A 122,739-nucleotide genomic window follows, 5' to 3' on the forward strand; every position below is an offset into this window, starting at 1 on the left:
AGTTTCTCCGAGTCTGCCAACGCCACCTGCATGGCTCCCTGCGGCTGTCCGCAGAGGGCTCCAGCTGTAGCGTGCCGTCTCAATGGTTGGGGACTATTGTCTCTCAGGCGCCAGGAGATCCCGACAAGCCATCCTGCTTCCCACAGACCCGCCTATGAAGCATCATGGGGACCAGTGCAAAAGATTCTGGGAAACATCTGAAGAGGGGAGGCGTGGGAGTAGCTGATACTCCTTTTTTAATCCCGTTTCCTTGCCACCCCACGAGGCCTCTGTGCCCCATTGCATGAGATCAGTGACTGTTAGGGGATCTGTTCCTCATCCCTGAAGCATGCAGGGGTTATTAGGTGGGGTCCCATTCTTTACAACCCGCCTTTGTCCCCTCCCTAGTGCCATGTGAGGGGAGTCACTGCCCTGCCAGAGATGCTGGTTTTCTTAGGCTTATTCCCAGCAGAGTTTTCCAGCCTCTACTTACTCCATCCCTCATTCCTTTCAGCCCCCAGAGCGTTTGTGTCCCACCCACTCTCCCTGGCTCAGCTTGGTGGCACAGTGGCATGCACCGCAGCTGGCTGGGGGGATCTGCCCCTGGCACCAGCCTAGTGCGTGAATTAGCCCCTAGAAGGGCAGCGCTGAGCAGCAGGGCAGACAAAGAGACAGAGCAAGGGTGGCTGGTGCTTTCTTGGTTTGTCCTCAGAAGGTCTTTATTTGCCAGTGGTACAGTGCAGCGATCACAGAGTGGGCGTGGTGGAAATAAAAGTTTCATCGACCGAACTCAACCCTACATACATGCAGCTTTGAATCAAGGAGGGGAAAGGAAAGCCAGAGTGGCAGGAGTGCAGTCCAGAAAACCGCAGGCTGGGAGGGCCCTGGGGCAGGCCCCGGGGGAGAAGACCCTATTGATGGCAGGTCAACCCCACAGACCCTTCACGGCAGGACTGGGGCTTCCTTCCTGTGTTCCTTTTGGGGCCAGGGGAAGGGGGCACTGAGAGCTGAAGGGCCAGGCCTGACCCCGGGGGTGTAGCTGAAGGGCCCTCGTCAAGTGAGCGGAGCTGGGTTCTCATCCAGATTGTTCTCCCCTACCCTCCAAAGAACTGATGGCAGCGCGGCAAGCACCCTGCATCCAGGAGCAGGCAGCAAGCCCGTCCAAAGCTGCTGTGGGGTCTACGTCTAGGTCTTTGAGCTGGAGCATAGGGAGGTGTTGTGCCAGCTCAGCCGGCCCACCGAGGCTCCCACAGTTGTGACCATGGAGGTGGAGGTGCATCTAACCAGCGCCCAGTGGCTGATTTGCTGGAGCACTGGGGCAGGGGAGGGACAGATCCTGCTCCAAGCTCTAGACCGTGCATCCCACCAGCATGCAATGTTTCTGGAGTCCTCTGGAGCCCCCATGAGGTTTCACATGGGATGCTCCGGACCGCAGTATGGTGGTGGGCAATCTGGACCGTGGGTTGGCAAGCATGTGGTGTGATCTAGGATAAGAGCTTCACAAGCTGGATGCTTGAGGTGCCCAGCTGCTAGGAGCTCTCCTCTTGGATGATCTAGAACCTTCCCAAGTGCTCTAGAACATTTGGTTGGTAAAATCTGTTTTTGTCAATGGCAAGTGACTCAGGAAACAAGGCAAATCTTCTCTTGCACAAGGGTAGGACCCGAGACTCAGCCTATCAGCAGCTGAAACCAATCCAGTTCCACTGCCATGTCCCCAAACAGACCAGCACAAAACAAGCCCAGAGCAAGTCTACTGGGGCAGGGCTGGTTCCATGTGTGGGGCACTAGGGTGGGGCTGGAGACGGGACCGGGCCAGGCCTCTGCTACAGTTCTGCACTGGGCTGGCCTTACAGGTGGGCGCTGTGGTTGAGGGTGGGGGTGCCATGGTGAAGAGGCAAGGAGTGGGGCAGGCCTGGGTGCGAGGCCGTGGATGGGAGCTCGGGGCAATGGGGGATGTGCACGACCATCCCGCAACCAGGGGTGGGAGGGAGGGGAGGGGCTCCTTGTGCACATGTCAAACATCCCATCTCCCTGGATCTGCTTTGTTCCACATTTGTACCGGGCCATGCTGATTGACAGCCTTGCTGTCCAATCAGTGCTCATCCCCGCTCTAACACGATAAAACGTGCACTGCTAGTGGCTGATCCAGGGCGGGGAGCCAAAATACAAGTTCGCCCCGGGCGCCATTCTCCGCAAACTGTCAGCTCAGGGTGGAGGCAAGGGACCACAACCCTGCAGGGGGGCCGCGGTCCGCAACTAGAGTCAAGGAAGCCCCTCTTGGATTGGATGGGCCCCGGGCTCTGGATGCAGCCGAGGGAGATTCAGGATGCCACTCAATGCCCACTGGACGGGGTGAGCAGCGGGGATGAAGGCAGGTGTGCAGCCCCGTGCGGCCAGCTGCTGCCATTACAGCTGGGAGGAGACACACAGGCCACTTGCTCTGCAAATCACTGCTGGGGCTAGCCCCAAAGCTCCAAGCAAACGCAACGGGAGCCCATGGGCAGGGGAGGAGAGTCCCACTAGGGCCAGCGATCACTTTATCTGGTGTCCTGCCCTAGGGTGGCTGAATCTCACCCCCACCCAGTGAATGCACCCAGTATGCAGACACACTTGTTCACCCATGGATACATGTGTATCCCCCCCACCCAGATACTCATTCACACACATCAAGGCACAATCACCTAGACACACATGGACACGCACCAATGCCCCCCATATGGAGATATGTACACTGCAGTGGACACAGCACGTAAAGGCAGCTGTACGCACATGCACACACACTCGCACATGACACACACACACGCACTGGGGACGGACACACAACTGGATCTGTGCCCAGGCCCCCCCCCCTCGATGGGCCTGGATGAAAACCCACCTGTGCATGGACACACCAATGGGGGTGAATACTGCCTGCATCCTAGTGAGCCACATCTCCCACAACACGCACGCATTGTCTGCTGCACACAGAGACAATGCGTCTAGGCTGTGCACACATATCCCTGGGCATCATCTTGGGAGCCCCCAGCCTCTCTCTGGCCCTTCCTTTCCCTCTCACAAGCGCAGCAGAGAACTCACTCCCAGAGGAGGCTGGTTCTGTTGGATCCTGACGTGCCAGCTTCCCCTGGTCCGGCCCAGCAATGGGGGATGAGGTGGTGGGCGAGTGACTGGACACACTGAGGGTGCATGGGAGCAGCCTCCAGTGAGGAAAGGAAACCAACAAAGCCACCAAAGAAGACAGAGAAAAGCAAAGCAAAGGGGGAGCGAGAGAACTCCATGCAAGGGGCTCTGCTTCTGCGTCTGTCTGTCCATCTGAGCCTACCGGGTCGCTCCAGGCTCAGCAACGTAGAAAATAGAGGGTCTCTGCGGAGGCCCAGTGGGGCAGACAGAGTCAGACAGACAGGCACACAGCAGGGACGGATGGGGCCCCGCTCCGAAGGCCGGGACGGGGAGCCAGGGGAGGTTTGGATACCATGCCGGTGACTATGTACAACGAGAGGTCCAGCGCTGCCCCCACCCCGGCCCTCCTGCTCAGCCGGTTTCCTCCGTCCAGGCCTCGGGGGTGGCGTTGGGGGCGGCGGCTTCTTCTCCGTTCCACGTGGCCGGGGCTCCCGCCGTAGGGGCGGCGCTGTCGGGCGCGGGGGCCGGCGACGCGGCACTGTCCGGCGGGGCGGTGGCAGCCGGAGGGGCGGGCTGCGCTGGCGCCGCCTGCTCTGGTGCGCGGAGCCGCTTCATGAGCGTGGTCACTCGCACAGCTTTCTGCGGGGACGGGAGAGATCCCGTCGGTCACAGAGCGCCAGGCGCCGGCACGCGTGGCCCCCTGCCCTGGCACTGAGCTCACCTCCTCCATCCCGCCCAGGGCTCCGTGCCCCTCTGCCTGCCCCCAGTTTTCCCATCCCTCCCCCAATGGTGAGAGCCAGACTGTTTTGGCCAGTGACTCAGGCGATGTCTAAACCATGGTGGCTACCGCGGCACCGCTGGAGTGCGGCAGTGCAGACCCCACCCTCCATCGAGGGAAGGGGTTTTCCCACCGCTGGAGGAGTCAGGTTGACAAAAGGATCTGCACCAGGGGATCGGCCAGCGTAAGGACCACCCTTGGGAATGCACTTTTCCACCCCCCCGGAGCAATGCATCTGGTCGAGCAACATTTTAAGCGTCAACCAGGCCGCAGGGAAGACACAACAGGCAGGTTGACGGTGTTACACTGCCTGTTTGCCTTGGGGGTGGGTACCGCCACCCATCACCTCAGCGTCTGGGCTCCGACCAGGCCAAGTCAACAGTGGGCGTGAAGCCCTCCATGGACTTTGTGAAGAGGTGTCCGTGGGTGAGCCGGCCCTTTAAAGAGGCTGGGCTGAACCCAGCTGGCCTTCCCCGGTGGAGGAGAGTGACAGAGGTGCAAGTGGCTTAGGGAAGCCAGGCAGACTGGAGAAGATCCCAAGGAAAACAGCCCTGGCTGGTTGTCCAAGGGGACAGGAGGCACCGGGAAAAGCTCTGAGAGGGATACAGGATAGTTTGGACTATGGGGGGCTGACTGCCCAGATTCTCCCCAGGCTGTCGCCCTGTGAGGGGCTGCAGTGACCCCTGCTGTAAAGGGACAACGGACAGACTGTGCAGGAGACCAGCGGCCCAGCAGCAGGCTGGAGATCTCTCTGTCTCACCTGGCCCTCCTGTCTTCACTGTACCCGTCACGGCGAGACCCTCTCACCGCACACCCCAGGGAGGCATGCCCCGGTGTCCAGAGGGGGACTGAGACACAGAGCAGATACAGCGACTGGCCCAGGGGACCAGGAACTGAACGCTGATCTGTGCGATCCCAGGCCAGCCCTTTGCCCCCCAGACCACCCTCCCTGACGGGTGAGAATCTGGTACAGGGGTGAGTCTGAGACCCGGAGCAGATCTCCCCTCTGCACTGCTCCCAGGGTTCCCCGTGGGCGGGAGGGACTCTGCGTGAGGCCAGGGCTACGTACCTTCCACTTGGCTCGAGCAAAGTTCTTCTCAATCTGAGCGCAGACGCCGTCCTTTATGTTCTTATCGGAGGCGGCGTTGCCAGAAATCCTGGAAGCGGAAACGCACGCCAATGGCTGGCTGCCTGCCTGTAGCCGCCCACTCGCGCTCTGCTCCATCCCGCTAGGCCGGGGGCCCCTGGGGAGCTCCACACATACATCCTCCCACCCATCCTGGCCACCTCCAGCCTGCACCTGGCACCAGCAGGTGGACCTGTCCCTGTCCAGCTCTCTCACCCCCCGCAACGCCCAGGATACCAGCCCAGGTCCCCGCCATCCCTCCAGGATCCTGCCTGCCAGGAGAAGGCCCCTCGCCCCTCACCATTCGTGGGAGATGGCTTCCTCAGCTGTAATCCGCTGGTCCTGGTCCACCTCCATCAGCCGGGTCACTAGCTCCTTGGCTGTGGAGACACCAAGCGGGAGGAAGGTGCTTAGCGCTCAGGCTGGCCATGCAGCGGGGCATGGCCTGAAAGGGGACGGTAGCGGGTGGTGGACACTCAAGCCCCCTGCTCTCCTCCCTGGAAGAGCCGGGGCTGGCGGGGAATGGAGGGGAAAGAAGGAGCCCAAACAGGTCCCTTCTCCCCACAACTGGCTGCTCTGTTGTGGGGGGGGGCTCTACCGACTGGTGCAGGGCAGGGAGCATGTGACCGCCACGTCGGGTCTCTGCTCTCCCCAGGGGCCAGGCTGGTGAAGGCTGTTTGGCCAGCTCTTATCTAACTCCTCTCCCTCCCAGGGCAGCCCAGGCTGGGGGCTGAAGCTTCACGCCCAGAGCAGGGTCCACCATGCCCCGCCCTGCCTCCCACACACCCTTCGCTCCAGGGACCTCGCTCCCTGGCCACCCACCGTCCCCCCACAGGACTGGCTGAAGAGAGAGCAGGCTGGGGTCTAACAGAACAGGACTGGCGGGGGGGGGGGGGAAGATTATGGGGCTGGGACCCCCACAGAGCAGGACTGGCAGCTGCTGGTGTTTTCGTCTCTCCCCCAGGAGCAGTATCTTGGGGGGGGGGGGGGGGGGGGGGAGGTCTGTGTAGCAGGGGCTCTGCAGGGTGTCTGCGTGGGGGTGAGGCTCGCCCACAAGGGTTCCTCCGTTCCGCTTGCTCTCGAGGCTGGGTTTGCGAGTGGGGGAGACTCTGGGTGACCTCCCCCCCCCGCCCTGGAGCCAGGCGCCAGGCTGCACAGCAGTGCCCCTGGGCGAGCGGGCCTCACCCGCCTGCGAGATGTCGTCCCAGTAGGGCGGGTCGAATTCGTAGTCGCCGGCCAGGATCTTGCGGAACAGATTCTTGTCGTGGTTCTCATAGTCGTCCTCTTCCACCTCCTCGTAAAAGGGCGGGTTCCCCGACAGCCTGCGTGGGGCGAGAATGGCGGGGCGGTGAGCACAGGCTGGCCTGGCCTGGCGCTGGCCAAACCTCAGCTTGACTGCACCCGTCACCGCCGCCCTATAGGTACGCTGGGCTGCCCTCGGTCTCCGGCTCCCTTCCTCTGGGTCCAGGCCCAGGCCCTGCTTGTTGGCACATCTCTTAGCTAGTGTCCTGGATGTGGTCTCTGGCGGTCGCCCCTCCACCCCGTCCTCAGCCCTCCAGCCCTGTCTCTGTCCCTCGCCCGTGTCCCCCCACCCAGATATCAGCGTCCTGGCTACCCTCTGGCTCCAGCCCATCCTCACCTCTTCAGCCACCACCAGGCCCATCTTCTGCTCCCTGGCCAAGTCCATGGCCGACCCCAGCCAGCCCCCCGCCCCCACAAGCCAGGATCCCAGTGCCTGCGGCCCCCTCGCCGTACTCACAAGATGTACATGATGACACCGATAGCCCAGCAGTCCACCGGCCGGCCGTACCGCTGGCGTCCCACCACCTCTGGAGCTGTAACGGCCCAACAGCAGGGTGAGCCCCACGTCTCAGGCTCTCAACGGGCCCTGGCACCCCGTGCAGGGCTTCTGGGTGCCCAGCCCCTTATACGCCGCAGCCCCCAGCTCGGATGTCTCCATGTCGGCACGGGTGCAAGGCCTCGCTAGGGCTACATCTCATTTCCCTGTTGCCCTCATTCTGCCACTTTGGGCCTCCCCTGGGCATGCTACACTGCAGCTGGCAGCGAGCAGACATGGGTCACTGTGCCCGGGTTCTCCTCTTCGTGGCACCCAGCCTGGGCTCCCGGCTCCCTCCGGCTGTTGCCTCTTTTGGGCGGAGACCCGTGTCTCTCCCTTCTGACTGGGGTATTTCCGGGCTGGACCAGCTCCCTGCCTACATGGCGACCTCAGGCCTGCTTCACTCCTCTCCGAGCCGTGACACGGTGTAAATGCCGCTGTGATGTGCCCACCCAGCCCTTGCACAGTGAGCAGATTGATCCTTGAGGGAAAAGCTTCACAGAGAGAACCTATGAAACCAGTAGAAGAGCCGACAGGTGTGCCGCCAAGCTCACCAGAGATCCCCCAGCTCCAGCACGGGCAGTGAGCGCTTCTTCGAACACTCCACTGCCCCCTGCACGGGGTCGTCTTGTGCTTCCAAGTTCGTAACACCCTTTGCTCAGAACAAGCCCACAGTCCTAGGGGGCCTCAGAGGGCCAAAGTCCTTCCAGGCCTACCTGAAGGATCGGGACCTGCCCTGGACCAGAGGTCCTTCCCCTTAGCGGCGTCATGAGCCCACTATCACTCAGGCTGTTTAACCAAAAATCCTTTCTTTGTCTCTGGGTCCCTGGAGAATCCAGGGTGAGCCTTTCTCTAGCTGGGGGAAGCTCTCCGGAGACGTGACAAGCTGAGTGAATTTGCCAATCACTGCTCTTAGTTCCTGGAGGGCTCTGGCCCCGTTCCTCCTTGGGGGCAGCCGCCCCCTTCCTGAACTGCTTGTCAGCACTCCTGGGAGCCTGTGCCCAGTGCCTATGGTTGCTGCGGACTGTGGGAAACCCTCCTCCCCAGAGAAGAGCGATTTCAGATCTTTGCAAGCAGAACACCTCTGCCACGTCCAGGAGAGCCTGGGGGCAAGAACAGCCAGTGACCTGTCTCCTAGAGGAGATGGCCAAGGGGCTGGAACAGCTGTGGAGGGCACTGGGACAAGCCAGGGAAGCCAGATATGATGGCGTGTGAAAGGAGGCCGGGTCAGAGCAATCCTGGGCTGAGTGCACAGGTGGGGGGAAGGGGGGCGATGGAGGAGGAAGGGAGACGGACGGGTGCGGCAATGAGGAAGAGCACAGGAGAACGTGCCTGGATCCCATGTGGCCACCACCCCCAGGAGAGACATTCTGCCCTGGGGTGGGAGAAGCAAAAGGCTTGAAGGGATCTCATGCTTCGGGGCACAAGCCAGCCTCTAGCTATTCCTGTGCTCCTGGAACGGGCTCTGGGGGCAGCCCCTGTGGGGGGAAGGACCGACCTGGATTCCTGAGCCCCTGGAACGAGATCTGGGTGAAGCTTCTCACTGCGTTTTTGACCAGAAATATTTCATTTTCGTGCCCTGCCTTACCCACCCCCAGCCTTTGCTGCCTCTTGCCAAATGCCTGCCTGCCCCCCCCACCCCCAGGATGCCCACCTCGCTGTTTCTCACCTAGATACTCCGGGGTGCCGCAGGGCTCTTTGATGAGGCCGTTCTCCAGCTTCGCCAGGTGGAAGTCGCTGATCACGATCTTGGAGTTCTTCAGGCGGTTGTAATACACCAGGTTCTCCAGCTGCAGGCCCCACGCCAAGAGAAGGGCGGGAGTGAAAGGACAGAAGAGCCCAGCCCAGCCCCAGGACAGGTGCACTGCAACGGGTCCATGCCCCATGGTGCGTCTCACAACGCGGCACCGGGTCAGCCAACCCCCTGTCCCGCCCCGGGGGGGGAACGGCTCAGAGAAGAGGCTATTTTCCATACAGAGGAGTTAAGCTGCAGGGCACCGGTTGGGGAGTCACCAACCTGCAGCCTGGAGCCAGGCTACGGGGCACGCAGCACACCCCAGGGAGCAGAGCGAGCCGTGCCCCCCGCAGAGGAATGCGAGCGGGGAGCCCATTGGATCATGCTGGCTCGTAGCGGCTGGCGGCCGCGAGGGCAGATGACAGGCCTCTCCAGACCACCACAGCCAGTGCGGGGAGCCGGCCAACTGACCTTCAGGTTCCTGTGCACGATCTTGAGCGAATGCAGGTAAGCGACGGCCTCCAGCACCTGGCGGATGACATTGCTGGTGTCCCGCTCAGAGTAATAGCCCTGATCCAGGATCCAGTCAAACACCTCCCGGCCTGTGGCCCTGCAGCGGGCGGAGAAAGGCTAAGCGTGAAAGAGCAGCAGGGTCAGGCGTTCACCCTGAGGGGCTAGCCTCAGACCCAACCTCCCCCCAGCTACGGCAGGGCATCCCAAGCCCCCGCAGGAGCTCCCCAGACGTTACAGGGTCTCAGATCCCTCCCCGTCCACACGGCAGCTGGGTCCCGGGCTCGGTTATGAAAGGCAGAAGGCACGGCAAGGGAAGAGGAGCTGGCAAGGGGACTGGCCCAGCCAGAGGCCGGACGTAGCGTGCGTCTCATCGGAGCGCCAGATCTGAGCACCGAGAGCGGCAGATAATATATGGAGCGGCCCCTGAATTTCCGGGCACTCAGCTGACCCCCCCAGCGCCTGCTGTCAAACATTTCAACAAAGCTGGCCAAGCCGCTCCCAGCCAAGAGGCATGTTCGCAGCAGGCGTTCCTGAAGCTCCCCACAGCAGGCTGCAGCTGAATCTGGGGAGGCGCACGAATCAGCCTCTGGAGTGAGTCACCGCAGATCCCCTGACCGTCCCTCCCTTGTATCGCCAGTGGGATAATGAAGGGTCCCAGAGCTGTGTTTATTCAGGGCTCCTGCCCTCTGTCCCCAGCGAGAGGCAAGTCCCTTGCTGTTGGCCATCAGCTGCCCTGGCTGTGGCGCGTGGCCGGCTGCAGTTCTCAACAGGTGCCCCCCGACTGGCCTGCTAATGAGTGGAGCATGTGGCCATGGCAAAAGCAGACCTAGGAGGGAGCCACGCGGCATTGTGGGGCATGTCTGTGTGGAGAGAGATGCGCCCAGGAGAATGGGGCTGCTGGGAATTACCCAGGTTGGCGTCTGGCATGGCTGCCTCAGACACATGCCTGGGGAGCAGCCGTGGAAGGGTTACGGCCTCAGCAAGCTCCCTCTTGGACCCCAAGAGCCTGGGTCGCCCTAAAGGGGGCCTGGGCCCGGGCCCAGGCAGAGCTGGTTGGGGCTGACCTTGCAGCTGCCGGGTCCCAGGCGGCACTAACTTACAGTTCCAGGAAGATGAAGTACTCTTTGCGCGTGATGTACACATCCACCAGCTGCAGGATATTGGGGTGCTTCACCCTGGGGGCCCAGAGAGAACACGGGTCAGGGGGCTCTGCCCAGCACGGCACCACGTCCCTGGGGTACCTGCCTAAGCCAGGGCCCAGAGACCCTGCAGATCAGCAGGGAGACGAAGCTGGAGACAGGCCCCTAATGGCTCCCGCGGACACGGCAGTGAGCTGTGGCCCGGCTACCTCTTTCCTGCCCCAGTCAGCTGTCCTCCTCCCCCCCCCCACCGCCCGGCTCTAGCTCCTCCCCCAATCCCTCGGGGTCTCCCATTGGAGGAGGGGGAGAAACTGAGGACACAGAAGCTTCCTGATTGACTGAGAGGGAGAGTGTCAACCACTGTCGTCCCCTCCAGCCCGGGCAGCAGCATGGAGACTGGTGGGTGGAGGCCCGGGATCCCACCCCAGCCCCAAGCTCTGCCGGGATCCCTGGGTGCCCCCGCCTCTGAGAGTCAGCCAGGCCTGGGGGCTGATGCACTGGCTGGGGGCTTAGGCCATTCCCTTCTCTGTGCCTGTCCTAACCCAACCTGGGCCCTGGCTCCAGGCCTGGCCTAGCCCGCTGGGCAGCGGGTGCTTGGCAATGCTCAGCCGAAGGGAACGTGGGGATGAAGCTGCCTGCCAGCACCCAAAGGGAGGGGGGCACTGGCTATGCCCAGCCACTTAGCCATGTGCTCAGGGTGGCCGAGGCAGGGGCAACTCAGGCTGCACGCTGCATCTGGCCTCGTCTCCCCACCGTCACAGACACACCCCTGACCACCTGTGGTGGGGCTGCCCTCCCAGCTCCCCCCACACTGAAACACGCACCCTTGGGGCCCCAGTGGTGGGCAAGGGCCGTTAAACGTAGAAGAGGCCTGCCACTGGCAGGGAATGGAGACAGGGTTAGCAGGGCCTGGCCAGGTCCTGTCGTGGCTTCGGTGGATGTAACTCCCACAGATACATTTGTCCCCCTCTATTGGCTGGTCCACAGAAGAGGCTGAGAGTCTACTACAGCTGCTGACTAACAGAGCTACTCCCGTAGCACAAGCAGCAGGGACTCACGCAGTTAGTGCTGAGAGCTTCAGGGTCAAACCTGGAGAGCTACCGTGACTCACATTTTCAGGATGATGATCTCATTCTTGGCCGCCTTCCTCACCTTCCTCCCGTCTCTCTTCAGGAACTTCTTGCATGTGTAGAGCTTTCCCGTCGTCTTCTCTTTGGCCCGGAATATTTCACAGAATTCCTCCCTGGGGAACGAATCAGCATGGGCCCTGTTAGGACTGTCCCATGCTGCCCCATGTGGTGGTGATGATGGCAAAACCCCTGTGTGTTACCTTCCGGGGGGAGGTGTGAGGATCTGCTTCTCTAACTGCTGCCTTGGTGCATTGCCCCCTATGCCCAGGTCGTGCGAGGAGAGCCCAGAGCAGTATGGTGGCAATGCATCACACCTAGCATCAAAGAACTGTACGCACACCACCAGCGGCCAAACCAATGCTCTGAGGGGCACACGTTACAGGACACAGAGACAGCGGGAGGCTGAACTCCGTGGGGGGAAGAGTTAAGGTGGCAGTTGAGGTTGCATCTGCAGTTGTTGTGGATTTCAGCAGCACGCTCTCCCCAGCGCAGTGGGAGGAGCCTTCCTGCACTCGGGGAAATTTGGGCACCGGACAGGATTGCTACAATGTGAAAGTGAGGCTGTGACTCCTCCCTCCAGCACAGCAGCCCCCACCTGGAATGACACTCCCATAAGACACCACCTCTCTTATGGGGAAGCAGCTCCAGGTCTCAACCCTGCTCCTCCAGTCTTTGCCATCATCTTCTGGGCAGGAGGCCCCTTTCTCACAGCTGGAACTCTCACATGGGACTGCATGGGAAGTGCTGTCTCCCTGGCACCCCCGCCCCCGGGAAGCAAGCTAAGGGTGCAGGGCGTCTGATGCCATGAACTCCCCTCCTCCTCTGGGGATTGACTCTGCCTAGCATTACGGTTGCTTTATTATTGTTGTTCTTCTAGCACACCCACCATCACTCCAGGGACTGACTGCTCCAGTTCCACGCACTCCCAGGACTCAACCAGGTCTTAGCACCAAAAGGGACCAACCACCCCAGCGAATCAGACCACCTTTCCTCCACTTGGAGCGTCCCTTGGCACAACCCGATAATCCACCTAGCCCAGGCCAATTGGGAGGAACTGTCCAAGGAAACAGTAGAGCAGACCTAAGAAATCAGATTCCAGCCATCTAACACCTCTCCACTGCATGGGAACAAGACCTAGGAATGGGCCCAGAGCGGGCAGCTCAGAGTTACCTCAACTAACGTTGATGGCAATCAGTGCAAGCTCCATCTTCAACATCTATGACTTCGCCAGTGACCAGTCCCCTGATCTAGCCTGCACACCAAGGCTGGATGACACCATGATCCCCATGCTAGTCCACCTAACCCCTCAGGACAGAATACACCCTGGTAGTCACCCCCTTTCATCTTTGTACAAGATATGCCTTTGAAGGCATCATTTGAAAACTCAAAATTTGCTGGTCAGTATCGTCCTGGTAAAAATGTGTGGCAAGGCTGTATGTGAAGTTATAAGATTCCCCTGTATGGCGTTATTAACACACGTTCCAAACCGCCCAGCCCTGCCCCAATAGAAGTTGGCAAACAGGCCTGTCCGAAACAAAGGAATGTGTGCTGTGCTTAATTTGCATTTAACCAGTAAACAGAGTCATTAAGCAGGAAGGGAAAACAAAGGAAGTTCAAACAGGTGAAAAATCCTGCAAGGAACATCCTCCCACATAGACCCTTTGGCTCCTTTTTCTCAGCTGGAGAATGTTTTTCAAGAGGGGGACTGAAACTATAAAAAGGAGGGACAAACACCCCAAGGGACCCCTCTGTATCTCCCTGCCCATTGCACTCACTGCACCTGAAGTAACAAAGGAAGCAGGCGTTGGACTCTGTGGGAGGGGTCCTGACCTGAGAGTTTGGTCATTAATCTGCTGGAGCATGTGGTGAGAAACTTTGCTTGAATCTAATATAGTTTGTTAAGTTAGGCATTAGCCAATGTCTTATCTTTATTCTTCTTGTAACCATTTCTGACTTTTATGCCTCATTACTTCTACCCATATAAAATCTCCCTCTTTGTAGTTAATAAACTTGGTTTTATTATTCTGTCTAATCTGGTGTGTTTCAGTTGAAATGTCTGAATAACAATTTGAGATAATAAAATGGCATATCATTCCATTAAAGGAATAACAGACTTAAAGTATTTGTGCTGTCCAGAGAGGGCTGGGCAGGACAGGACATACATTTATGGGGGGGAATTCAGGACTGGGGGTGTATTGGGATCACCCTGCAGTATAAACACAGCAGGTGAGAGCCAGAGCGTAACCCAGACGTGGCTGGCAGGCTGCAGTTATACACAGACACTCAGGGATGGCTTGCAGGCTGGAAGGCTATGCAGCCTTCTACTTGCAGGTGGGAGCTATTTCAGCAAGTCATTGTAAGGCACCGAAGGGTGCAGGGCAGGAGTGACACAGTCCCCCCATTGATCTGGACTGTACTGAGGTATGTCACTCCCCCCCCTCCCCCAAGATACTTGATGTATCACAGATCCAGACAGGACAAGAAAGCAGCAGCAATGCATTCATCTTCTCTGCAAAGGTCAAATCCTAGAAAGGTGCCTCAGGTCAGCCAAGGTCAGTCAACATCTAACAATAGAAACCAAAGCCAAAGCTCACATGGGTTTTATGCTCATTTACAGACCAAAGATGAAAGGCTCCATGAAGAAGCTCACTGACCCTGGGTTGGCAAAGGTGGCTAAATACCCCAGACTTGTCATCCTGGGAGGTTTCAACATTCACGTTGACAAGGCTGCTAACTCAAAAGCCCCAAACTCCTGTCCTCATCTTGGATGCAACCCACACAGCTGAGCACCCCCTGGACCTGCTCTTTGGTCTAGATGTCAATATTTTATCACTAGGAGGGCGGTGAAGCACTGGAATGGGTTACCTAGGGAGGTGGTGGACTCTCCATCCATAGAGGTTTTTAAGGCCTGGCTTGACAAAGCCCTGGCTGGGAAGATTTAGTCGGGGCTGGCCCTGCTTTGAGCAGGGAGTGGGACTAGATGACCTCCTGCGGTCCCTGCCAACCCTCATCTTCTGATTCTATGTTTAAGGACATCACAACCCAGCCACTGCCTTGGACAGACATCACCTCACTGAAGCAGTGAACAGAGCTCTTCCAGCTCCCAGCACCAGAAAGACCCATGATCCTGATTCATCCCCCAAGACTCATGGATTCTCCAAATGCAGCAGGACTCCACAGGACAAGGAGTTGAGGACCCAGTGAATCATTATCATTCTACACTTGCCTTGGCCATTGACCTTCTGGCCCCCAAATGTCCCCCTGGTGCCCCATTACCCACACCGATTTCCTAGGGTTTGACACTCCGCACCGGATGAAGAGAGAGCAGCAGAAACGTGAACGCTGATGGCAGAAAACAAAGGCTGCTACAGGCAGGATGAAACGTAACCAATTCCTCCAAGCCTATGTTCAGGCTTTATTAAGCAACAGGAGAACCTTCCCATCAGCCTGCATTGAAACTGCCAGACAGATCCTGTCCCACGGAGTTACCCAGGCAGTAGATAGCTTCATCAATCCTGAGTGCCCACACCTTCGTCAGAGCCAAGTCCAAGCGCTGGGAAGAACTATCATCCCACTGCGCTGAAAAAACCATGCACATTCGGGGAGGCTTCTTGAACGGCCTAGATCTGCTCCGTCTACACCGGCCAGCTAACAGCCCACATGCATTCCCGGAGCTCAATGCAGTCACGACTGAAGCAGTACTGGATGTTGTCAGTTGTTGGCTCTGCGTTCTCCCAATACATGTGCTGTCCCAGCTCTGCGCAGGTAACCAAGACACCAAACCACGACTGGATTGTCCAATAAGATCAGAGATTTGTTTCAGTAATGAAGGCACCAGGCCAGGTTTATTGCCAACGGCGCATGGTAAAAAACGCCCTATACGTGCTACAAGTACACTTACTACATGTGTGCCTGTGATAACGGATCGGCTCAGTAAATGGCGGGACTTTCCGTTCCTCACTCAGCCAGACAAAGACACTCCCTTCGAGACCCTCTCTCATACACTGATACAAACAAGTTGCGTATTGCCCCTCTGACGTGTGTAGTTGCCGCCCCCTGAGGTGGTAAGACTCCACCCTTTACCTCGTACAGGACGGTTTGATCAAAACATCTCTATCCATGACATTGTCATCCTGAGGGGTCAGTGAGCCTTCGTTATCCTTGGGGTATTGGGATGTTCTGTTTCCTTTCTGGAGTGTGCTTACGTGAGTACTCTGTGCCTCGTGCTTCTTGAGCAATGTGTGTTTGCAACACCAGCTCGGCTCTTGCCAGTTCCTGTGGGCCTGCCAGCATTCACAGCCTGACTTCTGCTGACTTCGATTTATAACAGCAGGGCTTGACTCTTACTTTAGATCAGGCCTCAGACCTGGCCTGTTAGGCTAGGCCTCACGTCTTAGGCTCTCACTTTCTACTCCACCGGACACCCTAAAGGAGACTGGACTCACAACCTGTGCCTCTGACTCACCCCTTTCCTGCCTTGAGCAACAGGCGCTGCTCCTGACAGGAATAGCCAACACCACCGTCAGAGGAGGAATCTTCCGTCCCTCCTTCAGACCTGCAGTATTGCTACCGGGACTCAAGAAACCCACTCTGAATGCTTCAGATCTAGCCAGCTGCCACCAGGCATCACACCGTCTGTTCTTGAGCCAGCTCACAGAGAAGCACTAAGAAGGTCCACTATAGCCTGACTGCATTTAAGCTCCTAGCCTAGATCTAGCACAATCAGGGTTTGGGAGAGAAACGACATCAATGGCACAGATGACTGATCTCCTGGTGTCGATGAACGGCAGCTACACATCCATTCTCACCGCCCTGGACACCTCTCTGCACCACCTGACACGGCCAACCACGAGATAACGCTATCCTCTCTAAAGGAGGGAGCAGGTGTCCAGGGGAATTGTGCTGGAATGGCTGAAGTCCATCCTGGAGTGGTGCACCATGCGGCAGACAGAGGCGTTTCAGAGGGCTTAGCGGTGGACTCTGGGATAAGAAGGTCAATAGATGTTGCTGGCGACTCCATATTAAGAAGACTAGGTAGAGAATTCAGCAAAGGGCCAAGGACAAGAGTACAGTGTAGGAGAGTAAAGAGTTAAACCTGGACAAGTGGTCAGGCCTAAGCTACAGGGAACGGGGTCAAGGCAAGGGCAAACCTTGTTTCTGTTAATTGGTGTGAATTCTAGTTAAAGTCTGTTATCTTTTTCTTTTTCTCCCTTCCTGGCCATCTGTGCTGGGAATGAGGTTAATAAAATATCTATCGCTATTTCTGTGCAAGGCCTTTTGGTGGGAAGAAAGCATTATCTTCCTTCTCCCCTGGCATGCCTTTACTTCAAAGAATGTTAGTGTAAAATGTATAGGTTTTAAGGTGATGCGCCTGACCTCTGTATGGTAATCCTGTAAACAACAAACAGGGGGCGGGTATAATTATATTCATTATGTAGTTGTTAATATTCATTTTATAGGTGTCAATGTAACCAAATAAGGGTCTATGGGGAATTGCAGGAAATGTATACATTTACATACTGTTATGGATAAAAAAATTGTAAAGTAACGGGCTGCGTAATGGCACCATCACTTCTGGAGCCAGGGACGTCGCCGGCCGGGATGGCTACGTCCCTGTCAGGGGAATGATGGCTCCCGTGGGCTGCTTCTCATCCTCCTCTGCTTTTTGGAAACACTTAGGCCAGGGGAGCTGGTTCCCAAGTGAGTTCGCTGACAGTGTCCCGGATCCTCATGTGAACACGTTCCCAAGAGCTCCTGATGGAAGGGACTGGCAGGCATCTTGGGAGAGCTGCGTAGGCTTGAGAAGTCTCCAGTCAGGGAGTGGACGCAACCTCCCGTGACACTGGTAACATAGCACAACTGACGGCCACTTGATACAGCCGCCACCGGACGTCACTGATGAGCCGTCTCGCTGCAGTAGTCACCAGCAGCAACCACACCGCTAACACCAACGTCACTGCCATGGCCAGGCATGAGCACACAGTTACCGATCTCGCCCTGGCTCTGGCACCGACATCACCATGGCCCTGCTGCTGCTCCCTGCCTTGAGGTCAGTGGCCTCGCTACCCCCCTTTGCCCACTGCACGGGCTCCCACATTAGGGTGCCCCTCTGCTGCTCCATGCCCTGGATCACACCGCCTGGTGGGAGAGCAGAGTATTGTGTCTTTTACACTTCACACAAAAACTAACACAACGGACCCACGTGGGCACAGTGGGGTCCGAATCACCATGTTTATCAGCTACCCATGATGTGCCAGGCCTAGCTACATGTTCACACTGCAGCTCTGGCAGGGGTCGGCTGGGCTCTGAAACACAGAAGACAGTGAGGTCTACTGCCGGGCTTGGCAGCTATATAAAGGGACACCACGGTATTATCACCCCATTCCTATACTCTGTAAACTCCTCCCCCTTCAAGCTAAAAGGACATAACATAGTTAGTAAGGCGCGACTATCAAAGCTGCTATCATTCCATGCTGTGAGTTCAGTCTGAGTGGAGGAGGATGACTTCTCTCTGGCTAACGGCTCACAGGCAGCATCTAGAATAGCAGCTGCAGTTCTCGTGTAGCTGTCTCAGCCACATCTGCCTGCTCCGTAGAGCCAGTGTCCCGTGCAGGCTCACAGGCGCTATCTCAAGTCACTGTGTGGGACTGTATCGTAGGCGCCGTATTTCCAATAGGCGTCACGGCATGGGTGTAAAACATCCTGCTGAACTTGTGCTCAAAAGCTGATTTCCATGTCTTCTCCTTGACATGCCTGGTGCCACTTTTACCTGTGACACAATTACTCCAGGTTTCTGTGACATCCTGTAACCCATGTTCACTACTTTTATATGGTTATAAAATCATAGACGTGTAGGACTGGAAGGGACCTCGCAGGGTCATCTAACCTGCTCTTAAAAACTCCAATGACTCCACAACCTCCCTTGGTAATTTATTCCAGTGTTTAATTACCCTGACAGGAAGTTTTTCTTAATGTACAATCTAAACCGCCCTTGCTGCAATGTACGCCCATTGCTTTTTGTCCTATCCTCAGAGGTTAAAGAGAACAATCTTTCTCCCTCCTCCTCGTAATGACATTTTATGTGCTTGAAAACTGTTATGTCCCGGCTTACAGTCTTTTCTTCTCCAGATTAAACAAACCCAGTTTTTTTTCAATCTTCTCTCATAGCTCATGTTTTCTAGAACTTTAATCATTTTTGTTGCTCTTCTCTGGACTTTCTCCAATTTTTCCTGAAATGTGGCATCCAGAACAAGACACAAAACTCCAGCTGAGGCCTAATCAGCGCCGAGTAGAGCAGAAGAATTACTTTTTGTGCTTACAACACTCCTGCTAACACATCCCAGACTGATGTTTGCTTTTTTTTGTAACAGCGTTACACTGTTGATTCATATTTAGCTTGTGATCCACTAAGACACCCAGATCCTTTTCCGCAGTACTCCTTCCTAGGCAGTCATTTCCCATTTTGTATGTGTGCAATTGATTATTTCTTCCTAAGTGGAGTACTTTGCATTTGTCCTTGTTCAATTTCATCCTATTTACTTCAGACCATTTCTCCAGTTTGTCTAGATCATTTTGAATTTTAATCCTATCCTCCAAAGCACTTGCAACCTCTCCCAGCTTGGTATCATCTGCAAACTTTGTACCCCATAGAGTGTACTCTCTATGCCATTATCTAAATCACTGATGAAGATATTAAACAGAACCGGACCCAGAACTGATCCCTGCAAGACCCCACTTGATATACCCTTCCAGCTTGACTGTGAACCACTAATAACTACTCTCTGGGTAGGGTTTTTCAACCAGTTATGCACCTATCTTATAGTAGCTCCACCTAGGTTGTATTTCCCTACTTTGTTTAGGAGAAGGTCATGCGAGACAGTATCAAAAGCATTACTGAAGTCAAGATATACCACATCTACTGCTTCCCCCCCATCCACAAGGCTTGTTACCCTATCAAAGAAAGCTATTAGGTTGGTTTGACATGATTTGTTCTTGACTAATCCATGCTGACTGTTACTTATCACCTTATCTTCTAGGTGTTTGCAAATTGATTGCTTAATGATTTGCTCCATTATCTTTCCAGGTACTGAAATTAAGCTGACTGGTCTGTAATTCCCTGGGTGTCCTCATTCCCCTTGTTATAGATTGGCACTATATTTGCCCTTTTCCAGTCCTCTGGAATCTCTCCCATCTTCCATGACTTTTTGAAGATAATTGCTAGCGGCTCAGATATATCCTCTTATCTCCAAAGTTATGGTATACTAAGTACGCCTTATGAAGTATCATTTGAAAACTCATAATCTGCTGAATATTATTATTCTGTTGAAATGCGTGTTACAACACTGCATGTAAAATTATGAGATTTTGCTATATGAAATACTTTGTAGTTCTGGGTAATGCCCACAAACTAATTTATCAGGAACAAAGACACGCTAGTACGTCAGCAAAATGCTAACAAGCCATTATCTGCTTATTCGAACATTCACTGGCAGAGGGGGAGTTGTAAACAAGAAATTTTCAATTCAGCTGAGTTTGGAGCTCATGTACACAAGGGAACTGCCTTCCCCATGACCCAGCAAGTATTTTTCCAGCACAAACTGTTGTAGTATGAGAACCAGGGGAAAATGTGCCTAGCCACCTCTTCTCTACAGTTGCTTGAAAGAGAAAAGAAACATCACTGAACTGGGGGAGTGGTCCTGGCCTGGAGGTTTTCCAGCCAGTACAGACTGCTGTAAGCTACTGGTGAGAGAAACCTTTTTTGCTTTTAAACCTATTAGTCTTGGTAAAGTTTAGGGATTCGCTTGAGGTTTTATCCTTTTATTTCTTTTGTAACCAATTCTGACTTTTATGCCTTATCACATATAATCAGTTAAAAATGTATCTCTCTCTAGTTACTAAACTGTTTCATTGTTTTATCTCTAAGCCGGTGTATTTGATTGAAGTGTTTGGGAAACCTCTATTTGAGATAACCAAGGCTGGTGCATAATCACTACCAATGTTGGAATGACAGACTATTTATGAGCTTACACTGTCCAGGAGGATACTGAGAAGTGCAGAATGCACATTTCTGGGGAACAAGGCTGGGACTGGGGATATGCGAGTGTCACCCTACATGTAATTCATGGATGGCAGGGCATGGCATTCATGTACTCAGCTGGGAGTGACTTTGCACGCTGGTGGCGGTGAGTAAGCAGAGGCTGGAGGGGCTGCTCTTCACCAGCAAAGCTGTGTAAAAGGCATCCCAGGCTGGAGAGCTAAGGGAACACAGCAGTCCAGGCTGCACTCTGGGGAATGTCACAGTTTCCACAAATTATCTTAGTCCTCTCTTACTAAGACTTTTTCTCCCACGTGTGTGTCTCAGGTGTGACTATCTGTGGCCACTTGATCACACTGTTTCTTGTGAATGCCTCTATAGATCAGGCTTTAAGGAGTCCAGGTGATACCTTAAATTATGTCCCATAAATATAAATGCTGCTTTCCTACAGACAGATAAAAAATCTGCAGCCTTGTGTTGTAAGCTACCCTTCCCCAGATCATAGCATGGATCACTTGCTGGAACGTCTCGATAAACCTTTCCACTAATCCATTTGTGGCAGGAAGGGAAGGAGCTGACGTGGCACATTCGAAACCATGTTTTTTGACAAACAATTGAAACTCTTTGGATGTGAACTGAGTTTCATTGTGACTCACAATCTGCTCAGGAACTCCCAGCCTTCAACACAAGAGTCTTAACGTTTCCACGATTGTACTGAACTGCAGTAGAACCTCAGAGTTACGAAAACCTTGGGAATGGATTGTTCTTTCAAAAGTTTACAAGTGAACATTAACTTAATACAGATTTTAAACACTACTGTGCAAAAGAAAAATGCCACCTTTCCCTTTATTTTTTTAGTAGTTTACATTTAACACAGCACTGTACTATATTTGCTCTTTTTTTCTCTCTGTGGCTTTTGGTTCCAAATGAGGTGAATGGTTGACTGGTCATTTCATAACTCTGAGGTTCTTCTGTGTTTGAATTCATACAGAATTCTTCAGGCTATTTAGAATGGGGATCTATTGCAATCAGAAACGGATGTCCCACAAATGGTCCAACATGGTCGTTGTGCATCCACAGTCCCAGAGCAGCTGGCCACTTGCAACGTGCTCCATTGCATCCTTGGATTTGCTGACAACCTTGGCACAGTTTTGCCATGTTCTCTATTTCAGTGGCCAGCAATTGTTATCCAACACAGCTCCTGGCCAGAACTTTCATTTTTATAAATCCCCAGATTGCCTAATGTAATTCTTGGAGCATGACCTGAGCTTCACAGGAATAACACTCTGGGGCCACTCATTAGGCAACCATGATACACACGTTTAACTGTTCTTTCTGAACAAAGAAAGGTGGACACAATTGTCCATCCACTCGTTGTAACGTCAGACACTTTAGCCAGCACTGGTTCCTTTTTCGTTTCACATCGGACCTGGCATTTGTCACTGGCAAGGCTTCAATTTGTACCAAATTGAGCAGATCGACTGTCCGGCAGGCACGACAATCCATCTGCATTTGCAGGTTGGTTGGTCCATCATCGTAACAGTGAGCACCCACGATCATTGCCCCTCTCGGTAACCATGCTGCAGCCTTCGCTAGGATTCCTTCCTTTGGGTTAAAAACCAGCAGTTTATGGTCTGTAGCCAAAGTAAATCATATCCCATCGAGGTACAGGTGGAACTTTAACTCCCCAAACTAAGCTCAGACCTTCTCTGTCAACGTGAGCATTGTTCTCTTCTGCCAGCGTCAGAGATCTCGAAGCAACAGGCTTTCAGTGTGAACGTCCATCACCGGGCAACTCACTGCTCTTATTCCCTGTGGGGCGGCGTCACAAGCTGACTGTATGGGCAAAGATGCTCTGGAGTGTGCAAGGATGATAGGACAATAGGAGCTTCTTGGCCTCATCACTGGTTGTGCAGTAGCAATGGCAACACCATTTCTGTCCATTGCGTGACAGTCCATGCTGGGGGTGTAACAGCATCCCTGTTGTAGTAAGAAGTGAGAGCTTAAGGCCTGTAAAACAGGCTAAGGCCTAAATGGAAAAAGCCGAGTGAACAGAAGTATAAGGGGTCACTCAAGTTAACTGAAATTGGCACAGGAAAGTGCTAATACTGCAAGATTGCCAAAATATTACTAAAATATGTAGCAGGTATAGGAGGTACCAAGATACTAACTCTTTAAAATGACACTTTGATGAATAGAAATGACTAAAAGGTGATAAATGGAGTTGTTTTGCCCAAATCAGCCAATTAACGGAAAAAGGTGGTATTAGACTACGTCAAGAGGGTGGCAACTACCTACGTAAAAGGGGACAGAACGAAAGTGTATGTAAGAGTGTATAAAAGAGGGTGTCAGAGGGAACAACGTCATCTGGTCTAGGGGATAACGGAAAGTCCTGCCCTTGGGCCGTGGCCATTGTAACGCCGCCTATACGAAACTGACCCAGAGATGTATAAGTCATTTCTCATTGTGCCGCACGCAATAAACCTGGCCTGGGTGCCTTCATTGCTCAGCTAATCCGTGGTCATGTCGATTCATTCGATCGTGAGAGCCATCTCGGTTTCCTGATCAGAGCTGGGACAGCATCTGCACAGGGACACACGCACGCAGCCTACACTGATAAACACCGGTGACCAACACACCGATTACAACACCTGTGTTTGTTAAGAACCCATGGTAATAACTGCCCGCCCCAGAAAGGGATGTAATTATGACACATTTGGTGGCTGGGGGCCATAAGACACAGACAGATTTGTCAGTGGAACTGTAAGGGTTGTGACTGGGATGTGGGCTTTATGGTCAGAGCCATGGGGGTGGCCAGGCCTGTAGGTTAGAGCAGAGCTGGGCTTGAGTCAAGAATCAGGACCACAGGATGCCTGGGGACGTAGCTGAGAGCAGAGCCAGGGTCCAGAACACAAGAGCCAGCCCTGATGGGTGAGCCGGAGACGTGGCCGAGAGGCGGGGCAGGTGGTCAGAGGCAGGGTTTTCAAATATGGAGCAGGGCAGGAACTGAAGGGGGGGAAGGAACAGGCTGGGCCAGGGCAGGCACAGGGAGCCGGGCCAAATGCAGCTGCAGGCAGGGAAAGCGCTGAGCAGCCGGCGAGCTCTGGCTAGCTCCACCCACCACCAGCTGGGAAGTGCAGTCAACCGGGCAGCCCCCGCCAGGATCAACTGTGTCCAGTGCCTTGCTAGGAGATGGACCCTGTTGATTGGTCCCTGACAGGAACGTCCACACCGTGCAACTGAATCTTGGAAAGGTTCCCATTTCTCCCAGTTTGCCCTAAGCCCTCTCTCAGCCAGCAATGCAAGGACCTTGGGGGGGGGGGGGGGGCCAGGGGGCTCCATAACTAGCACCCATGCCAGGCTACTGTCCCAGTGAGATGCCGTGCCAGCGATGCCCGGACGTACCTGCTCCATGGCTCTCTGCCAAACAGCAGGCGCGGGTGTTCTTGCCAACACCAGCCAGTAATACTGAAGTAAGCCCTTGTGTGTGGTAATTGGGCGAGGTTCTTCTCATCACGCCTTCAACCTCCATTTGTAGGTAGGCTTGGGCAAGGTCAGACTTGAATTAATACTTATCGCCAGCTCATGAAGCAAAGATAGAGGCATCCTTAGAGGTTTTCAAGGCCCGGCTTGACAAAGCCGTGGCTGGGATGATTTAGTTGGGGTTGGTCCTGCTTTGAGTAAGGGTTTGGACCAGATGACCTCCTGGGGTCCCTTCCAACCCTCATCTTCTAGGATTCTACAATTGCGTCTGTTCTAGGCAAGGGATACTGATTGGCATGCAATGACGGCTATTGGTAATCTTGAAATCACCACAGTTCCAGGCTCTCTAGCGGTTGCTCCACTTTACCTTGGATACAATCCCAGAGCCCCCAAAATGCTGAAATCCTGCCTCCACCTTTGGTCACGTCACAAAAGGGACCAAATGAGCATTGCAAAATTCCTTAATTGTTCTCTATCTTCAGGCGTAGTCATTTGCTTTCTGGTGCCATCCTGGGAAACCATCAGCTGCCTTGGTGTGAATCAAAAGCTCAGCTACTTTGTGTTTGGGTTGGGAGTTCGTCATTTGGTTTAAAGCCTTTTGTAACACAGCCAGCAGGTGTTTGAGTATTGCCACGCCAGTCCGGTTGAATCTCTCTTAGCCACTCTCTGTCAAATACTGCAGGACCTTCACACTTCACAACATAAAGCATCTGCTGTTCACAGTTATATGTTACCATCACTGTAATAATGCCAAGGGGAGAGAGGATTTCTCCTTATATTTTTTAGTAACACTAAGATTCTCTGCAGTTTCACCCTTTCACGTGTTCTCTGATAACCATATAGTGAAATTACACACACAGCAGAGGCTCAGTCCAGCTCCATTTGGAGTCTTACCCCTTCCCATTGGAAAGAAATCCAAATAGCCCTTCATTTACTGTCTTTTAAATTGAAATAGCTATAGAGATGCTACATCTGTTGTCATCTGCAAACCGACAAATCTGAAGTCCGCTGCTACGGCCCTTCAGAGGTCAAGGCAGTGCTTTTTGCAATCACCAGCACATTTTCTAGGTTCACCCCCAATTTCCTGCAGTTTCTCCAAGGTTTGTCCTTGATCCAAACACTCTTTGCACAGTGAGGCTGTTTGCCACATTGACAACACACAGTCCTTGAGCATTGTTCATGCCGTGCTTTCTTCTTGATCCCCCCTTTATTTGGTGTACCAATCACATGATGCTGTTGCAGCTCTCCGGCATCTTTAAGTAGCTACAGACAATAGATACAGCAAATTACTGGTGCATGTTTTAGGGTCAAATCAGATGTTTTAGGTATTTTTGGATTGTTTCCATTTGTACACCACATGCCCCTTAATGCAGCGTTTCAATTCTCTCCAGCCTGGTAATGCTGTGTTATCGGCCTTGAGCCAGCACCATATTCAGAACATTTCTCAGATTCTTTTCGATTCTCTTTGTAAAAGCAGAAACGCTCGGCGTTCATCGGCAGCTGTGGGGAGGAAGGGCTTTGCAGAATTTCCACAATCTCAGCAAAGGTTTCCTCTGCGGCGTTAATACGGACTGGTAAGCTATGCAACAGGTTATACTTTTTAGCCCACTTTACACTTACTAAATCCGCCACCTCTCCCCAGCGACACTGCTATAGATGAGACACTATTCCAATGGAGGTGAGCCATAAAGGACTACCCCCCCACTTCCTACACTCTACAGAAGGGATGGGAAAGTGTTAGAGACGGAGAGAGCACAGCAGGAGGTGCAGGTTGCGGGGGGCGGGGGGGGGGGCTAGAGGGCGGTGGGGGAGGTCCAGACTCACGTTTTGATGACCTGCCCCAGGTCATATCTGTCAGTCACCTCGGATGGCTGGTTGTAATCTTTCTTGTCTCCCAGGGTAACACAGCCAAACGGCATTGCCAGGCCCGGTACTGGAAGGCAAAGAAGCAGAGAGTTAGATTTCCATATTTCAAATAGCCTCTCGAATCTGCCACTTCGCCAGATTGCTTTACTCCATGCCTTCCTGGGTCCCGATATGCTCAGTGATACACGTGGCTGCTAAGACTCCATCACCGTTTTTTTTAAGTAGCATTCATGCCACCTCTAAGGATTTACTCCCTTTGCATTCAACTTTTTCTTGTTTGATCAGCCTCCTTATTAAATTGACTTTTCCCTTCTGAAGCTTAGTGTCACTGGGTCATTTTTTGGTGTCCTGCCTGCCCCTTAGTTTTGTCAAACCTAATTCGGTTGTGGTCTCTATAGCTTAATGGCACTATAACTCGGCTACTGTCACTTCTTGAATGAACTCCTCTGTGTTATTGAGCTCAGCCGCTCTCCTCACGCACTTTACACCAAGCTAGTCCATGAAGCGATTGCTTAACACGTCGAGAAATGGTTTTTTTCTAATCTTGGTCCCATTTCACTAGTTTCTAAGTGGGTATCTGAGATCCCCTGCATTCCCATTTTGTCCGATTTCGCTGCCTCCTTGATCTCTTTCAACACTGTGCACTCAATTTCCTGTTCTTGGTGGTAGCAACTTTGAAGGTGCAGACTAACTTACTGCTTAAGACTTGATTTTTCTGAGGGTTCAAAAGTCCACCCCCAACCTCCGACTGCCTAGAAATTTGCTGTGCTGCATGAGGACTCGTGGGAGGGAGTCCAAATCCAGGGTCAATTTGTGCACGGGGTTTCCAAGACACATCCCAAAATTATCACATTACATCAAAGCGTTTATGGTTCTTATAACATTTTTGCACACACCTGGGACTCAAACTATTGCACTGACCCTCCCTCCGCACTGATCTCGCCCACTCAGGATTGCTCACAGCTGGTGTCTGGCCCCTACTGCCCCTTCAGGAAAGCAACATTTCCAAAGCGTCGTGGGGCGAGAGATCTCCAAGGCGCCTGGGCGACAAGCGAAGGCGAGTGGTCGGAGTGCGTGCTGCAGGACTGCTGCCCCTACAGGTTGATGATGAGTTCAAGGATTACCCTCTGCAGATTTCTAAGCGTGCCGGCTGTGTGTATTCCATCTCTGCCTGCATCCTGCGTGTGTGTGTGTGTGTGTGTTTGGGTGGGGGTGTCATGTGGCTTCTTTCACGCAGGAGCAAAGCTTTTTAATTAAGGACTGAAATTTCCAAGCAGTCTAAAATCCACATGCACAGTCAGATGGTTTTCCTAGACCCATAGGGTTAGAAAGGACTGCAAGCGTTATCTAGTCTAATCCCCTGCCTCCTCAGGGCCAGAAGTAGAGGGACTGCTGTCGAGTTAGGGTTGGGCTGGACCGGCACTCCGGATTTCCCAGTTTGCAGAGGTTTACGGCTGGGGGCACTCGGCGCCTGGAAAGGCTCCCGGCACCGCAGCTCCCGTGAGTCAGCATTAACCAAGTTTTGGGGCAGTGTCTATATTTACATTCTCACCCTCTAGGACTCGTGTCCCAGGCAGATCCAGCCCCGGGAACCTCTGGATTTTGCTCACACTAGCTTCTATGGAACGCTTTAGGTGCCGCACCCCCCATCTCTCTGGCCTGTCAGCTTCTCACGCTATACCCCAGCCCTGAAGTACCCCCAGCCCCGTCCTCTCCAGCTTCTCTGCGCCCTGTGGCTCTGGTCCTCCACACCCCTGCCCTTGATTAGAATTTCAGCCTGCCAGGGATGCAGCTGGGGCTGAGGCAGATGCCAGCCCCTCACTGCCAGTGCCATCAGGGGGCCCCAGCCCAGGGGATTTGGCTCCCCCACCATTTTTCTGTCCTGCCATCGCTGATCCCGGCTGGCGCCGAGCTGTCAGTCACGCAGAGGGGGCTGAATCAACTGGGCAGTACTTGTGCCACCCCCCACACCTAGCATTCCTCTAGTTGGAGGCCCAGATTCCCCCCCAACTCCTGCAGCAGAGAGGGGGGCTGGGCGGGGGCAGTGAGAGGGGTTTTAGACAGAGGCTATGCTGAGTGAGTGCCCCCAGGCCCTGCCAGCTCCAAGCAGACGATGCCATGCAGGCATCGGAATACGCCTTATATCCTCCCCTGGGGATGAGCGGCACATGCGCCACAGAGATCCTATAGCCACCCCCCCAGACCCACAGTGAGATCCTACCGCCCCCTGCAGACCCACAGCGAGATCCTCCCAGCCCCCCACAGACCCTCAGCGAGATTCTGCCCCCCGCTCCCCAGCTCCCATGCACAAGCTTGCTAAGGGATCCTGCCTCCGCCAGCAGCCATAGGGAGTGACGGGAGGGGGAGGGAGCGGTGGGAACAGGGCAGGGCTGTGTCACTGTGCCCCATGGCAGGGTGGTGCCAGGCTGGGATCAGAGCTGCAGGGGGATTGGGACGTCAGCAAGTCCTGGCTACAACTCTCGCTGTGCCATATGCCCACTGCAGGAATGCCCGCGGCCGTGTCAGGATTGGGGCCCCACGGTGCCAGGTGCTGCACAAATCCCAGGAGACCCAGCCTGACCCCGCAGTGCTCCCAGTCCAAGTGATGCGCTCTGGCCGCAGAGAGAGGGACCAGCCCCTAGTCCCACAAGGGGCAGGCAGGGCAAGCCTGCCGTGACAGAGATCTACATAGAGCTCTCAGGACCGGGGCTGCAGTCCAGCAGGAATGAGAAATCCAGGCCAGGGTTTCCCTCTGACTGGCCAGCTCCAGCAACTGGTCACTTAATGGAGAATAAAAACCGGACCTGGATTCCAGAGCCCTGGAATGGGCGCTGGGTGCTGGCTCCGGGATGGGCAGGCAGGCCTGTGGGCTACCATGGGCTGAGGCGGCCGTTCTGTGCTCTGAGGGCAGCGTCGTGACCCCGGGGCTGGCACACGGGGAGGGAAGGGGGGCTGCGCTCTACGGAAGCGACCCCAGTGGTGCAGCGGTTGCAATGGGATTGCAAACGCCACTGATCTCCGAAAGGAGGGGGCCAGGGATGGGGGGGGGGGGAGGTCTGAAGGAGGCCTCGTCTGAGCCAAGGCCCCAGGGCTCCGTGCTCCCCTCACCTGCGCCCAGCCAGCCCGCGGGGCCAGCTGCCCCGAGGACAATGCTCACACTGGCAACGAGCAGTGACCCGAGGGATCCGGGACACCCGCTGGGCCGAGGAAAGCAGAGACTGACATGGCCCGGACATGCCCCGCCACACCGCCCACATGCAGACCCGCCGGGACAGCCCAGAGCACGGCAGCATCAGACGCCCAGGGCTAGAGGGGCCAGATTCTGCCCTGCAGAGCTGCACCAGACAGCGCCTGAGCCCAGCCCTGCCATGGGGACGGCCCCGCCCCACCCCAGGGGCAGCGTGCCACAGCCTGGCCCTGCGGATGCCATGCAGAGCCGCGCCGCCCCAGTCAGAGCCCCAGAGGGATGCATGCACGAAGCCCAGGGGCTCCTCTCCCCCACCCTGAACAGTCTGAGTGTCCTTGGGCACAGAGACTCTGGCTGGCACCTTCCCCCCTCCCCTGCACACTGCAGGCCCAGGCTGGGGTCTCTGCACCTGTTAGCTGGAGGCGTGGGGCGAGCACAGAGCTCGCTGCTCTGGGTACCAAGGCACTGAGCCTGTTGCTATGGCAATGGGAGTTGTACAAGCCGGATACAGGCAAGGCTGTGAGGAGGGGGTGGGGCCGGTCTGAGATGTCCCGTTAGCGGGGGGAGGGGAGGGGTGAGGGTCGTCTCTCGGCTGCCGGAGTCACGACAGTGGCTGCTGGCCACAGACAGATCCCTGTGGTTCTCCAGAGGGCTCCGGTTCCCGGCCTGTGGTGCCCAGTGTCACCCCTAGGGGGCTCCCCCTAGGCCAGGGGGGCTGCATGGGGCAGCTCACCGCAGAGGCAGGGCTGCAGGCGCTGCCGTGGGAATTGACCCACATCATCCCCCCGAGGCTGAGCCAGGGGTCGCCCCGTGCTGCGGCAGGCGCACCTGGGCTGCCTGGTGCTGGGGTAAGGGCGGCGGGGTTAAAACAGCCTCCTGCATGTCCTGGGAGGGCAGGGCACGGAGCGGTGCCCAGGCAGAGGGAGGCCGGCGGCAGGGCTCCAGGGCCTTTCCCTGCAGCAGCACGGGCCGGGTGGCAGAAACCCCTGGTCACAATGTGCAAAATGGTCTCCAAGCCCACGGCGTCCCATGCTGCCCAGGGGAGGCCCCAGGCACATACCCCTGCAGCCTCAGGCCCCTCGGCCGCCGCTGCCCAGAACCCTGGGCTGGGGGGACGGACGGACGCGTGAGCATCTCCGTGCCCAGCGGGGCAGCACCAAGGGCACGCTGGCACCAGGGGGCGCTAGGAGACAGGTCTCCCCAGCTTCCTCCAGCCGGGGCCAGGCCCCCTGGGGAATGAGGGGCACGGGGTCGCTGTCTGTGGTTGACTCGAAGCACACGGGGCCCTGGCCAGCCGGTCTGCTGCAGAGGCTGCGGGGCCGGGTCTCCCCACAGCCGCTGTGGGGGCAGCAGAGACTCAAAGCCGTGGGGGGCAACAAGGGTGGGGGTCAGGCGCATGCATGACTGGCCCCAGGAGCTGTCTCCCCCCCCCCCCCCAGCTGGTAGAGGAGAGAGGGGAAGGGTGGAAAGGGAGGAAGGCTGGCAGGGCTCCGATTCTCCGTGGTGGGCTCACCGCAGTATCCAGGCAGCCCCCTCTCCCACGGGATGGGGCCTTGTGCCTGCAGCGTGACCCCCGGCTCCTCGCCCAGCTGCTGCCCCCCTGGGGAGAGCAGCGGCAGAGAGAGAAGCCATAGCCCCCCACTCCTCTTGGGGCCGGGTCAACTCTCCTCACAAGTCCTGGCTGCAGCCCGGTGAGCTTGGGGGGGGCGCCAGGAGCGTGGTGGGGCTCATCTGGGCTCGCGGGTGCCCACCCCACAGGCAGCTGGCTGAGAGGCTGCTTGCCGAGGCCCCCACTCGGGCAAAGGGGTGGGCACCCCCGGAGGCAGCAAGCTCAGCTGCCTGGCCCGCCCAGCCCCACAGGGCACTGCCTGCTCGGCTGGGGCTCCCCGGCTCGTGGGAATCACACAGCGATTCCAGCCTGCAGGCTCTGTGAGGGCAGGATCCGGACCCCCCGCCTCCAAGGCCCTGGCTCTCTGGGGCAGTGGGGAAGCTTCGGGCCGACGTGGAACGAAGCGACTGGAGCGGAATGAAAGGGGCAGCCGAGTGGCCCGGCCACGGGTTCCTCTTTGGGGTATTAAACCCTCTTTGGTTCCTCTCTGTTCCTGCATTCCCAGGGCAATGCTTGGTTTGCTCACCCCGGAGGGCAGGGGGGCGCTAGCCAGGAAAAGGGGGAGGTTGGCAGCTGGGTCCAGGCTGGCTGGGGCTATTGGCAGGGCCGGGAGACAGGGCGGGACGGGGCAGACATGAGGTGACTGACTGCGGACATGAAGAGCAGTGCACTGAGTTTTAAAGCACTGGCACCAGATCGAGAGGCACCGTCCACACGGCCGAGCGAGCGGCACAGGGCTGGCTGCAGATTCAGGCAGACGTCGCCGTGGCAGTGACACTCGGGGCACGTTTCCGGGGCTTGCTCTGCAGCCTTGAGAGCTAGAACCATCATTTTTCAAAGAAATTCTGGGCCACGAATCTGCAGCAGAGGGATGGATTCTGTGGATGCCCAGGTCACCCTCCGGCCCCCATCCCCGAGCCGCTGAGTCCAGTCCTGGCTCTCTTGCTTTCATGCGCTGCCGAAGGGCCAGAATTCCTCCTGATGCGACGGGGCTGAGCTTTGATGTGGACTTTGGGGACACTGTCTTGCAGCCAGCCCCCGTAGCACCGAACTGCCAGCCCCCCCGTGCCACACTCCAGGAAGCGTTCAGCTAGCCGCAGGAACAGCGGCACAGCTCCTGCTTCATGGTATTTCCCATTCCCGAATTCCCTCCTGTGCCCTCGGCCCACCTCGCGGGACGCTCGCCTCAGCTTGGGACCCCGGCTGCGTAACACCAGAGCCGGCGCTTTCGGGGAACGTTCAACGGGCACCGGCGAATTGCAAACGCAGCACCAAATGCAACGGGCGGCACAACCAGTACGGGGCCGCTGGCTTGGATTTGGGAAGACGCGTCCCTAATTGCTAGTGGGCAGCTTGGGCCGGCAGTGACCAGGGCTTGGGCGCTGACGGCTATTTAGCTCTAACTAGACACTGATGCTAATCCTGTCCCAAGAAAACAACAGTAGCTACTGCTCTCTAGCATCAGGCTAACGCACTTTTCTGGGCGCCGGCCGGAGGAAGACAACAGCTGTGCCCGAGAGAGCTCCTGGCGGCAGATCCCACGGGGAGTCGGCACCTCACACGCATGTTTGGTGTTAGAGCCCCACGCGCTCTGCGGCGGAGGACAACAGAACAGGGGCAGAGGGGGTCCTGGCCCCAGGACACCAGGCGAGCCCCCAACGCTTCCTAAATGCATCACGGGCTCTTCAGTACCCGTCGTCAGAGGGCTGGTCTGCAGGAACAAGCCTCCCCCTCGCTTCCTGGCTCTCCCAAATCGCCAGCCCGCTTCCGGGGTTTTTACACTCTCCAGTTCCCTCCTCACTCATCCTCTAGAGCCAGGATTTCCCACTGCGCTGGGCCAAGGAGCCTTGGGCTGAGATAATCCTGCCCAATTGGAACCGATTCAGCCCCCGAGCCTGAGACCAGCTGGCCACCCCTTGTGCAAACTGCGTTCCCGGCTTCCCTCTGGCCCCCGAGCTCAGGAGGGCATCACAACCCCCTTACTGCTGATGAGAGGAGGCGGCGTGCTTTGGAAGGGATTGGGAACCACTGAGCTAGAGGATAACCACCTAGCCTCTGTACAGCCCCGGGACAGCGGAGACAGTCAGAAGGCGCTGCAGGTCCCAGGGAGCCAGGGTTCAAATCGCCGGCAGGAAGCGGCAACATGGATTCAGCTGGTAGCAAGCACGTGTAGGGGGGGAATAAACCAGCACAGAGCCCAGGGAAGCGAGGGGCCGGATGCAGGGAGCCGGACAGCACCTTAGCGAGGGGTTCGCAATGCAGGGAGGGATCAGTGTGACCCACAGGCTGGGCAGGGAGGGTTCCTTAGCTGGGGTTTGTAAAGGGCTTTGAGGATGAACGGAGCTAAGGTTCATTCTTATAAATGCCCTAAGGCAGCAGAAACAGCCAACTGGCTGCCGTGGGGTGGTGCTGATTTGCACCCGCCAGGGATCCAGCCTCATTCATCCGTCTGAACGCAGTTTCCTCCCCTCTGTCACGGCCACACCTGGGATGATGCAAAGACATTTTAAACTCCTGGCTTAGCCCTCCTCCTTTCTGCACCTGGAGGCAGGGCCGGTCTGTTACCTGGCGCTGGGGATGTGATTGACGGATGTGCACTGGCTCTGCTGGAGCTGCGTAAGCTGCAGCTGGCCAGTCGGATACACACCTAACATCTTGGCTGGGACCGGCCCAGCACGGACAGCCTCTCCCGCCGGTTACACCGTCACGTTTACACGCGAGCACACGTCGGTCTCCTCGAGCCGGGAGCAGAGCTGGGGAAGGGGGTGTCAAGTGTAGACGTACCCTCGGTTACACGGCTGCTTTTAGTTCATTTCACCAGCAGCCCAGGCTGCAGCCGGGGAAGGGTAATTTGGCTGATGACGTGAAAAATCCTCGTTCCCAGCAGAATAAAAATAAGGGGCAGAGGTTCTTTTCTTTCCCTAGCCCCATCGATAGCCCAGGGCACACGGCACGGCCGATGCCGGAGGTGAGGGGGTTAGGGGGGGGCAGTGCACAGAATGGAGCCCTGCGCCAGATTCCTGCCCAGGCTGCTGCAGTCCCGCTGTGCCCAAGGCAAGCGCTGGAGACATTTTCCACGGAACACGCCGCTCCGCCGTCGCCGCGTGCCTTGCCAGTGCTGGCTCCGCGCTGCCGCATTCTGCCCAGGCTCCAGCCCTCGAAAGCTGGGCTAAGATGCTGTCAGGGTCTCTCTCCCCCAAGTGACTCATCCGCTCCAGGCACCTGGCAAACACCACGAAAGGCTGCCAGGTCTGGCTTCCCCGCTCAGCGTACACCGGGCCCTAGCTAGCAACCCCCACGCAGCCCCATCCCAGGGCCGGCCAAGAGGCATCCCTGCCCCCCTTGAGCAGGGATGGCTGCTGGAGCTATAGACTCGGGGGCATCCAGAGGGACCCCCCTGACTCCAGGCAGATCCCACTGCACTTCACTGGGGGGATGGGAGCCCTCGGACACCCCAGAATCATGGGTGTCTGAGCTGGAAGGGGCCAGCTGGGACTCCGTGTCCTGCCCATGTTTGGTGGGCAGAACATCTCAGGCAGCTGGGCAAGGCCCCGGGAGGGGTTGGGATGTGGTGATGGGCGGCACAGCCGTGAGACTGATGCTTGCAGACCAGAGGCACTCCCAGCTGGGCTGTGACATGCACCGCGCTCCTCCCATGGCCCCAGGAAGGGATGTGGTGCTGGGGGGAGGGGGGGGGCAGTGACCTGACTCACTCAAGTCCCGGGGAGCAAAAGGGGCCTTCGGGAGATCTCACTGCTGCATCTCGGCATGTCCCAGAGCCAGGCGTGGCTGGCAGGGTGTACACAAGGGAGCCCAGGACTGAGATACCAGGGAAGCTGCGGGTCAGGAGCGAGGAGGGGAGAGGGGGGTGCACAGGGCTGTGCGGGAGGAGATTTCATAGCCCCCACCTTTTCCTTTGCTCTGTCAGTGACTAACACGTAGCAGATTTGCCCATTGAACAACAGAACCCTGCTCAGGCTCGGCGCCATGTCCTTAGCGGGCGCCGGGGGAGGTGGGGCACAGACAAGATGCCACGGAAAAGCAGGGAGCCCAGAGGTCTTTGACTGGGTGGGGCAAGGGAGCTGAAGGCCGGGGGGCAGGAGGGGAAAGGACAAGTGGGGCCAGGAGGCACTTGCTCGGCACCCTGCCCAGGGTGGGGGGCTGGGCCCCCCGGAAGCCTGTCAGCCTGGCACCTTGTGAGCTGCCCCAGCCTGCCCAGCCCCTGGCGGTGCCCTCAGCTGGCTGCCCTGGGAAGGGAGAGCGGGTTTCTCTGGCCGATGAATGGGGAGAGGGGGCGACGCGTCCCCTCTGGGCTCTGTCACACTGGAAATGGGGCTGTTACCGAGCACGAGCGCAGGTGTTCAGCCCTCGAATTCCCTGGCGACAGTCACGTCGGCAACCAAGGCACCAGCCAGAGCAGGACCTGGGATGGGCCCCCTGGGCCTGGACCAGCTGCTTTTCTCCCACCCTGTTCTACTCAGCCTGCACCAGGACCTCTCAAGAGCTTCCTGCTCCAGAGGTACAAGACACCCCCCTGCTGGTTTCCCCTGTCTGCTACAGTCAGCGTCCCATGGACTTCTCCCCTCCCCGCTGGGGAATCAGAGCCTCCTTCGCCTACGAAGAAACAAGCGAGGAGGCAGAGCCATGAGCCACTCACATGTGGAAGGAGCCGTAGCCCTGTGCCATGGGGGGGGGGGATCTCTTCTCCCTGCCCCATTTCATGGGGGTTACACATTCCGGGGGGGTTACACGAGCACACCTTCTTAACACCCCTGGAGAGCCTGGCTGGCACTGAGGTGGGGGCCCCGGGGCTTGGGCAAAGCGGTACAGGTGCCGGGGGGTGTGCGAGATGCAGCGTGTCGGAAGAGCACCAGAGGGAGCCATGCACGGTGCCGTTCGATTGCACTGCCTGCCAGTCGCAGGCCCGTAATGAAATGCTCTGCTAGTTTATGGGTCTAATAAGGAGCAAGGAAGCCAGAATTAGCGACTCAGCCTCACACCCCGGCCAGGGGAGCGCAGCTTCGACCCACTTCCAAGGCGCTCTGGTGGGCTGAGCTGGCACATGACGCCTGCGTCTCTGGTTAGTCACAGGGACGGCACCAGCAGTGGCCCAAACTGGGCAAGCCCTCTGCTCACCAGGGCCCGTGCCGCTGGAATCAGACAGCCGGGCCCCGCGAGAGCCCTTGTCACTGCTACTGATCCAGGGCAACAGCAAGAGAGCCCCATCCGGGCACAAGAGGACACAGGGGATGAGCCAGAAGAGAACAGGCAGTGGGGGAGCTGCTCCAGACCCCCAGGACCAGACAAGAGCGGACCCAAGCTGAGCTCACTGGGCAAGGGTGTGGGAACGCTGGAAAACACAAGTCTAGTGAGAGAAGGGCAGCAGGACAATCCAGCCTGGTCATTCTAGTCTGTCCTAGGCACTTCTCTGGCCTCTATTACTCTAGTAGCTGGGCACCTTTCCGTCCATCTCACTTGTATCCTCACGCCCCTCTATGCGGCAGGGCAGGGCTGTTCTCCCCATTGGGCAGCTGAGGGCCAGAGAAACTAAGTGACTGGCTGAAGGTCACCCAGGGAGTCTGCAGCAGACATGGGAACTAAACCCAGGACTTAAGTCCCAGGCGAGCGCCCTAACCACTGAGCCATCCTTCCCTTCTCGTGCAACCCTCCTCCCTGAGGGGAAAGTTACCACCATTCCTCTGGAAAAGCTACAGTGCAGTAAACAAGACGGAGCCGGGTCATTCCACCAGGGGCTGCTCAGAGCGGGGGCTAAACAGTAGCACCAGGACAGGAGCTGGGACTGACATCAGGACCAGCTGAGACTGCTTAGGGAAGAGACGAGGGCAAACAAACAAAACCCAGAGGGGGTTCAGGGAATGAGAGGAACTTTTTACAGAGAGATGCCATGACTCTGGGAGCTGGGGCTTTTTAAGGAAAACAGCAAATAACGTGAGACATTCAGCAAAATTCACAAGAGTCGGCAACAGATATTTTTGACTCCTGGCTAATTTGAGCACCTTTTAAAACAAAGAAAAGGAAGGAGGGGAGATGACTTGAAAAATCTGAACCTAGTTTTCAGAGCCCTGTGCATCCCCCGGCCATAGAATTTGCTCCAGAATCTACCCTTTGCAACTGAATCATGCTCCAGAATTGATTATTTTGTTTAAAAAAAAAAAAAATCTTCATCCTTATAGTCACAAAGAAAACCTTTCAAACAGGACCCAACCTCGTGGCACCTGCCTGAGTTTGCAGACAGTCCCAAGTGACAGCTGTGCACACACGCCCCTTTGGCCCACCAGATGTTAACTCTGAAACATAATGACTAACAAGTTGACATCGTTAACTACGGCGGACCCTTTCAGCAGAAACAGCCAACTAACGTGCTTATTGCACAATCTCAAATTCCCCTCCAACTTCTCACGCCCACCGTTTTCCCGCGCACGCACACTTCAACAATGCTGTTGCTGCAGGTGGATGTTGTCAGCACAATCTGCACCACGCTAAAAAGGTAGGGCCCTGTAAAATTCACAGAATATTGAGGCACATCAGGGCGCTGTCCTGGCTGTGCGGCATCATACTACTGGAATTCAAAAGCACAAAGACTAACCACCTTAAGTTTGTCGTGGTGCCTCAGTGGATGCCACATTTCCAGTCTTCCCCACCAGGGGGCAGCCTCATGCACGTTAGGTTGGGCTTGCGCAGCATATGGGGAAGGGGCTGCATGCCACAGACACGGATCAGCTGGCCCAGGTCTCCCCCGCACTTGGGTGTGGAGGGAATTGGCCCAGAGTTGCTGCCCCACCGATGGTAGCTTTAGGGAACAGGAGAGGGGAGGCAGAAGCCTGGAGAAGAGCAAATGTGAAGCCAGGGCCTCACAATGGCAAAGGAGGAGTGCTGCCCGGTCGGTCTGACTGTCTCAGCACAGCAGAACGGGCACCACTGGGAAAGATCCTCGCAGCTGTTCCAGGATAAGGGGTCCAGGAACAATCAACAGTGCCAGGGGCGCGAAAGGAAGAAGCCATGCCAGTGAAACGTGACAGCCTTTATGCGTCTGTAATCACAGAGCCTGTGGCTACGGGGAGCCGGGGCTGGGCAGCTGGGATTTTACTACGGCACCCGAGAGCATCCAGCTACCCTCATGTGGCTTGGCTGGGCTTGATCCTGCACATCCTGAGTACCCCCTAAAAGGGGCCGTGTGCCTCTGGGAGCTCAACTAGGCCCCATGTATGGCCCAGGGGCAGCGATCCCCATCCATGCACCCAGCTGGGGGAAAATGGGGCCCCGAGGGGACTGGACAGAGGTCCGGTGTCACTAACATCCTCATTAAAGATCTGAGAGAAGCACGCTGATTAACTGTGCGGCCAAGGCCCAATGGGGAGGCGCTGCAGACATCAGGGGAGGCAGAGCTAATTCAAAGGAGCTGGAGGGAACGCCAGGGGATTCGCCATGGGGCAGCTGCAGCGGGAACATGACTCTGATCCTGGGTTCTCAGTGGCAGAGATCCATGCCCAGGTGATGCCAGCAGAGCCATGGGGGTGGCAAGGGGAGTGGGCAAGTTAGGAGTTTGCCAGGGCACATGCCCCCATGCCTCCCATTGCTCAGCGTCTCATTTAAGACAAGACGCAAGAGTGTGAGACAATAGCCAGGGAAGTGGGAGGCAGGGCGCGGACGGCATGAAGCGATGACGCAGCTTCTGCAAGCCAAAGATCCCGATTCAACGTAAACAGCCTGGCTGCTCGATTGCGCCTTTAAATGAGCTTCCCCGCCCCCACCTGTCCCTGGCCTCACCGGGGCCCCGGCCCGTTAGCCAGTCACCTCCGCCCCGGTCGCTTCTTCCCTTTCAAACCCACCACCTGGCTTTGGGGGATAACAAGCGCTCTGCCTAGAGCGCGGCGTCCGCTCCCAGCGAGGCGCGCCGGCTGCGAGAGAACGCAACGGCAATCTGGGCAATTCTGCTCACTCCCACAGCCCCCCTCGGTGCAGCGCGCGGGCTCCCGCTCCAGAAACGGGGCCTTCGCTTCCGACACCATCTTCCCGGCGAGGGAGCGACAAACTGGAGGGAAGAACAGCAGCAGCAGCCGATCGGGGCCCGGAGCTGGGCCTAAATATTTATAGTTCAGCTAGACGGCTACCAGGGATGTGAGATCAGCCCACGCTGAATTATTCATGGTGGTGCAAGGAGTAACAGGCTGGGATAACAGGGGCTTTAAATCCGGATTATGGGGCACCGGCAGAGCTGGGGGGGATGGATCAGCAGGGGGCTGTGGGTTGGGCTGGAGGGACACTGGCACAGCTGCACCCAGGACTGAGCCGGGAGGAGGCGCCGCCTTTTCCTCAAACACCTGCATTTGGGCAGAGCTCTCCAATCCAAGCATCCAGCAGGACCAACCCTACTTAGCTTGCAAGATCTGACGAGAACAGAGACCCAGTGAGACGGCTGCAGATCATAAAGAAACCCCAGGAAAGAACCTGCATTGAATCTAATAGCCTCAACATCAAACACGGCAGTGGAAAAAAGGAAAGTCGGCCGCTGGGCCATATTAAAAGAATAGGGAGCGGGGGGGAAATGCTGTTCTATAAATCAGAGGTTTGTTCTCACTTCAAACCCTACGCTCGCATCCTCTCCTTGTAGAGGTGAACGTTGAGAACAGATCAGGAAAAGGCAATGGAGACGGTTGGGGTGTCACAGTGAAGGAGGGGAGGGGACGTTACATACAAGAAATGGGGATTGCTGAGGTCAGTCCATCTGGAAATGCAAATTATTCAGAGTGGACTTGGCTGAAGTTTGTAAGGACCCCAAAGATTCTAGTGGAAATGAAGTGGTGCCTCCCCATCCCATAATAGGAGAGCAGGAGGGAGTCTCAGCTGATGACATCAGAGGAGATCTTCGTACAAGGTGGACAACCTGTGGAACTCACTGCCACATGACACCCATGAGTCACATGCTGGAGAGGGAGTTAAAGGGACAGGCAGACATTTTGGGAGTCTGAGTAGCACTGCAGAGATGGCTAGGTGCATTAGGAGACATTTTTAAGAGGGCTGAGGATGCTTTTAGACACAAATCCTGCATCTTGGCAGGGGATTGGACAAGATGACCCCTGTGGTCCCTTCTAGTCCCAGGGGTCTGGGATTGGCTGCAGCACCAGAGGCTTGATCCCTGATCTCATCTGGCAACATCTCTGCCCCTCTGCAAGGATCAGCTGCTCTCACACCTGAAACAGCAACTGCCTTTGGGTTTGCACACAGAGCCCTGCAAACTCCTCCAGCAGCTGGCCCATGCCAGGACAAGGCCGGTGCTGAGCAAAAGATCTGCCCCGGCTCCACACAGACAGACAGACAATCTCTAACCCTGGGAACTGCTTCCACCCCCTGGAACCAAGCACACAGGGTCCCGAATGCAGCCAGTGCTGGGGCTACTGGGAGGGGATTATTCCCACAGGGAAACCCAGCCCAGCATTAATGCATCTGAACCATCGCCAGCTCCCATTACCAACAGCTCAGGACACGAAGAGAACTCCCTTGTACTGCCCACCTGCTGCTCCCTGTGAAAGACGCAGAGCCCCAGAAAGTAAGAGGAGAAACTGAGTCCGCACGCAGCCTCCTGCCGAACCACCTGCAACCTAGCACCAGCTCTGCAGTGTCCCACCCGCCCCGCTCCCCCGGTCCCAGGTAACACTGAGTCCTCCACGATCCACACCTGACTTGCACAGATACCGACGTGTCCCACCCCAGCACCAGTTCCTGAGCCCCGGGGGCTGCACCAAACACAGAACTCACCATCCCCTGGGGCCATGGGGATGGAATTAAGGAATGGAAAATGTACAGGCAAGATCCCTTCCTAAGGGCCGGGGCGGGAGTCCCCCACTTGCACAGAACTAAGCAGGGAAGGATCGATCCTACAATGGCCAGGCAGGGGAGGGCAGCATGACTGGATCAGGGTCCCTCAGCACCCACTTCAATGGAGATTTAGGGAGAAAACAGCTTTGAAACCCAGAGACCCGGCACCGCTTCCTTGCAGGCAGGGAGGCTGGTCCTTTTACACCAGATCCAAACCGAGTCCGGACAGTGCTGGGCCGGGAAACGGCCCGTGTGGAAAGCGCTAGGGTGAAGACAGGCACTGCTAAAGATCTACCCCACCCTGCGCTGTGTGTCTCTCTCTCTCACAGCTGCAGCAGAGGCTTCCAGGGGTCTGACTCGGGGAGACCCCTCGTGGCCCCGCCAGCCGGCTGCCTGCCCGAGCCGCAGCTTGCCGGCCCGAGGAGGTCTTTTGATTCCTGGCTACAGAGGGGCACGCTCAGTTCAACATCTCGCCTCGACGCCCTGGAGCCAGACGTGCAGGCACCAGACACCGTGAACCAAGGGGGTCTGTCTAGATCCGGACGCCATGAGATGGGCTTTACGTGAAGGGGAAGCGGCGGGAGGGGAACAATTTCCCAGCATCTCCAGCGGTGGCAGGGCGCCACCGTCCCCGAGGGCACGCTGAGGCCGAGAACTGCATTGCGAGGGCAGGCCTGCCTGCCTGGCTGAGCCAAGGCGGCTCCCTGGGGATCGCTGAGGCAGTGGGGGCTAGAGGGGGCAGGTGGCAGGGTCGGGGCCCCATCCCGGGGAGGTAGCAGGCTGGTGGGGAGGGTGGACCACAGGGCCGCCCTGGCGCTACCCTGCAGCCCTTGCCCGGACGAACCTACAGAAGGCCAGAGCCCAGCCTGGAGCAGCACACAGAAGGTGAGATGGGACGATGGGGCTTGCCCCCCCCCCCCCCCGCCAGCCCCACCGAGGGTCCGGAGCGGGAGCAAGGGCCTGACCCCTCCCCCCACAAACCAAGTTCTAGGACGGGGCAGGCGTGCCCGGCTCTGAGAGACGACTCCAGTTGGGGGGGGCAGAATGCCAGCCCCTCCCCCTTTCCAAATACACAGCCATCACATGGGGATCCCCCCCCCCCCCACAGCCAAACACAAGCAGCACAGCTGGGGACACGTGTCAGGCTCTGCTGGGGGGGATGGACACTGCTGCCGGCCAGCCAGCACGGGGGGGGGGGCCAGCTCAGCTCTCACCCCCCTCTCTGCACCTGCCGGGGTTAGCATCCCTCAGACATCGGGGGGGGCTATTCCCCTCCTGCTTAACGATGGCTCCATGGCCCCCCCATCTGCTCACTCACCCCCCAGCACTGCTGCTGCCAGGCTCCTATGGGCACTGGCTGCCCACCCCACCAAGCCCCCTGCACAGCCTGCGCCCCCCCCCCCGCAGGACAGCACTTGGACCCCAGCTTCTCCCCCCCCCCCCCCGCCTTCCCTTTATGTGTGACATTAGCTGTTGTCATGGCAATTAGCGCCGGGGCTGGCGCACGAGGGGGGGGGGGGGCGGGGCAGAAGGGGCTGGGGACGGACCAGCCCGGGGGGGGGGGGGGCGCCTGGGAGCCCGGCCAAGGGGACGCTGCCCCCCCCCCCCCCGCTCCAGGGGGAGAACAGCTGGCACCGCCGGGCAGCCCCGAGGGCATCATTTCCCCGACGCCCCCCGCACGATGCCGGGCTCCCAGGCACACAGAGCCCCCCCCGGGGGCGAGCAGCGAGCTGGGGGCTGCGGGGCAGGAGCCGCTAGAGACGCGGTGGGGGGACGGGGGAGGGGGCAGCGGCCGCAGGCTCCATCCCCGAGTAACTTTCTCCGGCCACGATCCGGCCACGCTGCGGGGCCAGTCCTTGCTCTTGCCCCCCCACGTCCCTGCCCTGGCGGGGAGCTCTTGGAGCCTTCCCCCCCCGCCGAGGGCGCCGCTCTCCTTTGGGCGGCAGGGGAGTCACACCGGAGTCACTCTGAATTCACCCCCTCCCCCCCCGGCTCCGCGAAGCGCTAACTGCGGGGGAGGGGGCGTGCAACAGGTTGGGGGGGGGGCACGTCCACGGCGCGCCCCCCCCCGCCGGTCGGGCGAGCTCGCCGCCCGCGCCCCGCCGCTCGGCTCACCTGCACGCCTGCTCCAGCCGCGGGAAGGGTGGCCCGGGCGCTCAGGGCTCCTCTGCCGCCCGCCCCGCCGTGCCTGGGCCGGGGGAGCCGGGGGGGGGCCGGGCGTCACTGGGCGGCGGGCTGGCGGGGGGGCCGGGCGGGGCAGAGGGAGCCGAGCGCGCTCCCGGCTCCGGGCACCTCGAGCATCTCCCCGGAGTTCGGCGTGGGAAAGTTACAGGGACGGGGCTGGCAGGGGCCCGCCCAGGGGCGGGGCCCCGGCCCGGTGACGTCACGGGCAAACTTTAGGCTCCGCCCACTGGCCGGCCGAGCGGGTGCCTGGGGGGGGAGCCCCCAGCTCTCAGTGGGCAGCGGGGCAGGGTCACCAGGGTGCCTAGAGCGGGGCAACACGGGGGCAGCCCTCTGGCCTGTCTGGCCCTGCTGTGGGGCTGGGCGGAGGTCCCTGCAGGCCCTTCTGCATGCTGCGGGGCAGATGAGAGTTGCCAGCCGCCTGCAATGGGAGGGAGGTGTGGGCCCTGCAGGGGAGCCAGGATGCAGAGCCCCCATTGTGATCATCTAGCCTGACCTGCTGTAGAGCAGGTGAGCTTGGGGGGCAGCCCACATGTGCTGGGCTCAGCATCACTGTGGCACTAGCCGTGGTGCTGAGACATTCACCAACCCTCCAGTGCTGCAAAGTTCCGTACAAATGTGTTCTGAGTAATACCCCAGGAGGCAGATTTGTTTTTCAGGAAAGGGAAACTGAGGCACAGAGCGGTGAAGTGACACCCCCAAGGACACACTGTACATCACTGCCAGAGCTGGGATTGGAACTTGAGAGTCGTCCCTGGGGTCTAACCACTGAATGGCTCTCCATTGTTAAATTAGGGCCTGCATTTAATCATGGCTAGGCCTAGTTTGCTATTTATATTTCGATAGTGTCCAGGGATCCCAGTCAGACCACAACACCATTGTGCTTGTTCTGTTACGTGCAAAGAGCGTGAGTTCACCAGAGTGGGTGCCTGTTGAAGGAATAAAGCCGTGTGAGTAACAGACTCCGGGCTCTGCTGCAGACTGAAATATACACAGTGGTACCAAGTCCGCTGTAAAGCAATGTACTAGTTATGGGGAGGGGAAATCCATCTCCACATGGCATTTTCTGGGCAGCTAACCAGCCCTCAATTTGTACTGTGAGACATGGCATAGTGTAGGCAAGTGGTGACTCATGGACGCGTACAACAGCAGCCTGGGGCCAGGGATACCTGAAGTGTCAGGAAGTCTGGGTGACCCATCAGCCTATGGTTGCTTCCCCAGTTTCATAGGCTGTCACCTCACAGCCCAAATAAACCACCAAAGCACTTGCCTCCCCTTCTGCCAGCAAATGCCCCATTCCAAACCCTTTGTCACAAACAGCTGAGCTCTCGCTCCTCAAAAACCACAGGATCCAGCTCTCCTGCAGCCTACCCTGGTGCTTCAGAGGTAGCTTTCCATCATCTTCCTTGTAACCCCCCCCTCCACGTTGGGGCCAGAAGATTTAGAGGAATGGAGCTCTCAGCTCCCCCTGTGGGGGAGATGGGGAAAACTCAGCTTCATTTACATAAATTAGAATATAGCTTCCCCAGAATCCCACCTTCTGAATTTTGTTGCTTTAGCTGGCTTTTGTTTAGGTTTGGATTGTATACATCAGGATAGATGATTATCATTACTGTAGTCATGAAAAAGCCTAAGGGTTGTGCTGGATATTCCTGGCATGAGTAGGTCACCCTGATGTTACGAGTAGTGGAGTTTGGTTCGGTGATGAAATGCAGCAAACAGGCACCTGGATTTTAGGCTGATATAGCTGCTAGTGTATTCTAGAATGGTGTGGTGAAAGTGGTCAGGTAGAACTGCTGCTGGGGGAGCTCTTCTGTTAATCTTTCTTTTGGGGAGTGAATTTCTTATGGTGAGAGACAATCCTTTTCTATTGCTTTAGTGGGTGCATATGTTACTGTAGTGTACCTGTACTATTACAAAGGTGTTACTGCAGCACTTGTAGTGTAGACATATCCACCATAGTGGGGATTTGAGTGTTTCCTCATCTGCAGATGTTGTCTTTCTTTATTTGGGATATTGGATACCATCACCCTGAGGGCTTGAAGGGCCAGTCCTACTTGTTCTTCGCTCTCTTTCCCCAAGTGTGTACTGCTAACGGAGAGAGATGAGAGAACAGACAGAAGGCCTATGTGGCCCCAGTCATGTCACGCTAACTTCCTCCTGCTAGACCGCCCTGCTAGGCCTCAGAGTCAGCTCCTTGTGCAAAGTCTGGTCCTGCCTTGGGAGCAGATATTTCAACAGGGCTAAGAAAGAAGAAAAGGGTGAGGAAAAAAGTAGTGCCACTATGCGGGATAGGACGGAAGAATCCCATGCACAGCTACAGACGGGGGACCGACTGGCTAGGCAGCAATTCTGCAGAAAAGGACCTGGGGGTAACAGTGGATAAGAAGCTGGATATGAGTCAGCAGTGTGCCCTGGTTGCCAAGAAGGCTAACGGCATATTGGGCTGCATTAGTCAGAGCATTGCCAGCAGGTTGAGGGAAGTGATTATTCCCCTCTATTCGGCACCGCTGAGGCCTCATTTGGAGTATTGTGTCCAGTTTTGGGCCCCCCACTCCAGAAAGGATGTGGACAAATTGGAGAGAGTCCAGCGGAGGGCAACGAAAATAATTAGGGGGCTGGAGCACAGGACTTATGAGGAGAAGCTGAGGAAACTGGGCTTGTTTAGTCTGCAGAAGAGAAGAAAGAGGGGGATTTGATAGTGGTCTTCAACTACCTGAAGGGGGTTCCAGGAGGATGGAGCTAGGCTGTTCTCAATGGTAGTAGATGACAGAACAAGGAGCAATGGTCTCAAGTTGCAGTGGGGGAGGTCTAGGTTGGATATTAGGAAAATCTTTTTCCCTAGGCGGGTGGTGAAGCACTGGAATGGGTTACCTAGGGAGGTGGTGGAATCTCCATCTTTACAGGTTTTTAAGGCCCACCTTGACAAAGCCCTGGCTAGGATGATTTAATTGGGGTTGGTCCTGGTTTGAGCAGGGGTTGGACTAGATACCTCCCGAGGTCCCTTCCAACCCTCATCTTCTATGATTATATAGGGAACTAGGCTGGGCATCAGGGAACTGGCATCTATTTTTGGCTCTGACCATGTCTTCCCCTTTATGTGTGGCAGCTTCCACTCCAGCAATGCTTATCCACTGGGCAGAAAGTGCTCAGAGAGTGAGAGAAGACAAGCACTAAATATGATTAGTAACAATCTCAGGGACTATTGGACAACATTAACTCACTCCTGTCTTCAGAGCCAGGCTTGATATGTTTTGCACAGCAAGTGTGAGTATGCTTAGAAGGGCAGATGTAGGTGGGATAGGGAAATGTAAATCATTTGGGGTGGCTGCTTTACTCCCCAAGTGGCAACGCAAAATATGTGTGAAACTATACACTCTGATCTTATCGGATAGGACAGCACATACTATTCCTTAAATAACACAGGAGCCTGCATTTTCTTCCACAGCCTTATCGTTGGAAGCACAGAGGGCTGGATTCTCCTCTCACTTAAATCAGGAATAAATCCTGTAAAGTCAGTGGAGAGACATTGGTGTGAAACTACAGTGAGAGAAAAAATCAGGGCCAGCAGAGAGAGAGTGTGTGTGTATGTGTGTGTGTGTGTGTGCTGTGAATTTAAACATCCAATTCCGATAGTCAGCTTTGAAAATCTCAGACACAGGCTTTCCATTATGTATATACACAGGCTTGGCAGAATTTGATTTTTTTAAATATAATTTCAACAGATAATATCCGTGTTTATTTTTAAGCTTTTTAGGTTTTTATTTATTTAAATTTTCACAGTTGTGCACAATTATGGGTTTTAAGCATTTTTAGAGATGCGGGAAATTATGTGGTGGGGGTCAGACAAGAAGGAGGGTCAGACAATCATTATTTAGTGACTGTAGACATCGAGATTAAAAAAAAATGAAAGCTTTACAACCTGTAAAACACAAACTGTTGATGGCACATGCCAAAATAAACACAAGAAATCTCCTTCAATCAAACTCGAACAAGTTCTGAAGTGGTTTGTTACTTACTTTGCCTATCTGTAAATTTCAATCATTATAGAAGATGGAAATATTTTTTTGTGTTTGAGTGCAGCATGAAATTGACCTTTGCTGACATTTACAGATAAAATTCTTCCAAACATATATATAAAGGATATATATAATTCACGAGGGCGGAGCCCTGATGTGGCAGGAATACATGGAGTTCAGAGATGGGCAGTGAAAATGATCAGTGGCTGCAAATATGCCCGTGTTAAGAGAGGCTGGAAAGACCAAGATGGCTACGTTTAGAAGAGAGGAGTAAGAGCAGACACGACTAAGGCCTGGTCTATACTGCCAGCGAAATTCGGCAGCAGTCGATGGGAGTTACACAGAGTAGCTTGCGTAACTCTTGTCGACTTCGTAATTTCCGTTTAGCGCACTGTCTTCACGGCACTGCGCCGATGGGAAATGCATACCCGTTGACACAGCGCTAGCCTTTTTTTGGAGGTGGTTTTAACAGATCGACTTCTGAATCGGTTCAGTGGGACTTCACGGTCAATTTGCCGCCGTCAGTGTAGACATACCCAAAGAGATACACACTGACAAGTGGAACGGAACGGGCACTTCTCTTCAGACTGCCGCCTAGCTGAATGCGGTTGTGTTGCAAGGAAAGGCGGCACATGAAAAAGGAAAAAAGGACCTTTTTTCCCACACAACACGCAATTAGCCTGTGCAAATAACTGCCACAAGGGGTCTCTGAGGTCAAGGCCTTCAAAAGGCCTGGCCATTTCAATGGATAATGGGCACATTTAGAGTTATAATACAAAGGATTACAGAATTCAATCTCTCCACTGGCCCCATCCCTAGAGATTGGAAGGCATTTAATCCTTCCTGCTTCATGGTGCAAACCGACTTGTGACTCACAGAGGCTGGAAAGAAAGTTGACGGAGGGTGGTTTATCCTACAGTGGGACACCCCGGGGGTTCTTGCACCTTTGTCTAGCAGCGACTGGTGGTAAGAGCTGATGTGAGGAGCTGCAGCCAAGAACTGCTTACAATGCATAGCGACAAAGTTATTGCCCCTGCAACACCCATGATCTACGCTGAGTGCCGTCCACAGCTACAGCTGCAATGCACTCTCCTAGCAGCGGGGCCGGCCGCTATCAGACACAGCATCCAGGGCCAGGGAGATCCCTGGGCTGCTCTGTTAGTTCCTCCATTCAACCCCTTTCGCCGTCTCTCTGCTGTTAGGATCACGCTGAGAACCCTCTGCCTGCTGCTACCTACGTCGTTCACGCCATGGGAATGTCTGAGCTGGAGACACGGACACGTGCTGCTGTGACAGGGCCTCTCGCAGCCCATTGACGTGTGCTGTGTAACTGCTCGGCCTCTCTCCGCATTAGCATCGCGGTTTCATGTTGGCCTCAGGCTGTGAGACCGAGGGTTTATTTCAGTTGGTTCTTCCACTCGGTGCCGGGGCGGCTAGAAGGGAGCAGAGCCGGTTTTGCATTTCTCTGTCAGAAGATGTCGTTTTCAAAGCGATTCGAGTTTCTGAAGGTAAAAAATAAAAGAAAGTTGTCCGCAAAGAGAAGATTAAATGCACCAGAAGGGGGTGGACTTGTGAGCTGTGATGGCCGGTGTGGTTGACTGTTGGGGATATTGACTGACAGTCTGATGAACTAGCTGTGGCAGTGAAATACACCTGGCACTAAACTACACCTAAACCGGGGCTAGTGTAGAGCTGGCCCCACGATCACAGATTTACAACCAGACCCCCTTCGCGCCTGCCACCCCACTCCCCCAGGAGTTGCTGGATGAAGCAAAGAATATGCCCCAATATGTTGTAAAGAAAGACCTTTCATCAACAATGTTACTAAATGGCCCTATAGATTACTGAAAGTGAAATAATGTAACAAATCCAATTTATTTGTGCCTGCCTATGCTAAGTCATTAATTTTTGCATTTCCCTTATTTTGAACAATGCGAATCAAAGAAGTTTCTTTCATTTTCATTTATAGTCAGTTTCACTTTTGATTATAATCACTTTCTCATCCAAATGGCCAGATCTGTAACGTTTAGGTTTCAGGCACTGCAGGGAAAGATTTATTTTAAAGAAAAAGATGTTTTCATTGGAATTAAAAATGCACTGAATGCATTTCTATAGGTCTCAGGGTTGTTTTTTTTTTTTTTTTTTTAAATATGGGGGGGGGTTCCAACATTTAAATTTCAGAATAAATTTGACAGCTCCCCTTTCCATAGACGAAATGCACTCATCAAGTGCAAATAGATAAAGTAAGAGCAATGTATTGCAGGAAAGCAACAAGGGAAAGAGATTCACAACATGAAATAAATTAATGACCAAAGTACTTAGGTCATGGAGGTGAGGGAGCCCCCGGGGCCATGATCCAGCCACATTTAAGCTGGGACATCAAAAACAGGGTTGTTTTTTGACTGGCCTGGGTGGTTTTTCTACTCTCTTGCTGGTTGTCAGGTCAAGAGTTGTAATTTGCTGGTATTTTTGGCATGCACACCTGCGGCCGCATGTGCAACCATCTTCGTAGCTAGTAGCAATGCATGTCATGGCTGGGATCGTGCTGCGGCTGGCACCCTGGTCCGAGTCAGCGTGTGCAGCATGCCGCTTGCTGGACCCTCACCTGCCAAAACGGCAGCAGCTCCTCTCAGTGCCATGGACTGGCTGGCAAACAGGACAGAGCCATCACCTGAAGGTGAGACATGGAGGGGTAAGGAGCAGGGGCAGACAGGGGGTCTTGGGAAAGGATTGCAAGGGGCCTCCCTCAAGGACTGAGGGTCCCGTGTGGGGGGTGGAAGTTGGGTCTCACAGACTATGGGGGTCAGGATGCACCTGAGAGAGGAAGAGGATGGTCAGGTTAGGGGTGCAAATCTCTGGAGCCCCACTTTAAGTGGCGTGCCGCAATACAGAACAATATGAACTGGGCTTGCTAAGAAAACACTTTCAGTCCCCAAATCCGAGCATCTCTCGGAGTCCCTTGAGTTTGTATCATCACTATTCATGTTTTGGAAAACATTCCGTACCATATAACCTTGTTAGAGTTAATGCTGTCTATTCGGTAAAACATGTTAAATAAATAATCGCTGTCATGGCTCGTTACTTTTCCTCTAATTTTGTTCGCGTCTCTCTCTGACTTTCATCAGCTGTCAGCATTATACAGAAAAAAAAAATGCAGATGCACGAGTTTGGCAAAGAAATCAAAATATAACTTGGCATGACACAGTTAACTGAAGTCAGCATTCACGTGGTAAGAAGCTTCTCTATCCAATCAGATGGCTCCTCTTGGGTCTATTTAAGATAGATGGAGCTGAGTAAATACTGGAGGAAAAATTGCACGCATTTTTATTAAGGTGTGTTCACGGCCCTAACACGTTTGCTCAGTGCCAGCAGAGAGCTTTACTAGTGAACATACTAGTGAAAAGTGGATTTTTATCTCATGCTCCAATAGGCCCAGATGCTGCAAAATCTGTTACTCATATACTTAGCTTTCGATACGTGTGAGCATTGACTTAAATGGGGCAGCTCACAACGTGCAACGTTAAGCACATGTATAAGGCTTTGCCGGATTAGAGCCAGAAACATCCAAACCAAGAGACTGGAGACTTTGCTGTTCACATTTTCGCCACAAAAACTGTCCATTCCGGAAATGGAAACATTGCCACATGGTTTGTGCAACCTACTGACACAGCAAGAATTGCAAGGTGAGCAATGGCCAAAAATGATTTGATGGAGAGCATGTTGTGGTCTGCTGGACAAATGTCAATCACTTGTTGTGATAGTGCGCTCAGCTTTAGATAGAACCAGAGATATTTATTCCCTGTCAAAAATAAAATAAACTGTTAAAATACAGTTTGTAACTAGGTACCCGTTAAATGAACCCAACATTATTAGAGTGCTGTCACTATACAAAGCGAGTTTCTGGAACCCTGAACATTCAAAGTTAATTGTACCATTCAAAAACAGACAGGAGCAGATCCATGGGCCTTCTAGCCCTGTATTCTGTCTGACTGGTTAATCTCTCTCTAGGGCAGTGTGGTCCAGGTGATAGGACGTGGAAACCTGTGTTCTGATCAATGATCTGCTGTGGGACCTCAGACAAGTCATTTCATTTTTCCGAGTCTCCGTTTCCCCCGCTATAAAAAGCAGATGATGATACTCACCATCCTTTGTAAAGTGCTTTGAGATCTAGGGATGAGGAATTTAGGGGCCAAGAAAACTCCCAATGGACCGTCATGGAAACTAACTGTGTAGAATGAATTTCTGGTTGTCAGGAAACGTTTAGTTAAGTTTCTGCAAACAACCTTAACTCTGACTCCGTCACCCCCTGTTCAACAATCTCCTGTGTTAACAGTCACAGGAGGTTACAAGCCAGTGGTCTGTCCAATCAGTATGTTTTGGAAGGGGGCTAAGGTGACACAGTGTAACTGTGACGCAGTGTAACCCGCACCTGGAATTTGCCAGCTCTTGGAGCTCCAGACTTCAACCTTTAAAGGGCCCCACCAAAAGGACTACAACTAAGACGGTTTCCAGAGCCCTCTGATACCATTTCCCAGTATGCTTGGAGTCAGGGGTGGGGACAGAAGGAACTAGACTTGGAGCCACCAAGCAGATTCATAGATTCCAAGGGACCGTTGTGATCATCTCATCCGACCCCCTGTATAATCCAGGCCAGAGAGCGCCCCAAAATAATCCCTAGAGCAGATCTCTTAGAACAACAGCCAGTCTTGATTTAAACATTGTCAGTTACTTAGAATCCATCACAACCCTTGCTACATTGGTCCAATGGCTAGTTACCATCGCTGGTAAGAATTTACACCTTATTTCCAGTCTGGATTTGTCTAGTTTCAACTTCCAGCCGTTGGCTCATGTCAGACCTTTCTCTGAAGAGCCCATTATTAAATATTTGTTTCCCCTGCTTACAGGTGCTTACAGACTGTGATCAAGTCAGACTTTCATCTTCTCTTTGCTAAGCTAAATAGATTGAGCTTTTTGAGTTTATCACTATAAATACCCTTCTCAGTGGCTGGGTTGGTGTGGATGACGTCTATCAGTGGCTCCTGGATGTCTCCAGCCAACAGAGGGCCAGTGCGCTCCTTGGTTTCATTTTGACATCTCTCTTCATCAGGGTGGGGCAGATGCAGCTTCTCTTTGCAATAGAACATGCTCTCCCACTTGCAGTGGGGTAGTGCTTTGACGTGTGAGATGTGCAGCGCTCTCCCCTACGGAGGGACAGTCCCCCTCCCCAACTCACACTGACCTACATCAGCCCTGGGCCAAGGCGACCCGGAATCTCACGCCGGTTCTGGGGCTCTTTGGCCTTCTGTTTCCTGGACTGATTGCAGATTTCACACTTGGGTGCCCTGTCCGGATCCTCAGCTGGGTCCATTGGTGCCGGACCGTTGACGCGCCAACACCACCTGAGGATCTCTGGCCCCTTATCTTCGAGGGCTGCCTTTGTGCCGGGCCGGCGTCAGACTCCTTGAGCTCTGCTCTGACATTTCTCAGGGCCCAGCGTGGATGCTGCTTAGCACACCTCGTGCTGGCTGCTGCTGAGACGCAACGTCCTCTGTGCAGAGTCCCAGCAGCTGTAGCAATTTCATCTTCATCCCCAGGAAGGGACTATGTTCTATTTACTTCCAACCCCACTTCCTGCAGCTCCTGGTCATGCCACTGACAGACGCTCCCGGATGCACATCTGCTATAAGACACCCCTGACTGAGCCTTGTACCTTCGTACCGAGTCCTTTTGCGATTTCAGGCTTGCCATCTGATGAATATGCCCTAGCTGCTGGGCCATGGGATAGTCTGGTGCAGGTCTTTCTGAGTCTCTGCTGTTGAAGGGGTTGTGTATAAAGTAGCGGTTCTCAACCAGTGGGACGCGTAGCACCGGTGGTACTTACGAGAAGGCTGGGTGGTACGCGAGCCGTACCGCGCCGCCGAATCCGCCGCCGGAAGTGCCCTCCCGCCCGCCCTTGCGAAACTTTGCCACCGAAAATGGGCAAGTGGCGGAAGGGTTTCGGCGGCGGGTATTGTTTCTCCCATGTAAGCCGCTGCAAGTCTCTCCCCGCTGCTGCGAAACCCCGCCGCAGGTCCCCTCCCTTTTTTTCCCCGAGTGGTACTCGGGTCGGGTACAGTCAGGTCAAGTGGTACTTGGCCCGAGTGGTACTCGGGGAAAAAAAGGTTGAGAACCGCTGGTATAAAGAATGAAATAGTCAGCAGAGGAGAGATTTGAACTTGAACGCCCTGACATGGAGCATCTGGGCTCTGGGAGGGGATGAGGAGACCCCACGCCAGCAGGACAGGCAGCCCTTTGGATGCCCTCTCCCTTATCCTGACTGTGCTTGCCCCCTCTCCCCTTGCTCTGCAGAGGTATAAATAGCTGTGGCAGCTGCAGCTGGCAACTGCTGCTGGGTGGGAAGGACGAGCTGGCTGCGGAGTCTTGCACTTTGTAAATAACTGGGTGACGACTCCCTGCTGTGAAAATCCTGCTCTGCCCTGAGCTGGGGCGTGGCTGCAGTGCTGTGGAAGGCGGGGGCAGGCGTGTGTGCAAGGTGTCTGGGGCCTGCACTGAGCGGGGAAGCGAGGTCAGCAGCATACGGACAGAGGAGCAGAGAGGGGTGTGTAGGGAGAACGCAGAGATGTCTGGGGAATGATGAATGGACCATAAGATGGAGAGAGAGCTGGCTCGATCGGTGGTTCCCAGCCTTTTCTTTGCTGGGGCACACCTTGAGACCTTTAATTATTTTGAGGCACACCACCAGATAGTCTCCAAATGCACTCATGAATATTCATGAGCCGATCCAGAACTCTTCAAGTAGTTTTTCAAAAAATTCCATGGCACGCCTGCCTAGGCCTGACGGCGCCCCAGTGCGCCACAGCGCCTCAGTTGGGAACCACTGGGCTAGATCATCGGGCTCAACGGCTAGTGATCAACCGCTCCATGTCTAGCTGGCAGCCGGTCACAAGCGGAGTGCCCCAGGGGTCGGTCCTGGGGCCGGTTTTGTTCAACATCTTCATCAATGATCTGGAGGATGGGGTAGATTGCACCCTCAGCAAGTTTGCGGATGACACTAAGCTGGGGGGAGTGGTAGATACGCTGGAGGGCAGGGATAGGATACAGAGTGACCTAGACAAATTGGAGGATTGGGCCAAAAGAAATCTGATGAGATTCAACAAGGACAAGTGCAGAGTCCTGCATTTAGAATAGAAGAATCCCATGCACAGCTACAGACTGGGGCCCGACGGGCTAGGCAGCAGTTCTGCAGAAAAAGACCTGAGGGTAACAGTGAACAAGAAGCTGGATATGAATCAGCAGTGTGCCCTGGTTGCCAAGAAAGCTAACGGCATATTGGGCTGCGTTAGTAGGAGCATTGCCAGCAGATCGAGGGAAGTGATTATTCCCCTCTATTCGGCACCGGTGAGGCCACATTTGGAGTCTTGTGTCCAGTTTGGGCCACCCCATTACAGAAAGGATGTGGACCAATTGGAGAGAATCCAGTGAAGGGCAAAATAATGATTAGGGAGCTGGAGCACATGATTTATGAGGATAGGCTGAGTCTGCAGAAGAGAAGAGTGAGGGGGATTTGATAGCAGCCTGTAACTACCTGAAAGGGGGTCCCAGGGAGGATGGAGCTAGGCTGTTCTCGATGGTGGCAGATGACAGACTAGGAGCAACGGTCTCAAGTTGCAGTTGGGGAGGTCTAGGTTGGACATTAGGAAGAAGTTTTTCCCTAGGAGGGTGGTGAAGCACTGGAATGGGTTATCTAAGGGGGTGGTGGAATCTCCATCTTTAGAGGTTTTTAAGCTGAGGCTTGACAAAGCCCTGCCTGGGATGATATAGCTGAGGTTAGTCCTGCTTTGAGCAGGGGGTTGCACTAGATACCTCCTGAGGTCCCTTCCAACTCTCATCTAGGATTCTATGAGCAGAAGGCAGCAGGACTCATAAACCAGATCATCTTTAAGCCCCCTTCAGCTCAGCTCAGCTCAGCTCCGGCAGTGTAAGGTTTGGGGGGGGTTCGGGGGGTCTCAAACCCAGGGGTGAAGCTCTGCTAGGCAGCAGATGCCACCATAACCACCTTCTGTGCTGCTACCCGTGACCTGCTGGAGATAGAGTCCATGGGAAGTCCTGCCTCAAAGGGTCCTCACGGCTCCTAAGGCGCTCCACAAGAACAGCTCTCCGGTAGCCGCTACGACCATTCCTGCTCCCGGCTCTCCAACTCCTGGCTGTGGCGTTGGCTTGATCTGGTCCTCACCTCCTCTCCCGGACTCTGGTCCTTGGTCTCCACCACACCTGGAACCTGACGACAAACTTCTCCCAGCCTCTGCTCTGACCCTTGCTCCTGACTGCCCTCATCTGGATGCTGACCGTCTGCCTGGACCACACTTGCTTGTGGTGAAGGCCTGCCCCCCCCGAGCATGGAGGCAGTGGGTCACTCCCCACCTGGGGTGCCCCAGAGGGCACTGGAGACCCCTGATTGCTCCCAGGAGGAGCTCCCCACACTTTGAGCCCAAGTAAAGCAGCTCGCAACAGAGAACCAAGCTCCGGGCAGGCCTCCAGCCAGCTCCATGAGGGAAAGGCGGCACGTCAGGCCCAGTGCACCGCACGTAACCAGCTGCTGGGAGAGCAGGCGGCCTGGCTGCAGGACGAGAAGGCAGCACTACAGACATGCATGGTGACCACGTATCCAGACCCAGTCCTCACGCCTGGAACGTTTTGATAGGGACCGCCCGAAATGCAGGGAGGTTATTAGCCAATGCCGCCTGCTGTTTCTCCTTCATCCCCGATCCTACGCCACCAGCCAAGCCAGGACTCGTTATCGGCTTCCTGACGGGAGATGCATCGGACAGGCTCTCTCGCCTGCTCGAAGAGCGAGGCTGATGGTAGCTGACTAGGATGCCTGGCTCCAGGCGTCTTCTGCCAGATTTGATGATCCCCACTGTGCCGCTTGGCAGAGCTGGCCCTGCAAATTCCAGCACACCTCCGGCACCACCCACTTTCAGAGACTCGTCTCTGACACCAAGGGGCCCGGCTGTACCAGTTCCGGTGGGGACTATGCGAGGAGATTAAGGATGGAGCTGGTATGGAGGCCTCGCCCAACCTGGATGCCTTCTTCCATCTTATATTGACAGGAGGCTCTGTGAGCGATGTGAGGAAAGGAAGGGGGTCCAGGCCACCACCTGACCAGCGCTTCTTGGTACTCATTTCTGACCTGGACCCCAGCTAGATACCGCTCGCCACCATGTAACTCCTGAGGGAAAAGAGCGCTGTCGTCACCACAGGCTTTGTTTCTACTGTGGGGAATCTGGCCACTCTCTTGCCAACTGTCCATCCTGAGCGTCATCATGTCCTAATTCAGGAAAAGATCATGCCCAGGCCCGGTAGAGGGGGCTGGCCTGGATGAACGCCAAGTTAACGCCCCACTACTTCTCACTGAGGAAAGCGCCAGGTATGGTGAGCACCCGCCATGCAGATTTGTCTCTGTGTTCCCGGAAAGCCCTACTGAATTCCCTGGCGGTGGGCACTGGTGGATTCTGGACCAGCGGACAACTTCGTAGATGCTGCTACACCCAAGGACTGGGCATTCTGGTACAACCAAAGCCAGTCCCTGACCGAGTGGAAACTATAAATACCTGTTGTCAGGGCCAGTGACACCAAAGATGGTGTCTCTAGAAGTTGCCATTCAGGACCCTCGGGGAAATCCTTCGGTTTGGGATAATCTGCTCACCGCACTTCCCCACAGTCCTCAGCATTTCATGGCCAGCAGCTCACGATCCGCAAATCCTCTGGTGTGAGCATCAGGTTTGCTTCTGCTCCGAGTTCTGCCAGCAAGTCTGCCGATGTGCACTGCCTGTAACCGGAGCCACGACATGCCCTCCCCGGGCTTTGGCCACGGGTTAGGTGGGACCACCACCAGAGTTGGCTTTGGCAATGCCCCCCAAGTGACATCTCGGAGGAGAAGAATGTTGACGCCTTCCCACCGACTGGAATTATGACTGCTTGCAACCAGAGGCCAGCGTTGGGTGGGGCACGGTGTCCCAGACAAGTTTACACAGATCATCGGCAGTTAAAGGACCTCCACTGAGTGAAGGCTCTGAACCACAGTCAGTTTCGGTGGGCCTTCTTCTTCACACACTTCTATTTCACCATCACCATTGGGTGCCCAGAACAAGACCGCTGATGTCTTGTCCCAAAAAGGGGAATATCTTGCCAGCCAAGAGCCCTCCTGCGCTCCATTAGCAAGGATTTTTAATGAATCTGTAAACTCAGGGGTTGTACCGTATGATTGGAGAATTGCTAACACAGTTCCTATTTTTAAAAAAGGGAAAAAGGTGATCTGGGTAATTACAGGCCTGTTAGTTTGACCTCCGTAGTATGCAAGGTCTTGGAAAAAAATTTGAAAGAGAAAGTAGTTAAGGACACCGAGGTTAACGGTAATTGGGATAAAATAAAACCTGGCTTTACAAAAGGTAGATCGTGCCAGACCAACCTGATCTCCTTTTTTGAGAAGATAACAGATTTTTTTAGTCAAAGGGAAAGCAGTGGATGTAATTTACCTAGATTTCAGTCAGGCATTTGCTACGGTTCCACATGGGGAATTATTAGTTAAATCGGAAAAGTTGGGGATTAATATGAAAATTGGAAGTTGGATAAGGAACTGGTTAAAGGGGAGACTACACCGGGTCATACTGAAAGGTGAACTGTCAGGCTGGAGGGAGGTTACTAGTGGAGTTCCTCAGGGATCGGTCTTGGGACCGATCTTATTTAACCTTCTTATTACTGACGTTGGCACAAAAAGTGGGAATGTGCTAATAAAGTTTGCGGGTGATACAAAGTTGGGAGGTATTGCCAGTACAGAGAAAGACCGGGATATCATACAACAAGATCTGGATGACCTTGTAAACTGGAGTAATAGAAATAGGATGAAATTTAATAGTGAAAAGTGCAAAGTCATGCACTTAGGGACTAATAACAAGAACTTTTGCTATATGCTGGGGACGCATCAGTTGGAAGTGACAGAGGAGGAGAAGGACCTGGGTGTATCGGTTGATCACAGGATGACTATGAGGCGCCAATGTGATGTGGCTATGAAAAAAGCTAATGGAGTCCTAGGATGCATCAGGTGAGGTATTTCCAGTAGAGATAGGGAGGTGTTAGTACCGTTATACAAGGTATTGGTCATATCTCATCTGGAATACTGTGTGCAGTTCTGGTCTCCCATGTTTAAGAAAGATGAATTAAAACTGAAACAGGTACAGAGAAGGGCTACTAAGATGATCCAAGGAATGGAAAATCTGTCTTATGAGAGGAGACTCAAAGTGCTTGGCTTGTTTAGCCAAACCAAAAGAAGGCTGAGGGGAGATATGACTCCTCTCTATAAATACATCAGAGGGATAAATACCAGGGAGAGAGAGGAGTTATTTAAGTTCAGCGCCAATGTAGATACAAGAACAAATGGGTAAAAACTGGCCATCAGGAAGTTTAGACTTGAAATTAGATGTAGGTTTCTAACCATCAGAGGAGTGAAGTTCTGGAACGGTCTTCCAAGGGGTGCAGTGGGGACAAAAAACCTAGCTGGTTTCAAGACTGAGCCTGATAAGTTTATGGAGGGGATGGTCTGATGGGACAGCCTAGTTTGGCAATTGACTGATCTTTGACTACTGGTGGTAGATATGCCCAATGGCCTGTGATAGGATGTTAGGTGGGTGGACTCTGAGTTACTGCAGAGAATTCTTTCTGGGTGTCTGGCTGGTGAGTCTTGCCCACATGCTCAGGGTTTAGCTGATCACCATATTTGGGGTCGGGAAGGAATTTTCCCCCAGGGCAGATTGGCAGAGGCCCTGGGGTTTTTTTGCCTTCCTCTGCAGCGTGGGGCATGGCTCACTTGCTGGTGGATTCTCTGTACCTTGAAGTCTTTAAATCATTATTTGAGGACTTCAGTAACTCAGCCAGAGGTTCGGGGTCTATGACAGGAGTGGGTGGGTGCAGTTCTGTGGCCTGCATTGCTCAGGTCAGACTTAGATGATCACAATGGTCCCTTCTGACCTTACAGTCTTTGAGTCCCCATGTGTTCCCGAGAGACGTGCGCCACACCAAGACGCTGCACTTGAAACTCCTTGGCACCCTGCTGCCTTCCAAGACCCTGTCTAGTCTCTGGGCTGCCATCCCTCTGGACTTCACCAGCTCCCCATGTCTTATGGGCACGCTGTAGTCCTCGTCCTGGGTGATCGATTGACAAAAATGGCCCACTTCATCCCCCCTGCACAGCTGCCTTCTGCAGAAGACACGGCCCAGTTCCCGGTGACTCACATCATCCATCTCCATGGATGCCCGAAGCAAGTTGCAACTGATCGGGTTCCATGAGCATTGCCACAGCTTTGGTCCAGCTCAGGGTCCATGCTCACACACCCGCCCACCCCCACAAACTGCTGGACAGTCTGAATGAGCCTCCAGCATTAGAACAAAACGTGTGCTGCTTCACCAATTTCCACCCGATCAGCTGGTCGAGCCACCTTCTCCAAGCAGAGCTGGTTCACAGCCATGCCAACCAGATCGTCAGTGGGCAGAGTTTGTTCTATGTAAATTGTAGCCTCCACCCCCGTCTCCACCTGGCCGTACCTGTCACCTCCCTCAATCCCCCGGCCGCCAACTGGGTGCGGCAGACCCATGGGGTCCAAGAAGAAATAAGGAACATTTGGACAAAGCCAAGGAAGATTACAAGCGATCCGCTGACCACTGGTGCCGGGAAGGCCCGGCATTCACCATCGAGCAAAGAGTGTGGTACTCAGCTCAACACCTGTGCACTGAGTGGCCGCGTCGTAAACTGGATCACCGATACCTCGGGCCATATTCCATGGCTGGGTAGTCAACCCAGTGACTGAGGCTTCAATTACCCAGATCCTTCAAAATCCACCCAGTGTTGCATATATTCTTGCCAAAAGCCTACAGTGACAACCCCTTCCCTCCGCAGGGCCAACCACGTCCCACCAGTGCCAATCCAAGGACACGACGAGTATGAGGTCCATGAGATATTGGACTCAAAATCTAACACAGCTCCCTCTGGTACCTTGTAGATGGGGAGGGTGATGGCTCAGAAGAGCACTTCTTGGCCTCCCATGCAGCCCATCCAGACAAATCCAGCCTGGCAGAGGGTGCAATGTAAGGCCAGGGGATCTCAAAGCTGGGTCTGTAGAGCTGTCTGGTAGCCAACCCCTCCATGCTGCCATCCAGCAGCATCTGGAGCCACCTTGCGCTCCACCAGCTACAACCCAACGTGGCTATAGACCATAGGAAGTCCCGCCTCCAAGAGTCCCGCAGGCAGCAGCTTCATGGCTCTTTATTGGCTGCCTGTCCTATATAAGCCCAAGCGTGGATCTCCACAACCGTTCCTGCTCCTGAACTCCTAGCTTCGACCTCGCCTTGAATTTGCCTTCGCCTCCTTACCCAGATCCTGAGACTGACTTGGACTCTGATCCTTGGTATCGATCCTGGCCTGGAACTGACCGCGAACTCCTTTGCTACTCCCAGCCTCAGGTCTGACCCTGCTCCGCCCCTCGGTCCTGGTTGCCTTTGCCAAGGTCCTGACAGCCAGCATCTGATTCAGGCAGCTTTCCAGCCCTCATTCGTTCTCGTAGCTCTTCTCTGAACCCTGTCCAATTTTTCAATGGTCTTTTTTGCGGTGGGGAGACTGGCACTGCAGGCTGTGGCCGGTTCTGTGCTCTATGGCAAGCAAGCAAGTTATAAGAACTGGACACAGTCTCCCGTTCGCACCTCCAAGGAGCACATCTGCCCTCTTAGTCACAGTGTTGCACAGGATGCCTGTGTTCAGTCGGCCACCACCAGAACTCCCGAGCCCTTTTCAAGGTCACTGCTTTCTGGGGTACCACCCCAGCCTGTTGGTCACCTACATTCTTGGCTTCTAGATGTCTGACCTTGCATCGGGCCGTGTGCTGTCTGAGGCCAACCAGCTCCCCAAGCAATTCAGATCACGCTGAGCTCTCCTCCTTCCACACACCCCACCCATCTGGGTGTCACCTGCTCACTTTACTAGCTAGGATTTTATATTTGCTTCCAGATCATTGATCAAGATATTGAACGGCATTGAGAGGAGAACAGACGCCTGGGGGACCGCACTAGAGACCCTTCCCTCAGGTGATGAGTCACCATCCGTGTTTGGAGTTCTAGCAGCCAGCTTTTAACTCCTTTCATAGTCGCTCTGTATATGGCTAATTTTTTAATGAGAATGTCATGCGGGATGAAGTCAAACGTTTTAGGATACAGGGCCGGCACAATCACCTTCATTAACTAAGCCTGAAATTTCATCAAAGAACAAGGTCAAGTTCATTTGGTGTGAACGGGTTCCATGAAATGATGTTGACTGGTACTAATTCAATTACCATCCTTTATTGACTGAGTCCCACACCAGCCATTTCATAATTTTTCCCAGGAGTGATTCCAGATTAACCAGTTTATAATTAAGCAGGTCATCCCATTTACCCTTGTAATGTATCAGTACAGAATTGGCTTTCTTTGTCCTTTGGTGCTTCCCTAGTTTTCCAAGGCTTAGTAAAAATGAACATGACAGTCCAGTTTGCTCCTTGGCCAACTCCTTTAAAACTCTTGGGTGAAAGTTCTCTGGAGCTGCAGATTTAAAGCTGGTTCCCTCTAGTGGATGCCATTTCACATCCTCCTTAATTGATGCTGGAGCAGGAAGTACTTCACCCTCGTTCTGTGCTCCTGATGCGTCGTCCCAAACACAGAACAAACATATTGCTTGAGCGCGTCTGCCTTTTCCACAGCATCGACTGTGGGCTCCAGAACTCCGGTCTCCGTGGAATACAGCAGGCAGCATCTTGTGCCCCTCAGGCAGGCTTCGGACCCTAGCTCCACACCATGCTTTAGGGATCAGCATCACCTTGTGATAGAGGCTCAGAGCTGCAGACTCCGATCTGAGGGAGTGGGGGCAAAATGCAGTAGGGACCCGAGCCCCTGAGGCTGCTCTGATTGCTGCGTCAGGGAGAGCAGGCCTGTTAGATCAAGGCTGAGGCCCCCATGGGATGGGGGAAGGGGCATTGACTGCTTGCCACAGGCCCAGTGGCCTGCTTAACGTGGATGGAAACACACCCCACCTATTGCCACTGGTGTTGCGTGGTCTGGGCAATAGCCCGCTGCTCTGACCCAGCTGGGGCGCTGATCAGCTTTGCCCTGGCCCCTCGTGGCCATGGAGGGACTGGAAAGCAGGAGGTGGGGGGTCGATGTGGCTCCCTGTTGCGGGGGGTTCGTCGGGTCTGCATCCCCTCTGCTCTGGGGAGGCTCCATTCATGTTTATATGCAGTGGGGTGAGGGGAAGGAAGGGCAGGGGTGGGGCAGTGACTCAGATCCACTAGGCTACCCCCCTGCTTGGAAGGGAGGGGCTGCACGGGCAATGCCATTCAGTTATGGGGGGCAGGGACCCCGTGCGTGGCATCTGGCCCTTTCTGTGTCCTACACAGATCTCTCCCATGCACCAGGCTGGGGCATATTTCCCCAGCTACCCCTGCTGGAGACATGGCAGCGTAGTGCCCACCCCCATCTGCCCCCCAGCTACCAACCCCCATCAGGTTCCTGCGGCGCCGGCAGCACCCCTCCCCCAGCCCCGCGCAGGCTGGCCTGCGCCCAACACGTTTCGCGTAATGAAATTCAGCAGTTTGCTGAAAGCTGCCCAAATCGCTGCACGCCGCTCACTGACATTCGCGGCCCATATGCTGCTGGCTGATAGCTGCAGAAAGCCCTTGTGCCCGGGCTGGAGCAGAGGAGGCCAGCCGTCCGACTCATTACAATAATCTGTCCCGGCAGCTCCCATGTCGCAGGACGTGTCGGGATGCAAACGTCTTCTGCAGACCCAGCCAGGAAAGAAGCTGCAATCGAAGCACCCTGTGCCAGCCGGAGCCATGCCACGCGTCCAGTCCTAGAGCTCAACGCCCCTTGCAAAGGAGGGGAAATGGCAGGGAGGGAGGCCAAAGCCCAGAGAGAGTTGCTGGTGGAGCTGATGTCTCCCAGCTTGGCCCTCTGACTACCGGATCGCATCGGCCCCCCTCCCACTACTGCACACCCAGCTCCCCCACAGTGCCGGGTGTGGCATGGAGCAAAAGAGACGCAGCCATAAAACGGTTGAAATATTTTAGGGTGGCAACCATGCTACTGCCCACTGCCTCTACCCTCCCAGCTCCAGGGTCAAACTCATCGTATTCAGTTTAGCAAACTGCTAGATTTCACATTTTCCAAGCCCCCAGGACAACTCCCTGACCTGGCCAGGGTGGGCGTGGGATGGCCCGGGGAGAAATGATCTCCATAGATAACAGTCATGCCAGCTAGAGCATCGTGGCTGTCACCCACTGCACACGCAGCCCCTTGGAACATCATGGTGGCAGTGGGGAAAGAGCTCCAATCCTCCTGCACCAAAAGCCACTGGAGCTATTGGAGAATCTCCACTAGCTGCTATCAGTATTGGGCCCACGTCACACAGTTGAGCAGCTCTGATTCCACCCAGCAGAAGGCAGCGGTGGCACACAGAGGCACCGGCCCCTCCATTCTAATCCTTTGCACTTGTACGGTGTTGTTCATATGATGACAGGAAAGCATTTCCCAAAGGTAACGCTCTTCACCGTGTAACTTAATAACACACAGCACTTTTCCTCTGTCGATCTCAAAGCGCTTTACTGAGGAGTTCAGTATCGTTAGTCCCCTTTGACCCAGGGGGAAACTTAGGCACAAGGGGTGGTGACATGACTTGCCCAAGATCATCCAGCGGCACATCTGGGAATAGAAGGCAGGTCTCTGAGTCCCAGCCCAGTGCGCTGTGCACAATGACCCCGCGGGCTATAAAGGGTTCCACTTCAGTGTGATGCTTAAAGATGCCACATGCCCCCCCAGGACAGCAAACAGTGCCACGCTCCCTGTTGGCTCTCCCAGACTCTCTGTGACATGTACAGAGACAGCAGCAAGTTGCAGGGATTGAGTCAAAGAGGACAGCCAAGCCGGATGCCAACAGCAGCAACAGGGCTACATTTATTTACTGTATAAGTTTCCCTAAAGCCTACCTCCTTTGTCACAGAAGAACTCACTGTCACCAACCCCAAGCCTTCAAAATATCACAAGTAAGGCCCAAAAAATCACAAGATCAGCTTAGAAATCATGAGATTTTAAAGGTAATACATTTGGGTTCTTCTTATTGGGCTTAGCACCTACAGGAGTCACATTTACAAGCTTTTCTCCTCATCCATCTGGCCTCAAAACATGCTTAAAAAAACAAGAAAGCTGAGACTATTAAAATTCCCATGACTCCAGGAGCTGGGGCTTTAAGGAAATCACCAAATATTCCGAGACTCGAGATGAAATCGGGAGAGACAGTAACACAGAGATGTAACACACCAACGGGAGGGGCCAAGTGTGTTGCCATCTCTTTCTGATTGTATCCCCAGCCTCATGATCTTTGATTTACATAAAGTCCCAGCTCCTAGAGTCATGTGAATACACCAGAATCTCAGCTTGTTTTTAAAAGAAACGTTTAGTTCCCAGCCCTGCTGGCTGCAGTGGAAAGCTGGAAAAGGGAATGCAAATGCTTTGATTCCCCTGGAATTAAAATGCATCCTTATTCAGGAAGGCTGAAATTCACCTCTGGGCAGGTGGTCCACAGATGCCCCACTTTGCAAATGTAAGGGAGATTTAAATGCCTCCTAGATCTTTTAATGGCCTTCTGCACAGGAGTGAATTCCACCCGCAAAGACTAAATCTGAATCCTTTCTATGCCATCAGACATTCTTAGGCATGAACGAGGCTCCACCATCCTTGTCTGTCCTGGGCCATCCTCTGTGGCGTTAACTCCTATAAGTTGGCTGTTTGATGGAGGGGTTCTGGCCCTTTTGCACTTTTCTCCAGCTGCCCACTGGCACACCCGCCACAGCAGATGCTCTGGCTTCATTCTCTGCACACGGCCCAAATGTTTCCACCTTCGTTTCTGGAGAACTTGAGGGACTGTTGGACCCTGACGAATCCTGGCATCTGTTTTTAGGCCATTCCATTTAATAGCTAGTACGTTCCTAAGGCGCTTACTTGTGAAGGCGTTAGGACAGGGTGGTGTTCCAGCCTCTTACACCCGTATGTTATGGTGGAATATGAGTAGTTTAACCTTTCAGCTGCCGCTTTTTGAAGCCCCAATCTGGGTTATGATGGGGAATGCAGCTGCCACCTTGCCAGTGTGTGGTATCCTTTCCTCCTGGGCGTATCTGCCGGCATGCACCATACGGCCCTGGCTCAGCCGAAAACGCCAACAGTTCGTGTCATTTTTAAATCCTGCTTTGGGGAGTGGGGCTGAGGCAGGGGGCTGGCCGTGGGTCTTCAGGCCTGGGCCAAGAAGCGATGGCTGCATTTTATAGATCGATGGTTCTAAGGCCAGTTGGGACCCTTGTGATCGCCTCTCTGACTGCCTGTATCACACAGGGCATGGGATGCTCTGAATTAACTCCTGTTCGAAGCAGAGCAGAGCAAAGGAAGGAAGGAGAGCTTCCCTTTCCCCTCCTGCAGTGCCAGATCAGAAGAAAAAGAGAGCTGCTTGTTGTGGAAACAGAGCGGCTACCCGAGATGCGCCTGGTCTGTTGGACTCTGTCTGGGGTTGGGAAGGCTTTTTTCCCCCCTTTCCCTTGTGGTTCAACCATAAGTTGCACTCCGGTCACCTGTTCTGGCTTTCTTCTACCACCAGGAGAGTTAGAAACTCACTTTTAAGAAAAGTGCAAGCTGAGATTCACATGACTCCGGGAGCTGGGGCTTTATGAACGTCCCCAAATCTCTCGAGGCTGGTGAGAAAACTGTGGGCACGTTGTTTTGATAAGGATGGTCTCCTCAAGTGCAGGTTGGGGGCATTTTAAGTCGGCCAGGAGGTTGCATGGCATGATGTGTAGAGTTGTAGGGGTATGGGATCAGGCTAGCCAGAATGCCAGGGATCACAGGGGGCTGGGGTGCCCCCTTGCCCTCGGCGGTGTTCTTCTGAGACACGCTTGCGGCTAAGGGAGAGGCTCACATGACAGTGATCCTGGCACAGTGATGAGTGAGCAAGTGAGCTCCCTGGTGTGCCCAGCCCAGTGTGTACCAGTCCTGCTGGCAAATCTGACCCCTGGCCAGTAGCAAGGAAAGGGGTCCTGTGAGCGTGCCAGGGCTGCTACACCGTGGTTAGCATGCCAGCTCTCCTTGCAGCAGGCAAAGCTTCATTCCCGGAGTGGACCCAGCCTGAGTGAGCAGCCCTGTGCGCCGTTGAGCAGCGCTGGCGTTCCACTCCAGAGCTGGGCGCATCTCAGACGAGGGCACCACTGCCCCAGCAGGCGGTGTTTTCCCTAGGGCAGAAGCGCCGCCCCCCCATGGAATCGGCTCGCTTGGCAGGGCTGGCAGAGCCCTCGGTGTTCCTCTGGCAGCCACGGCGAAGCGTTGATGACAGCCTGGCTCATCCGGACTGACAGCAGTCGCTGCAGACGGAGCTGGGAGAGGGATGTGATCGACTCATCTGGTTTCCTGAGGGCACGAGTTCTGGGCATGTGGGGCAGTCGGATGGTTGCTGCGTGCATGGCCAGCATGCCCGCTCATGCCGGAGGGGCTCAGGCCCAGCTCGACGCCAGGCAGGCCAGGTGTCCTGCAGGCCTGTGGCTCAGATCCTGCCCGGCATGGTGCTGGCAGTTGAGATGGTACAGGCAGGGCTGTGGTGTTCTGTGATGAGTCTGGGAAGCTCAGCCCTTAAAGGCACCGTCTCCAATGCCACAGGGCATTCCTGGGGCTTTGAGAGAGGTGGGCGGGGGCTCTGGCGGGAGGCCTTCCACGGGTCCTCAAGTGATCACAGCCTCTCTCCTGGTGGTGATTTGGGCTGCCCATGGACACAGCCTCCATGCACCCTGTCCTGAGGCACTTACCAGCCCAGCCCAGCCGGTGCTGAAAGCCCTGCACCCCACTGAAGCCAATCAAAGCCCAGGGTGCTGGGCGTCTCACTGGATTGGGCCCAGTGAGCCAGCGGAGAGGGACCAACCCCCACCTGCCAGTGAAGCCAGGGAGAGTCTAGGGAGCATTTTATTTTTAATCTATTAAAACTGTGGGGCCAGGCTGAGTGCGAGGTGGAGGCTGGAGAAAAAAGATCTGTGCCTTTAATTAAAGGCCAGGAGGGAATTCCCCTTCCCAGCAGAGCATGCTGGGTGCAGAAAGAAGGGGCGTTGGTGCCCACTACAGAGCTGTGCTTAGAAGAGCTTTTGGCCATCTGACCCGCCCCCATGCATTCAGAAATCAAGAGCCGGGCTCCCAAAATCATGGGATTGGCTTCAAAATCAGGAGGGTTTTACAAAATAGTAAATGTGTGGCTTTTTTTCCCCCTTTCCCTTGTGGTTCAACCATAAGTTGCACTCCGGTCACCTGTTCTGGCTTTCTTCTGCCACCAGGAGAGTTAGAAACTCACTTTTAAGAAAAGTGCAAGCTGAGATTCACATGACTCCGGGAGCTGGGGCTTTATGAACGTCCCCAAATCTCTCGAGGCTGGTGGGAAAACTGTGGGCACGTTGTTTTGATAAGGATGGTCTCCTCAAGTGCAGGTTGGAGGCATTTTAAGTCAGCCCAAGAGGCACTAGGTCCAGTAACTACCCCAGAGGAGGCTGTGCAGGTCCTGGCACCAGACACAGGAAGGTGGGGTTTGCTTTGCACAGACCTATATCACTATCTAAACTATATAGCTGGCGTCAGGCCTGTCAAGAGAAATTTGGGGCCCTGGTACATCATGTTCATTGAAGTCCCATTTAAGTCCAGTTACAGACATTTGGGGGGACCCCTGGGTTCGGCGCCCCAGTGCGTGATGTCCCTTTCGCCCCCTCTGGTCAGCGCTGACTGTCATGGAGCGGAATCAAGGTGCTGAGTGGCCAGGAGGGTGGCGCCAAGGCTGGGGAATTATGGACCTGTTTCCAACCTGCCATGTGTCCTGCAAAAAAGGGCAGCGCTAAGAGAGGCTCACTTGGCAGCGGAGAGATCGTATTATTGTTGGTTGTTTCGTTTCGGTGCCGCCTGCCCCCAGGAGCTAGCAGGGTACGAGGCAGACGGGCCATGGGGAAATCCAGAGGGAGTTTTGAGGGATCCATTGGGACGAAAGACACTGTGCAAATGCAAATTCCTCCAATCAGATACAGCTTCACATAACTGATGCAACACATCCTGGCCGGGACACGGACATTCCTGCTTCGGGCCTGTCTCTAGCTGGTAGATACCAGGATGAAACCAACGTGGAGGCAGATTCTCCCCCATCTGACACTGCGGGGCGCTGACACTCCTCTGCCGCGGCTAGCTTTGGCCACTGTTGGAGCTAAGAGGCTGGGCTGGATGGGCCTCGGTTCCTCTGAGAAGCAACCTGGCACCACGGACCAAATTCCCGATGGGACGCTGCGTGCACCACGACCCGGCAATGTTCCTTGGAGGCGGGAGGCCAAGAGGCCAGGTTGTGGCACGCCATCCTAGAGGCGGGGGCCACGCTGTGTCCCGGAGAGGTGGGGAGGAGATGGAAGGACGGGCAAATGGAGCAAGAGGAGATGATCCAGGTTGGCAGCTCCCAGCCCTGTGTGATATATTGCTACCCACAGCCCCCGGCTAGCATAGCAGCCTGTGGACCTGCTGTGCGAAGCGCGGCCGGGGGCATGGAGCAGGTGCCACGCAACTGGGCAGCCCCGCCTCGTGCCCAGGTACCTGACGTTGCTTCACCCCAGCTGGACATTGGCCGTGTAGCCAGGCAGTGCTGCCCGGCGGGCGGCGGGGCATGTTCTGGCTGGTCCTGAAAGGAAGCCGTCCGTCCCTCCCGCTAGCGCTGTGATCACATTAGCTGCCGACCACACGTGTGTGTAATTAGCCGCTGGGTAAGCACGGGGGAAGTAGCTCCACGCTGCAGCTGGAGCGTCTAATCAAGGGTTTAATCACTCAGCCTGGGCCCGGCGAGAGACGCAGTGATTAATCTCTGAACTACATGGTGCCCTCAAGTGCGATTCCCAGTTCATCAGCAGGAGCCTGACACGGCTCGTTACTTACACGGCGTCTGTCAGCGGCAGGGGCAGGCATGAGGAGGTTGGGACGCTACGGACACGACGGCCTGGCTCCGCTGTTCTCGGCCTGCGACTGTGTCCTGGCTGTGGCGCGCTAGCTGCCTTTGGGATTGGCAAGGGGCCTCCACGCACCCAGCAGAGTGGGGCATCCGTCCCCTTCTCCCCGCAGCTCCCCGGGAGGCGGCTGCCTTCGCCAGGGAAGTGCCTTTCCCAAAGCATGGGCTCGTCTCTGCACATAGCCAGGGGTCAGCTCAGCTTGACCCCGCAGCCAGGGCCCCTCACCCCTCCGAGTCTGATCCTGGGCCTGCCCGGCAGTGAGAGGCTTAGTCTGCAGGCCAGCTGCACGCTGCACGCCACAGGTGCCTGTGTGTGTGTGAGCAGGAGCCAGCACGACCCTGTGGTGCCAGGCACCGGCTGCCCTCCGTTAAGGGCTAGGGCGTTGCCAAGGTCCTTTCCGCATCCCAACCCCTTCCATCCACTGGGATGGAGCCCCAGAAAGCCGCTCTCCCCACCCGTCTTCTTATCTCCTCCCACATGGTAGCAGAGTCTGGTTGTCTCACGCTCTCTCCACCCCGGAGAGGGCCGTGGGGAGGGCTGACAAGGGGGGGAACCAGAGACAGCTGGAGGCCGCACGCCCACAGACTATGCTGAGCTGAGACAGGGTGGCGAGGGGGGACCCCCACCTCCAAGGGCAGCGAAGATGCCAGGCTGCCCTGGACAGGGCTGGCGCCAGCTGTGGCCAGGCGGGAGATGGAGTCACTGGTGGCTCTCGAGATGTTGGGTCATTTTCACTGCCTTCAGCTCAGCACCCACGTGCAGGCGCTTTCTAAAGGGGCAGCACTGAGGCCCTGGGAGGGCCTCAGGCCCCTCTGTGCTAGGAGCTGTACAGCCAAATCACAGCCAGTCTCTGCCCCAGAGCAGTGTCAGGCAGACCGCCTGCTGCTTTGGCTGCCTGCTGGAGTGCAGATGCTCTCGCTCAAGAGCCGCTGCTGTGGCGGGACGTACCCTGCAGCCTGGGGCGCCCAGGCAGCCACCCCTTGCCTCGGGATCTTTCCCGCGGGAGAGGGAAGAGGCAGGGCTGTGGATGGCGAATTGTTCCCGGCTCTTATGTCCCTGAGTGGGGCGCAATCTGGGGTAGGGTGAGTGAGTGGGGCGCAGGGAGGGAAGGCAGTGGGGCTTGGGGGGTGTGCGGGAGGGGTCTCAGGGGAAGTGCATTCCCAGGGAGGTGGGATTGCCCAAGGTGGATGCCTGGGACCTTTATTTTGGTGGCTGCAGCCCTGAACCCTCCCCTTCATCCCCCCCTCGTACAGCGAGCTGCCGTCAGCAGCCTGGCAGCCCCCAGCAGGAGACCCCCACTCCCCTGTGCTGGCCTTACCCCCTTCCAACAGCCAGCAGGAGGCGCACAGAGGCCAGGGAAGCCCCAAACTGGGGTGCAGCAGGGAGAGCTCCCCCAGGAGGCCTGTCCCCCTCTGTCACCCTGCTGCTGGCCCGTGAGCTCGGCCATTAAGCCAGGCCTCTCTCGGGGCGGTGTGGGAGGACGTTGTGCCAGCACAGACGGGGACACGTCTGGTCATGCCAACGTCCCCCAGGGCGGGACGGCGGCACCAGCATTGTCATCAGCCGGGGGCTTGCCGGGCAGCCCCTCCTTGTGGGCAGAGGCCGGGGCTGGGGCCAGCTCGAACCACAGGTGACTCACTACAGGACACATGGGCTTCGCTGGGTGTTTAAAATCGCCATGGCAACAACCAGGCAATCAGCGGTAATTGCAGCAGGGATCGCCATGGCAACCGGGCAACACTAACCAAATTAGCTCCCATTTCTAGGTAGCAAAATTGGCCCCCTTGTGCCCTTGCCCAGCCTGCCCACTGGAGGCAGGGTGGCAGCCCCCCACCAGCCCCAAGGGACAGGCTTGTGCAACGCCTGAGCCGCTGCCTCCCAGGGACCCCAGGGCGAGATCTGGGGCTGGAGCACCTGTGGTTAGCCAATAACACAGCCTGGCAGGGACATGGGGGGGCTAGCCAGCTGGGGGTACAGGGCACGACAGGCAGTGAGTCCCTGCGGCGGTGGGGGGGGGATAGCCCAGCGGGGGGTTATAGGCTACGACAGGCAGTGTGTCCGGGGAGGATCTCTGGGCCCCTCCCTACTCACGGCTGCCCCCGTTTGAGGCCCGTGTAGCACAGAGCAGGTGCACATGCCCATCTCGGCCCGTCCAGCCCGAGATGGGGCATGCGCGGCCGATCTGAGCTACCCCGTCATCTCAGCCCCAGCAGGGGTCCCCTCTGCGCGGCTGGCAGGCAGCGCTTTCGCGATGAAGCCAACTCCACACCTGTTGTCCCATAAGCAGCATTTACAGAGAGGCTTTCCCGTGCCCGTGCCCTGGCGTGCCGTCTCGTGCACCCTGTGCCCGCCGGCTCAGAAGCAGTGCCGGTGGACCACGAAGGGCCCCTTCTCGTTGTAGGCCTGGCGGCTGATCCAGACATTCTGGAAGGCGTTGAGAGAGGCCACGATGGAGCCGCCCAGCCAGGCGGAGAAGCTGCGGTGGGGGGAAGCCAGGATGCCCACTTGCCCCTTGCCCACTGCCTCCATCTGGAGCAACTCCCTCTTGAGCCTCTCGGAGAAACCTCGGAGCATGGTGGTCCCGCCAGCCAGCAGCACGTTGGCCAGCAGCTCTGGCTGGCGCTCCGGCTTGCACTTCCTGATGCTGTTCATGGCATGGACATGGAGGCCCACCTCAGGGAAGCCCAGGACAGAGGGGGCGAAGAGCGCCTCAGAGCAGCGGAAGCGCTCGCTGCCGATGGAGATGACCTGCCTGTCGGGGAGGGTGAAGTCCATGAGGTACTTCTTCTCGTCCCCCGCCAGCTCCGCGTGGAAGTCCTCGGGGACGTAGCAGCACTTTTCCTTGATCATGCGCACCAGCTCCAGTTCCTCCTCCTGGAAGGGGTTCCCGCACTCCCCCATCAGCTTGGCCAGGTAGTGGGTCAGCGCGCTGCCCGCCACGTCCAGCCGGTAGGTGGCGTGGGGCAGGATGTAGCCATCGTGGATGGGGGCGGTGTAGGAGGTGCCGGAGCCGGAGCCGATCACCAGCCCGTTGGTGCGCCCGTAGGAATACACCGAGAGCAGGGACCTGTGGGCCACCAGCATCGCCGGCACCTCGAAGTTCTCGAACAGCAGCTCGGCCATCTTCTCCCGGTTGGTGGTCGGGGAGAGGGGGGCGTCCGTGACCAGCACGGCCAGCTCCTCGGGGCACACGCCGAGCTCTGTGTAGAAGACGTGATGCCACAGCATCTCCAGGGCATCCCAGTCGGTCACCACGCCGTGGGTCATCACCATGTCCGTGCTCACCTCCGCGTGCGGGCCAGGGATGCTTTCCCCGATGTAATAAAGGGGGCTGTCCTTGGTCCTGATCTTGGGGACCCCCACGCAGCTCGGCACGACCGAGCGTGGCTTCTCGTCCCCGGCCAGCCCGCTCTTGGTGCAGCTGGTGCCGGTGTCTATGACCACAGCGCAGTAGTCCTTGTACTTCTCTGCTGTCTCAGAGGTGAGTTCCCTAGAGCCAGACCCACGGCCGGCAGGCCCAGGACTTGCAGGTGTCTTTCGCTGGCTCATTTCCGCAGCGCTTTCCACACGCTCTTCCTCGTAATCCCACCTGCAGCCCCAAGATCCAATCCCAGGAGGCCCAGGCTGCTGGGCAAGAGAAGAACGCAGGAGAAAGCTATGGAGGGCTCTGCTACCATAGCAACGCCCTGCATCATAGTCCGAGAATGATCACATCATAGTGCCAGGTTCTGACGGCCCCCAGGTGGGGGGGGAGCCGCTCACAGAGGCTCTTGGGAAGGTGCAGAGGGTCGGATCCTGCTCCCGCTGGGGCCCTACGTGGATTCCACCATCCAACTCTGTGGGATCAGGGCTCTGGCCTGAACAGGGACACGGGACTTGCCAGGGAGACCAGCCAAGCAACGATTCCGCATTGGAGACACGCACCATAGCCCGTCGCCAGCGGGGATTCCCCCGAACCAGGGCACTGCATTACTGGGGGGGGGGGAACCCCATGGGAATCAGTCCCTGAGTCAGTCTGTCTGCCTGCCACTGCCATATGTGTCTGTCCACCCATTGCCCTACATGTGCCTCTGTCTGTCTGTCTGTCCAGTGTCCATCACCACGTTATTTACGCAGCACGGCTCGAACAGAGATCGGTCCTGGTTTGACGTACGTTTACTGAGAACATGCTTGGGCTTGTTCAGCGCTAACGTGGAGATCTAAGCACAGAATCTGCTACCGATTCTCTAACCCTTGAGATCTCTTCTCCTGCCAGCTCCATCGGCCAGCGGCCATCTCCTTATTCTCGTCTAATCCGGAAAGATCTGCTGGCATTTTGTACCCAAGCACGCAACTGGCACGGGAGCTGTGCTGTGCTGTGTCAGCGGAGAAGTCACAGACCAGGGCCATCTGCTCCTTTGGCTCCCACCATCTCCCCAAGAGCATCCCCCTCTTAGAGCCATGCACCCTCACCCCACGATTCCTCCCCTCTCAGGCTGGGTCCTGCTGCCCTGCACGACTTCCCCCAGCTACCTCAACCAGCCTTTCCAACCACAGTATTGTCCAGCCTCTCCAGCTGGATACAGTGCAGCATAAGCAAAGAAGAATCATAAAGCAACACAAGTTCCCAGCCCCAGGGCTGACCCCGGCCTGGGGGAGATGAGGGTATCAGAGCAATTGACACCTGCACCGTCCCTTGGTGAATGGTGCTGCCCCCTGCTGGTGGTACAGCAGTGACCTTGAAACCACAAAGACAATAACAGAATTGTGGGTGTAACGCAGACCTCTCCCGCCGCCATCACTGAACCCATGGGGAATGGGTGCTGGGCTCTGACTGGATGAGTGCGTGCCACTTCTGGAACCCAGGCATTGCACCCAGGGTTGCTGTGATGCCGAAATTCCCTGTCCACCAGTACCCTGCCAGTGAAGCTTGAGTCTTTCACGTGTAGGTGAGGAGCGACTGGGACGGGAGTGCAACCACTTCTCCCACTGTGTAGACAAAACAGGGACGCGCAAGCCTGGGACATGCAGCTCGGACCCACGCTGCAGGGCTTTATTTACAATACAAAGCAGGGAGGCAGTGTGGCTAGTGGTTAGAGCAGTCAGCTTGGGCAGGATCTGCACGTGGCGCATCAGCCGTGGAGCCTCCCAGCAGATGACTTTGGTGCCCTACTTTCCCTGTCTATAAGCCAGGGAAAGTGCCGTGTGCCCCCCTGGTGGGAGCGCTCTGCCAGGCTGGCGCAGGGAGCGTTTGCAGTGTGCCGCGAGGGCCTTGGGTGGATGGCGCCAGGATGCCTCCCCTGCCAAGCGGCATCAGTGACCCAGCTGGAAAACCTTCGTCCAAACTGCCTCGAATTTGGCTGCGATCAGAGACCCTGGCAGACCTGCTCAGAGGCCTGGCTCCACACGCTGTCCGTGCCCAGGACCATCCGGCCCCAGCAACTCGCTGGCAGATGTTCTGGGTGGAGTCTGGGCTAATTCCTGTCTGGGCTCAAAGCCAGGTGCTGAGATCTCTTGGCCAAGTCATGTCACTGAGCTGGGCTCAACCAGAAGCATGCAGGCATCCCCTGTGATAGCTGCCCATCAATGAGAGAGGCACTCCAGCGGGCCAGTTCTGTCTTGCAGGTCTGAGCCCCCCCGCTGGCCGCTTTGCCAATGGGCAATGAGCTGGAGGCAGACTGGGAACAAGCGTGCTGTTCTATCAGGACTGCTTCTCCATGCACACGAGGAGCCAGCCGCAAAGTTCCCGTCTAGATCTGGGTTCGGATTCCAACGCACACTGAAAAGTGCAGGGCGTTTGGATCATCCCAGGCCAGAATCTGCGGCCGGGCCCTGATCTCGGAGGCCGCCTGCTGCAGAATTCTGAGTTCATCTGGAGCTCTGCAGGGGCGTGAAAGGCACCAAGCGAGGGGTTTCCTGTACATACATTACAGCCCTGACTGTGCCAGGCACTGTCACACCTGACAGTCACGCCGGCTCATCGCACGCTGCTGTCCAGGTCCCAATCGGCAGCAAGAGCCAGTCGGCGGCCCTGTGTGCACGCACGTGAGAGCATTACATGCGTGTTCACGTGCCCGTCTGTGTGCAAGCGCTTCGTGTGTGCATATGTGGGTGAGCGTATGCGACGTGGGAGGGCCAGATGGCTGCAGAAAAGTCGCCCCGTGTCGCCCAACCCACAGTTCCCCTCCTCCTGATGCCTGAGTTTGGGGTCCTAGGCCCCCATTCATCAGCTTCTGGCAGAAGGACTGATCCGGGGGGGGATGTATTCTGCTCTCTCCATCTGGCTGCTGGGATGGGGACTGGATGGGACTGACCATCAGCACCAAAGGGGGCTCCCCAAAGCATCAGGGGACAGTAGGAGCCGAGGGGCTCAGGGGCTGGTCCCTTGGCACCATCACGCTGAATTCACTGCAGGAACAAGATGTGCCTAGACAGGCCCTGAGACACAAACGATAAAACCAGTGTCTTCTCAGTCCCCCAGCGATGTGCGCGCCGGCCCCTCCCGGAGCGCTGTCGAGCCCACACGCGTGGCCTGTGTTGGTGCAGCAGGGAAAGCTCCACCCCTGCACCCCAGTTGATCTCGACCAGCGGGAGCCCTCACAGGCAGCCCTCAGCTAGCTGGGCTCCCGGCTTTAGGGATCAAAGACAACCGGGCTGCCTCCAGAAATGAATCAGAAGCCAGTGCTGATGTTGGAGGACAAGTGTTATCCCAGCTGCAGCTTCCCCGAGCCTCCTAGGGACAGTCCCAGGCTGAGAATGCTGCCACAAGCCACCTGGTATAACTGCTGCATGTCACAGCACGGCTGTTCCCGCGAAGCTCTGGTCCCTCTGATGGGTGCTGCCAGCGGGAATCAAATGACAGAAGCGCCCTCCCCGGCTGTTATCACACAGGCACGTGCGCTTTGGGGGCTGGGTGTCAGCAGCGAGCCCTCAGGGCTGGGTGCGCTTCCATCACTGCCTGCGTCACCAGCGAGGAGAGTGCGTGGTTTGCAGACTCGTGCTGGGTTCTAAACACGCCGGTCAGCTCTATGCTGTCACGTCCCAGCAACCCTGCGGCGCCATGGCGCTGGCCTGGGAACTGGAATTGCCAGCCCGGAGGAGACCCACGGTCCAGCCAGCCCGACTCTAGAATGCAGCTTTATAGCCTCTGCTTTTATTGAACGGGCAGCAGTTGATGGTGTTTTGAACGCTGTATGTGAGCGCTAATTCTTGTGATCTATTCCTTGTGTAGAATATCCGAGGGGAGTCTTTGGTTTGCTTTAAATTACAGGGTTAGGTCGATGTAAGGCAGCTGCAGGGCAGCTTTCACTGAAGCAAGCGGCCCACTACACTGCCATTGTAATCCCACCTCCACGAGGGGCGTAGCGCTTACGTCGGTGTAGTTAGGGTGACGCCGCGTCTGCGTAGACAACTGCGTTACTTACATCGCCTGGTGGCTGTCAGCCATGGTGCTGACAGCCGGGGCCGTCAGCCGGGCACAGGTTGCCAGCAGTCAGTGCCCCACAAGCGCTCCTGGTGACGACGCACGCCCCTGACAGAAGACGCACGTGTGGACGCAAACCACCCCTTTAATTACTGCGGTTGCTGTATGGCGACTTAACTTAAGTCAACTTCATTTTGTAGTATGGACAAACCCTTTCGCCGCCAATTGTAAATGCACTACAAATGGTAGCTTGTAAATCTAGGAGCCATTTGGTCAAAAAGCAAGCCATCAGCAGAGTGCCTTCTCAAAGAACCAGCCTCCTCCACTTGTACAAGAAACATACAAGTTTGGCAGAGACATGATCTTTATATCAAGAAAACAAACTCCCTCTGCCATGTATGTTTTCAAAAGGGACCTGGCCGTGTAAAAGAGTGAGGACATTTAAGATAGTCCAAAGAGGAGTGAGCTTTAGGATAAAAAAAACCTATAAAAAAGTCTCTTCACCATTCTCTTTGCATGAAGAAAAACCCTTAGTTTTAAATCCACACAAAGAAATCTAGCAATATGCTCCTAAACACTGATTTCTTTTGTAAACACTCTAACGTCTTTGTCCTTCAAATGTTAAGAAGAACATTTAGGGTTGGGAAATGATTTACAGAAGATATTGGTTACTGCTAGCTTAAACTCATGTTTCCACTTAAAGCTGAAAATCTCTGTTGTTTCCTTGAGTACTTAAGACATGAGCTTCTTTTGAGATGTTTATTTGCAGCTGTTTGTGTCTAAATGCAACTTCATATATAAAAACTGTCTGATGCCATTGTTATGTGAATAACAAGATGCTGTATGTACAAATCTAGCTAGGTGATTTGCTATAGCTGATTACGAAATAATTAGCCATTTAGGTATACAAATATTTATATTAGTTGGGGAATTAATTAATTACCTGCCAATGCTTAAGCAACTCCTTTCCAAACTCAGAGACAAAAACCTCTCCAGGGATTGACAATGCTTTTCTCGATAACCATTTCAGTTTAAAGACTCTCTTTAAGAATCATTTAAGTTTAAAAAGGCTATTTTAAGAGCTGAAAGACTCTTCTATAGAACACAGGAGTGGTTTTTGGACTCATTTGAAATGGAATTTCAGCTTCTCTTAAACCCTGATGGAACTGAAGGGACAGCTCAGAAAATGATCTTAATGCAAGAAAGAGTTTTAACTCTGGCTGTAAGGATATACTGAGAACTTCACACTGAAAAGACCAAAAGCAATCGAGCCATGCAGTTAAAGAAGAGCTAAAAACCCCAGTGTATCGGCTTTGATAAATACCACCACAATCAGCCCATGAAAAGCACAAGAGGCTGGTGATGTCCCAGCCCCTGAAGAAGAAGGTGAGACATTTACCTTCAGTGAGGCTTCAGGAAGAGAAGAGGATGAATTCCTCTGAACTGGTCTAGAATCAGATTTCACCAAGCCAGTAACAAATGTGAACTCCTGGATCACGGTCACAGTCTAACTATGGAGTCACAGCCAGTCTATCCTGCCACCCAGACAAACTGGACTTAGTGATAAATGGTCTCTTACACCAAAAAAAATCACTCCACCTTCAGGTTGCCTCCGGTCCCAAGAGACCTGTCACTTGCTCCAGTCAATGGGGACCCTAGATCTTACACCAAAGACAAGACCTATAGCCAATCCTGTAGTAAACTATCGCAAGTTTTATTAACTTGGAAAAAGAAATCAGAGAGTTATTGACAGGTGAAAGCAAGCTAACATAGCCACACCAATGAGTTACCAGTTAAATCCTAACAGTGAGAGAGCTGTAATGACCTGTCAATTCAAAGTGTCTTCCGAGGCAGACCTTCGGGATCTCTGGCTTCCGTTTAGAGTCCCTGGCCCTCCAAAGTTCAAACAGCCTGTGACGCTGGCTGGATTAGGGGCACCATTTATGATTATTTAACATCAATATGTCAAAATCATAATAATTCATATGAGATATGCTGTGTCAGGTACCATTAGAAAGGCTATAACGTGCTAAGTAAGATGATGATGTTTATGTTCATGTGTTATGTGTGTATTGGAAGTTATGGATAGGTTTGATGTATCTGTATTTCAACTTGTGCTGTGTTTCTGGGGGACACCCCAGACAGGATGGCTGCAGCACTAACCTGCTTAATGGCTCATTAAGGAAACTCACAGGTACAATGGGCCCAGGGGGAGAAGCCAGGGATATACCTGATAAGTCACCAGGGCTTACTCATGTGACCCTGGACTCCATCTTATTCCTGTACATTTCCACAAGCAGCATGGCCAAGGCCAAGGGACATAAAAGGCAGCTGCACCACAGCTATTTTGACTTCAATCGTCACGTCAGTCTTCAGTCTTCACCCTTCACCCACCTCATCTACAACTAAAGCTGTAAAACAAAGGGCTGAGACCCATGCAGGTACTGGATGTACACCAGAGGGACTCTATAAGCCTGCAAACTCCACAATTCTTTTAGAGACCTGATGTATTTGGACTTTCAAATCGGTTGTACGTATGTGATTGCTTTAATCCTTTAACATTTCTCTTGTAGTTTGTTTCTTTCCTTTTATAATAAACCTTTAGTTTTAGTTGCTAAAGGATTGGCTGGCAGCGTGGTATTTTGGGTAAGATCTAAACTTATATTGATCTGGTGCTGTGGCTGACTCTTTGGATTCAGAAGAACCTTTTTGGTAAAGAGCAGAGAGTTTAAATAACTGGTCTCTTTACTCGACCTAGTGGCTGATTGGGAGCCAGAGACTGAAATGCAGTAAAGGGGCCTGTGTATATTTTTATTTTGGCTTCTTGATAAACAGTGTGGGGAATCAGAAGCACTGTTTGTGGCTGGTTGGGAAGGCTGACTTCAGTGTCACCCACCAGTGCTGGGAGAATCTGCTCTCCTTTTACAGCCTGCCCTGACCTTTGCATTTTCAGGAGGCTACCCTAGGCACGGATGGGTCACACAGCCAAAAAGATGGAAAACTTCCCTGTGACTTGGTTTTGTTTCCTTCATTCGACTTCCAAATCCACAGGGCGAGCTTCCTTGCACATAGCATTTCCCAGGTGCTACAGGGCCATTGACCAATTCTTTGTATTGCAATGTTCCTTGGTGGCCCAGCTGATTTTGGATGGGTGGGAAGATGATTCCTGGGCCTGAATTCACATGTTCAGAGCAAACAATTTCAAAAAGTTATAAAGAAAAAGTTACGTATTTTCTTATAGCATGGGATACAGACATCACAAGTGAGATTAATGCAGGCAGCAACTTACAGGCATTTCCTGGAGTCTAAACACAAAACATATTCCTTTCAGACTATTTTGAGCAAAACTGCCATGATCTGGTCTCCAGCTATGAGTTTGTCAGTTCTTAGCTAATTCCTGCACCCTGGGGAAGAGCTGGCATTGGGGCTGCTGGCGTCACAACACCTTCAAGCCAACACCTCTACAAGCAAGCAAACAGCGGCAACAACACACTTAAGACGACCCAAGAAGCCACCACCTCACATGGGGATGTGGCAACCTTTCAGCCCAGCATTGCTTCTGCCATGGACTTCAGCACCATCGGTGTGATGGAGTTTGCAAACACAGTGCCAAGGGTCTAGATTTAAAATGTGCTTGGAATCATTTTTAAAGGCTATTAAAATGCTACGGTAAATTAAGATACCGTAACAGGATGGCCTGGCCCCTTTAAAGATGGGCCTGGGGCCAGCCAACCCTGTTCCATGACGTGACCCCTTTGAGGAAATAGGTGTTTAACAGAGCAGCAGACGAAGATGACAGCTGACCTCCCACAAGTGAGCCAACCACATGGTGCTAGCAGGGCACTGAAGACCTTGTCTTGGATGTGGAGGAGAGGCTGGCCTTCCGACCTGCCAGAGCTGACCTGCGGGTAGAACAACGTGGTGCACACCTCCACGACGTACTCCTCCTACTTCCCGCTGGGTGGCAGGCATGGCTGGACCCTGAGTCTCTGACTGGGACCAGGGGTGCCAGAATGGGTCCATGAGCATCACCAAAGCCTCTGGGAGGCAGGCCCAATCATAGCCGCTAACACGGCCCAGGCTCAAAACAGACAGAAACAGAGCTATGACAGACATGCTGGTTCTGGTCTGCTGGCGTGGGAGGAATCGGGTCTTGCTTACACAGCAGAGGGACTCCAAACTGGATGCAGCCAGGGCTCTGAACCATACATCGTCTGTGGGACGCTGGACCCCACATGGCTGGTATATAAGATCCAAGCGGAGTCTGTGGCTAGACCGGAGAAGAGGGTCCACTGCGACATGCTCAGGCATTGGCACTTTGAACCCAAGCCACCCAGCAGGGTGTGGGGAGGAGATCCTCGTCCCAGTCGCCAGGAGGCAGGACTGGAAAGAGTCATTGGGCACCTCTAGTGGAGTGGATCCCGGGGAGGCGCCCCAGCTGGAAGCACCCTGACCCTGGTCCTGGCCCCCAGGCAGCGGGTGACAGATCAGTGAAGAAGGAGTACCCTGACATTCACAGATCTGCCCCACCCCTCTGCTATAGCAATGCTGAGAGTGGCCAAGCCACGGGACATGTCTCTATCTGGGGAAGGGGTGTTTACATGGTGGTAGGAGTGGGACTGGTTAGATCCCCTTCCTTTCTCTGCCTTTGCCCTCTCCCGGCTGCTCTGTGCAAACCCGACTGGCTGGAGGGGGGCGGGAACAGTCCAAAACAAGGACACAGAATTAACTACGGCCCACCTGGGAGGAGCAGACGGGGGCAGGGTGGGGGACAGCCCTGGAAAGATTTGGAGAGAGTGTAAGCGGGTCATCTCCAGGGGAGGCCACAGCGGCTTCCTATACACGGGGAAACAGCTCGCGCCTGGCGAGTGAGCAGTCCCAGCACTCCACCCTTAGGCAGGGTGAGCACAGTCTACCGCTCAGGCCCCCAATCTGGGCGAGCGGACAAGGAGTCAGTTGCTCCAACCCTTAGGCAGGGTGAGCGGCGGCTGATCACTCAGGCCCTCAGTCAGGGCGAGCGAACAAGGCAACGGCTTCAGGAGCGGTCAGGAGAGAGATTCTCCTCGGGGTGGCTAGGGAAAGGGGGGAAGGGGAGGGGGACGCAGGCCCACCCGTCTCCACTGCGTCCCAGCCCAGGGCCCTAGTAGCAGCAGAAGCGGCTTCCACTGTGTCAGCGGGGCTCCCGCCGCAACACACCGACTATACCGGGGATTCAGCCCCAGGCCGTGGCTGTCCCTGGGCTACTTCCTCCCCACTGGCCCCAGTACCTGCCTCCTCCGTGCTGCAAGGGTAGTCCGCCTGGGGTAGGGCTGTCAGTCCCTCTTCATCGACAGCGGGTAAGGCGGGGAGTCCCTCTTCAGGGGGCAACTCCTCAAAGTCATTGTAGGCTGGGAGAGGCTCAGCCTCTGGCAGCTCCTCCAAGTCCTGTCCCAATTCAGGGAGGGGCTCAGCAGCCGGCAGCTCCTCCAGATCCGGCCCGGCCTCAGGGGGTACCCACCACTCGGGCTGCTCCAGGATCTCGGCCCAGTCCTGTGGTTCCAGTGTCCGGGACCGGGCTCGGGGTCGGGGTAGCTCAGCCTAGTCATCCTGGCCAGGTTGCCTGGTCCAGCTCCGCGAAGGCCCTATCCAGTCCCCAGGCGGGGCCGGGGTTGGTCAGTGGCTCAGCTCCAGCCTAGGCCTCTGCTGGCAGGGCAGCACATCTGTCTCCAGCAACAGTCTTGCTTCTACTGAGCTCAGGGGCCAGGCTTTTATACTTCCCCTTCCTGTCGGGGCTCCGCCCCACTGCCGCCGATTGGACTGGCTGGGTGGTCCTATCACGGCCCGGGTCCCTTGTTGCCGGGCAGACTCGTCGGCAGGGCCTGGGGTTGTCCAATCAGGGTGCTCGCACCCTTCCTCGGGCTCTGTCTCCAGGGGAGGCCACAGCGGCTTCCTACAGAGAGACAGAAAGAGAGAGGAGAAGCAGCAGCGCTGAGCTGGGGCAGAGAGACCCCAGAGAGTCCAAGCAAGGAGAGCTCTCAGGACAGCTGAGGCCATGTGCCAAGACCCGCCAGCCACCGTGAAGCCTAACCAGCCAGGCTCCCTCTCCCACAGTATTTTATGAACCCCAGGAACAAGCCGCCTCTGGAAGGGGTGATTGAGTAGCAAAGTGAGGGACGGAGAGCCTGAGAAGCAGGGGAAGTGCCCCACTCGTCCCTCCAGCTCAGCGCTGGGATTGCTCTATTGCCCCCGCCAGCAGCTCTGCTGTCTAGTGCAGGCTCTAGCTGCAATGCCAACCCCTTTGGTCAAGATTTTCCAAGAGGACCGATGCTTTTAGTTGCCCCACTTGAGACACCCTGAAGGGGCCTGGGCCTCTTCAAATCCTCTGGAAATCAAGTCCCTTCGAGGCACCTCTAGTTGGACCCTCAAAGTCACCGAGCGCTCCGGAAAATCTCGGCATTCCAGACCAGTTCCAGAGATCTACATGGCCATTCAGTGGGCACAGGCTCCCAGGCGCTGGAGATCATTGCTGGACAAGAGGAGGATGGTCACACAAGTCTTGGCCTGGGATTAAGTCTCTGCGCGATCTTGGGCAGGCTCTTAGCTTCGGTGCCTCAGTTTCCCATCTTTCCAGCTGTTCTTGTTTGCATAACCATAGGGCCTAGGAGCTCAGCCGTGGACTAGGACCACTGTTTTAGGAGCTGTGCAGAGAGAGGGAGGATAGCCCTGTCCTACCTCACAGGGGTGTGTCAGGATAAATTCATTAATGCTAAAGAGGTGCCCCGATACGCCGGTGATGGCACCTAAGACAAAACACAGTGCTGGCCAAGTTTCCTTTTGGCTCGCCCGGCATTCGCAGCTTTGGCACCCAGGAGCCGGGAGCGCAGCGGGCCGCTAGGTGCGAAGAAGTCGGACGTTCCCGAATGTGATTCACCAGGTTCATCAGCAGTGCTTGTTAATTTCTAACAATGTCACAGCTCTGCCGTGCCCGCCTGCCGCTCCCAGCTGGGCGGCCCCTGCTAGCGCCCGCTCTGCACGCCGGCTAAAAACAGCTTCTCTTTGGATGTTTTCCCTTCTGTGTGTTTTGGAAACGCTTCACACCAGGCCTCCGCGGCGCGAATGCTGACTCGGCACCTTTTAATGGGAACAATTTCACAAGGGTCTGATTCAGCTTTTCTTTCACTCTCTGGTGGGATTTTGCTGGAGGTAAAACTGGGGCAATTCACGGACCCAAGTTGCAATTGTATTTCATGTGCCAGCCGCTTAAGACCTCCAGCCCAAGGATTTGCATTAGATTTACTCCCAGGCAGCTGCTTTTCTAATAAGAATAAAGAAAGTGATGATAGATCTTTTTCCCATGGAGTTCATAAAATGCAGGAGCCCAAATCTACTGAGAACAGCTGAGGCAGGGGTGAAGGGACTTTTGAAATATTAAACAAGCATCCAAGATGGTCAATGTGTTCTCCCGAATAAAAATCACCCCGCAAACCTGGCCGGCGTCTTTGCTCACCAGATGCCCTCGACTGCTGTTATCCAATTGCCACGGGTTGCCGCGCCTTGGCTGTTTGCTGTGCGTTATTTGTGGCGTGCGATTGGCCACCGGGGTGGCTTGGCATGACTGGAAGTCCCTGGCGGCGTCTTTTGAAAGTCTTTTTGCTGGCACGTGAACACGGGCGCTTGTGCGCCGGCAGCCGTTCACCCCTCGCCCGTGCAACTGCAAACCCGCTGGGGGGCAATGCAAGGGGGCAGGAAGAAAGCCGAGCCGCTCAGACTTCCCTGGGCTCAGGGCATCCAGTCCCCTCTGTCAAGCAGGCCCTAATTCAGGCTCCAGGAAGCCTTGCCCCACACTGCCGGGCTATGAACCCACCTGCACAAGAGGGGTCCCCCAGACCGCAGGCCAGCTGGCACTGGGGGGCAGGGCTGGCGTGAGTGACATCCCGCGGGACCAGTGAAGGAGAGCTTGGCCACCGACAGGACCCAGCGCTGGTGCAGGAGCTGAAGTGGGGCCTGACAGAGCCTGGCCCCAGTGCCATGCGCAGAACAGATGGCGCCTCTATAGCCCCCACACCCCACAGCTGGTGCAGGATCAGCCGCACGGCCCAGTCTGACCCTCCCTGCCCCCAACTCCAGCGGCATGATCGCACCACAGCCCCAGAGAGAGGACCTGGCCCCTCCAGGTCTTGTTAGCCTAAAATCCCACTGGCTCTTTGCGCCGCTGCCGTCCACCGCCAGGGCCCCTTGCGCCAACCCCACCTGCCTGGCGTCTCCTTTCCCTGCTGGCAGCGGCCCTCTCCCTGCACACAGCATGGAGACCGGGGCGCTAGCCCAGGGCACGGTCCCAGAGCACGGGCTCTTTCTCCTTGGTGCGGACCGGGGGAGCCACGTTCTTTCTGTGGGGCACTTTGCCAGCAGGGCGCTCAGCCCCACATCCTGGGGGGGGGAGGACAGGGGAGGTCTGTCGAGGTGAGCCGATGTGCCTGGTCCAGCCAGCTAGGAAAATGGGGCCCCCCCTCCCAGAGACTCTACAATCTCCCCCGCATCGAACAGCGTATTTCCCGTCCCCCTGCCCTTCCCCCTGCCCCACATGCCAGCCCTTCAGTGCTGCCTCCCCCCTCACTGGGGCAGGGGCTCCTCATCACAATCCCCCGCCTTGTGTTTTAGAGCCGGGAACCAAGCGGCTCGTGTGACGCTGGCAAGCCAGGTGTCAGCTTATGCCAAGGTCCCCATCATCATCATCATCATCATCACACCAGCCCCTGCCCCTCCGCCCCAGCCTGGGCTGTAACTGGGAGCCAGAGGAGAAAGGAAATCACCTCCCTTTGTTATGGGGCATGGGACGGCGCGGTCCGTCACGGACGGCTGCGTTGTGCCCTACGGGTGCTGCCCCCAAAGACGTTCACTCCGGGGCTGGTGCAGCGCCCCGTGCGCGGCAGGCTGAGAAGCACTGAGCCAAGCCAGCGGCCTCTGAGCCCAGGCCCCATGCTGGCCAAGCTGCGGGCGTTTTTTGTCAACGGTTATAAATTATTCTCCTTCCCCAGCACGCTCTGCCTTTAATCTGCAGGCTGACTGGCAGACGGTGGCCAGCTTCTAGCCTGAGTGGGACGTCCCCTCTCCCCCCCGCGCTGCAAAGAACTGGCTGCCTTTTCAGGCACACTCCAAGCACGTCACTTTTCTGCCAAAGACGCCCTGGCAGGGGTCACCTGTCCTCTCACTGCTGGGGGCAGCTAGAGCCCCGGGGGCCCTGACACCAGTCATGTATTCCCCAGCGGCCGGATCTCTCAGCCCTTGCGGATCCAGCCATTAACGCTAAGCCCTTGAAGAGGAGAGCTCTCGCCTGGGTCTCAGGCGACCAGATTCAGTTCCCTGCTGCTGGCTCCTTGGGCAACTCGCTAAGGATCTGTCTACGCATGAGGAGTGGGTGCCACGTACCTGCAACAGCAGTCATCAAGATAGCTGGCTAGAAAGAGCAGGGCAGCCATGGTGGCCACAGCTAGTTACTTGTGTGTGATTCCATCTGGGATCCGGGCGACCCACCCAGGAGCCCCTGAAGGACAGAGAAATGGCCGTTCATTCCCTGCCATGAACATCAGCCAACCTCCCAAGAGAGGGTCGAGCACCGTGACCAGCAGAGGCTTTGGTTCACTGATCGTTTTGGAAAACCGGAAGAAAAAAATTCGGTTTGGGTTGATCCCCAGATGACATTTTTAGTGGACTCAGAATGGTATTTTTTAAAAGGATCCGTTTCAGGTGAAACGAAACGTTTGCTTGTTCCAACAGGCAAAAAACAGTTCATTTCCACTGTGAGCAGATTTGGGTTTTTTTTTCCCCCCCCTTTTGGCAGTTTTTAAAAGAAAATGGAAGGAAATTTCAAAATGAAAAGTCCTTTCAAGCCGAAACATTGAAAGACTTTTGAATTTGGGGTCCCCCCCGAGAGAAACGCTTTGGGAAAACTGACACGAACTCATGCAACATTTCCCTGTCGCCACAGCTGCATTTCAGCCAAAAAATGTTTGCGCTGAAAACTTGCCGCCAGCGGGAGCTGAGGGGTGGGAGGTGTGTATCATTGGCAACTGTCAATCCAAACTGGATCATGGTGTATGTGTAAGGGGGCAAATAAGGGCCCTGATCCATCCTCTTACGGCTGACAAGCGCAATTCCCGAGCGACACAGCTTGTTACGTGTTTCCCAGACCTATGGCTTGTCTGAGTTGGAGTCCGCAGGCTGAGTGCGATCGCTGATTTCCTGCCACAGCCTAGCGCTGATACAGCCTGTGAACGCAGCTCAGCCCAACGGGCGGGCTTCTCTGCACGATGGCGCCTGTAAGAGCAGAGCAGAGCTAGGCGGGCTGGTACCACTCACTGCAGGTCAGCGTGGCAGGGTCCAGTGGGAGTCTCAGCTCTCACCTCAGGCTTCCCTGCGTGGGGGAATCACTCCCCCAGCCCTCGAGGCAGGAGCTGATATGTGCTCTGAACCCCACGAGCCGGGAGAGCCCACCTTGTCCCTGGCCCTTGTCTAGGCTGAGCCACTGCCCACACTACGTGGCATTTGCACTGCCTTACGCCCCACATGCAAGCAATTCTCGCGGCTCCTGGAGGGCTAAGGAGTGTGGGAACCGGGGGACGGTCAGCTTCTGCGGTGCCACAGACCCAACCAAAAGGCTTGACCAGAGAGCTCTTGCTGTTAGCCCACAGCCTTGCAAAATCTCCCAGAATGCACCGCTACTTCTGGGAGCGGAGCCGGGAACCGTGGGGTAGGCACCCAGTGTGCATTGCAACTGGAACGATTTAGGGCATGTGGCCCAGCCCACACGGGCACAATGGACCCTTTGTGCTGTGCCTGGCTCAGTTACAGCCGGTTCTGTCCTCCAGCGTGGGCTGGGCCGATAGGTCAACCCCCGCCCCTTTCCATCCCAGGGTGCCGTGCGAGGGCTGGCGGAATTCAGTGGTTTGAGCCATGGCTAATCCCACCGCTGACACCAATGTGCTGCGTAACCTCGGGTGCGTGAGTCACTTGACCTTAATATTTTGGTTCCTCCTTCTGTCAAATGGAGCTAATGATCCCTTACCCAGGGGGTCGTGGCGATCAGGTGATTGAAAGAAGCAAAGCGGCATTCTTCCCCCGCTCCAGCCGCACAAGCCTCTGCAGCCGAGTGGCCTTGTCTCGGTAGCTGCACTGCCTGCGGCTCTTGCAGTAACTGAACCGGATCCATGGCTGCCCAGCTGTCCATGATCGGTGTTATCGTGGACTTTCCCCCCCTTGCAAGCCCTCCCAGAATCTAGCCATGAAGCCATACTGGGGTGAGCCCCTAACACAGCTAAATGGGAATGCGTTTGATCACCCCTTTGATGGCACATTTTCAATCACAAGGCCATAGAGTTGGTGATCCATCATTTATTCCCTCACCAGTGCCCCCAGGATGGGGTGGGGGTGCTATGCTGCTAGAGACGTCCTCTTTTAGACCAAACTCCTGACCACTTGTGGTTATTAAAGCCCTCATTGGGGTGTGAACCCCAATTTCATGGCCACTTCCCAGCAGGAGGCCACCAAGGGTCAATTGCCATCTGCCTCCCTAAATCAAATGGATACCCCATTCTTCATCTCCGTGTATATCGTGTCACTGTCCAGCTGCTGCATGCCACCCCAGAGGTGGCTGCATTTCAGTGATGGCTGATTCCAGTATATAAAAAGGGCTTTGGGATCCTTCTGGAAGCGAATGCACAGCTAACAAGAAACCCTCCGGGTGAATCATGCCAGCTAACGCGAATGTGGGGGGACGGGGAGTCACGGCAGCGGGCATGATCACCGCCACACTGAACTCTGTGTTATAGCTGGCCTGTTACTTTAAATCTCGGGCGTTCTCTTCCCGTCTTTGGCAGTGTAATTAGGGCAGGATAAATGCGTATTAGCATGAAATCTGTCATCTTTGCAAGCAAATTTACAGGGGAAAAGGAAGGCAGAAAGCGTGGACCCGATAATACGCTTTCATGGAAATTGCTTGATCTAGCTTGAAATAATTAGAAACTCAGCGGCTTAATCCCTGGGAAACGAACATCTGGAGTGATGGCCAGCCACCCCTCCACCCCCAAAGTGCACCCCTTGGCCCAGCGCGGAGGAGAGGGGCGGCACGGAGCAGGCGAGCCCAGAGGACGAGGAGAACGCCAGTTCCCAGGAGCTGCTGAGATCTAGCTCTTGGGGGTGGCTACAGAGCCCCCGGCACCAGCGCAGCTGAGCAGCTTCAGTGCCTGGAGTTTCACCCGCCCTGAGCTCTGAAGGCAGTTGGGTATTGCAGCAAAAGCACAGCAAGACCTATAAAGACCTTGCAATATCTGGGCCTCTGGGCCTGGCCCCGGGCCACGCAGGAGCTTGAACCCAGGGCTCTCAGCGCCTGTGCTAATGCACTAACCACTGGGCAAGCTGTCCTCTCCCCCACCCTCTAAAGGGACACGAGCCCCACTAGGGATCGCGCGAGGAGAAGCAGCCGGAGCAAGGCTGCAGGGCAGACGTGCGAAGAGGAGACAGAGGCTGGATTGCCCCTGTAAAGGGGCCTGGAACGCACCCTGGGGCGCGCCGCGCACCTCGCACCCCCTCCCCAGCGCGGGATGGGAGCAAAGATGACTGCACTAAGTCTGTGCTTCCCTGCCCCCTGCTCCCCCCCGAGTCTTGGGGCTGACCAACCTTTGCGCTGGGGACGGACGGACAGCGAGATGCCCTTTGGCACACGTGGCTCCGCGGTGAGGACGGCAGTCAGGGTTCAAGCTGTGCACTGGGGAACGGGGCTCGCTGTGGTGCCAGGCGGGGGTTACCTGTGCCATCTGGCGCTCTGGCTCACAGCCAAAGCGACAGCCCTAGGGCTCGGCAGTCACGCCCCTTCCCAGGGGTCCCCAGGCGGCTCCTGCCCAGTCAGAGGACTCAGAGAAGGCAGGATCCCCTTCCTGGCACCAGGTCACAGAGGGAAGCCGTGCTGAAGGTGCCTGCGTGGGCGCTGCAGGGAACAGGGCCTGCCTCTTGTCTGTTTGGTGCTGGAGGAGCAAGCCGGACGTTGGGGAAGAAGCTCGTGGCCCAAGCGAAGGGGATGGGGCGTGGGAGGCGTGGCTGTGCCACCCCCTGTTGGAGGAGGGGGAAGACGAGAGCAGGTGGCCCCCAGCTGAACCTCTCCAAGACCCCGTGGGATCTCAGCGAGTGACTGCCCCCCGGCTCCCTCCACCTCTTCAGCATCTGGTCAGGGCCCCCCAGCATGAGATGCAGGGGAGATCCGGGACCACTGGGAGGCTTCCTACAGGTACAATGAGGAGCCCTTGCACCCCAGCTTGGTTCCCCAGCCCGACCGCCCCAGTGCATCACCCACACCTCCGGGGAACCTGCTGTGCCTCATGGGGGACCCCTCAAACCCTGAGATCTCTCAGCCTGGTTTGCGTCTGTTCCCCAGCCCAGGCAGCGTGGGCCCCGAGCATGGCTAATGAGCCAGCACCTACCCACGTGGACAGCGCAGCCTTTGGATCCTGCCTCGGCTGAGCTGTGCTGACACCAGCGCCTCCTCCGGGAAGCGCAGGGCTCCGGGACTAGGAGCGTCGCGAGCAGGGCTGGCTGGAGCCCCTGGGGTGGACATTGCCCCCCCTTGCCTTTGTGGAAAACAGGGGGGAATCTAATTTACACCCCGGGTGAGGGGGAGCAGGGGAGTTGGGGGGCGGGGATCGCAGCCCGGGAACGGGGGCAGTCCCAGCACACTGGGAACCAGCGGTTCAGAGCGGGAACCGAGAGCATTAGGTCCATGTGCGATCAGCTGGGCAAGGCTCCATCCCAGGCGTGTCGCCTCGGCCGCATGTTGAATTTAAGCTGATATCGTGTTGCCTAATTGCCTCGGTGTGTTAGGGCCTCCTGGGGCTCCCCCAGCCATGCCTGTTCTCCGCCTCCCCACCATGGCCACTATTTCTATGCAGCTTCCCACCCGCTCCTGCTGGGTCCGCAGGAAATGCTATGCGCTGAACTCACTGCTCCTAGGACCCCCACTGAGCGCCCCAGATTTATGGGACACATCTGGCTGGCCACGCTCCTTCACTGATTTGCCAGGGTGGCCTTGGCATTAACACACACCGCCCCAGTCAGGACACCTGGGTTTTCCTCCAACAATCAGCTGAGTGACCCAGCGTGAGTCGCTGCCCTGCTCTCTGCCTCAGTTTCCCCCTGGAGATAATGTTCCACCCCCCAACTCTCTGGGCGGCGTTAGGCGACAATGGGGAATGGCACCACAGAAATGGCTACACATAAATATCGCCACTAAGTTGTTATCCGGGACTGAGCTCTGCCCAGTCTTCAGCGCTGAGAAAAATGGGTGTGTGCCCTTCTTAGCGCTGCTTTGTTATTAGGAACAAGGCCCGAAAGGTGGGGTTCCAAGGGTCTTTCTCCTGATTTAATTTTTAATAAAGTCTCAGGGGGTGTCACCTCTTGCCTCCCAGGTTTTCTCTTTGATTCAAGAGAGGTTTCAGAGGGGTGGGCTGGGAATTCTCAGCTGTTAATTACCGGGGGGAGGGGGCTAGTGAGACTTTAACATAAACAGCTTTCTCCCAACTGTGCCTTAGGTATTTGAGGCGAATGTGTGGTAACAAAACAAAACAAATCACCCCCAAAAGAGCCAATTCCTCAGCTGGTGTAAACTGGTGCCACGCCGATGGCATCGCACGGGCCACCCCCGCTGAAGTCGGTGGTGTAAAAATCGCTGCCTAAAAAAAAATCACTTCCCCTTTTCAGTTAATCACACTTCCTGCCTTGGTGCCTGGGGTGTGATAAAGCAGCCAGTTCTCCAGCTGACCAGCGAGTCTGCCAGGAAAGAGCGGAGAGCCAAGATCTGAAGTGCTAAAAAAATCAGGGCACGCAGAGCCAGCCGTCTGGAGATGCCTCTCCCGTGCTCTCTCTGTGGCCTGGCGCTGTACTGCCGGAGACTCGCGCATTGGCAGTGCCCCCCTGCGAAGGCGGTGCTGGACCCCGCCCTGACAGTGGTGCCGGAAGGAGACCGCCCATTTCCCACCGGGCCCACCACGCAGCCGGCTGCTGGGAATAACAGTTGGTCACAGCTGGATTGAAACCCAGAGCACAGAGGGGACGGGCCTGTCCTGATGCCCTCAGCTGGGGAAAAGAGACACGCACCCAATCACACTCACACACAGCCCTGTGCACGCCACACACTCGTGCAACATCGCCACCTGAGCCCACCGCACGCTCTCCGCGTCGCCCTGGTCCCCCGCGCTGCGTGAGTTGCACTCGCCTCCCCGAGCCAGGGCCCGCCCCAGCCTGGCTGCAGCAGAATAATTAGTGCCTTTGCTTCCCAGCGTTCACCTAATGAGCTTGGCTGCGGCTGGGCACGTTGGAGCGGGAGCTAACGACCTGCCTTTGATTGCAGGGAAAACCCCATTGATTTGGTTGCCTCATTAAGCGCCTTCTGCCATTGCTTGCAGGGCCTGGGAGCGGGACGCCAGGGTGGGGGGAGGGGATCTGGAGGGTACGGGGGGGGTGCTGGCGCCCAGATGCCATGGCAAGGTTAGAAAAGCGGCACAGACGTCACCCTTCCCGGGCTCTGCCTTCCACAGGGCCGCTCTTTCCCGCCCCGGGAGAGTGCAGCTGGGGCTTGGATTTGCATCTCTCCTGTCCCCATGGCTATGCTGGGGCAGCCCCTGCCTTGGGATGCTCCTTCTCAGCCCCACAGATGGGGGTGTGGGGCCCATGGTCCCCCCACAGCAATCATCTGATCCCCACCTGGCCCGGCGTCCTCGCCACTCTGCCCAGCAGTTCACAGCGGGGCTGTGCGGGGGGGGAAGGGCCGTTGGCCCCAGGCCATTGCAGCTGGGGAGGGCACAGAACCGCCGGCCCATGGCAGGGCCCCCCCTCTGTATCATGCCAAGAGAGGCCAGGATCCAGCCAGGCCAGATGCTGCCCCAGAACTGCTGGGCCACTCCCCCATCTCAGGGCCCATTGGGCCTCCCTTGTGCCAAAGTCCTGGGCAGAGTATATCCTATAGGAGAGGTCGGATAAGAGTCTTCTACAGCTGCTAGAGAAGCTGCTCCTTCAGCTCACGCAGGAGCGGGCCTCTCTTAAAGGGCCAGTGCTTCAGCCATCTAGCCGTGCACGGCTCCAATACGCTGCTTCTCGCTGGGCCCTCCCTGCGTTTCAGCCCCCCAGGGGTCATTAGATGAGCACGGAAGGGCATCCACATACACCCCGGCTCCCTCTGCAGGAGCCAGAGGGCCGAGGGCAGTGGCTAAGGAGGGCGCGGGCGCGGGCGCCTGGCCAGGAGAGTGAATGGTTACAGTGTGGCGTAAAATGCTTTTAAACGGCTAGCAGCCACGGTGGCAGCCCATAGCCGGCAGGGTCCACGCTAGCCCTGGGCAGCCCTTGAGTTCACACTGAACCTCTCTGTGCCCCCTCTGTAGGGCTCGGCGCCGCGGTCTGGGAGCTTTCCCGGGCAGGGGGTGCGTCTGTGCAGCGCCTTGCACAAGGGGGCGCCCGCCCTGGCCGGGGACAGCAGCAGGAGCCGCAGGGCCTGGGAGTGCCTGGGGGAGGCGCTCCTGGGATTGGCCGCCACCAGGAATCAAGGGGCTGCAAAAGGGGGCGGGGATTGCTGGGGGGGGGTGGAGTCACCACATCTCCTGAACTAACTGTGCTGTGTGTGGGGGGTCCCCTCATCCCAGGCCCCTGGCGGGGGGGGGGGGGGGGCAGTCGGTGGGGCCTCCCATGGACACCCACGACCTGTGGGCCTTGCTCGTGGCCTAGCCAGCGCCTCTCACTCGGGGCATCGGTGCATCCTCCCATATACCAGAGTCCAATTCCCTGCCCCCCCATGTACCACCCACTCCCCCTAGCCCCCAGGTACCAGAGCCCAATTCACTGCTCTTCCGCTTTGCCCGGGATCTGCTTTGAGTCAAGGATCAAAAGAACCCAGCGCACCCCACCCATGCCAGGTGGCGCGTGGTCCTTTCCGCCGAGAGGGGCCAGGTAATCTAGGGCACACTGGGCCAGGTGGGGCCTGAGATCTGGGTCTCTAGTAAAGCCCGTCACCAGCTGAGCGTCACCCGGTTTTGTGCCAACCGCTAGGCAGAGATTGCAACCGCTGGGGCTGGCCCGGCCCGCCAACCTGGCGCTCCCTGGCTCCGCACCACGAGGCCTGCCCGATGGCCCCGTCCAGCTCGTTCTGGGCATGTCTCCATGGGTGCCAGCGGCGTCGATTTCCACTGGCCGGGAATCCGAGCGGAGGCGTCGAGCGCTCTCCGCTGGCGTGAGCATTCGCGCATTCATCCGAGCAGGGAGGCAAACCTGTAGCATGTGACTTTCCTGACCAATCACAACTCACTAGCACAGCCCCCAGTGCAGACTCTCTTACCCATCCCTAGGAATGGCCCGGCCGGATCTGATCCAGGTGAGCTGGGCTCAGCCCCAGTGAAGCAGGGCAAGGGACCCCCTAATGGTCATCGCCCCTGGCCACCCCTAGCTGCAGGATCCCAGCCTGAGCCTGCAGCTCCGGTCAGGAAAGGGCAAAGACTCCAACTCCATGAGTCCCATCTGCAGAGGTTGTTTGTTTCTCGTTTGCCCCCAGGGTCTCCGCTGTCTGCCCACCTTAGCAGGCTGTCCGGCAGAGCGTGGCCGCGTGCACAACGCACACCCCTGCCTGCCCCAGCCCTCACTCTTGGATCTCGGGGCCAGGGGCATGCAGTCCCGTCCCAGCCCCTGGGCCTAAACTACACTGACTTTGTCCCTTGACACCCCCCAGGGAATAACTCAGCACCGTATGATGCCATCTGGACGACAGTGGCCTCCCCCCCAGCACCACACTGGGGCATCGGCTCTGCTCTGACGCAGAGGAAAGATTGTCACCAGCTGTCACCAACACCTGGGGTTTCCTTGGTGGTCTCCCATCCGGGCCCTAGCCACTGCTGGGTTTGTTAGACCTGGCGGCCCAAGGGGGCAGGTTGGCAGAGAATTTGCAGGCTTGGTAAGCTCCCCCCCCGCCAGCGTGTTTGTTTTCCATTGGTGCCTGGAACAGAGAAGGGCATCCTCCGGGGCTGTATTTGGAGGGCTCTGTTCTAGGTAGCATTGTCCCCCCGGAGGTGATGATGGACAGGTGTGATGGACAGCTGTCACCTTGGCAAGGAGCAACACTTTGGCTCCAGCACGCCCACCCCTGGCCACGTGGGATCCGTGGTATTTCTTCTGGCCTCCTTCCTCGGCTCTCGGTAACCCACTTTGGTGCTAGTTGTCTTTGGCTCGAGGAGCTGCTTAGATGCTGGTGCTGTCGGAACCAACAACCGTCCCAGATGCCGCATGGTGCCCTGCGATATTCTCAGAGCGCTGTATCTGGCGCACTCCAATCCAACAGGACTGAGTTTAATCTGGCTTTTAGCTAGTCATCTGGCTGGACTGACCTAGCCAAAAGAGGTGCCAAAAATGTGTGTGGCCACTGTCTGTTAGCGTCCCCTAGAATCCCACGGCCGGCAAACTGCAGTTTACACGTTATTGCGTCACTGGTTTAGCATGTCAGCCAACAGCCAGCGTTAAAACTCGGGAGAGGAGCTGTCCCCTCCGATTCACACGGATCTGCCCCAGCCGACCCGGAAGCTCACGCCGGTGCTGGGGCTCTTTTCCTGGACTGATTGCAGATTTCACACTTGGGGTGCCCTGTCCGGATCCTGAATCGGCCCATTGGCGCCGGTCCATTGACGCCCGGATTCACACCACCCGACGATCTGGCCCCTCGTCTTCGATGGCTGTGTTTGTGACTGGCCAGCGTCAGCCGCCTTTGGCTCTGTTCCGACACGTCTCGGCGCCCCCTGTGTCTGCTGCTTAGCAAACCTCGCGCCTGCAGCGGAGACCCGACGTCCTTTGCGCAGCATCCTGTCGGGTGCAGCGATTTCATCTCCGGCACTTCAATTAGTTCTGATGCTTGGAGACGCTGGAGCCTTTTCATTTGCTCCGGCCCCTAGAACAGCTCCCTCAGGTTGGGTCATTTGATGTGGGCTCATTTGATCTTGTCAAATTTTATTTCAGGAATGGGCCGTGCTATATTTACTTCAACCTGCCCTGCAGGTCCTGTTCGTGCCCGTTATAGCCACTCCCGGACACACGTCTGCTGTAAGGGCTAGATCCACGAAGGGGTCTTAGAGTCAGCGTTGGCTATTCTGGGCCGGATCTCTCTCCATTTCTCCTGCGGCCGCTGTTCTGCTTTGTATGAAATGTTTAATAGTCATCGGGCAGAGAGCGTGAATCGCTCTGTAGGCACCGTGGTTAGGGCATTGACTTTCAACCTTTTTTCCATCTGCGGCCCCCTAAACAATTGTGAATGGAGGTGGGGCCCCCTTTGGAAATCTCAGCCGTAGTCTGCAGCCTCCCGGGGGGCTGTGGACCACAGATTGCATGCCACTGGGCGGGCACTCATCAGGGAGGAATGCGAGTCAGGTTGGAATCCCTGTCCTCACCCGGCAGAGTGGGGATTTGAACCTAGGCAAGTGCTCTAACCACGGGGTGATAGGTTAAAAGGAGAGCACCGCCCCCCCGCCCCCTACGGCAGCTGAGTCTTGTGTAAACCCCGTGCCAGGACACGGCTCAGAACACACCTACTGGATCCAGCCCAGCAGGTGAGGGGGCAGAGGGGCGCCAGTCTCAGGTGCCCCCTGCGGCTGAGACCTGAGCTGGGTGCCGAGACAGGACTTGGACAGCCGGGCACGTACCCACCAGCAGACACTTAGGCGCCCGGGGGACTTTCCCAACAGGAGGCTTTGGGGCCGTGGGACTTTAAGTGGCAGCAAAATGGGCGTTTGGGGGATTGATGTTTTGGATTTAGGATCAAAGCAAGTCCTTTGTGGCTCTGGCCCTGAGACCCCCCCCTCCTGTGCCCGCATTTCACCTTTGAGAAGCTGCGTGGCAATCTAGGCCATGCGTTGCCCGTCGGGTCTGGATTCCGGCTCCCAGTGATTTCAGGGCGACTGGTTCCTGCCCACAAATATAGTCACCCGCCTTCCTTTCCCAGCGCGGCCATGGGTCAGTCAGTGCTTGGGAAGCAGGAGGCCCTGGGCTATCTCCGGGCCCCCATGAGCTCCCTGGACTGAGATCTAGGCTTTGTTTATCTAAATATTTCAGGGGCGCGACTCCTTTTTTAATTCCCCAAAGCTGTCCCCTTGCCGCCTGTACCAGTGCCAGGCTGGCTTGTCTCGAGTGAACCATCTCCCCATGAGCCAACTTGGGTGAATTCTCTTAGCTCGGTTACCTGGCCCATGTGACCTCCATGGACTGTGGGACGTCATCGGCAGCCTGGAGCTCCTGGATCGTCGCCTTGCAGCCCTCGCTTACGTCTACACTACAAATGACTCGCGTTTGTGACTCTCAAGGGAAGCACACTCGGGTCTGCCCCTCCTTTCACCCTTGTTCAATAAGGAGTCTCTCGGCCCTTTCCAAAGCCCTGGCCCAGGGATCAGAGTTTGACGCACAGCCAGGTCCGGGCTAGCCCCACGTTTGGGTGCGCTCAGCCCTGGAGCTTTGGGTGGGTCCCGCTCTCTATGGAAAGAACTCACTGAAGGGACCGCTGCGGAGTGGGGGAAATGTGTCTTCGCAGAGGTGTGCGCCAGGCCCTGCACGGTGCGCTCCATTCAGCGTAGCCACTGAGAGAAGGGAGGCGAGGGCCGCAGAGTTGTTTGTCTATTTAATGGGAGCAGCCAGAAAAAAAAAGGACCTCGCAGCTATCAGTAAGACTGTGAGAATGAGTGAAATCTACATGTCGATATCATGACAGGGCATCCATCTGTGCACCCATCCACTCTGGCTATCCATCTATCCATCTGTCCACCGTGCATCTGTCTGTCTGCCCATCCATCCACCTATGCATCCAGCCAATCTGCCTATCCATCCGTCCCTCCATCTACCTGTGCATCCCCCCATCTGTCCATCCCTCCACCCGTCCAGGTCTGACACCACGGCCATCAGCTGGGTCTCGGAGCACGTGCCGAAGGGATTCACTCCTACAGCTTTGCTCTGGAGTGACTTTTCAGCCCCGTGGTGCCCCGTGGCCTTACTTCGTGGGAGGACTCCACGGCCAGGCTCCCTTGCCCCCTTGACTCCACTCACCCGACTGATTTCAAATCCCCTCTGAGAGACGACACAGGCGCTCGCCTCCTAGTTCTGATTCATAACTTGCTGAACGTGCCGTGCGCGGGCCGGGTACCGGTTGCCATGGCAACCCTACTAGTCCTTGACAACTTAACCCACTGGGGGCGAAGGATGGCTGTGCTCGCTGGGGAAAGGAAAACACGCTCCCCCAGCATCGCTGGGATGTGGGGCCGCTGTCCCCCGCCTGCTTTGGCACCCCTGAGAGCTCCCCACCACAGTCCTCCAACCCCACGCCCTCCCTGAGCAACACATCCAGCCCTGTGGGGCAGGAGAGCCCTGTCACCCTGGCAGACAGGGAAGTGTCATGACATTACCTCTGAAAGAGAGGGGGGAATTGAGGTGGGGCGGGCCAGGGACTTGCCCAAGGCCATGTGGCCAGTCAGTGGCAGCGGAAGGATCAGGAGACTCAATCCCGACAGCAAGCCATGTGCTTTCAGTCATTAGATCAGAGCAGCTTCTATGGGTCCAGGGTCCAAGGGGTGGAGGCGAAGCAGGGAAATGGCTTGTGGATGAGGCGGATGACAGCCCCTGGAAAACTGATTTACTCCCGGGGCAAGTAAGATGCCACCTGCCGTATCCCAAAGTCCCAGTTTCCCTGGGGGTCAGCCTCCCCAGCATTTCTGACAGGACAGCATGGGCCCTGTGGGCTCCGGGCTTGCTCGGCTGATGGGCTGGGTGTCCGGGTGGGCTGGGATTTGGAGCAGGATGGGGTGCAGGGCTTGCACCATTTGCTGGGTGGCTACCAAGTCTGGGGGAGTACTGGCCCAGGGACTCACCAACCTTCACGCTGGGAAGGGGAGGGGTCCGGCACCATGGCACTGTTGCCGGGGGCAGACTACGTTTTCTCTTTCCTTTTCTTTGCATCCCTCTCCCTGGCGACTGAGGTTTTTAACAAGGTACCTATCACCGCGGGAGTGGCGCACCGTTCTCCCCAGGGCCACCTGCTCTCCGCCAAGGCCTTACCCTAAGACCATGCCTCCCCTGCTGTTCTTCGGGCTCTGGTCCACTATTGCCCTGCTCGGGGTGCACTACGCCCATGCTAGCCACGGCGAGGGCACACCTAGACACCAGCTGCTGGCCCTTTGTCTAATCACCGTCAGGTGAGCTGACCCCACGGGATGGGGGAGGTTCCCCACAAACTGCCTGAGGACGCAGCCCACCACCCGTCATCTGGGCCTTCCACCCGTCCCTCTGATCGCCGGGGGGGTGGGGGGGAGCACGGCAGAATGACCTAGTGGTGACACAAGGCAGCACGGACTGGGCACCGGAAAGCCAGCGAGACCCACGGGGGTCTGTCTGCGTCCAGCAGCCTGGAGACCGAATCGCCATCATCTTCAACCGCGCCCAGTCCCTGTTCTGCCACGAGGGGCGCTACAGAGGCCAGATGCCAGCAGTGACATGGCATGGCGCGTCTCGCCCCTCTCTGGGGGCTAGCCCCCTGGGGATCAGGGCCCGACTTTGCTCTCCTGGCCGGCCCTCTGCGCACCCCACGCTCCCACCCTCTGCTTGGCGGGGGGTTGGTCGAGATTGGAAATTTCAAGCCCTGTTCATGGCGTGGGTAAGAGAGACAGAGAAATGCGCACTCCCCCCGCTGCAGCTGGCACCGACAGAGGCTCTGTCCGCCCTGGGCCACTTCCTGGGCATGGTGGCACAGCTGGCGCCGGGCTGTCCCCGGGGGGGGCGGATGCCAGCCCTGTGGCTACTTTGTGCCAGCCTGAGGGCCGTGGTGGACTGAGCTCCCCCCTCCCCGCCCCAGCGCTCTCTGCTGGTCTCATTCCTTCCTGGGGGTGCCGCCCCATGTTGTGAGCGGGGTACCCTCGCCCGCTGGGCCCAGTCTGGCACAGGGCTGTCTCACCCCCCTGGCACGGCCGGTGGGGAGCGGCCGTTCGGGCCACCCAGAGCCGGCTGCCCGTGTTCCCAGCGAGTGGGGGGCAGCAGTGGGCAGTGCCAGCAGGAGAGCTGAGGGGCTGCACTCCTGACCCACCAGCTGCTCCCGGCAGGGTGGGGCCATGCCTGTGGGTGTGGGGGAAGCTGCCCGGGCTGTGCTCTGTCTCCAGGCACAATCAATGACCTGGGTTAAGGTGGGAGGGAGCCGAGGGCCTCCAGTTACAGCTCCTTCACCCACAGATACTCAGAGTAAGGCCGGCCAGTGCCAGAGCCTAGCTCAGAGCCCGGAGACAGCTGGCGTGAGAGCCGAGATCAGCGCCCGACCCCTGGCGAAGCAGAGCAGCGGTTCCCCGGCAGTGGCCCCGGGCCTGCTCTCGGGGGCTCTGCAGACAGCTGGCTGGGCACCCGCCGCGGGCTGCTCCTCATTTCCGGCTGGCTCCTGCAGGTCACCTGGTGGCTCTCCCGCTGCGAATTGCATCTGGAGCAAGGCGGGGCTGGCCCAGCTGCTGCCACTGGGGGGCGCTGCTCCAGCCCAGGGGAGAAAGCAGGAGGCGCCCTTGGGGAGCAGAGCCCCAGTGGGACTGGAACTGCCGGACGCCAGCGGGAGGGGGAGAGGGACCTGAGCACTGCGGCGGCATCGCGGCCTGGCGTGGGGGGCTGCCTGGAGGGCAGGGAGCAGAGGGGGACTAGGCCTGGGATCCCCCCATGGTGGCTTTTTGGCCTCTTGCTCCAAAGGCAGGGAGGGGGCAGCCCCTCCAGGGAGGGGCAGGTCAACAGGGCACTCCTGGTCCCCAGCTCTGCGTGTGCCAAATCATGCGGCACAGCCCCTCACACAAGGGAACAGAGCCTACTACTGCTGCCTGCCAGAGGGACTGCCCCTGGGGGTGGAGCAGTGGAGGCCCACGTTTCACCACAGGGGGTCCAGGTGTCAAACCCAGGGATCCTGCCGCTAGCATGGCTGCCCCAGTCACAGCCTCGTCCCCTGCCCCGTCTCTGAGTAACGGGGCAGGGTGGAGCCGCTCCACCCACCCCAGTGCTGGCAATGCCAGGAGGAAGTGGGGGGGGGGGAGCAGTAACTTACTGACCCCTGCTCTAACCACTAGCCTGCACTCTCTCTTCAAGCAAATAGAACCCAGGAGTCCGGGAGCCCCCTGCTCTAACTCACTAGACCCCGCTCGCCTCCCAGAGCTGGGAATAGAACCCAGGAGTCCTGGCCCCGCCTCCCAACCTGGCCCTGCTCTTCTTCCCCCCCCTGCTCCTCCTGACTCCATCCCATCAGTTCTGGGCCCCGCAATCGAGAGAAGTGGGGCCCGAGACTGACCTAGCGCCTGAACCGGATGGCAGCGACCCGGACCTCGCTCAGCTGCACCTCCACACAGCAGCAGGGGGACCCCTCCTCGAGCCCTTGTCCAGCCAGGACAGCCGACCATCCAGCAGGGATCTAGCCAAGACCACCCCCTCCCATGTCGCCAGGACCTGCCCCATCTCATCAGCTGGCATCTAGCCAGGATCCCCTGCCCCTCTCACTGGGATCCCTCTTCCCTCCTGCGGGATGTCGCTGGAGTCCCCCTCCTGTCTCCCCAGGGACACCGCCCCTCTTTAGCAGGGTTGTTGTGAACCCCATGCTAGCGGGATCGGGAACGCCGAGCAGATGCAGGCCTGGAGGAGACGGGTGGCAACAGCTCCTCTGACCACTGCAGAAACAGCCTCTGTGCATCCTGCTGGCTTGGCAAAACGGGTCCCCCATCCATGGAGCCAGCACGTGCACAGCTGCCAGCATCTTTTGTGAGGTGCCAACGCGGGAGGCGTGATGGGTCACATGGTGTTCCTTTTGGTCCCTGACTGGACGGAGGTATCTCATCAGGCTGGGTCCACGGCGCAATGACATGGGTAGGATCACAGAAGGGCTCTCGTGGGGTTTCCTACTTCAGCCCCCTGCACTCAGGCAGGACCGCAGCACCTAGACCACATGTTTGTCCATCCTTTGCTTAAAAACCTCCAATGACAGGACCCAGCTGCTCTGCAGCGGCTCCAGAGGGTGAGTGGCAACCTCAGGGCAGCCTGTGGGAACCAGGGCATGAGCCCCACACTGGCTGTGAGCTCTGCAACGAGATTTCACCAGCCAGTTACCAAGTGTAAACTCCTCCAGCACTGTAACCACCTCAGCATGGAGCCACAGACGGTCCCTTGGGCACTCCGGGCCGTCTCACCACCCAGATGAGCCTGCCTTTGAGACAGACGGGCCCTTACACCAAGGTTCACAGGTTAATCCCAGTCCCAAAGGACCAGTCACTTACCCCAGGTCAGTTGCACCTTAGATCTCACCCCAAAGACGAGGCTTGTAGCCCATCCTATAGTAAACTAAATACAGGTTTATCTAAAAGGAAGCGAGAGTTATTTACAAGGTTAAAGCAGGTAAACACAGATACCTGGGGAGCTTTTGCTTATGCCTGGTAATCATTGCCCCCCAGAGTCCAAGCAGCATAAAGAAAGTGTTCCTCTTCTTAGAGCTTTTTATTCCTTCCCTGCTTCTGCTTTGAGTTGCAAACTCAGCTGATGAGAGGAATTCACTTGCATGTCTCCTCTTCCAGGGATGGGGCGAGCAATTAACAAAGTCTTCTGTCCTCTGATGTTCCCAAGAGTTTATCTGGTATCCATGGGTCTTCTTTGTCAGGCAAGGAGAACATCTTCTGTTGTATTTCGCACTTGTTCATGCTTCTCTCCTGTCTGATGATTTACACAGTTACAGAGACTTACAGTGCAAGCACTCAAACATTATCTTCTGAAATGGGATACAGTCTATGCTAGAAATGAGATTAATGGCGGCAGCAACTCACAGGCACTCAATAAAGACTAAACACGCTGCACATCTTTATAATGCTCTTATCTGTGTACCAATCCCTAACACAGGGGAGCCCGCTGTAGCTGTGTGTTTGTCCGTATCCGAGTGAGGCACGGGGACCTTGGCATAAGCTGGAACCAGACGGGGGAGTCCACAATCTCCCTTGGAACCCTGATTGTTTGAAAGTCTGCGAATGAGGAGAATGAGGGGGGATTTGATAGCAGCCTTTAACTACCTGAAAGGGGGTTCCAGGGAGGATGGGGCTAGGCTGTTCTCGGTGGTGGCAGATGGCAGAACTAGGAGCAATGGTCTCAAGTTGCAGTGGGGGAGGTCTAGGTTGGACATTAGGAAAAGTTTTTCCCTAGGAGGGTGGCGAAGCACTGGAATGGGTTACCTAGGGAGGTGGTGGAATCTCCATCCTTGGAGGTTTTTAAGCTGAGGCTTGACAAAGCCCTGGCTGGGATGATATAGCTGAGGTTAGTCCTGCTTTGAGCAGGGGGTTGGACTAGATACCTCCTGAGGTCCCTTCCAACTCTAATATTCTATGATTCTATGATAATATTTAACTTGGATCTCAGATTAAGCCCATTACGTCTTGTCCTACCTTCAATGGGCACGGAGCGCAACTCATCATGTCTACTGAAAGTAGGGCAAGAAGTAACGGGCTCCCGGTGATGGGCTCTGAGGGAAATGGATGGGGCACGTGGAGGGAAAATGCAGCATGCCTTTTCCTTCTGTGCCGCAAGGGCCTGGCCCAGGGCTCCGCCGTACCAGGTTTATCATAGAAGATTAGGGTTGGAAGGGACCCCAGGAGGTATCTAGTCCAACCCCCTGCCCAAAGCAGGACCAACCCCAACTAAATCATCCCAGCCAGGGCTTTGTCAAGCCGCAGCTTAAAAACCTCTAAAGATGGAGATTCCATCACCTCCCTAGGTAACCCGTTCCAGCGCTTCACCACCCTCCTAGGGAAAAACGTTTTCCTAATATCCAGCCTAGACCTCCCCACTGCCATTGTCATGGTGCTGCAACTGCAGTATCACCTCACACCAGGGGGGTGACACAATCCCTAGCCAGTTGTTTGCACAAGACTAATTGCACACACCCAGCATTGCAGAGTGCAGGAAGACACAACGGGGGCCCATTACAGTTAATGGAAAGACACTGAAACTGAAAAGAAAAGAACCCCTCCTCCCCCAAGTATTGGGAAACAGAGGAGGGAATTTCCCGCACCCTGAATCACCCTAGTCTAAGAGAAAGAAAAAAAAAACAAACCCTGTAGGCCCTTAAAAGAGAAAGGGTGGGAGATCCAGACACAGAGGGCCAGCATCCCAGTGGGGTCAGAATATGGGGATCCCCTCTAGGACAGATGCGGGGGATCTCTTCCGAGCCAATAGGTGACAATTAGGAAAGGGAATTTAGCCAATACAGATGTGTAAAGTCAGAGGTTGCCTCTTCGTGTCTAATTTCCGTGCGATTTGTCTGTGTAGCTTTTCCTTGCCAGCTCATCTTGGAAGCTGCTCTTTTTTTTTGTTCCTTTTTACCCCAAGCAGGCGTCTGGGGCGCACACTGTGTCCACACTGTGTCAGCTGATCACAGGGCGCTGGGGGCAGGTGTCACACGGTGGGAGTGACAAACCAAGGGGAAAAGTCCGTGTGTCCGGCACTGAAGAACTCAGGGAGCTGTATTTGAGGGGACTCGGAACGGGAGGAGGTCGTTGGGGTCCCCATGCAAAGAGTAAGGAGGCGGGTGGAAGCCAGCGTGGCCACTTGGGCATTGGTTGCTGGTGTCAGCGCATTAAGAAAGCAGCTGCTGGGTGTCAGCAGGGAGCGGAGCTGGGCCAGGCTGGGAGTGGCGGCTGTTAATGTACTGGCAGATGGGAGGAAATCAAGCATCAAACGGCCCCTCTCCCAGGACATTACAAGAGGACAGCACGGCTCCAGCGCTGCGCGGCCTTTGAATGGTACTTCCTCTCCCCTGCGGCCCTGCTCTCAAACACATGCTCTCTGTCCCGGTGCCAGGCTAGGCAGGGCTGACCCCTGGCTGCCCTCCTGTGAGAGTGAGTGAGCACCTCTGGCGCTGTGCTTGGGACCCAGCTGGCTTTGGGAGCTGCACATTGTAACCCTCCAGCTCATAGACCCGGGTTCTGATCCAATCTCTCCTCCGGATACCAGTCCAGGCACCGACCCGCGTGTGCCAGGGTTCTGATCCACTTTCCTCCTGGGTTCCAGTCTTCCATGTAATGGGGGTCTGATTTCACACGTCCTCGGTCCCATGGAACCTGACTTACAGAGAACGAAGGGAGATGTGAGATTCTGGACAGAAATAGGAGCTGGGGAAAACTCTAGTGGGGCTGGCTAGAGGGAGGATGGTCTAGTGGCTAGGGCAACAGGACAGGGTTTGAGTGACCGGGGCCCAAATCCCTGCTCCGCCCCACAAGGGATGTGAGGAGCAATGCATTGCAGATTGTGAGGGGCCCAGGTTCCAAGGTGAGGGGCACTATATAAGTGCCTGAGACAGGTAGATATTTATGACCACCCATCACTGTAAGGACCTTCCCACCCACCCCCAGGGCTATTGCTACACAGCCAGCTCTCTTCTTCCAGGCCCACTCACTCCTTCAGAGCCCCTTGCCCCGCTGTAGGACTAGCCATCCAGGCATCACCTTAGAAAGAGGTGCCCATTTACTGATCTCTGGCGGAGATCCCCTTGGCCCAATCTCCCATTGTTCCTCCCAGCTTCATCCCCACCTGCTCAGCCTCCACATGGGGCTGCCTCGCTTCCCCCGGGTTGAAGGGACGGAGAGCTCGCGTCTCTAGGCTCCATAACTCCTCTCCCATTACCTCTTTTTGCTGCCGTTGCCTCTGTATGCTCAGGGTCTGGTCAGCAGCCGGACATACAGGAGCATCTGGTCTGGTCCGATCTCCTGCCCGGGTCCTCAGGTTTATGGGGTTAGGGGAGTTGGGACCTTCTGCGTGGCCACAGCTGAAATTCCAGGTGGTGCCCACTGAATGGTGCCTCCCGGACCCTCGAGACCGGCATCTCAGCTGGCAGCACGGCTCAGATCCTGGAGGGCAGTTCCCAGAAACACCCCCCCAGGGGTTAATTAGCCAGGTTCCTGGTCTTGTCAGTTGCAAACACAGGGAAGGGTCACCGTGGGATAGCAAGTGGATCTCCAGAAGTACCCCACGCACCATAAGTGATTGCTTTCTATGATGAGGTGACTGGCTCTGTGGATGTAGGGAAGGCGGTGGATGTGATATACCTTGACTTTAGCAAAGCTTTTGATACGTTCTCTCACAGTATTCTTATCTGCAAGTTAAAGAAGTATGGGTTGGATGAATGAACTATAAAATGGATAGAGAACTGGCTAGAGCATAGGGCTCAACGAGTAGTGATCAATGGCTCCATGTCTAGCTGGCAACCGGTCACAAGCGGAGTGCCCCAGGGGGCGGTCCTGGGGCCGGTTTTGTTCAACATCTTCATTAATGATCTGGAAGATGGGGTAGATTGCACTCTCAGCAGGTTTGCGGATGACACTAAGCTGGGGGGAGTGGTAGATACCCTGGAAGGTAGGGATAGGATACAGAGTGACCTAAACAAACTGGAGGATTGGGCCAAAAGAAATCTAATGAGGTTCAACAAAGAAAAGTGCAGAGTCCTCCACTTAGGAAGGAAGAATCCCATGCACAGCTATAGACTGGGGACTGACAAGCTAGGTAGCAGTTCTGCAGAAAAGGACCTGGGGGTAACAGTGGATAAAAAGCTGGATATGAGTCAGCAATGTGCCCTGGTTGTCAAGAAGGCTAATAGCATATTGGGCTGCATTAGGAGGAGCATTGCCAGCAGGTCACGGGAAGTGATTATTCCCCTCTATTTGGCATTGGTGAGGCCACATTTAGAGTATTGTGTCCAGTTTTGGGCCCCCCACTACAAAAAGGATGTAGACAAGTTGGAGAGAGTCCAGCGGAGGGCAACAAAAATGATTAGGGGGCTGGAGCACAGGACTTATGAGGAGAGGCTAAGGAAACTGGGCTTGTTTAGTTTGCAAAAGAGAAGAATAAGGGGGGATTTGATAGCAGCCTTTAACTACCTGAAAGAGGGTTCCAGGGAGGATGGAGCTAGGCTGTTCTCGGTGGTGGCAGATGACAGAACAAGGAGCAACGGTCTCAAGTTGCAGTTGGGGAGGTCTAGGTTGGACATTAGGAAAAAGTTTTTCCCTAGGAGGGTGGTGAAGCACTGGAATGGGTTACCTAGGGAGGTGGTGGAATCTCCATCTTTAGAGGTTTTTAAGCTGAGGCTTGACAAAGCCTTGGCTGGGATGATACAGCTGAGGTTAGTCCTGCTTTGAGCAGGGGGTTGGACTAGATACCTCCTGAGGTCCCTTCCAACTCTAATATTCTATGATTCTATGATAACAAACACCTCCTCCGGGATCACTGGATTCTCACCAGCCAGCTACAAGATCCTGGGGAAGGGAGAGCCCCCAGAATGGGCTGCAGGCCAGGGGCAGTAGCACAGCTGCATGGAGCTGCCCATTGTGCCCTGGTGCCCGGCCCAGGGAGGCGGCTGTGAAACTCCCAGCTCCATCTTCCCTAGAGGCGTCTCGGTTCCTCTCCACCAGAGCAATGAGTGCTTGAAGTTCCAGGTTCTCTGAACAGCAGCAGGTCTCCAGGGACCCCGAGACGGGATGGTACCTTTTTAAAAGGTTTTTCTGACTCTGTCAGTGTCAGAGATGTCATAGGCGGGGCTGCACCTGACGGCACCGTTCTTGCGAGGGATGGAATGGGCACTACCATCGTTAGATCCCGTCGGACACCAGGGCGGAGTGAACTGCCTTGGGCGACCACTGGGGGGATGACGGGAGGAGTTGCCGTAGCAAATGCGACAGGATTTCAGTGCCAGCTGGCCTGAACTGCCCCCACCAGGCTGGGGCGGGTGAACGAGACCCCCCATCCCCACCCTCCTGAATCTGTGCAGCTGTCTCATGTCAGGGTCACAAGTGCTTCTGGCTCCCTCTAGAGGTTATGTCCACAGGCAGAATAAGGAGCTGAGTACAGAGGCCACCCTTCCCTGACTCCAGAGGCAGAGGGATGTGCTGGGGGAGCCAAGGACGCTGGACTCTCCTGTCCGCTCCCCGGCTGGGTGGGGTTCACAGGCTAATTGCCTGCAGCCTGATAGTGTCACACCTATGCCCTGATGTCTGGGGAGTCCAGTGGGAACCTCCTGATGTGGGTGAGAGGCTCCAACATGCCCCTTACTCTGAACGGGGAGGGAACGGCCCTCCTTTCCCAACACGGTAGGGCCCTGGGACAATGGTTAACTGGGAATTGACGGAGGCAGAATTTAAAGGCACAGGGCACCCGGCGGGTCCGTCTGCGGGCATGGGGCGCTGTACCCCAAAGCAGCGCACTGTAAACCCCATATTCATCATTCCTGTATGGTGTAATCATTCATACTAAGCAGGCCACGTAAGATAGCTAATGAAAGGCCATAAAGTGCTAAATCCCGCTGTAGCTGTCAAAACACATGTAGCATCCGTGCATATCAAGTTAGAAGATTTTGCTAGAGAAATGTGCTGCACACAAGGGTAGGTGTCCCCGCCCGGGAGGGTGTCAAGTGACTACTATCCAGCAGGGAATAATGGTACACAAAGGATTTATAAAACAATGACAGTTGCACAAGACTATACAATGGAGATTGCTCAACTCTATGACTCAGTCACACCAGATGATGGGTGGGGGTTGAATGAGCCGCCTTGTGACTCAGCAGAGCCCACCTGGACTTGCCTGGACTAATATCTACTAGGTCAAAAGATATAAAATAAGGGACAGGGCTTGTAGGAGGTCGGGGCCACCCTCCCTGTCCATCTGAGAGGGAGGCCAGCCCCCCTTGCTGTTGCACCTAAAGAGACAGGCCCGAAACTCAGAGAATTAGCTATCCCATGGCTCTAGCCTGCTGGCAGGTCTGGGCAAGTGGCAGTCCATCAACCCTGGCCTGTAGGCAGGGGGCAGAGCTAGTAAGCAGCCTATGGGCCCCTTGGACCAGGGGCAGGGCAACCGAGCAGTCTATGGTCTAGGCCCTCAGGCAGGGCTGAGGTGAGTGAGCAGCCCTCCTGGCCTACAGTGGGGTAGCCACCACCCCCGGGAGGGGTGGAAGGGGAAGTAGAGGGACACAGGCCCACACTACTCCACTGCATCCCAACCCAGAGCCCAAACAGTGGCGGAAGATTCCAGCACTGGGTCAGTGGGGTCCCATCTGAACTCGCTGACCGAGTATCTGGCCACAACACAATCAGACCATCGTCTGCTTTCTCTGGGCTACTTCCTACCGCCTCACCAGAGGGTGCCGGGATTTCAGGTCTTGGCTGGTCTCCTCAGGGTAGATGGCTAGAGGCAGCTCCGGCAGCTCCTTCTGGTTCTGTAGCATTTGCACTCCAGTGGTGGCCAGGAGACGTCCTTCTCCTCTGGCAGCTCCAGCCCAACTGAGCTGCTGGGCTGTCCCTTTATACTTCCTGTCCCACCCCTCTGCTTCCGGCGGGGCGGGCATGGCTATTCTGGCTCCACCCACCAGGGGGCGGGTAGAGTACCCTCCTTGTCTGTTTCAGAGGGAGGCCACGCCCCCTCGCTACAGTGCTGCATGCCCAGGCCTTTCTCCTCCCCAATCTACACTGGAAGCAATGAGAGCCCTGAGTGACAGGAGGCTGGCCCCAAGTTTCAGGGAGAAGCATGTGCATTGAGAACTAGAACATCTAGTGGGGTGTGAAAAACTGCTTCATCTAGATACTGTCTAGTGTTATAAGGTTAGATTGAGCATTTATCTTTATTTTCTTCAGTACCTGTCTGTGATCTCATATGCCTACCACTTTATACTCACTTAGAGCCCATCTTTCTGTAGTCAACAAACCTGTTTTATATTTTAACTAAAACACTGTGTTTCGGCTGAAGTGTTTGGGAAATCTCAGCTCAGTTACAAAGGCTTGTAACTCTTCCCATTGAGGGAGGAGTGGACTAGGTAATGAACTTATACTGGTCAGGCTACGGACCAGGGCAGGAAGGTGTAACTTTCAGGTGCAGGGCAGGGAGCTGGGGTGAACTGGCTGGTGCCTTTCTCTGAGAGATTCATGCGGGGCTGTAGGAGTATTTATGCCACCTAGCTGGGTGTGGGCTTCACGTGCTGCTGTGCTGAGTGATAACAGGGCCTTGTCACTAGCAAAGCATTGTAAGAGATGGCCCAGGCTAGCTCTACCCTCAGACAGACTCACAGACGCCATGTACCCACAGACAGACCTACGGGTGCCCCATAACCGCAGACAGACTCATGGGCGCCATGTACCTGCAGACAGACCAAGGGGAACCTGCCACAGGCACCCGCGGGTCTGTCTGTGGTACATGCCATCCGCAGATCTGTTTGCAGGTACAAGGCACCATCAGGTCTGTCTGTGGGTACATGGTGCCCGTGGGTCTGACTGTGGGTACGGGGCACCTGCAGGTCTGTCTGCAAGTACATGCCACCCACAGGTCTGTCTGTGGGTACATGTTGTCTGCGGGTCTGTCTGCACCTGCTGTTGTGCCGTGTGACTGCCCCTCGTGCACACATTCACCAGCTAGCTGCGTTTAATTGGCTTGGGTGACTGCTCCGTCCTGGGCCGTACAAGCCGACTTGGAGCCCTGGGCACAGTCTGTGCTGCTGAGGTTTCAATGCTCCAGTACCTGAGGTAGGCAGACAAAAGCCAGCACGGGGATGTCTACACGAGGGGCGTCACCCCCCATTATCGCCATGCCGACGTGGCCTGAGGACCATTCCTGCGGATGTGGGCACACAGCAGAGCAGCAGCCGTCGGCACAGGTGAGGCTTTTTTTCTGGTGCTGGGTCCCCTGCTGGCGCCTAGCTGGCCCCGCGCCCTCTCTTGTACACTTGCATGTGAATGGGTTTGTGCCTTCTAGGAGTTCAGCTGCATCTGCTCCGTAGTCCACATAGCAACCAGGATGAGCAGTACTTTGGACTAACCCAAGAGCCAGTGTCCCTGACCCCAGGACATGCTGGGATGGGACAGCAGGGAGCTGGCCCAGTGCCTCATGGAGATACAGGATCCTCCTTGACCCACAGTGCACCAGCAAAGATGGCCCTTTGCACCCTGGAGGAGCTGCGCTGGCAGGCTCGTGGCTTTGGAACTGTACTGGCCAGCAAGGAGAGCCAGCCACAGCTCAGTGGGGCCACAGATCGCCAAGGGCGGCTGTGGGGCTAGTGGTTACAGCAGGGGCCTGGGAACTTGGCTTCTATTCCCAGCCCTGCTGCTGACTCGTGTGACCTCAGCCACGTCACAATGGGGGTGTAAACCTGTCCTAACATGGGGGTCAGGTCATACCGGGCTGTGAATCTGCAGAGGGCACGGGACGAGCATGTTTCACTCTCCTTTCCCGAGAGCAAAGTGGCTTGAGCTGATCAATATGGGTCAGAACTGGGGTCCCTCCAGCCCAGCGTCCCGTCTCTGAGAGTGATGGCACCAGATGGTGCAAGGATCCTGCAGTAGCAGATGGGGGATAACCTGCCCCCACATCCCATCTCATCCTGGCCTCTAATAGCTGGAGCCTGGCTCTAGTGCTGAGGCAGGAAGAGGTCTCCTTAGCTTGCCAGCTCTCAACCACGGTCCACCCCCATCCAGGGAGGCACCACTGCTAAAACCCCAAAGGCTCTGGCGGGGGCCCCTGGCTCCTTTGGCTGCGGTGGATCCAGGCACACGGCCATCCCGCACTCCACTGTGTACTCCACACCAGCCACCAGGTCCTGCTCACTCAGCAGATCCGAGAGGCCAGCTCCATAGTGCCTGAGGAACAAGCCGCACGCAGCTCACACAGATGGAGCAGGCAGGAGGATGGGCAGGGAGATGACACAGGACTAGCCAGGCAGATTGTAGCGATACCTTACAGGACCTTCTAGACCTGCAGTGCTCCACTTCTCTGGCTGTCCCACTGTCTGCACGGGTCACCCCATGGTCAGGGAAGCGGGTGCCTCTGCCTTTCCTCAGCCAGGCCATCGGGCCCCACATGCCCACCTCTGTTTTCTTTTGATTAATCTATGTCCAGCCTTTATGCTGACAGCGTAAACCTTTCCAAACATGACTCAAGGGTGAACGATGCCGAGACGGCTGCCTGAGTCTGCAGAGAGCCTGGAATGGTCGCTGTGAAACAGCTGCAAACACCCCCGTTTACAGCCATGGCGCGTTAACCCTGGTGCCTAATGATGGTAAATTCCAAGTCAACATTGCTAATACCGAGTTCTTTAGCAGAAACATCCAGCTAACCTACTTCTGCCGCGATCCCAAGCCACTTCTCCTCCCTGTCTGGGCACCGAGATCGCCACCTGTCCCATCCCAGCAACAGGACATCCAGCTCCTCCCCATGACTTTTGCAATGTAATTACTTGGTGTCAGCACAGAAGGTGGTGGCCGGTTGCAAACAGGGGGGGGGCGGCACAAAACGGATGGCATTTAGCATGGTAAATGGGGCCATGGCCCAGTCCCTGTCACAGTCGTTACATCCAGGTTGCATTCCTCCTGCCTGTACAAGGGGCTGTCACAAATGCACTGGATGGAAGCAGAAATGAGGGCCCTTTGCTGCAGAGAAGGCGAGCCTGGGATTGTGCTCCTGGGATACCCATTTGCTGCCCCCCCCACTGGTCCTCCTGGGCTCCTGCTCCCTTTGGCCTGCCGCTCCGAGTTGTCAGCTGCCTTCTGCCGCCAGGGCAGCTCCGTGGCATCCGGCCCGGCTGTTGGGGCGACGCAGGACACACTCCAAAGCATTGCAGCCTCCTCTAGGGAGCGGTAATGGATTCACTCAGCACCATTACCGGCGGGGGGAATGCGGCGCTCTATGTGAAATGCCCTGAGAACAGCCCTGGGGCCGCATGGTACCTGATTTTCCAAAGCAGCTGCACAGCCGCGCTTCTGGGAAACCCGCAGGCCTTCCTGGATGCCCCCGACACCGGGCCTGTGAGTGCCGACTGCCAGGGTAACCCTGTCCACCAAGCAGGTCCTGAGATGGGCTGGTCAGCCGGACCGCTGCTCTCCAGAGCAATGGTCACCGCTGGGGCGAGGGGCACGGACAGGGAAATCAGTCTAAATGAAGTAGCGAGGCCGCCAATGACCCAGGAATAGGTTCACCTGCCAGCCTGTAACGGGGGCGGCATTCCTCATGTGCGCTAGTCAAAGCATGGCAGCCTGATTTTCAGAGAGGCCGGGAACTACAGCTCCTCCAGGCGTCAAAGAAAGCACCTCAGGGCTGTGGCTGGGTCATCCTGAGGGCCCATGTATGCCTGAGGAGCGGGCCACAGTGGACCATTACTAGCCCTGTCTAGTCTTTGTTCTTTGCAGCTCAGAGCTGACGCTAGGAGGCAGCATGGCCTAGCAGATAGGGCACTGGACCAGCAGACCTGAGTGCTAGTCCCAGCTCTGCCACTTGGTGCCATGGTCATGGCATTGCCCCGTGCCTCAGTTTCCCCATCTGTAAAGTTGAGTGAATGATACCCACCACCTCTGCAAAGCACTTTCAGAGCTGCAGATGAAAGGCGGCAGGTAGCATCAAGTTCTCCAGTCCTCCCTAGAGCTCTCCAGCATACACTGGGAAGACAGGCCTGGATGTTTGCAATGGAAACAGCAAGCTGGATTTCTTGTCACAGAGCCTCCCCGCCCTGGCTGCAATGAGAAATAAAGAGCCCTGCTGTCTGTTTCGTTTGCTCTGCCATCTCCCTTTAACAACGACCCAACCCTCCCACGGCCAGGCTGCTTTTCTCATGTCAACATTGGTCTCACTTTACTGGGAAGAGCCTGCGTCTCCCCTCCATGCCCAGTTCTCATCCCCAGGCGTCACGGCAGTACTGGCCTGCAACCCCACCCCGCTGGGGATCTGACTGCCCTGGACAGCTACCACAAGCAACCTCCTACCCTACGGCCATCAACAGGTGATAGACCCCATGCTCTTTGCACCGGCTCATTAAATAACACTTGAGCTACAGAGGCAACTTCACTAGCTGGCAGCCGTGGGAGGTTCTTATCTTCCGCGAACCAGCCAGTGGAGGGGGATGTGGCCCAGTTAACCACCTGGTGAAACCAGCGGGGACAGTGAGGAAAACCCATTGCCCTGATTAACACACTCCCTTCGTCCATCGCCGGGAGCGAGCAAAGGAAATGGAGGCTGGGTATCAGGGGGCGTTTCCTAGCCCCGGCCAATCCCTGCGCAATGGGACTTTGCCTTAACTCAGGAAAAGTCCCACAATGACCAACGAAAGCGGGCTGGGAGCCCTGGAGGCTGGTCTGCTGGGTCTGAGAAAGCAATGGACACCCCCCAGCCCTCCCGAGCAGCTCCCTGCAGCAGACTTGCTGGCAGATGTCACCGATCCGAAACTCCCAAAGAAACGGCGCAGCCCAACTTATCAGCGTCGCCTCAGGCCCCGGCGCTGTTTGACACACAGCACAAGGCTCCGTCCATGGAGAAAGCAGGGAGGCATCGATTGAACACACAACCGCAATTCAAGGGAGAGCAAGTGGGATTGGTGGAAAGCCGGGGCTGCCTATCAAACTAAATCACAGCACACATTGTAGAGCCGCAGCGCAACTAACAAGAGGCCATCTTGTCTAATAAGGTCTCTCCCAGAGTCCTTCGCACAGAATTTTTCAGCCAGGGAGGACTGAGATCTTCCTTTTGTGAGACCAAGCCCACCGGTTGCTTGCCCCCCAGACGAAGGGACCTCTAGGTACATTAGACTGTTCCTTTGCTCATTACCTGCGAACAGGGCTGCCTCTCCCATGTTCAGTTAACTTTCTCCTGAAATCCACAGTCTCTGCATTAGCATAAGAATGGCCAGACTGGGTCAGACCAATGGTTCATCTAGCCCTGTATCCTGTCTCCAACTGGCTTCTCCCAGATGGTTCAGTGGGAATGAAGAGGGCAATTACCCAGTGATCTGCCCTGTCATCCAGCCTCAACTTCTGTCAGTCAAAGCCTAGGGACTAGCTTGGCTATTAGCCATTGATGGGCCTATCCTCCATGAACTTATCTAATGCCTTGTTGAACCCAGTTATACTTTTGGCCTTCACAACATCCCCTGGCAGTGAGTTCCACAGGTTGGATGTGCCTTGGGTGAAGGTCTGTAAATTGACTTCCATTGTAGGACACACAATAAACAACAGTCCCCAAAGTAGATACATGTCTCCTGGCTGGTGGAGGCTTTCTCAAGGCCTGCCACCTCTCGGTGATCTGCCTTTAACTGCCAGGCCTTAAGCATGTAACTTCCAGTAAAGCTACATAGCTCCTTACATATTATCCATGCAAACATTTCGCAACGCTTGTGATGCCCACTGTGACACAGGCTTTCTGCAGAAACCTTACCTGAGACTCTTTGGGGAACTAGAATGTAAAATATCAGACCCAGGGGACCCCTGACCCGCACGTCCCTCTGCCAGCTGGCACCAAAAGTCCTTGGACTACGAGAGTCGGTGGTGAAACATTGCAGCGGCTCACTCAGCTCCCGAACAGAACTGGGCACCAGACACAACACAAGAGCGACTGCGACAAAACACCCCCCCCACCCGCCAACCCAGATCCCCACCCTGGTAGGAAAAGCAGCTTTGGTTTCGTTCTGAATTCCCATCAGATTCTCTGCCGCCTGGTCCTGTTGGAGGCACGGATGGACCTCAGTGCCAGGGAAAGATGAGGGACTTCGGACCCAGGCCGAACCACGAACTGTGGGAAATCTTGGGGGCGCGTCCGTGCCTGAGATCTCAGAGGAACACTGGAAATTCCCCGGCCCTCGTGCGCCTGGTCCTTCAGAAGGAACAAACCCTTAGCTGAGCACCTGGCCAGTTGTGCCAGGCTGTAACTGGTGCTGATGTGATTCTCCTGACCCAGATCCCCCCTCTGGGGTGAGGGTTCACACACATGCACCAAGGCCATGGGCCAGTTGGACACACCCGGCTGGGCTGGCTACCGTGTCATTCCCACGCGAGAGCAGCGGTCACAGCGAGAGACAGACCCTCACAGTCTCTCAGCGAGGCTGGATGGAGAAGGAGATGGCTCCGAGCCGTGAGTCCAGCCTTGGAAAACCTGCAAGCACCTATGTGCTTGACCAGAGTCAGGTCTGAAGAGTCCCAACCTTCAGTGGGACTATCCCAGGGAGCGGACAGGACCTGCAATTGCTCACTTTGAACTCAAACTGCTTACGTCTCTGTGCCCGGGGTATCGGCCGCCTTTCCCCGTTCCTGCCCGCCCGAGTCAAACACCCTTTCCCTGAGCCCTGTGTCCGAGTGGGGTCTAAAACCCCGAGCGACTGACACACCTACACTTTTCACCTCCACGTTGCCGCACCGGGCAGCCTCACTAAGGACGTCTCGCTGATAAACTGCAGGGACTGAGCTCTGCCCGTCTCTCGCTGGGAGGCGTTTTCTCCAGCCGCTCTCCTGCATCCTCTCCAGCTTTCCAACCGTCTTTTTAAAATGTGGGCACCAGAACTGTACCCAATATTGGTCTCATCAGCGCCATCCATGAGGTAAAATCACCTCCACGCGCCTCCCCACGACTCCCGTTTACACATGCCAGGATCGCGTCAGCCCTTTCTGCCACCCCATCGCACGGGGAGTGTATTATGTTGAGTTGTCCGTCCAGTGTGAGCTTCTACGGCAGGGTTAATTTACTCTATCTCAGCAAAACACCCAGCCCGGCTCCCCAAACATACCCACACGACCATGGCTCTTTCGTTTCAAATAGTTGCTCTGCCGCACAAATGTTGAACTTTGGGTTGTCGGGAAAAAGGCCAAACTCCAGGGTCACTCAACAGCAGAGCCTGTCTGGTGCTGAGTGAGATGACGGGGGCAGTTCACACTTCCCTTCAGGTTCTTTGCACATGCAGACAGGCTTCGTTAGATTCTGCACGTTTTTGAGGTTTTCTTTCCAGCCGTAAGGGCTAGAAACATCATTTTGTTTCAAAATGAAAACTGAGATTCTGGAGCATGACTCTGCAGTGTTGAATGAAATTCAGGGGCAAATTACACACTGGGAACCCTGAACCTAATCAGCGCTCTTGTATTGCATTGAATTCCTGACGGCAGAATCCACCCACCCGCCACAAAACCATTCTCCAAAAGCTAAACTTTCATCTGGCTTTTTCCTTTTTTAATTCTCTTTCTAACTTGCAAAGAAAACCTTCCAGACAGGAACTTCCTCTCAAGTGACAATGTAGTGATATCTGCCTGTGTTTGCAGCCAGCCTGAAACAATAGCTGTTACTTCAATGATGTGATGATTCTGAAACCTAACAATGGACACTGAAATGTCAACACTAAACTATTTCACCACTGATCCTTTTAGTGGCTGTAATAGAAAGTGAGAGCTTGAGACCTGAAACCTAGCATAACAGGGTAAGGCATAATGCCTAAACTGAAAGATTGGGCAAGTCAGTTATAAAACCAAGGAACCCAGAGTCAGGCTGTGAACTTACGACCTCACTGAAACTCTCAAGAAGAGCTGATACTGCAAACACGGATATTTCCAAAACATCACTAATACCTAAAAATATATATCAGAGACAGAAGGTCCTAACTAGGACCAAAGAGATAACAAGGGCAACCTGAGCCCCTGAAATGACACTTTGATGGATAGAAATGTCTTATAATATGATAAATAGAAACGTTTTGCCCGAACCATCCAGTGCAAGGTGAGGGGTGGTCTCAGAAGATGTCAAGAGGGTGGCAACTAGCTAGGTCAAAGGGGCAGAACGAAATTGTCTGTAACAGTGTCTAAAAGAGAGTGTCAGAGGCAATGGCTTTGTCCAGCCTAGGGGATAACGGAAAGTCCCGCCGTTAAGTTGTGCCGGTCCATTGTAATGGAGCTCTCAGAATTAACGTGTACCGGTGGATACTCTATAGGTCGTGTGGAATCCAAGAATTAATCATAAAATTGATTAATAGAATGCCTGGTCTGAAACTGGTCATAGAAGGCCTGGCCTGAAGTTGTAGCCTGAAACTGAAATTAGGATAAAGATGTTAAAGTCACACAAGAGGTCTCTGAACCACACCCGAGAGGCAAGTCTCTGTTATGAGCCTTAAGCCTTATTGAAGTCTGAACAGACTTCACCTGTTTTGATAAGTACCAGTACCTGCCCCCCTTTGTCTTACTGGCCCCATAGAAACTCACTCCATACAAATGAGCATTTGAACAAGTATTGTGTCACCACCCATCTTCGGGAGTTAACCAGGGTCCCTGAAAACTACATTGTATACTCAAGTGACTCATTGGGCGTCTCTGGGAGGGCGTCTGGTGTGCCCACTATGCATTGTGATTGTCTTTCTGTTAAGTATAAACTGTTAATCAAATTCCACTATACGATCAACATGTAAATGAATCTAAGCAACCCCTCTATAAGTCTTTTGTATCTGGTAGCTAGGTGAAGTACATTTGCCCAGCATCCAGACATGCTGCTTGACTTCCCTATAGCCACCTGGGTTTTCCCTATGGCTATAGTATTCCCCATAGCTATGGTTATGTGATTGTGTGTGTGTCACAATTAAAGCTGCACCCAATCCAACTCTAAAATGTAGCAGTGTGATTCTTTTCCACGACAGTCGCTTCTCATTGTGCTTCAACTGCACTAAACCTGGCCCGGGTGCCTTCGTTGCTCAGCCCATCCATGGTCGTGTCGATCCATTCGATGGTGAGCGCCGTCTCGTTACCTGCACGGAGCTGGGACAGCACCTACACGGCGGGACACGCACGCAGCCAACACTGACAACTAACCACTGACAGCGCTGGCAGCATCCAGCTACCCTGCAAGTGCCTGCATATAGTGTCGAGAACTGAGGGCGGCTGAGCGAGACTGTGTCACGTGTCCTTGGCGTAAAGACCCACCGCTACGTTTAAAGTCCCCTCCGACACGTCCTGGGGAGGGGGAGGGGCTCCGCCACTTAAAGAGGCAGGACATTACACCAACACCCAAAGCCTACACTGCTGCCTCGACGCCGGCTGGGTGCCAGATCACAGAATCAGAGAAGATGAGGGTTGGAAGGGACCTCAGGAGGTATCTAGTCCCAACCCCCTGCTCAGAGCAGGGCCAAGCCAGACACCCCAGGCGCCGCTGCCCTGCTAGCAAAAGGAGCCCCTTCCCCCAAGAAACGTCCACGTGGCGCAAACATTCGGCGGCACATCGGTGCGAGATCAAATCCATTAGAGTCTGAGCCCTAAACCCGCAGCTAATTCAAGAGATGCTTCCCTTGGCAAACTGACCCGAGGCTGTCACAGAAGGTCACTTTGCCACCCCAGACTGCACAGAAGCAGAGCACACGGGAGCCTGGCGCTAACGTTCCTGAGGCTACAGCAAAGCCCAGTGTCACAGCCCAGAAAGAGCCCGGCTGGCTCGTAGCAGGAGCTGCTGGAAGCATTCGCTCCGGGTAGCAGTTGCCAGGCGCTTAGCCTTGATTTCTGTGAATGGATCTCCCGGGGCTTCTCTCCTTCCGGAGAAATTGACCAGCAGAAGCAGACTGGCTTCGTGAGTGGAGTCATTGCTCAGGATTAATGTTGTGTTTATTCCAGAAAAAAGGGTCCACGTGGGGAGTGTGGGTGGGTGGGCTCAGGAACCACCGGGGAGGCAGAATGGGCCGTGCTGGACTCAGTGCAGGGTTCGGCTTATTGTCCATCACGACAGAAGGAAAGGTGGCCGCCCTGAGCCTGACCCTCTGCTTCCCCTCTCACGCGCCACCCCCGCCAACCTGAGCTACCCAGCCCAGGAGTCCCTACACCCACCTAGGAGCAGGGCAGATTTACAGGTAGGCACAGTAGGCATGTGCCTAGGGGCACCGGCGTTTTTGGGGTGCCTAAACAGTGGTGGGTTACTGCACAGGCCAATAGGGCCATACCCAGGGGTCCCGGCCAATTTGGGGGCCCCGCCCCTGCTCCACCTCCTCCCCTGAGGCCCCACCCACTGACCAGACCAGAAGTCGGAGCCCAGGGTTGACCATATTCCCCCCATCTGGAGGGAGCTGGCCGAGTCGGTTGCCTTAGCGCCTCTCCCCACACCCTCACCCCCCCACTGGGAGCTGGCCCGGCCAGGCCCTCTGTCCCCTATCGCCCTCCCCCACATGGAAAACACAAAAGTCAGTTGTGGGCAGGGGGAGGCTGAAGATGCGGAGCCTAGGGGTTAGTAAGGTGTAAATCCGGCTCTGCCCAGGAGCTTCGGCACCCAAGGAGAGCTGGGCGGCGCTCGAAAGCGTGCTCCTGTCACCTCCGGAGGTTGGTCCAGTAAAAGATCCGACCTCCCCGCCTTGTCTCCCCTAGCTTCCAGATTGCTTGTAACTTGCAAGGGGGGAAGGCACATTGCAACTGACACCTGGCAAGCGGCAGGAAAACCAGCCAGGCCAGTTAAAAACCAGCCACGTGGCCATCCTGGGACTGAAGGGAAAGGAGAATCTCCTCCCAGCCCTCTCCTGGTCCCTGGCTCCCTCATGGAGCTAGAGCCTTCATCTGCAGCCCCCAACCGACCACCAGACCCAGTCGCAGCATTGTCAGCCTCCAGAGATCAAAAACCAGGAGTCAGACCCCAAAATCCAGAGATTGCCCTTGCCTACAGGCATGGGGGGTGACAGTGAGTGTCCCCTGCTCTCCTAATGTGCGGGGGAGGGGATAGGGTTAGGGTTTAGGGTTGGGGGAGGGGATTTTGGCCCCTCCTGTGGGCGCTTCTGCCTGTGCCTCGCCCAACAATTCATTCTAGCCCCCAACCTCCAAATCAACCCTGTCCGCCCAGGGTCCTGCATCCGTTCTGCCCCCACGCAGCTGCCCTTCAATTCCTGTCCCCATCAGTTCATCCCTCCAGCCTCATCTTGACTCTCCCTGGAGGGGCTGAAGTGGGGTCCCCCTCTTCTTCCAGCTTGAGGGGGTGGGACGACTCCAGGAGGATTCACTCCCTCCCCCCCCACCCTCCTTCCCCAGCTGGATGTTGCAGACACAGATCTCATTTACAGGGGAAATGGCATCGCCAGCGGCTGATGTATTTCCTGTAAGGGGTCTTTGCATCACCAGTGCTTTTGAAAGCAGACCCAGTCCTCGCCAGGCGTACCAACCCCACCGCTCTCAAATGGATTGTCCATTTGAGCTTGCACGCCCGCTTCACCAACTCTTACGCTATGATTGTGAGCCTTGCAATAGTTGGCGGGGGGGTTCCTTAAAGTCCCAAGTCCTGGAGTCAGGTGATTACCTGAAAATCTCAGCTTTTAGTGACTGTCTAGGCCTCAAGTTGGGGAGAAAAGCTTGAAAACACAAACCCTAGAGGCTCCCACAGCAGAAGGCAAATAAGACAAAGCTGACATTTATTATTTTTCAAATCTCATGATTTTGATGCCAGTCTCACAATTTTGGGGGCCAACCACATGATTTCTGAATGCTCACGTTGGCCGTGCTACACTACACTTAAAGAAAAATTTATCTCTGGGCTGGAGCGGCACATGAACCGTTACTGACAAAGAGTAGCTCATTGAGCCAGCCAGAATGGATCAAAACCAGGTTCAAAGTGGGCTCTGTCTCCCAGATGAAGTGACAATCTTTCTCCTTAGCTTCTGTGAGGCTGCAGATGGAAGCCGCAACAGTCACACAGACCCTCATGTACCTCCCAGGCGATCTGGAGTTTCAAGAACTAAAGGCTTTTGTCTCTCTACTCGGTAAAAATAGCCCTGTGTGCTAGTTCTCACTGGCAGCTGGTGACTAAAGCAAGTGTGACGTTCCACAGGCAGGCTGGGTTTCAGCAATGAATAGATAGAAGGCTGTAAGGGCAATCTTCACAAACGCCAGGATTTTCATGTCTCAGAACTACAAAGCAGCTTGCCTGGATCAACTCAAATGGTGCAAAAATAGCCTCCTTGTAGAAGGATCTATGCATGGAAAAATTTGGGCAAAAGGAGCTTATTTGAGGTCTAAATCAAGGCTTGGGCTCCATGCCTGGGCAGCGACAGAGCCCTCGCCCAGGGATCTCAACCCAACACCACTGCCCAGGTTCTGTGGATTGACTCTGCCTCAAGAACTGACGAATCAGAACCCAGGGCAGAGTAAACTCCCTTGCTGTTCCTTCTACCCACAGCTTTGTATATCCCAACTGACAACAAACATGTCTTCCCAAACCTGAACATTTGCTCGCACGCTACAAAAGACAAAGCTTGGAAGACTCTGTCAGAGCGCCACCTGGTTATGCCTGACACACCAATACTGTCCTGGCTTACAGAGGGTCAGAGAACAAAGAGTAGGAATAAAAACACGGCAAAAGGTTGCAACGGGTGTCTTGAGGAAGGTCCATCCCAGGACCGGTATTATTTAACATTATTGAGGCCCTGGTGACAACTCCATAGTCGGTCTTAAAGCAGGATTAAAATCCCTCCGATTCACACTTTAATGAATTTTGCTTCCAAATTTGGCTGATTAATTGCATTTTCTAGGTCATCTTCCGGATGAAATATGTTCAACAGAATAAACATTTAAAAATCATTATTTTTTAAAACTTCAGCACTTAGCGTCTCACTTTTTTTTTTGGGTCCTGTATGATCTTAATAATAGAGTATCACAGACTCCGCAAACTCCCCAGAGAATCACAGCTCAGTGAAATAGCATGCGTAGGCTACATTTGAAGCAATTAGGTTGTAATTAAGTGACGCTATTAACGACTGTTGGGCTGGCCCTTCACGTGCTAGAAATCCCTAGTGAAGTCAATGGAGTGCTGGTGATTGACGATCCAGCCATCGGATTTAACTGGTGTTGGCATGGTCGGAACCAGTTTGGGGTTCAACCCAGCCAGTAAAGGGGTTTGGTCACCATCTGCCTGGTAACCCTAGCTGTGCAGCTTTTGGCCAGGGCTCTGACCCTGCCAGCGCCCACGAGCCTGACCCCGGTTAAAAGGGATAAAGACAGAGATGGCTACAAGCAAATAAAAGTGGAAACAGGCAACTAAAACTTTATCGAGCAAGTTAGTCTTTGTTCAAGATGTTTCTCTCAGCCCCAATCTCCTTTCTGGCCTTTTACCAGCTGGCCTGGCCAGGACCCATTCCAGAGATCAAATTGCTTGGTGTCTTTGTCTCGCAAAGTGAAGGAGAAAGAAGGAGTCTCTCTGTTCTTATATTCCAAAGGGACATCTTGGTCTTAGAAGTCATGAAGGCCTCCTGGGGACTCAAATTCCTGCGTCTCTCTGGGGTGCAGGAGCCCTGCTAATTCTCTGGCTCTCCAATTCAGCTCAGGATAACCCAGGTTTCGCTCAATGGCTTTGTTTATGACTAATATGTCAATTGAGGTAAACCCACATTCCTTTGTCTAGGCCAGACTCATTTATCACCTTTCCCTAGGCGAGGCTGTCTGGTCTCCAACCTGTTCTAGTAACATCTCACAGTCCTTCGCACAGAACACTAAACACTGGCATTTGAGAATGATATTAACAACCAGTGTGTTCTTAGCTTTCATAGGACACCTCACAAGGCCTAGTTTGTGTGAATGTGGAGGTGTGTAGGTCCTTGTGACATCAAGGACTACCGTTGTGACATCACTCGGCGCAGCATCCCTCTTCCTCTTCAGCTAATTTGCATACCACAATTTGATTGGTTGGGAAAAGGGTGTGGTGAGAATTCTCATTGGCAGTGTGATCCTTCCCAGGAGTACCTGGGGTTGGCAGGCACCTGGTTACCACTCGCCCTTAGTGTGAGGACGTCCTGTCTGTGCCCATTATGAATCAGCTCGGCACCCCCAAATATACCCAAATAGACCAGACCTCAGAACTTCATCAGAAAACAGGGTCTC

The 122,739-nt window shown here is 55.7% G+C and overlaps 2 protein-coding genes and 1 long non-coding RNA gene across 4 annotated transcripts; all 3 read right to left on the minus strand.

The window, feature by feature from the left end:
- Positions 1–664: 664 nt before the first annotated feature.
- On the minus strand, positions 665–42,668 carry CAMKV (CaM kinase like vesicle associated). Its single transcript, XM_067561273.1, has 11 exons — positions 42,486–42,668; positions 25,696–25,804; positions 11,336–11,467; positions 10,186–10,260; positions 9,044–9,182; positions 8,507–8,627; positions 6,760–6,835; positions 6,186–6,322; positions 5,302–5,380; positions 4,944–5,031; positions 665–3,735 (listed from the first exon to the last, which is right to left on the minus strand). The coding sequence occupies exons 2-11, from the start codon at positions 25,788–25,790 to the stop codon at positions 3,508–3,510; spliced, it is 1,170 nt and encodes a 389-aa protein (XP_067417374.1). The 5' UTR covers positions 25,791–25,804; positions 42,486–42,668; the 3' UTR covers positions 665–3,507.
- A 28,375-nt stretch (positions 42,669–71,043) lies between these two features.
- LOC137161717 (actin-1-like) lies at positions 71,044–72,262 on the minus strand. 2 transcript variants are annotated; one of them, XM_067561146.1, is made up of 2 exons: positions 72,046–72,262; positions 71,044–71,973 (listed from the first exon to the last, which is right to left on the minus strand). In XM_067561146.1, the coding sequence occupies exons 1-2, from the start codon at positions 72,235–72,237 to the stop codon at positions 71,044–71,046; spliced, it is 1,122 nt and encodes a 373-aa protein (XP_067417247.1). In that variant the 5' UTR covers positions 72,238–72,262. The 2 variants fall into 2 exon arrangements, with proteins under 2 accessions (XP_067417247.1, XP_067417246.1); XM_067561145.1 differs by having other exon boundaries at positions 71,044–72,262.
- A 30,737-nt stretch (positions 72,263–102,999) lies between these two features.
- LOC137161718 (uncharacterized) lies at positions 103,000–104,995 on the minus strand. Its single transcript, XR_010922161.1, has 2 exons — positions 104,777–104,995; positions 103,000–104,214 (listed from the first exon to the last, which is right to left on the minus strand). It is a non-coding gene; the product is annotated as an uncharacterized lncRNA (long non-coding RNA).
- Between the last annotated feature and the right edge of the window lie 17,744 nt (positions 104,996–122,739).

Source organism: Emydura macquarii, unplaced genomic scaffold, assembly GCF_026122565.2.
Source record: "Emydura macquarii macquarii isolate MOO-44397 ecotype Brisbane River unplaced genomic scaffold, CSIRO-AGI_Emac_v2 contig_2369, whole genome shotgun sequence".
NCBI classification, from domain to species: Eukaryota; Metazoa; Chordata; order Testudines; family Chelidae; genus Emydura; species Emydura macquarii.

What these genes read in the sequence shown, in the direction of transcription:
- LOC137161717 (XM_067561145.1), bottom strand. Translation starts at nt 72,237, where the DNA reads ATGAGCCAGCGAAAGACACCTGCAAGTCCTGGGCCTGCCGGCCGTGGG.
- CAMKV (XM_067561273.1), bottom strand. Translation starts at nt 25,790, where the DNA reads ATGCCGTTTGGCTGTGTTACCCTGGGAGACAAGAAAGATTACAACCAG. An exon ending in GAGATCATCATCCTGAAAAT is followed by an intron (nt 10,261 to 11,335) that starts GTGAGTCACGGT and finishes CTGGGCCCCCAG; the next exon opens with GGTGAAGCACCCCAATATCC. An exon ending in GGTGTCATCATGTACATCTT is followed by an intron (nt 6,323 to 6,759) that starts GTGAGTACGGCG and finishes CGCCCCACGCAG; the next exon opens with GCTGTCGGGGAACCCGCCCT.